The following is a 121,896-nucleotide window of genomic DNA, read 5'->3' as shown; positions in this document are numbered from 1 at the left end:
TGGATTATTTCTGCAATGTACGTCCAAAACACACTGCAGAAATAATGCAGTTTGAGAATGCTTTAACTGCCCTGGTTCAATGCTAAGGAATCCTGGGAGTTGTAGTTTATTGTTGCACCAGAGCTTTCTGACAGAGAAAGCTAAATGTCTCACAAACACTGCCGTTCCCAGAATTCCATAGCAGTGAGCCCGAGCAGTTAAAGCGGCCTCAAAGTGGATCATTTCTGCAATGCAGATACAGCCTTAGAGATGCTGCAAGACTCCTTTTCCCTGTAAAAGATTACAGTATTCCTCTCTTCCAGGGTGGAAAAACATTAAGGTCGGTTTTTAACCGGTAGTCCAGGCTGCACTACGAACCATTTTCCCCTACCTCTATGGCTGAAGGCAGGCAAGCAGGGCGGGAAAAGGAGATAGTGATTCCCAAACTGTGGCCCTCTAATTGTTTTTGGACTTCAGCTCCCAGAATCCTTCATCATTGACCAGGCTTGCTGGGGTTTCTGGGAACTGAAGTCCAAAGACCACCTGGAGGCCCACAGAATGGGCGGGCCTCAGCCTATCTGGGACCAATGAAACGTGTACGGCGAGGAGCATTACGGGCTTTATTATTGGGTGATTTCAACGTCAATATTCTTGATTCAGCCAATCAATGACGAGGGGCGGGACAACGTATTAAAAGACGAGAGGTAAGCGAGGGCGGATCTTTTTCTGTATCTGGAAGTGGGAGAGGAGAGGAACCGAGGCGCATGCGCAGGAGAGGGAAAGCCAGGCACCGGAGCGCATGCGCAGGAGAGGGGATGCATGTTTTCTCTGGGTGAGAATGGCAGCTTGGCTGAGCAGAGAGGGAAAAGGTCTGGGAAGGGGAACAAGGGAGGTCAAAGGGGGCTCCAGGGAATGTGACTTGGGCTGTTATATTGCTAACAATCCCTTTTCTGCCCTGGACTCTGGGTTTGGATTGGAGGCTGAGCCTCCCTCATCTGGAATTATGAAATATACTCCAATAACCAACACTTGTTTCCCCACCAAAAGGGTGGCTGAGAGAGTGTCACCTTTTTGCTCTCTGATGGTTCAGTCTACACAAACTTTGTGTCATGCACAGAAATGATAGAAATATTGTATAACATTACCATTCAAGCTGTGTGTGTGTGTATATAAGGTGTATAGGAAACATCAATGAATTTTGGGTTTAGAGTTGGGTCCCAAGATAATCTCTTTATTAAGCTTATATATGTAAATACAGGCATTTTTTAAAAAGCTATACAAGAATGGATGTGGGGGTTTTTGGGGTTAAATGTTGGGTATGTATGTATAAGTGTGCAGCTTAATAGATTTTTGTTGCTTTGTCAGATTATGTGTTATTATTCCAACATGTCTCTTTTTATGTTGAGATATTATTGTGTTTGAGTACATAAAACTCACGTTTTATTACGTGTGAGTATATAATATGTGAATTTAAAAAAAATGTTGGCAAGTACAGGAATTCCAAAGCAACACAAAAATCCAATAATAATATCAGGAACACAAAATATAATAATAATAATAATAATAATAGAAATACAGAGTCATAGGGCCCAAACAGACAGGCCAAAATAAAGCTGCTTCAGGTCACTTTGGAGGTATGCTGTTTAAATGACACACACATCTTAAGAGGCCAGAAGCTGCGCCAAAAATGTGCTCCAGTCTTTAGGGACTGGACTGTGGCTTTGGCGTGGCTTCCAGGCTTTTAGGATGCATGTGTCATTTATACAGCATACTTCCAAAATGGCCCAAAGCAGCTTTATTTTGGGCTGTCTGTTTGGGCCCTTAGTCCCAAAACTCAAATCACTACCCCAAATAATAATGATGATAATAATAATTATTATTTATATTCTGCTTAATCTCAGGGAATCCAAGCGGATTACAACAGTAAGAAACAGATAGTTAAAAAGAGATGCATTAAAATTCTAAGATCCCCAATCCTCCCCGCAAGCATAAAAACTCTGAAAAAAGGATTAAACCAAAGAAAGTTAAAAGCATTAATATACGTACACTAAAATGAGATCAACAATTCCAAGCGGAGTCCAGGGAAGGGTAAAAATAAGGATGGAGGATAAGGGAGAGAAGGGGAGGCAGGTCAGCGGGGATGTTCCAGTCTGGAAATCGCTGTGGAGCCCTGGTGGCGCAAGGGTGAAATGCCTGTACTGCAGCCACTCACAAACCACAAAGTCGTGAGTTTAATAGCAGCCAGGGGCTCAGGGTCAACTCAGCCTTTCATAGGTCACTAAAATGAGTACCCAGCTTGTTGGGGGCAATTGGCTTACACTTTGTAAACCGCTTAGCACATCAGTAAGTGGTATGGAAATGTACTTGCTATTGTTACCCCACACTGGCTCAAAACACCCCTGGTCTTAAGCATTTCAGTTAAGGAAGACTCTGTACTATATTATATGGTGGACCAAGGCAGGGTGGTGTAGTGGTTTGAGCGTTGGCCTAGCGATGCATCTATACTGTAGAAATAATGCAGTTTGACACCACTTTAGCTCCCACAGCTGCAGGGAAGGCTAGAGTCTTTGTGGAACTACAAATCCCAGGAGTGTATAGGATTGAGCTGCAGCACTTAAAGTAGGGGTCAAAACTGGTTTCGTTTACCAAAAATATTTAAACATCACATGTTTGAATAGTGTTGATTTCTTTTATAATTTAATTGTTTGAAAAAATTAAAAACATTGCCTGAATATACATTCTCATGCTACTTAATTAAAAATGAATCCCAATTTCATGATGGAATAACCTTTGAACCATAATGTATCTTAAAACAGAAAACTTTCATTAGATAGATTTTTCCCTAAAAAGCATTTAATTGGGGGAAAGATCTGATTTAAATTTTTTAAAATCCTGATTTTTATCCACCCTTCTTGCACAATTTATAATTTTTATTTCATTTTATCTTGTAGTTGGCTCACTCAATAAGGTAAGAAATGTATCAACAAAATTGTAAAAGTGAATATTTTATTACTATGTGTCACTTTGTAATTTACCTTTGTATCTTTTAACTATACTTTGTAACCCTTTAAAAAATCTTGCTGGTCATTGACTGAATAAAATTTAGGATTTGCAGAAGCACAACAATTTTTTTTATCCCTGCCCCCTATGCTAAGGAGGTGAGCCCCCCAAAACCATGTAATGACTATCAGTCAGGAGAATTTGGTGTGGGCAGAAGCAGGAGAGGGCCTTCTCTGCTGTGGCACCTCAGTTATGGAATATCCTTCCCATGGAGGCCTGATTGGTGCCAACGTTGCTGTCATTCTGGGGCCAAGTAAAAAACACTGCTGTGCATTAAAGCTTTTGGGGCCCAGTTGTCTTTACACAAGTTTTCACAAGTACATGGTTGTTTTTAATTAAATCTACCTTTTATAATTTGTTATATTTCATATTTTGTTTCTAGCTTTTTAAAATAACTTTTTATTGTTTGTTGTGTACTAAACTAGCCAGGTTGGTTAGATTGTATGCTGCTCTGTGGCCTTTAGATAGCAAATTCAATAACATCCAAAATCCACAAGACAGTGGTACCTTTATTGGGTAGCCGTGTTAGCCATATAGCAAAGTCCAATAAGATCCAAGATCCACAAGGCAGTGGTACCTTTATTGGGTAGCCGTGTTAGCCATATAGCAAAGTCCAATAAGATCCAAGATCCACAAGGCAGTGGTACCTTTATTGGGTAGCCGTGTTAGCCATATAGCAAAGTCCAATAAGATCCAAGATCCACAAGGCAGTGGTACCTTTATTGGGTAGCCGTGTTAGCCATATAGCAAAGTCCGACAACATCCAAGATCCACAAGGCAGTGGTACCTTTATTGGGTAGCCGTGTTAGCCATATAGCAAAGTCCGACAACATCCAAGATCCACAAGGCAGTGGTACCTTTATTGGGTAGCCGTGTTAGCCATATAGCAAAGTCCGACAACATCCAAGATCCACAAGGCAGTGGTACCTTTATTGGGTAGCCGTGTTAGTCATATAGCAAAGTCCGACAAGATCCAAGATCCACAAGGCAGTGGTACCTTTATTGGGTAGCCGTGTTAGCCATATAGCAAAGTCCGACAAGATCCAAGATCCACAAGGCAGTGGTACCTTTATTGGGTAGCCGTGTTAGCCATATAGCAAAGTCCAATAAGATCCAAGATCCACAAGGCAGTGGTACCTTTATTGGGTAGCCGTGTTAGCCATATAGCAAAGTCCAACAAGATCCAAGATCCACAAGGCAGTGGTACCTTTATTGGGTAGCCGTGTTAGCCATATAGCAAAGTCCAACAAGATCCAAGATCCACAAGGCAGTGGTACCTTTATTGGGTAGCCGTGTCAGCCATATAGCAAAGTCCGACAAGATCCAAGATCCACAAGGCAGTGGTACCTTTATTGGGTAGCCGTGTTAGCCATATAGCAAAGTCCGACAACATCCAAGATCCACAAGGCAGTGGTACCTTTATTGGGTAGCTGTGTTAGCCATATAGCAAAGTCCGACAAGATCCAAGATCCACAAGGCAGTGGTACCTTTATTGGGTAGCCGTGTTAGCCATATAGCAAAGTCCGACAACATCCAAGATCCACAAGGCAGTGGTACCTTTATTGGGTAGCCGTGTTAGCCATATAGCAAAGTCCAACAACATCCAAGATCCACAAGGCAGTGGTACCTTTATTGGGTAGCCGTGTTAGCCATATAGCAAAGTCCGACAAGATCCAAGATCCACAAGGCAGTGGTACCTTTATTGGGTAGCCGTGTTAGCCATATAGCAAAGTCCAATAAGATCCAAGATCCACAAGGCAGTGGTACCTTTATTGGGTAGCCGTGTTAGCCATATAGCAAAGTCCAACAAGATCCAAGATCCACAAGGCAGTGGTACCTTTATTGGGTAGCCGTGTTAGCCATATAGCAAAGTCCAACAACATCCAAGATCCACAAGGCAGTGGTACCTTTATTGGGTAGCCGTGTTAGCCATATAGCAAAGTCCAACAACATCCAAGATCCACAAGGCAGTGGTACCTTTATTGGGTAGCCGTGTTAGCCATATAGCAAAGTCCAACAACATCCAAGATCCACAAGGCAGTGGTACCTTTATTGGGTAGCCGTGTTAGCCATATAGCAAAGTCCAACAACATCCAAGATCCACAAGGCAGTGGTACCTTTATTGGGTAGCCGTGTTAGCCATATAGCAAAGTCCAACAACATCCAAGATCCACAAGGCAGTGGTACCTTTATTGGGTAGCCGTGTTAGCCATATAGCAAAGTCCAACAACATCCAAGATCCACAAGGCAGTGGTACCTTTATTGGGTAGCCGTGTTAGCCATATAGCAAAGTCCAACAAGATCCAAGATCCACAAGGCAGTGGTACCTTTATTGGGTAGCCGTGTTAGCCATATAGCAAAGTCCAACAAGATAGAAGATCCACAAGGCAGTGGTACCTTTATTGGGTAGCCGTGTTAGCCATATAGCTAAGTCCAATAAGATCCAAGATCCACAAGGCAGTGGTACCTTTATTGGGTAGCCGTGTTAGCCATATAGCAAAGTCCAATAAGATCCAAGATCCACAAGGCAGTGGTACCTTTATTGGGTAGCCGTGTTAGCCATATAGCAAAGTCCAATAAGATCCAAGATCCACAAGGCAGTGGTACCTTTATTGGGTAGCCGTGTTAGCCATATAGCAAAGTCCAATAAGATCCAAAATCCACAAGACAGTGGTACCTTTATTGGGTAGCCATGTTAGCCATATAGCAAAGTCCAATAAGATCCAAAATCCACAAGACAGTGGTACCTTTATTGGGTAGCCATGTTAGCCATATAGCAAAGTCCAATAACATCCAAAATCCACAAGACAGTGGTACCTTTATTGGGTAGCCATGTTAGCCATATAGCAAAGTCCAATAACATCCAAAATCCACAAGACAGTGGTACCTTTATTGGGCCAACCAAAATGGACAATATACATGCTGCAAGCTTTTGAAACTCCACTGGCTTCTTCATCAGGCAAAGTTGTTAAAAATCATACAGGAGGAAAAAAATTGAAGATGTTAGACATAGGCTTGTATTTTGGTGTTTCTGCTCCCAGTTCAGATGGTATGGAGGGATCTATCTTGCAGGCTGGCACCTCTATGCAAATGGATGTTAAATTTCTTGGACGTCTCCCAGTAACTACATGGCCAGAAGGAGGAGGTGCCAGCCTGCAAGAGATACACCTCCATACCATTTGAACTGAAAACAAAAACAGCAAAATTCAGGCCTATGACTTACATCTTCAATTTTTCCCCCTCCTGTATGGTTTTTAACACCTTGCCTGCTGAAGAAGCCACTGGAGCTTTGAAACATGTATATTGTGCATTTTGGTTGGCCCAATAAAGGTTCCACTGTCTTGTGGATTTTGGATGTCATTGGACTTTGCTATATGGGCAGCACAGCTACCCCTGGATGTTTTCTGGGTCTTTGGATAGAAGAATCTTCATTCGCAAAGCAAAGCCAGAGGGGGATAGAAGACAAGGATATAAATATTTTAATAAATGTGGTGGTTGAAATCACCTGGAAAAGAAAACACCCAGAAAGACCACCCAAACAGGAGCATTTCTGCTAATAAGAAGGGTATCCCAGTAATTAGATATGCAATTCCAGTGGCTGATCACTATCAGAAGGTGGAAAAAGTAGCAATTTAACCCTTTCTTCTCTTATTTGAATCCACAGTGGGAGAGGAAGAGTAAATTTCCAGTCTCCAACCTACGTTTCTGACGTTTGTCAGCCTTCATTCACCCATATGAGCCATTTTGAATGGTAAAACTCACAAGGATACATTACGTTGGGAGCACTCCTGTATAGGCTTGCTTGGAGTAAGTGGGATTAAACTCTATAGGATTGACTTCTGATCAGATCTTAATAGGATTGTGCTGCTGATGTGAAGTGTACTTTGGCTGGTCTGTTGCAAATTGTGCTTGGCCTTTGTCTACTTCCAAAATGTTTACCAGTAGTCACAATGTTTTTCCCCTTTTTGTTTATCTTAAATATTCTTTCTCTAGCCTTCTTCAAAAAGCCATTTAGTATGAGCTAACTAATTGATTTATTAAATTGTTTCCCACTCCATTGGAATTTTAAACTTGTGTCCTTGGACTGTGTGTCCCTCATGTCTCTGCATCCACTACATTGTATGAAATCTTGTATCAAATACAGTAAAGGTTTTTCTGGCTCTATGGTGATTTGAGCTGAGAAGGCCATAAATTCACATTTGCCAAAAAACAATGACAAGATCCCAGGCAGCTACTAGTAGGGAGAAAGGGTCAAAGTTATGATCCTCAGAAGAACCTGGATTAGTTTTTTAAAAAAGAAAAAAAAAGGAGGGGGTATTCTCTGAATTCATTGAACACATCACAGTCCTCTGCTTTATCATCTGATTTCAATATAATCTGTACTGCACCTCCTGCTCTTTGTTCTTCTTTTATATGTGATTTCTATTTCCTTCCCAAATAGTCACATTTTCCAGTGCTGGAATATATATACATATATATCTGTGTTCAAGTCACTTGTTGATATATGTTGCCACCATAAATTTTATAGGATTTTTTTGGGCAAGGAATACTCAGAAGTGTTTTGTCAGTTCCTTCCTCTGAAATATAGCATACAGTACTATAGTACTGTTGGCAGTCTCCCATCCAAGTACTAGCCAGGGCTGACCCTGCTTTGCTTCTAAGATCAGATGGGATCTGGTGCCTTTAGGATATTACATGTGTTTTACACATGTACATACATGTGTGCACATATAACATAGATTGGTGTGTTTGTATGTCTCATAAGAAATATTTGCTTTCCAGGTAGTTTGTGGCTAACTCATGTCATCAGGAGATGTGACTTTGACTGTTCGGCTAGTCCGTTCATTTGAGCACCGCAATTTCAGGCCAGTTGTGTACCATGGTGTTAGTCTGCATCAGACTGTAAAAGAGCTTATTCAGTTTGTGAAGAATGGTAAGAAGATTTGTATAAGTAAAATTCCAACAATCCTAAAGCTTCTAGGAGTTCTCAAGCCAGCGTGTCTGTGTTGACTGGCTATAGGTTCTTGGAGTTAAATTAAAAAAACAAACTACATAAAACTTTTCCTAGCTTTGTTCATTCTTCAGAGGGCATGCTTTTTCTCAGGTATGCTATCTGCAGTTAGAGATTTAATAATATCGATGGAATTGGGTTGTGTTTAGATGCTAATGCATCAGGCCATGTTACATGTCATTTAACCTTAAATCTAACCTTCTCTCATCTGGTACCCTCAAGATATTTTGGACTTTCATTAGCCTCAGCCAAAGTGGCTTCTGTGGTGGGATTGTGAGAGTTGGAGTTTCATGCGTCTGGAGGACACTAGACTAGGGGAAATTGCTATAATTTCTGATACAGGTAGGAATTGTGCAGTCCTTCATGTCGAACTACATGCCCTGCATTCCTGTGACTATGCTGGCTAGAATTGCTGGGAGTTTAAGTCCAACGTTTAGAATGGTTCACAATTCCCACTCCTGCCTTAACATCAGGGCCTGTACATGTTACAGTCATCCATGTACACTTGAGAGCATGCTATTGTAGAAACATTGCATAGCATTGTACTGTTGATTCTAAGAAATGGTCAGTTTGTGTATCTCTCTTATTTTTTTTTAAAAGCAAGAACTATTCATGTTCTTTCAACTTTCCTCCCTCTAGATGTGGCATTAAGGACAGGACTTCCACCTCCTTTTAAAAAGTACAAATATGGTATGTATATGTCTTAACTTTGCTATTAAATCAGATCATCTTGTGTTTTTGTTATATTTATTTATATCCTATCTTTCCCCCAATTGGAGACTTAAGGTGGCTTACAACATTATAATAGCCATATTAAAAACTCACAGTATATAAATGTTAGAAAGTAATTCAACTAACTGAAAATTAAAACCAGTTGAAAATATAAACCATTCAAAAAACAATAAATAAAGGTCCTGCACATTGTACAAGGCCTATTTCCCCTAAAAAAATTAATTTTCAAAGGCCTGTTGGAATAAAAACATGTTTACCTGTCTGCAGAAAGGCAGCAAGGAGGGTGCCAGCTAATTTATTTCGGAAGGCAATTCCAGAGTCTGGAAGCAGCCATGGAAAAGGTCTGCTCCTGTGTTTGCACCAGATACACCTGTGAGTATGGAGGGACAGAAAGAACAACCTCCCCAGAAGATCTCAAAACATAGACAGATTCATATGGGAGTGTGTTCACATAACCTGGTCTGGACCTGAGCTATACAGGGCTTTATCGGTAAGGACCAGCACTTTGAATTGTGCCTGGGAAGGGGCTGGTATCCAGTGGAGCTGTTTCATCAGGAGAGCTGTGTGATCCCTGTAGTCAGCTCCAGTTACCAATCTGGCTGCAGCTCTTTGAACTAGCTGAAGTTTCCAAACACTCTTCAAATGAAGCCTCATGTAGGGCACATTACAGTAATGCAGATGGGATGTAATCAGGTCATATATCACTGTTGCCAGGTCTAATGTCTCCAAGAATGGGTACAGCTGGCATGTAAGCCTTAATAGTGCAAATGCACTCATGTCCACCACCGAAATCTGGACTTCGAGGCTCAGCAGTGAATCCAGGAGCACATCTAAGGTGCAGACCTGTATTTTTTAACCATCCAGCACAGACTGAATCCCCATTTCCTGATTTGTCTTTCGACTGACATGGAACACCTCTGTCTTTTCTGGATTACCTTGATCAAGTCTCTTACTGATAACAAGCACTCATTTAGAACCAAGACATCCTCCTTGGATTGTGGTGAGAAGGAGCAGTGTAGCTGGGTGTCATTCACATACTGATGGCATCTTACCACAAAACTCTGGACAAAACTCCCAACAATTATATGTATATGTTAAATAGTATGAGGAACAGAGCCCTGGGGGGCTGCACAGTTCAATGGCCAAGGGGTTGAACAGGAGTTCCTCAATACCACCTTCTGGATATGCAGCTCCAGGAAGGAGTAAAGCCCCTGGGAAACAGTGCCTCCAAGTTCCATCCCAGAAGGTTACCATGGTCAATGGTATCGAAAGGCTATAAGAGGTTCAGCATAACCTACAGGAACACACTACCCTTGTCTGGTTCCTAATGTAGATCATCTGCCAAGGCGACCAAAGCTGTATCTATTTGATAACCAGACACATACAGATTGAAATGGATCTAGATAATCTGTCTCATCAAGAAATCCCTGTAGCTAGCAAGCCACCACATGCTTCAGTACCTTACACAAATATTGAATGTTTGAAGATTTCAGATTTTGGAAGCTTTGTTGAGGTACAGTTTTCTTTAAGTGTAAGACAAGGCACTAAAATTGTTGCCAGAAATAGAGAAATTATCTTGTGAGTGGATGTTAAATGAGTTTGATCTTTTAGCTGTAGTGTGAATAAGGGGGAAAAGTGAGAAAGAGTTATAGTTGTGTTGCAAATATATTGTGAGGTCATACAGTGTTAGACGAGACTCATTAGGTTTGTGTCATTACAAAGTAGTCATTAATAGAAATACAGCAAAGTTATTTATTATTCATATTAATCAAAAGTTGTCAGTGTATATAATGCATTACACAGTAGGAAGGATGTGGCAGAAGTTCTTACCTCAGGAGCTGTGTCAATCTGAGGAAGATTTCTGACTAGTAAAGGTTTCAAGTTGCATTTATTTATTAGTTAAATTTATATCCTATCTTTCCTCCAGTGAGTTTAAGGGGATGTACATGACTGTCATCTGACTTTCTCCTTACATCACGCCTGTGAAGTAGGCCAGGTTGAGTTTTGTACTCAGTGCTCTCTTGAACCTGCATCTCACAAGTCTTAGTTCAATACGGTAACCTAAGTGCACTCTCAAACCTATTTTTGTGGTCTCTCAATTGCTCCCCAGGATTTTTATTGACACTGTGGTTTGCCACCAACATTCAGACTGCAGGTGATCCATAATCATAATAATTCTGGCAGATGGCCCTAGACATGTCATTCTGTGACTATCTGTAAAGAGGCCAGTTCATGTATTAAAATACATAGATGTAAAAAAAGCATGATTTTAAGTCATGCTTAGCCTGGCATATAAAAGCTGTACTGGCAGACCAGAGGCTTGGCTAGTCCAGGATTTGCTTTCTTCAGGTCTCTAAAAGAGAGCACACAAGGAGGAAATGGGGCTTCCCACTTCTGTATCCCAGCAGCCTGTATAACAAAAACATATAATGATGATTAGCCATTGGTGGCCTTATCCTCTCTGGTTTTGACTTACAAATATAACCTGTTTTTCCATTTTCAGTATTGGCAGTGATCATTCCATTGAGTGATAGCAAGTTTGTTATTTCTTGTATGAAGACGTACATCATTTGAGTTGAAGGATAGTTATATTTGGCCCAGAACAGACGGGCCTTTGCGGTGCCCTCTTCATGTGCGAGGGTTGCCAGTTGGGCGGAGTGCCCACATGCCCGGCAACCCTCGCACATGACAAAGGTGCTGCAGCTGTGGCGCGCCCACCAGACGAGGCACGTAATGGTGACATCACAGCTGTGCCACTTCCAGATGGGGCGGCATGGCTGCGACATCAGTGCGCCAGCCCTGGCGCTTTATGGCGTCACAGTGATGCCGCAAAAAGGAGCCGCTTCTAGGTGCTCCTTTTTTGCTCCGCAGCAGCGCCGCACAATTTGGTTGCTGCGGCACTCCTGTGGAGCAAAGAGAGGCTCCTCTTTCTGGCGGTATGTACCCCACCTTAGTTTATTAAAGCAAAACCCACCAGGAGTCTTCTAATGCCTTCAAAGTTTAAGGATATTGTTATGGCATAAGCATTTGTGGACTAGGGACTGTCATTTGATGCACCTCTGTTTTAGTATAATGAGAAATGGAGTTTCTGTAGCCGTTTTTTCTACTCAGTGTGTAATTTTACATCATTTTTCCCTAAGCTATAAAGCTGTAAGCTGTAAAGCTCCATGTTTTATGTAACCTTTTCTGATGGCAGAACTCTTTCAGCTCCTTCATCATTTTGGTTGGTCTTTGCTCTGATTGATCAGGATAGCATGAAACATTGCTACTTTTGAAAATGCAAATGAACCTCCTTTGGATTTTAATGTGGCTACCTGTGTTATGGTACAGTGAAAGCTTTCATTAGGAAGCTCCAGCAACTCTAGGAGTTAGAACTATTCCTATTATAAGATAGAATCTGGCCTAGATTTTAAAATAGTCTTAAGGGGACTGAGTCTCTCTCATTTGAATAACAGTAGAATTTGGCTTTCTATTTTCTTCAAGCTTTCTTTGAAATGCTTTCTGTTTTCACCCCTGTTACTTTGCCCATTTCTCCTTTTGATTTAAAGAATAGTTTTCTCATAATTTAATGGAAATGTTTTGGACTGATTCTTGCTGGTTCTTAAAAAGAGGCCTTCTCTGCCTTAGGTCCAATCCAAACTGCAGAAATAATCCGGTTTTAATTGCCATGGCTGAATGCTAGAGAATCATGGGAACTATAGTTTTGTGAGACATCTAGTCTTCTCTGTCAGAGTGCTCTGGTGCCACAATAAACTACAGTTTCCAAAATTTCATAGCACTGAATCAGGGCAGTTAAAGCAGTCTCAAACTGAATTATTTCTGCAGCGTGGATTGGACTTTAGTCAAGGGGCTTCTGTTTCTCTACATTGACAACTGGGAGCCATTTAATCTGAGCAAATGCTATGGTATTTGTTTGATGACTTTAGCCTAGCTTAAAAAGGGAGAACATGTTATGAACTAGAAATATATTGAAGGGCTGTAGAGGAATCAAATATGTTTGAGTTTGGGGAGGGTGTTTGAGTTTGGGAGGGGAAGGGATCAGGCATTTCCACTGCAGAAAGAACTTTATCTCATGGAGTTATTAAAGAGTTGTACGTCTTGGAATTTGCTTCAGTATTATCATGCACAATATTCATTCTGGTGTTAATTGGCAGAGTTGTCTTTTGGGTATTAATTTTTTATCATCTTCCTAAAGTGCCTTTTAAACTTACCTTGCATGTTGAAGTGCTGCTCGTGACCCACAGTCCTTTGAAATCACAATTTCCTTCGTGCGGCTGCATTTCAATATCTAGCAACTAATTGTGAGGTCAGATGGGGTTGCCAAGTAGGAGCTAGAAGCATGGAATGAGAGGCTTATGTATTGAAAGAATTTACATAGTAAATAAGAAGTGGGTGAAAATGAGGCTGGAGGTAAACAGGAAAGATCTTGGGTATGAATTCAATAAATAATATAAGACTTAAATCAAAGAGGAAGATTTAGTAAAATAAAAGGCAAATTAATGAATTATGATAGCCCAGTTTTTACGGCAATGGGCAGATGGGATAGTTTGAAGAGAAGAAAACTTATGTCATTGTACAACTTTGCTAATAATCTAGGATAGGATCTCTGGGCAAGATCCAACAGTGGGTGTCTACTAGTAGAATGAAAGGGAATGACATCAATCTTCAATGTAGCCCCTTGTTTGCCCACCCAAACTGGTTCTGGGTGAGAAGAGAATCCTCCAGAGCTCATTTTAACTTTGAGATGTTTTAACTTTTATTAACTTTGAAAACATGTAGCGCTATATTTGTGGAGAAGATAGGGAGGTAAAAGGAAAGCTGCTGATGAACCCAGAACACACAATTGTTTCTTTGGCCAATATATATTTCTCCCTTCCAACCCCTTTCCACATTTCCTAAGCTCTGTATACATTTTTCTCTTGCATTTTTGGGACAGTTTCTTAGAAATACTTGTACGTGAAGTCTCCTTAGTATGAACTTGTCCTGAGGTTCTTTAAAGTAGCATTAAGGTGAATCTTTGGACTCCCTTTAAGCATAATTAAGGATGCACTTCTGTGCACACTTATTTGAGATCCATCGAATTCAGTGGCACTTCCCTTTAAATAGTAAGAGATAAGTAAGATTATCCTGTTAATCCTGATTTCAATGATGTTAGTTGGGGGGAGTGGGACTCCCCAGATCAGTTCAAAACTGTGGTGACTGCTTACTTCTGGCTGTGTGAAGAAAGTAGTGCAGAGAGAAACTACAGGGTACTGTATGTACAAGAAGAACTAAATATACAATAGAGATCAGGTATAACATATCCAGTATTGAATTTATCAAAGTAATTTATCTCTTTTCAGACACAATGAAGATTATACACCAGGCACATGGTTCTAAGGTACATTGTATGATTGCTTACTAACCCTTCACTTTGAATAAATTTAATGGAATGATGTTAGAGGATGCTGGCCTTCCTCTGGGCCATAATAGCAGTCCTTAACTGATGATCCTGTATTCATCTTTATTTTCTTCTCCCAACCCCTGAATTTCTAGACCAATGAACTTGTTGTGAGCTTAGAAGATGATGACAAACTCATTTTGGCAGAAGACAGCACCCTGAAAGCAGCTGGAGTAGGTGGGTAGTGTACTGGGATTGACTGAAGTTTCAGTTCATTTTGCCTGTCATTATCTGGAGAACAGTTGATTGTGTTTGGATAGCCTGCTGAAAAGCAGATGCTGTTCCTCAAAGTCTGAATGCAACCTGGTAATTATTCAGCAGGGCATGCGGCTTAATGTACATTCAAATCATGGGGCTTGAGGGCACTGTGCACTCTCTTCAGAATGCTAATAGAGGATTTTTTAAAAAAAAATAAAGAAAAGGTATGCTTAGAATTCTGCTGAGGATAATTTTAAATGATTGACAGCTTGGTTATTAGTACTGTGTCTGCTTAATCTTTTCAGTAACATTTAAACTGATGTTTTGGTTGGACATTTAAATACTGGAACTAGTGAGGAGTAATGAGATGGGTGTCTGATTAATAATATGCAGTGCAGGGTTGGAGAGTTGCCTAGATCACTTTGGGGAAGGCATGAGTGAGAGCACGTGGTTCATATCCAAGTGACTTGCTCACACTCTGAATGAGAGGCATGACAGGGTGTGCCATGTAGTAACAGAGGTAAGAATTGTGTGGCTAAACAGGTGCCTGATGGGTGTCACTTTGGGTTCAGTGAAAGGAGCTGAATACTTATCTATGTAGCAGACAGTGGGACGCTGGAAGCTTTGATTTGGAATTGTTCTTGGAACTTTACCATCCTACTTAAAATGTAACACATTTGAGTCAGACAGTGTCTTCAAGGCATCCTGGAGGTGGAGACTTAAATTGGGAGAAGTCAGTCAAATTGAGGTCTTCCAGATCTATAAAGTATAAATCTTCTCTGCTTTTAAAAAGGACCAAAAAACAAAACAAAACAACAACACCCCAACAACAACAACGACAACAACAAAAAAGACAACTGCACCTCATAAAAAATAACTAGAAAAAAATATTTAGCTGAGATCACTGATAATGTTGCAGAGGAAAGCAATGGCAAACCTCTTCTGAATTAAATCTTGCCAAGAAACCCCCAGGAGAGGGTCTCCATAACTTGGAGTTGACCTGAAGGCACATACAATTATATATTGTATAAGCTTTATATGTTTTGAGTGGCTTGGACATTTTGTTTTCACATAGGTAGAAACAGTCTATACCTTTCTCTTCCTTCCATATTAGTTGCTCTTATCTTGTCCGTTACACTGTAAATTCTATGACAGTGTTTTTGTAGAAATTTGTAGAAGCTAATTGCTGCATAGTACAAACACTTTGTAGGGTCATGCAAATAATTGCTTTTCACGTTAACCACTTGAATTAAGAGAGGATCATAGAGGAGGTCATCATCACCGCTTCTCTAATTGACCTCTTGTTACAGCAAATGAAAAGCAGCTTTTGAGAAAGGAGGACAAAAATATGGCCTTGAGTAAATGTTTTGGTGAAAGAATTATCTTTTTCATTTGAACATGTTACTTCCTGAAGTGGTAGATTGTGTTTCCTTGAACACTTTAAACTTCCAGATAAGGAGGTTTCCCATCGGTGCAACATTTATAAGTGGTACAAGTCTTCAAACAATTGACAATCTTAGAGAGATTTAATGTTTGGAAAGACATCTTTAAATGAACTGAGCCAGACAAGGATATCTTACTATCACTGTTTGGGCCACATCCTTTTAAACTACTTTAAAAAGCAGTTTTACTTAATTTGCGAGAAGCTGGGAAGGAGGGGCTTGGAAACTTTCTGAACCATCCAGTTTCTGTATTTGGTCAGTGTCTTTGCTCTTCCACACACACACACACACATACCCTATGCAAGCAATCCTTGTTCCATACATTCCTCTTATGCTCTCTTTATTGCAAGGAAAATCATACAAATAAATCAAGAAGATCTCACGTATAAATGCGGGAGAGACAGTGGGGTAAATGTGCAAACCTGAAGCGTACTCCACATTTCCCCTCAGGATTATAAAGCCAGGACTGATGTGTCATTTGAACAAGCCCTATGCTTGGAAATATTTGTGAGAAAAACTTAGTTTAGCAGTCATTATCTGATAAATGAGGCTTAAATGAGTGTCTCATTCCTTTTTGTTTCACAAGTAAGCTGCATGTTAAATATTGGTATTCACTTCTCATTGCCCTCAGTTTCTGCAGGTTTCTTACTCAATATTCAGAGTTGTCATCTCTCTGCTCCTTTTTGCATAAGGCAGGCAGACTTCATTAACTTCTGGTTTAATTTTGAAAAGCAAGTGTGGAACTTAGTGGCTCAACACTTCAAAAGAATTCCACGTCTCATAATTGTGATGGCTTCCGTTAGAGAGACGTTTCTGCTCTGAATTAGTAATGTTGCTGACTTATTGTTTTAGAAGAGGAAGTCCTTGACCTGCTGGGTGGAAAGAATTGTGATTGCTCTGAACCTTTGTGGGTCCTTTAGCTGTGCCATATCCCCTGTGAATAATTAGAGACATTTGAAGGTATTGCTGGAGAAGCCAATTTGTGTCTTTCACTTTGCATATTGTTGAAGCCTCATGAATTAATCATCGGCAGGGCAAAAAATTAGCTTCTTCAGATACACATTTTGATGGGTCATGAGGGAGAATGTAAAGTGATCTGTAAAATATTCTATTGATTCTCTCAGTATTAAATTATTATGGCTACAGGTTAATTTCAGGGGGAAATCCCCCTCCCTTGATTGAACTGAATAAGGAAATTAAAAATGCAGGCTTTGTTGTTCTCTTGTACTATGAAGAGAAGAGCTGGTTCTTTTAAGACTGAGGAAAGCCATCCACATGGTTTTGTAGCCCTTGGCTTAAAAATGTTCTTTTTAATAAGAAAGGTGGTGCTCGTGCCCACCACTGTAATAATGCAGCTGATTATGTGGTGCCAAATGCAGTTTTGCTATTTGGATGTGAGTTAAAAACAAACAAGCTGGCAACTAGCAATAGCTTTCAATGACAGAGCACTGGACATCCTCTTTGATCCTAATTAATGCTAATATAATGTTCTGTTATTTGGAAATTCATTCTCCCCCCCCCCCCCCCCCACTAAACATGTTAAATGCCTTTCCTTTCAGCAAATGAAACAGAGCTAGCATTTTTCTGCATGGATGATTATAGAAAATATAAAGCAAATCCTGTTGCAACCTGGTGAAGATTTTGAAACGTCAAAGAAATGCATTTTCTTTCTGTGCCTTTTTGAAATGTCATACTTAAAATCTTAAAGGTGCGTATTATAAGTATAATGAATTCATTTTACTCATAAGGTGTACATGGAATAAGGGCTAAAAGTCATTACATTGATTTTTCATACATTATTTTCTTCACTTCCTTTTAAACTTAAGATTCATGATGTGCCATTGCTTTGTCTCTGTAAAACGTAACTCCTTATGATAAGATATGAATAGAGATATTGTTATATTTTCTTGGCTACATTAGAATTCAAACATAACAACTGTACATTCATTATAAATAAAGACCTGTACAGTGGTACCCCGGGATACGAATGCGCCGCCTTACGAAATTTCCGGGTTACGAAAAAAATCCATTTAAAAACATTTTTCCGGGTTACGAAGGTTATTTCGGGTTACGAAGAAAAATTTGGTGCTTTTCGGCGCGATTTCACACGGAATCGCGGCTTTCGCTATTAGCGCCTATGGGCTTTTCGGCTAGCGAAAGTTTCCGGGTTACGAAAGCGGCGGCGGAACGAATTAATTTCGTAACCCGGGGTACCACTGTATTTATGAATCTAATTGCAAGAGCTGAGAGAGGACCTTCAATGACTGCTGCTCAGATCCTTCTGTCCTGCCACAGTCAGTTCTTTATAAAGCTCACTGTCCAGTAGCCTTTTCAGTGTGAAGGAGATGAATAAATCCACATAGAGAAAAAAGGTCGCAGACATGTCAGATATTCTAGATTCAAACTCACTTCTGCTGCATGCTGCATGCTAAATTCTGTTTTTGATTTTGATTTTTAGGGGCTTATCAGAATTATAAGAAAAACCTTGTTCCAACAAGTTACAGTGGTGGTATTGGCTGTGTGAATGAGTACAAAAGAAAAATATTGCATTGCAGATACAGTGAAATACAATCAATACATGTTCTCCATAGAAGAGTGACATGCCAGCCAGCCATTGTCTGTAACTTCCCATGTGCAGTTGCTTTATATTGTCATAATGAATTTCACATTCATGATTTTATATATCATGGTTTAGCTGCTACTAATAGTTTACATTAAATATATGATTATTTCAAATCCAAAATATTGTCACAGACAGGAGTGCAATTCTGAAATCCATGGTTGCATGATCTCTGCCTGGAGTCTGTAGAACTTGTTGCGATATCTGTGGTTTCACCCTTGGCCTGGCCCACTCCTTTTGTAGGATTTCCTCCATCTTGAGTGGAAGTGGAACCTCTGTAGCCCCTAATTGGGACCCTTAGACAAACTGTGAGAGCCTAGCTCAGTGTTTCCCTAACTGTGCCCTTTAAGAGATTTTGGACTGTGTACAGATCCTGGATGAAGGCCTTCTCAAACTAGCTGTATCCTGCCCATTTTGATCAGGGAAATTTGGGTGTTAAGAGTAGCAGCTGGAATGCAAGAATACATCTGCACCACTTAAGTGTTTGACACAGAGGAAATAGTATCTGTTCTCAGATTTAAGGCTAATAGTTTCTGTCTTGTTTTGTTTTTTAAAGCAGGAGGGAGGCACTGGTGTGGTTAAGATTATTTTCATGACCTGACAGCACTTTTTTCCTTTTTGACATATATTTTCCAATCTTGAATTGATTCTTTCTGAAGGTTACAACAGTTGTTTTCTGCTGTGTTTGTATTTCCACAGTGTCCAGCTACACATATTAATATTTTTTTAAAAATCAAAATCCAGTCTTTGATGGAATAATTAATGCTGCTATTGTTTGATTCTATAGTGCTGTGGCAGCCTGGCAGGACACTTCATAGGGGTGAAACAGATGGGCAGGAAAAAGTGGCTTGAAGCTGCCTTTTCAGAAGCCACATTGAAACCCCATCAACCACACTGCTGTCTCACAAGGCAGCTGGAGTGCTCATGTCATGGTCACGTGATATGGCTTCAAGCCAGGAAGAAGCGGGGAAAAGCTGCTTCTTTTTGAAACAGCTTTTCTCTGCATAAGGCACCTAAAGAGCACTTTCGTGCTGGCTTCAAGGCATGTGTCATCTAAATTCCACACATTCAAGTCAGCCTGAAAGCATCTCTTTTTGCCTGTCTGTTTAGCCCCATAGACAGACCCAAACAGTGCATCCTCTTTGATTACTAGAGATGATTCTTCTGTATTATTAGTTTCTTAAGTGTTGTTTTACTGTGTGTTTTCAGTTAGGCTGGCTAGGGTTGTTAGCTGTTGCCGTCCAACAAAACGTGGAGGGCTTTTTGCTCATGCTCACCTGCTATGTGGTGGGTTTAGGATACATATCTGACTAGGCTAGGGATGATTCAAGAGTTTTGGGAAATGTGCAGGTGACTTTTTTATCTGGAGTCTCCACTATCAAAAGAACATATGATTTGATATGGTTCTTGCACAATTATGTTAAAGTTTTCAGCCTTTAGATAGACAGCCATATAGAAAAGGGGTGACACTGTGGTCACAGGCAAGCTACTTTTCTTGTAGGTCAAGGTAACAAACAAACAAACAAGCTTCATTTATATACCGCTTCATACTGCCTAAGCAGTGTCTAAGCGGTTTACAACTGTAAGCTAATTTGCCCCCAACAATCTGGGTACTCATTTTAGCGACCTCGGAAGGATGCAAGCCTGAGTCGAGCTTGAGCCCTTTTGCTGGTCTTGAACTGGCAACCTTATGGTTTTGAGTGAGTAGCTGCAGTACAGGCATTTAACCACTGCACCATCAGTGGTAGGGATCATATGGCAGTTAGGTTCTCAGATGTAACTGCAGTTATCATAATTTTTCACTGTTGGTTACATAGGTTTAGGGCTGTTGTGACATATGATCCTCACTCCTGTTGTATCAAGATATGGTTGTTGAGTTGTTGTTGTTGCTCTTTGGCTTCAAGAGTAAATGCTGGTAGTATGAAAATTGACCAGAACACCTGGGAAAAGCATAGTAGTAGCAAGAATGATTTTGTAACTAGTGGGAATGTAGACCTATGGTGTGAGAACATTATCCTGTTGAATCTAAGGAAATTGCCTTTAATCTTCCCTATGCTGAATTTGTCCATGGGCATGGGAGTGTTTGGAATTTTTTAAAATTGAGTACAGAGAAAAAAGGAGGATCTGTCCCTATTTAAAAGATTTACTCTGTTTTTGTCTCCTCTTCCCCACAGGAGTTGGCAGTTCTAGAAATTCAAGAGAAAAATGTAAAAAACAAATTCATGAGATGCTAGTTCTTCTTTGGTTTACTGTTGCAATGAAGAGCTTTGTAGTTCTGAAGATATCACTCATGACCTTGCAGCAACATCTGAAATGTGGAAGCCCTCATTACCCTGTGAGATGTTTTCAAGCTTTCTTCTGGTTTTACTTTTTATTTTCTGTGCTTGTTTCCCTTTGGAATCAATAAATGTTGTTATTCTTTCACACGAGTGCATTCTCCTCCCCCCCCCCCCCAATTGCCCACCTAACTGGTTTGATGGAGATATGAGTGGATCAGGCCTCAAGGTTTAGACAAAATCCACTGCTGCTTTTTCTGTTCTCCCTGGTATTCTTTCCAGGATGAATAGAAGAGAAAGGAGGGAAATATTCTGGGATCTACCTTCTAGCCACATCATCACAGTTTGCAGTTTCTTCCACCCACAACCACATACATTGATATGGAATCAGATAGCAGGCCCCAAGTGTGCACATTATTTGTGCTCAGTTCTCCCTCCACACCACTATTACTGTAAAAATAATGGAGGCCTTCTCAGATTTTTGTTCCCAAAAAGTGTTTGGAAGAAGAGCTGTGCTAAAACAACTGTTTTTCTGCAAAAGTAGAATTGGTAATTTTCAAAACCCCTTTTCTTCTATTGGGATTCCCAGCATGTCAATGCATATGTGTGTGTGCTGTGTGCTTTCAAATTGTTTCCAACTTATGGTGACTCTGAGATGAACCTATCATGAGGTTTTCTTGGAAAGATTTGTTCAGAGGAGGTTTGGCATTGCCTTCCCCTGAGGCTGAGAGCATGTGTCTTGCCCAAGGTCATCTAGTGGGTTTCATGGCCAGGTTGGGAATTGAATCCTTGTATCCAATATCCTAGTCCAACATTCAAATCACTACACCATGCGGGCTCTCAACACACGCATACCTTATCTTACATAGATGCACAGATTTCAGGCTTGTGGCTACTTTGAGTTTACTGATGTTCCTTGGTGTTTATTGTCACTGTGAGCTGTTCTATGAATGACAGCATGTGCTTAGCTAAGAGCAGTTTCAGTATGCACCACTATGAGAGACACACTGCTTATTCAGTGTACTCAAACAGGTGCAGAGTAAACCAAGAGGTAAATTGGTGTCCAGCAAAAGCCACAAGGTGTCAGTACAGCCTATCCTTTCTTTCTGCAGAGGCAAGAGAAAAATCATGTCTTCCTGAATAAAAATCAATGAACTGGTTTAACCTAAATGCTCATGCTCAGGAGCCAGTGAAGTACCAGAGGCTGCAGAGACAGATACTTGCTGTACTGAGGATCCTTTAAAAAAGCCAGTGTAGCTTCCTAGATGCCCCTTGTATAGAGAAATATTTCCTATATATATGCTTGTATAAGGACTTTGTTGCATGCTGTGGACAGGCTGTTATCGTATATACTCGACTATAAGTCGACTTCATGTATAAGTCAAGAGCAGGTTTTGGAGCCAAAATTATGGATTTTGTTATGAACCATGGATAAATCGAGGTTAAAACCTAGGGTGACAAAGGATGTGATGGATGAAGCAACAGAAAACAATGCCAAAGAACTTACAAAATTCCAGGAGGCATAACTTTTTGTGCTCATATTAAAAGCTGGATTGATGAAAGAATAGAGGGAAGTCAATGCTTCCAAGACAGATTACTCTCTTGCTTAATTCTTTTTTATATATAACAGTTAAAGTACACTACTTACATTGGCCCGTGGATAAGTCGACTCAGGTTTTTGGGGTCACTTTTTTGACTAAAATTTCTATACTTATACATGAGTATATACAGTAATTCAATTTGGTGTACTTAAAACCATCAGGTTTCATTTGCTGGCATAATGTACATACATTTTCTTCTTTCTCCTGTATCTTCAAGTTAACTCTGATTTATGGCATCCCTATCATAGAGTTTTCTTGGCAAGATTTATTCAGAGGAGGCTTGTCATTGCCTTTCCCTCATACCGAGGGTGTGAATTTCGATTGCTGAGCAGGAATTCAAACCCTGGTCTCCAGAATACTAGTCCAACACTTAAGCCACTGCATCATGCCAAATTACTTGTTGTTGTGTTCCTCAAAGTCATAAGGTTTTCTTGGCATGTTTCTTCAGAAGGGGTTTGCCGTTGCCGTCCTCTGAGGATGAGAGAGTGTTACTCTCTGGGTTTTTTTATGCAGCTCACTCATACATTATTACTGAGTTTGATTTTTAAAGGCATTAAGCTGTACTCTTCTGTACATTTACTTGGAGATAAAAGTGCAATTGAATTCTTGCTTCTGAATAAACACGCATAGGATCAGGTTCCATGGCTTATCAAAGCATACTTGTGTATAGATGTAAGCTTTATTGAGATTAATGAAGGATTACGTCTGAGTCAATAAGGTCAAAACTAGGCATAATGGATACATTTATAAATGTATAAAAAACTTGGGAAGTAAGACTTGCTCAGAGGAGAGAGAAATATATCTAATATTTTCTGTCCGGTTGAACATTACCGTACTGTTCTTGAAGTGTCATCTTAGTGTTGAATGGGAAAAAACCCCCTCTAAATCCTACTTCAAATGAAGCATTGGCTAGATCCTAGTAGTTTGAAAGAGAAATTCTGCATAATGGAAACTGGTAGAATTGCTAAAATTCCAGTGCAAATACCTAGGGAGCATTAAAAGCTTTACCTGCAGAGGTTAAGCAGCGGTACAAGAATTTAAATGAACTCATTAAAAACCAACTGCCAAATAAGCTCATTAAAATTCTGCATCCCCTAACCAGGAGACCAGGAGACAATGTCTTTGACATGTTGCATTCTTTTGAAGAACTGGCTAAAAAAATGATGAAGAGGGAAAGATGCCCATTGCCTTTTCTCTCCTTACATATTAATGCTATACCTTCCTTCTGTAGACATTCAGGTAACTTTTATTGCCTTGGCAGTTTCAGGTCAGTGTGGGATGATGGGGAGATGGAGGAAACTGTCATCTTCTCAAAAGACTTGCTGAATCTGCACAGGTCCTTTTGACAAGTGTGTTCTACCCATTCGGTTCCTCTCTTCCTCCTTTATTCAAGACTGCCCCTTTTCACAAGAAGCTAAAGTGCCAGGAGATGATAGCCTCCATCTACCATAGGATGTCCTCTCTCTGAACCTTTGCAATGCTATCAGGAATTCACCCCTTCCTGACAAGGGGAGAAGGAGAAATGTGCTTTAGTTTGCAACACAAGGGAAAAATGCAACTGGACTTTAGAAATAGCCTTTTATTGTAAAGAAGTAGTGGTAGGGTACATAGCAAATAACACCTAACATTAATGTTTCCATTTCATGGATATGTCCTGATTATATTTTAAACATGATGGCAAGAACAAAAAAAGGACCCATTTTGAATCAGGATGGTAGCTGGTTAAGTCTTCCAAGGCACAAATTAGGCAGTGCATACGTCACATATTTCTTATATTACAGCAGTATATCCATACAGAATACATATAGAAAAATAACATTGGTGTATTTTCACACAAGCATTACATAACCCTTCTCTCCCAATACTGATGGATTAACTATGTAGAAAGTATTTATACAGGGCATTTTGTTTCCTATTGCAACTCCCCCCCCCCCCCCAAAAGAAACACAAAAAACCCCAAAAACAAAACATTACTTCTGGAACAGAACAGAATCACTTTTCAAATGTTTTCTGGCAATAGAAACATTGGAAGCTGTTCAGTGTACACATGTAAGGACAAGAAATTCTGAAAATTGGCTACTTCAACATTTACATGTAAAGCAGTTGGCATTATTGAAGAAATATGAGTAATGTGTATGAATATAACAACTACATGAGCATCTTTTGATATGGATCAGATGGTCTATTGAATTACACTTATTAAAGCTGCACTTTCTTGTGAGCACTGCACATTAAAATATATAGGGCAAAACTGGAGGCTTAGTTTGATTTAAAGCATGCTTCTGGAACTCATGGTTGTGGAGAAAACTGGAAAATATAAGTGCCATCTAATGAAAGCAGAGAGCCGTGTAGGATGGCTACCAGGAAGCTGACGTCTAGAGCCTTGCACAGTTCTTTTTTCTCCCAGTTTCCAATATTTCTTGCCCCTGCCACCAGATTCCATGCTTAGTCCATTGTGCCAAATGGTTGTATTGTTAAAGCAGAGCAAATTATGGAAAGTGAATCCATGTATACACATTTAGATTTCAGAATTAACATATATAGAATGTGGGGTGTATGCATCTGAACTCTTTGTTACTCCAGAGTAGCAGCCTTTTTGTTTTCTGGCTATAGTTGGATACCAGTGAAGGAAGAAGCACTGTTTTTCAACCTTTGATTTTCCACATGCTGTGGATTTCAGCTTTCAGATGCCGTAGCTGAAGTGGCCAATGATGTGTAGTCCTGAAGCTGAAGCCCCTAGAATCTCAAAATCTAAGAACTACTGGACACAGGTCTTCCATGAGACCATTTGCTTACAAACTCTGCTCCTCTCACCTTCTCTTTGTTGCCTTCATTATTTGGCAGATACCCTATTGCTTCTTAAGGGAAAATTAGTAATTTTATTTGTCCTAATGTTGGCATCTTTTTGGCTTTTTCTTCCAATATATTTGATAGCTTTGGAAGGGATCCTACCTCACGCCTAGCATTAACAGTATCACTGAAGATCACAGCTTTCCAGACACATCAAATCTCTGATTTATACTGCATATAAACTGATCAATTTGTCTCTCTTTAAAAACATCTCTCTCACTTTTGCTACTAACCCTTGATTAAGAAGCTGTTTTTTTAATATAAAAAACTATGGAAAAGACATTCAAAGGGGTGATGTCACCATTCACAACTTTCATACTGTGTAACACAGGTTCTGAACAAGACTGTATAAAATATATGTGAAGATGGTGCTTGTTATAAACCCACTCTTAGCATAGCTAAGAATGCCCTAGTCACAGTGATACCCAACACATTTCTGAGAACTTAAGTAGCCAGCTGCACTCCCACAAAAGAAGGACACACAAGCCCCAAAGTGGAGCAGCAAGTCAAGTAGAGTTTTCTCATTCATACCTCACAGCTGTATTTGAAGCTGCTTTGCACTTAGCAACAAGACAGATCCATGGGGAACTTCTCAAGAGATATTTGACTACCAAGTGTCAATGGGAATGATAACACAATGGCAGTGAATTCCAGGTTATTTGAAAATTTTTGCTACCTGAATTAACTATTTTTGTCTAGAAAGGTCAGCCTGCGTAAACAGTTTTTGCTTGTTCGACTGCCTGATGCTTTTCCTGCATAAGTGCTTTGGATGCCTTTCAGGCTCCCCTATGATCCTGTTTAAAACTGACCAAAATTCTGGGCAAAGTAACTGATGAGTATGGAATAGGGCTTGGCCAAACAGCTTTACCCAGACGTGGTGTGTGCCAATTAGACCTTAACCTGGAATCTGCATGGGCAGGATCTCCATGCATATGGATGATATACAGATGCTTCCTAAAAGCTTGAACCCTGTACTACTGAAGTTCCAGCCTGCACGGAAGGCTTTCTGCAATCAGATGCCTGCTGACATCTGTGCTATAAACGTGTGTGTGGGAAGCTATTTGGTCTAGCCCCTTCCCTGCTCACTTGTTATTTCCACAAATTTTGCAGCTCAGTGGCTCAGTAGACTCAAGAGCATCTGGACAGACCACCCTTGCAGAATTGCCAAACTGCTTTAAAAAAAACTTTCTGGACATTTTTTTCTGTGAATAATATAAAGGAACATTGTCACTGCTGCATACTGCATTTCTTCCCATAATTCTCTGTGAAACTTCTGTGTCAAATTCCACACATTACCTATCTGAATTCAAGTAAAGTGAAAAACCCTGTGTGTAATATATGCATGTATATTTTCTTTGAACTGTGGCATTCTTGATCCCGCAGTATGTCGTAAGACAAGATTCATATTTAACACAGAAGCTTGCAGGTAAGCTAATGTTCTTTTTTATATCTGCAGATTGTCCTATAGTCTTGTGACCTCACAAAGTTGGGCAGTGGGGACCCGTTCTGTCTATAGATCATAGTGTTGTCTGTCCTCAAAAAATGGGAGAAACACCAGAGGCCTGAATCCTGTTCTAGCTATATGCAACAGTTAGTGGGACTGGAAGGGAATGTGACATTAAAAGATGTACTCCTAGTAGTTCAGCAGAGTTGCTTAGCAGTGGTCATATGGATAAATATAAATCTGTTGGATGTGTGTATGTGTGTGTGCACATTGAATCCCTTCCTACATGTGCGCTTACTGTAGTGACACAACAAGCAGACTATTACCCTGATTCTATAGTTCAGTTGTCTTCAATATTTCTACCTCCCAATGTTTTGGACTTCAGTTCTCAGAATCCCTGACCACTTACTATGCTGGCTAGGGCCTCTGGGAGTTGAAACCCAAAACATCTACAAGGTCAGTACTAACATGATAATGTTCATTAACTGTCATCCTCCATTTACTGTATGTCAACTATTTGTGTTACACTTGGTAATGAAGTGTCACCATGATTTTTACTTTATTTTGGACAACACAGATGGGAGCGTCAATCAGCTTCATTCCACTTTTCATTCTAGTTTGTATTAGCTATTCAGCTGCCTTGATACTCAGTGGTTGCTCTTTATGAAGGCCCTCCAAAGTTTGTTTCATTGTTACAGCTGTTGCCAAATCCTCCCTGATTAATCAAACAAATATTCATGATGAATCTGGTTTGCATTTGACTACTACACATCTTGGTGCCAATTTGGCAAACCAAGAAGAGAAAATGGGGTTTCAATGTATAACTTCTCCATTATGTGATGTTTTGATTTGCCTTAAAGACAGAGAAAACTGGGTGGAAATACAATGAGGGTGAACTGTGGCCCTCCAGACATTGCTGGGACTGAAACTCCCATCAATCCTAGCCAGCATAGCCAAGGGAGAGATAATGTATACTGCTGCCTAATGTTACCTAATAGGCCACAGTTGCACAATTAAATTAAGATTTGATATTTAAGATGTCATATTCTGACCACCTGTGAATGTGTGAACAAGTTAATGGCTTGGAGAACTCCAAAGTCAGACAGATGTGGACTAGTGTGTACCTTAAAAACAGATGTCCCTCAACCATCAGTTGCAGGGAGCAATTGTATTTGTCAGTGTGTTGGAGACAGTAGTACAAATCTTGTGCTCTTCAGTGGCTTGCTGACAGCCAAACACTTTCTTCCCTCTTCTATCCTCCCAACATGTAATTTCCCCAGTACTGCTTTAAACAATAATTTCACAATCTTGCTCATGTACTGTGATATGAATCTCCCTCTCCATGTACTCTTTCCAAGTTATTCTTGGAAAAGGGAAGTTCTTCCCTTTGAGTTATCTGAAAATACCGGAGTAGGAGATTAGTAGAATGGAGAATGACACAGAACCAGAGCTATTGGAGGAAATGTTCCTTGTGAATCATCTATGCCTGAAATGTGCTACTTTATGTTATTGTGGATAGCTGCCAGCTTGTGATCACTCAGTCTTTGAAATGGAAGTTGCCATTCAACCTCTGCATTTTTTGTTTGCAAGAAAATGAATTAATTCACGTTTTCCTTGAGCCAACAGACAATGCTAGGATAAGGAGCAAGACTGAAAAGTCAATGTAGCCAAATTGGATAACATGTTAACAGGCAATGGTCTATAGCATTTTTGCAGTTTCATTTATCCCTAGGTATCAAAGGGTTGACTGCAATCATTATATGAATGTGAAATGTAAATTTGCTGCATGTAAGGGGAAAGACTGGAATTTCTATGTGTTGTAACACGTGCCAGGGAATTAAGTTGATTGGGAAAACAAAAAACATTGGAAACATATAAGAACAGAAGGTGGTATTAAAAGGTGTGGTTGCTGGGCCTGTGCAAGAGTGGGAATTATCCACTCCTTTATATGTTGATAGACTGCAAGCTCCTGCAGCTCTAACAAACACAGGCAAAGTTGAGGAAAGCTAGGTGTGTAAGTCACAACATCGTCAGGGGGGCTGTCTTATTCTCACTCTTGTTTTATCGGAAGCAGTGTAATTAATGTAACATGTAGCTCCAATCTGAGATACAGTACTATTACATCAAGTGTTAGCTGCTTGTGAGAACTTGTCCTAGGTGAATTTTTAAGTTGGTTGGGTGGACTATCAAGATTGTGGTACTCCATACGTTTACCTGGAAATTTGCTTGGAAATTAATCCTGTTGAATACAATACAGCTTGTTTGCTAGAAAATCTGCTTAGTGCTCAACCTGCTCATCCAAACTAATTCTGGTGCACCAAAAATCATCATTTGCAGGCAATCCTAAGTGTCATTCATTATAAATAATTATTAAACATATACAGTACATTTGCTCCTGAACAAGTACATAAAGGATTGCTGTCTTTAGAAAAGCAACCAGCTGCTGGGTGTCCAAAGAGCCACAGAGAAAACAATTCCCAAGTTATGTTCCACCCTTATATTGATTGTGATCCTGTATTTCCAGAGTAGTGTTATTTTTTCTTTCTTTAAAGTGGCAAAGCTGAAGTTTTGCACTGATGTTTTAAGGCAATCATTCAAAAATTTTTGCTAGATCTGTCTATTATAAATGTTGTTCTACCCGCTGGTGTGTTGGTAACTCCTTCTGCCCACAAATCATGCCAAATAAAATAGCAGTTATCACCCACCACTCAGAGATACCAAACAAACAAACCTCCTTATAAAACCCAGAATCTTCATAGTGCTCTTTGGGGGAAAAAGGTGCAGTGTCACACAATGCTGCTGCTTTCTCCACTCGAAAACTCCCCAGATGCTCTGGGCAAAGTGAATTTGACGTACCTGCCCCTTTCCCACCCATTCCTGATGCGCCGCAGTCTTTCGTTCATACAAGGAAGATGGAAGAAAAGTTTAGCCAGGATTATGGCACACGGCACCAGTAGTGTGAGGGTAAAGGTGGGAGGCAGGTAGAACTTGTATTGGCTTTCATCAAAGGCCCTTCCCCAGCCGTAAGTCAGGGTATGGAGAGTGCTGATCACCAAAGCAACAAAGCCAAGATTGGACTGGAAAGGAGGGAAAAATGTGTTATTTTCCTCAAAGGTAAGGGTAAAGGTAAAAGTAAAGGTAGTTTTTGACATGAATGTCTAGTCATAAACAATTGTAGGGGGTGATGCTCATCTCCATTACTAAGCCGAAGAGCCAGCATTGTCCGAGGACTGTTTTGGCGGTCATGTGCCCAGCATGACTGCACCGAACACTGTTACCTTTCCACCGAAGTGGTACTTTTTATCTTTATCCATTTGCATGCTTTTGAACTAGGACTAGTGATGGGAGCTCACCCCATCATGCTGCACTTAGGCCTTGAACTGGCAACCTCCGATATTCTGATAATCAGAATTGGCATTTTAACCATTAAGCCACCACATCCCTATTTCACAGCCCTCCATATCAGCAAGCTAGCAATCTGCAGAACATCCATGGACAGCCCTGCCCCATTATTGTCAATGGTGGTGTGTGCACATACCTATTTCAACACAACTGCTCATCCATTGACAATAATGGGACTTGAGGTCCCATGCTTTTGAGTATTTGGGGAGAGGGTTCGGAAAGAGACCTTCACAGATACTGAGGGCCTACTGTATTGCAACTACAGCAGGCCCTTGCTATTCACTGGGGTTTGGTTTCAGGACCTCCTGTGGATACCAACATCCATGGATGTTGAAGTGGCATAGTAAAATTGTGTCCCTTATATAAAATGTAAAAAACGAATTATCAAAAACACTGGTTTGGATCCTAAGTACTTGTGATAACAACTGTCCTCATTGAAAAATCCTATTTACTGCAGGTGATCCTCAGCTATTAGTTCTCCCACAGCTCCTTGTGGCTTCCAAAAAAATGAAAATGGCACTGCACGAGAAGGACATGAAAATCTCACACCCACTTTCTCCTACTGGAAGCTTTGATGGATCAACATAGCTTCTGTGAAGAAAAAGAGCTTTCAACTGTTCTGACATGGAGTCAAAGGCTTTCATGGCCGGCATCCATAGTTTTTTGTGGGTTTTTCGGGCTATGTGGGCATGTTCTAGAAGAGTTTCTTCCTAATGTTTCACTAGCATCTGTGGCTGGCATCTTCAGAGAATGCTTGCCTAGAAAGGAGTTGGGTATATATAGACTGTGTGACCCTGGGAAGGCAGGAGTGATTTGCATGTGTATTGTTCTGTGCTGATGGCAGGCCTCAGGGTGGGAGGGTATGCAAAAGAGGATTAGTGTCTGCTTGACTGGTGCTTGTTGTCTGCTAGGAAACCCCTGACCCTCATTTGCATTTGTTGAGTCTTCATCTTGCTGTTTTCAGGACTGGTAGCCAAACCTTGTTTACTTTAAGTCATTCCTCTTTCCTGTTGAAATTGTCCAGGTGTGTGGATTTCACAATGGTCATTGTTGGCATGGTCCAGAATTTCAGTGTTTTCAAACAGCATTTTATGCCCAGGATGGTTTATAATATGTTCTGTTACTGCTGATTTTTCTGGCTGACCCAGTCTGCAGTGTCTCTCATGTTCTTTGATTTTTGTTTGCACACTGCGTTTGGTGCAAACTCTTGCGGCTGTGAGAGGGTTTCTCTGGTTCTTGGCTGAGTGAAGCATTTGCTGGATTTTTTTCGTCGATTTGTAAACCATTTGAAGGTTGTGTTTCCTCACCAGTTTCCCTATTCTGTCTGTGACTCCTTTGATGTATGGTAAAAATACCTTCCCTTTGGGTGGCTGCTTGTCTTCCCTCCTCTGGGTTTTTCTGGGCCTGGCAACCCTTCTGATGTCAGAGTTGGAGTAACTATTAGCGTGTAGAGTCCGGTCCAGGTGCTTCAGTTCATGTTCCAAGAAGTTGGGTTCACAGATCCTTTTTGCCCAGTCTACCAGTGTTTTTATTGTCCTTTTTTGTCCTGGGTGATGGTTTGAGTTCTTGTGCAGGTATCTGTCCATATGTGTAGGTTTTCTGTATACTGTGTGGCCCAAACGTTGGTTAGGTTTGCGGGATGACTAGGATATCCAAGAATGGCAGTGTTCCTTTGTTTTCTTTGACACTTTCACCATTTGGAGCCATGGAGAAGAAGATCTGGCTGTGTTCCTGAACCGTCTGAACAACATACACCCTAACATCCAATTCAGCATGGAAAAAGAAAAGGAAGGAACACTGCAAATCACTCCTGCCTTCCCAGGGTCAGACAGTATATACATACCCAACTCCTTTCCAGGCAAGCATTCTCTGAAGATGCCAGCCACAGATGCTGGTGAAACGTCAAGAAGAAACTCTTCTAGAACATAGCCACATAGCCTGAAAAACCCACAAAAAACTTTCAACTGTTCTGTTTGTGGGATGGAAACACAAGATCCAAGCCATTATCCCCAGTGAGTTACACAGTTGCTTAAATAAAACCTAGCAAAGCAGAGATATTTTAATTTATTATTAGATAATATAATGTTCAGTGCAATCCCTTTTATCTCTCTCAGATGTAACCCCCACTGTATTCATATACAAAGATTTCCAGCCTGATTGGAAAATATTCCAGAGCCAAGGAAATGCTGGACTTTCCTCCCTTCCCAGTGCACAATTCCCATGTCTCAGTGCAGACTTCAGTTGTCTATTAAAGGCATATCTTCTGCACATGTAGGACCTTTCACCGCTAGAGGGCAGAGAAGCAAAAAAGACCATTATTTAGGGCAGGGAATTTTGTGAAAGTGCAGCTGGAGAAATGTAAAGAAAAATGATAAAAACAAGGCATTGAACTGACTGATATTAGTTGTTGAGTTTTCTATATCACACAGAACATATATTTAATATTAGTGTTCCTATTTTTGTAGAGGGCTAGGTTTATTCAGAGGGAGTTTGTACCTGCAAGTAGCTGTGTTTTCTGAACTGGAGCATCTCAGATGATCTGGCAAGTAGCTTTCAAAACTGAGGAAATGCTTTAAACTTTATAAAAAACACTCCCAAGTTCTGACATGGGGAAAATTTTACTAGACAGAATGAAGGCATTGGTTAAGACTCGTGACCCTTCTGTTTCATCATCTTTTTTACTTAACCTCATGATAAATCATGAGTCTATAGAAACTCTCCACATCAGCTTGCACTGAGTATATGTACAGCAGTGTTCAAAGGCCATAGGAAGCAGATTTCCAACACTGGAACCTTGCATGTGTTATTCCTATAGGGTAGTGGGTGTGGTGACCTTTGTTGGTTTGTAATACATTTCACTGGCCTTTAGATATTGAAATGATTTTAGGAAGATTAATCTCTGGGGGAGAGGGTGTGGGCAACTCTATATAAACCTTCTATATAAGCTCCCTATTCAATAAGTCAAGGATGAGGGACTTTCTGCCCGTGGGGTTGCCTATGCCCACACACTCTTGTGTGATCAGTGAATAGAGATAAGGAGCTTAAGGCTGAAAATCACTGCATGGACCTGAGCTGTGCAACTCCTGTGTAGCCTTGCATTACACATTTCAACTGGGCTTTTTATGCTAAGAGGGAAAATGTCTGAATCAATATGTGTTACATTTGGTCTTACCCATTGTGGCTTGGCCCCACTGTACCTCCTGACTTCACCCATTGCTGGATTTATAGCTCCCAAGAATATCCCTAAGTAGGATTTTGGCCCTCCAGCCTTAACAACTTATATTGTATAATGGTATATTATACAGTAAGCCACCCTGAGTACTGTTTTGGGAGAAATGCAGGATATAAATAAAACAAACACATTTCCCTAACTCTGCACTAAGTTGTGTGTATGACTGCATAGCTTCTATGTTGTGGAGACAATCTCTTAACAGTTTTAACCACTTAGATCTGCTATTTAATAGGAATGCAAAGGGATCCAAATGCTGGTATCTGAACAATCTGTGAGTGACCTTATGAAGCCAATGAAAATAGTGCCAATGAAAGCATATAACGAGAACAGTATGCCTTATATTCTTTTTTCCCACCGTTCCAGAGGAAACTGGAACATATTATACCATGTGATTCAACCCTTTAAGGCAGCACAATATTTTAAACTAAATCTGTATCTAATGTACAGAACCACTTGTTTTGATACTTTTGAAGCCTGGTCTCAAAGCCAAATGAAGCTGGAGATTTAAGTCCATTTGATCACGATGAAGTTAACTATCTTCACTCTGGCAAAATCAAGTAGTGCATTAAGCTGTTCAAACAAGAACACAGTTCAGAATCCAACTAGGCCATTACACTCACACAACTCACAGTTCTTAGCAGTTGGGCCTTCCCAAATATAGCTCCAAGGAGACACCCAACATATCCTTACACAGGTACGGATGCACAATTCTCCATTCTTCATGCTAGTGAGGAATGGTGCCTCCACATGAGCTTGGAAAACTAAGGGGATGAAAGCATTAGTTTGGATACCCTCCAAATAAAAAGGCTGTTCTGGTACAAAAGTCTCTGCACATATTCATCTGTCACAGCTTTTCCACTAAAGAGGAAACTGCTGTAAATTTCTCTGAATTCTGCTATCAAATAAAAAAGTTACCTACAAATCTATTTTCTCAATAATTTTTTTAAATCATTTTTTAAAAGTTTACAGCACAAAAATATCTGCACTTGTCTGACTGAAATTTCAGTACTATCACTACTAATTGCATCTGATTCTGGTAGATAAACAAAAACAGTCATAGATAGCTTTTTGATTTCCAGCAACAGTTAATGAATAGTGACAATTTTTTTGGATTTCTGAGTATCAACTTGAGTTGGAGATCCAGGCCAAAATGGATTGTTTTCTGAATGGCTGAACTGGGGTCTGAATGGAATGTAGTTCTTAGTGCCCTTCCATAATTTACCCAGACTCATGCCACTATCATGTTATGCATGGCTGAACTGAGAGAGAGCTAGCTGTTTGTCTGGAGGGAACATTCCTTGCCTGGCAGCGAGGGAAGATAGAAAAATGGCTTTAAGGGTATTCTGCATTTCTGATTTACAAGATTAGCACGAGAAGCAGAGCAGGCGCTCAGCAAGAAATGTTAGGACAGGAAATGAAGAGAAGGATCTAAGTGGATTTGCAGGAACAATTTCTGAGCAAGCAGAGGCATGGTTTGATTTTGCTAGGAGACCAGGATTCATCTCAGCAAGATCTATTTATGTACTATACACTTTCACCAAGCTTGGGTTCCTTTTCCTATCAAAGACAAACCTATCTCACATGAAAGTAACTCTGATCTCTTGTCTGTGGAGCAGTTCTGCAGAACACAGAAATCTGGTTTTTGTGTTGCTTGTAGCCACTTGGTTCATTCACAGGTATCTTTTTAACTCTAGGGTGAAGTAATACTTTGGACCACAGCACTCATATTTTTTTTATTATTGCACTTGCTGCATAGGGGATAATGGGAGTTCTAAGCCAAAACATGTGGAGGGTCAAGGGTTCCCTTCTGATGCAGCCCACTCTGCGTCTCATACAGTCAGCCCTTCTTATACATGGATTTTTTATACACGGATTCAAGCATCCACGGTTTGAAAATGTTCAAAAAAAGTATAAATTTCAAATATCAAACCTTGATTGTCCATTTTTATAAGGGACATATTCAGGCAGTTTGGGGAGAAAGCAGGGTATAGATAGTTGTATTTGAAAAACATAATTAGTTGTGGTTTTGAGACCTCTCAAAAGTAATTAGCCATTGCAATTTCCAGTTACAGCTTTTAACAAGTTTTTTTTTTGTTTTTTTACTTTATAAACTTTAAAATAGTTACTTTTAATTACTTTAGAACAGGACTGGGCAACGCACAGGAGGCAGGAGGTCACTTTTCAGTTTGGCCTAGGAATCAGGTGTTGAACTTTTATTTTTTAGATTTTTGAATTCTTTTAATTAAATAACTGAACAATAATATTAAAGAAAATTAGATACTCTACTTGTTCCTTTCTAAAAAAAAAAAAAACCTCCACAGTAGCAAGCACACAGTTCTACTTTATATAATTTATAACAAAAACATTTGTCAACAGAATAGTCATCAGATCTTTCCACACAAACCCTGTGGGCAGGACATAAACCTCCAAGCCATGGACACTATATGCGCCAGATACTGATCAACTTTTAAAATCTTCTTTTGGTCCACTTTTTAAATCCTCTTTGTAGAAACCCCAAAAGTTTGGGAAAGCAAAGTGTCAACAGTGCTGCTGATGAGTGACTACTCCTGTCTTCATGAAGTTGCAAGAGTAGCCTGGGTGGAAGAATTTCTGCCTCTTATTTGTGTGTGTGTGTTTGTGTATATCATGTACATTTAATTTAAAGCTATTAAAGTTATTTATTAAAAGCTATTAATTTAAAGCTATTAAATATTACTGTTTTAAAGTTGGAGTTACGCCAGAAAAGAGCAAAGTTGTAATTTAGTTATGCTGTTGTTATCTGGGAAAGGAATTAATTATGAATAATTGTTATGTAATTTATAATTATTATGTAACTTAAGAGACACAGTGGCTCAGTGGTTAAGACACTGACTCTGACAACTGCAAGATCAGCAGGTCGGCAGTTCGAGGCCCAAGCACCGTGTGACGGAGTGAGTTCTTGTCACTAGTCCCAGCTTCTGCCAACCTAATAGTTCAAAAGCATGTTAAAGTGCAAGTAGATAAATAGGTACCATTTCAGTGAGAAGGTAACAGTGTTCTGTGCAGTCATGCTGGCCACAGGATCAAAGAGTTATCTTTGGACAATGCTGGCTCTTTGGCTTAGTAATGAAGATAGATAGTCACTGCCCCCCACAGTCGGACACGACTCGACAACCTTGTCAAAGGGGAAACCTTTAACTTTAATGCAACCTATACATCACAACTTATAAATCGTAACTCGGTTTCCATTATTTGACTCATGGCAGCTATGTCTCCTATCCAGTAAGAATAATAGGCTCTGGTGTAGAGGCCAATGAAACTGTCATAGGGAGCACTTTGGCTGGGAGATTTTAGTTTTTACAGTGGAATTATGCCCTATATTGAAATGCACACAAACAAGACATTAAAGGTGTCCATCAGATTGTTTCCCTACTAGGACCACAATAGAAGCTAGTTTTCAATGTCTGGCTGTGCTACCATCAAACTGTCAGGGACTCACTTGATGCATTTAAAATCTGAGGTTTAGCCTATGGGTGCATTCACACTGTAGAAATAATGCAGTTTGTCACCAGTTTAACTGCCATGGATTCTTCCTACAGAATCCTGGGATTTGTAGTTTGGTGAAACACCAGCAATCTTTGGCAAGGAAGGCTGAAGACCCTGTAAAACTACACATTCCAGGAATCCATAAGATGAAGCTACAGCACTTAAAGTGGTGTCAAACTGCTTTACAGTGTAGATGCAACCTAAATTTTTATAGGAGTTACTTTCATGCACAAAATTATTAAATGCACTTATAAAATTACCTTCAGGTTATATGTAAGATACATTGAAAACATAAATGAATTTTGTATTTAAATTTGGGTCTTATCTCGAAGATACTGCATATGTATATGCAAATACAGGTATTCCAAAATCCAAAAAAACCCCAAATCCCAAACACTTCTGGTCCCAAGCATTTCAGATAAAACAGACCCAATCTGTAGAAATACTGGCCCGGTACATACCGCCCTGAAAAGGTGGGCTGGAGGCGCCCAGTTTTTCCCTGGAGGGACGCCGCAGCAGCCAAACCACACGGCGTCCTTCTGGAGCAAAAATAACTTGGAAAAACTGGGTTCTTCTTGGTACATGTGGACACCGTCATCAGTGCACCATTGGCGCATTGTAATGCATTCATGACGGAAGCGTGGCGCCCGGAGGTGTGGACATGGCACCACGCTTGTGTCATGCACACGCACCCCGTATGGATGGCGCCATGTGAAGATGGTGCCATCCATATGTACTAGGGGTCTGGAGCGTGTGGATGTTGCGTGCTCTGGAATCTTAATATCGGCGGTGGCATGCCACTTTTGGCCCATCTGTCCCAGGCCATAATTTTTAGATTTGTTATAAGGCAGTCTCATCCTTTCTTTGTCTGATCACATGTCCTAAGCCATCAGTGGATGAGGTACTTTTCTCTGGTTAAGCAAAAGACAGTTGATCTTGAGTTAACATTCAATTTTTTTGTGAAATTATACACATCCTGTGACTGTTTGGACAGTTAGAAGAGGGCTAAATTTTAACCAGTTTCTAAATATCTCTAATTTCCATTTGTTTTATTTTCTCCCATATTTTCTTTTCTCCCATCTGCTGAAATATGGACTTTTATGCATCTGAAAAAGTGGCACACAAAAGCGCATGCTGCAATATACTGGCTAGTGTTTTCACTTACATTGTTGTTTTTGTCAGTAGAAAATGAGGCTGCATCTGCACTGCAGAAATAATGCAGTTTGAAAACATTTTAACTGCCATAGTTCCATGCTACAGATTCTTGGTATTTGTAGTCTGTTGTGACATCAGAGTGCTCTGACAGAGAAGGCTAGATATCTCACAAAACTACAAATCCCAGGGTTCTACAGTTGAGCCATAGCAGTTGAAGCAGTGTCAAACTGCATTATTTCTATAGTACAGATGTAGACTAAGTAATAGAAGTTACCCTGGGGTATATCTGGGAGCCCAACTAGACAGAACAGTGTGGGCATATTCCTTTCCACATATAAAGGGGAGGGTGCCATTCTTGTTTTAGGAATAAGCAGTGGGTGGGACAAGGGCTGCTGAAACCTCATTTCCTCTCAGATCTGTTCTGGGACTCTTTTTTCCTCCTGGTTCAGGACTGGAGACAGGAGAGAAAATGGTGACTGCGGCAATTGCAAGGGAGAAGAGCTGAGTATTCCTTTCACTGATAACAGTATTGATAAAACAGAGATGTGAATAGGTACCCTGCTGTGCCTGGTTTGGCCCGGAGAAAATGGCTTGAGGACTGTCCCCCAAATTTACCTGAATAAAACTGAATTCCCTCCAGTTGAGAGAGTTGGAGATGGAAGGAAGAGACGTTATGGCAAGTAAGGAGAGTAAGCCAAGGGCCATGATGCCAAAGGAGATGTAGACCTCCATTCTCCAGACTTCCTCCTCTACCCAGGCATCGGTTTTCCTCTCCACCTGAGGGTGGGAACAATGGCAAAAACATCAACAATAAACCAAGAGAGCTGAAGATGCATATTTTCCTCTCCTTATACCATGTGGACTTGAAACATCCTGAACACAGTTGCCTGGTAATTATTTGCCAGAGACGTTAATGATTAAGCAGTATAATCCAGCATATGGGTGACTTCCACTCCAATTTATGCTATTAGGCTGTGCCATTGACTACACACTATTGTTTATCTACAGCACACTCTTTTACATTTGCTCTCTTTCCTCTGCCTTCCAAAGTAAATTTTCCTCTGTATTCAATTACTATCTTTGACATTAGGCTGCATGGTTGTTGTTTTTTTGGTTTTAGTTTTGTTTTTGGTTTTATGTTTGGCTGAAAGCAATTCTTTCCTTCAGCTACAGTGTGCTTCCTGGAGAGGTTATGTGTTTCAAAAGCAACGTGTACTTCCTGGAGACGTTGTGTTTCAAATGCAATGTGTGCTTGTATTCCTTTAGATCACTGATTCTCAAACTCTGGTCTTCCAGGTTTTGGACTTCAGCTCTCAGAAGCCCTAGCCACCATGGCCAGCAGTCAGGAATTCTGGGAGCTGAAGTCCAAAACATCTGGAGGACCAACGTTTGGGAAACACTGCTTCAGATTATTAGAGTTTGTAAGAGAATAATTACCCATGGAGAGCTACTAAAGGAGCTGAACTCAAGATTCAGCCTTGTCCAGTCTTTATAACTGTCTAAGCCACTGAGTGCTGAGCTAGCACTTCTCTGTGGTTGAATTATTTTCCTTTCTAGGCATACATGGAGTTTAAACAAGGGTCACTTCTCATGTGGAATTGTAGGCTCATGTTCTAACTGCAAGGCTGGCCCTACCTTTCAGCCAGAGTAAGTAGTGTGGCTGCAGGCTGTGTAAGACTTTTTACAGCCCCTACCCATTTGGGGAACCAGCATGGTGTAGTAATTTGAATGTTGGATTAGAACTTGAGCAGACCAAAGGTTGAATCCCAGCTCTGTCATAGAAAGAAAACTATTTGGTGAACTTGGGCAAGTCACAATCTATGGGCCTGAAAGGAAGGCAGTGGCAACTGGAAAACCATCTCCAAATAAATCTTGTCAAGAAAAGTCTAGGATAGGGTTGCCATAAACTGGGATCAGCTTGGAGGCACAAGAACAACAAGGAGACCTGTTTTCAATGATAGTCATTTTCTGCTTCAGGAGTAGCAGCTCTATAATTAAACGGGGCACATCCAAAAACCTGACCCCAGTAAAACCAGATATAGACTCCATTGTTTAGATTTTTAATTATTTGTTGCTTACATTTGGACTGATGTGGCCCATAGTGTGTACTGATGGCCTTAGTTCCTTCAAAGTTTGTTTATGCAGATTGAGAGAGCTCCCTCAGACAGCAGAATTTGGCTATCAGCAGAGGGGAGCAAATGTCAGAATTCACGCTATAGAAATCCCTTCTTTTGTCCTGTAACTCTTATGAATTATTGGCTTGACCCAGTAGGTGAGGAAACCCTAAAGGCTTTGTATTTACAAGCTGAGTTCAGAAAGAGAGAAAGAGCTAGTGCTGAAGAGGAGCAGAGGTTGCCTCAGGCTAAGACGTACATCCTTTTTAAATAAGGTACTGGAATGTTCATTTATATATTTTGGGGGAGGGGGAACAAAAGTGTAAATGTGTAACTTCTCTATAGTATTTCTATCTATTTTGGGTTTTTTATTTAGAGCTTTAAGGTTGTACCTCATGTTGCAATACTACTGAGCAGCACATGTAGAAGAGTCCTGCAATCAAGTCTGACACCTCATCAGATGCAGAGAAACTTTGGGACAGTGCAAGTGTGTCAAATTTAATACATTTTTGTTAGTATTGTGGCTAAAATTGTATTGGGATATAATGTGATTACATATGCTATAATCAGTTACAGATGGCCCCAGAGAACTCAGAAAAAGGTACATTTCCACTGGCAGGCACAGACTTCTTTATTCTGACAGGCTTTTGAAAACTGACTCTTTCTAAAGAAAGACTGTTGTATCCCTTTGTAACTGGATGCTGTTTTTAAACTTTAAAAATATTTTTACATTCATGTTTTAAATGGTTTTCAAAAGTATTCACAGTTGTATTCTTTATTCCTTTTCTGCCTCCCCCCCCCCCATAAAACTAGGGCTCTGAGAGATGATGGCAATGTGCCCTTCTGCAGTTGCCCACTTCTGCTTTACAGACTCTGCACCTTAATGTATGTGGAGGCAAGAAGGGGTGCCATTTGCTGCTCTTAGGAAGCAAAATTGCTCCTCCATGCCATTTGATGCCTATGACTGAATAACTGACTTCATATTTGTCTGTCTGAGAGAAGCTGACAGCTGGAATTGAAAAAGAATGACAACTGGATTTGAGATAAAGATCATTCTGTGCCCCCACCCTATAGTCAAATGCCCGGGAATCACTAAATGTGGCTTAGAGCCTGGCCATGAGAGGACACCCATGTTGTTCTCACTGACCTCTGGGGCACTTTCAAAGAACTTGGGTCCTTGCCAGCTCAGGCCCTGCTTCGTCACCGAAGGCGGCAATTAACATGGAGAGTCATCTCCAGTTACAGACTATGACCACAAGCATAGATCTCTGGATACTTGGCTGCTGGGAGTCTTAATGGGATTTGGTTTAAGTGCATTTAGGAGAGACGTGTTTCAGGCTAATGGAAAAAAAGAAATGGGATTTGTACTATATTACAGAGCCTGACACTTAGGCCCAATCCATTTATTCTATTAAATCGATGTGATTTGTGAAGCAAGGATGCCACTTGGGAAAAAGAAAAAAAGGGCAATGAAAGAAAGAAATAGGCAGAGACTTGGCTGGGACTTATTTACAAGAGTCACAGAAGAGAAACAGATAGAATTAAGATCCTGTTTTGCCTCTTTTACCAAATACAAATACTTTGCCTCTTGTAACAAATATGATCTGACAGCCAGTTAAGAGACAATGCTTTATATCCTACAGTGGGCTCTTGATATCCACTGGGGTTAGGTTCCAGGATCCTCTGTGGATACCAATATCCATGGGTGCTCAAGTCCCATTAAATATAATGGCATAGTAAAACGGTGTCCCTTATATGAAATGGCAAAATGAAGGCTTGCTTTCTGGAATTTTAACTATTTTGAATATTTTCAATTCATGATCCTCTTCTCCCCCCACCATTCCATTCTCCTTTTGTGTCGTGTCTTCTTAGAATGTAAGCCTGAAGGCAGGGAACCGTCTAATTAAAAGATTTTATGTACAGTGCTGTGTAAATTTACAGCTCTATATAAATAAAGCTTAATAATAATAATAATAATAATAATAATGGCAGGTTGAATCCATGGATAAGGAGGTCTGACTGCATTGGTTAGTCTCAACTAAAACAGACCCACTGCATCAACTGTTGAATGTTTGATGAACACTTATGAACAATCCCATTGATTCAATGGGTTTATTTTAGTTTCATCTACCAACAGAGTTTGGACCAATACTGCAGGGGTAACAAAATGATAACTGCAACTCATCACTGTATCCCATTTTCAATACCACTTCTTATCCTGCGATTCTAAAACTGATTATGCAGAAGCTTCACTGACTTCAGCAGCAGAACCTCTGTGTCGTGTGTGTAGAAATAAATCTACCCAATGGCTGAACGTTTCTAAGAAACAAGAAATGGCTATATAGGTGTAGTAGTTAGGATATTGGAGTGGGAGTAGAGTTGCCAGATGTCCCTTATTTCAGGGACAGGAAGCATGGTCCTTATAGTGCTGGTGTGTGGATGTACCTTCAAGTAGCCTGTCAGTTTATGGTGAGCTCATGAATTTCATAGTGTTTCTTAAGGCAAGGAATACTCATAGGTGAGTTTGCCTGTTCCTTACTCTGAAATACAGCTTACAGCACCTGGTATTCCTTGGCATCTGGGAAATTGTGGATATTATCAGGGGCATCACTAGAAGGTGCAGGGCACACCAAGTGACACCCTAAGCGGGGTGACACCATGCTCCCCAAACATCTGCCTTTGGGCAGGAATGGACTATGACGTTCATCTGCACTCCTTTAAAGTGCTATAGAGTGTGGCTGAAAATAAGTGGGGTGAGGCTCAGTGGGAGGAGAAAAGAGAATTTTTAAATTTTTAAAATTCTTTTTAATTTTTTCACTTTAACCACATTGAACTATGTACATGTAAATACATTTAGGCTGTGTGTATGATATTGTAATTTAAAGATGTAGGATTGCCATTACATTAAGTGATACAGTCGGCCCTTCTTATACACAGACTTTTTATACATGGATTCAAGCAGCCACGGTTTGAAAATGTTCAAAAAAGTATAAATTTACCTTGATCAATTTACCTTGATCTTCCATTTTTTATAAGGGACACCATTTTGCTATGTCATTATATTTAATGGGACTTGAGCATACATGGATTTTGTTACGCACGGGGGATCTTGGAACCAAACCCCAGAGTGTAACAAGGGTCCACTGTATATGGGAATTATGATTTATGAATAATGTTAGTACAGAAAATATTACAAAGGATTCTGTATGGTATGGTATGGTATGGTATGGTATGGTATGGTATGGTATGGTATGGTATGGTATGGTATGGGAGAGCGATAATGTAGGGGGTGACACCATGAGTTACCGCACTGTGTGATGCCAAGCCTAGAGATGCCACTGGATACAGTGATATACATAATAGAATAGATACATAACAAGAAAACACGTCAGCATTCCAAAGAACTAGGTGCACAGTACCTGCTTGACGGCCTCACTGAGCAGCAGGTATCGATGGGACCGCCGCATGGGTAAGCATAAGCTGTACACAGCATGCAAAGCTGCACAGAAAAAGCTCAGGAGGCCTATCTGCTTCCTGTGCTGCAGCCACTGGTCGAGCCAGTCTGGGAAACGCTTGTACTTTGTGCAGTGGTACAGCTGAAAGGCAGCTGCCAGCACACCAGGCAAGTAGACAAGTGACAGCATGACGTAGGCGACACAAGGCAGAGTGGTGTTGACGACCTCCACAGGGATCTTGTAGAACTTGTTTTTTTTGTCCTGGATGTAAGGATGTAAAACCTGCCGGATGAAGTTGTAGGTGTAGAAGCAGAGAAAGAGCCCCACAGCCAAAAAGACAGGGATCTTCCAAGCAGGGAGGAGATGGAGGGGGATGTTTTCAATCTCACGGGCTGAAATCAAGGCACCCATGTCCACGGGGGTGAATCCCAGTGTGTGAGCAATTTCCCCAATGGCATGTTTGGCTTCTTGGTTGTCACAGCAAATGAAGACCTGAGGCAAAGAGAGAGACGGTGAAGGACTGGCAAACGGAAACCAGGTGTGCAGGAAAGGGGTACAGCTGAAGGAATCTGGGTAATGCAGAACTATGCTAGCAAGTAGTCACATGCCTGGGGATGTGGTAGCAGAAGATTCCTAAGTGTGTGCATCCTTGTCACTGCCTGCTCCTATGCAGTTAACTGGGCCTTCTTCCTGAATAGAATCGGATAATTACAGCATCTTCAATTTGAAAGGGATCACGAGGGTCACCTAATCCAACCGTCTGCCATGCAGGAATGTACAATTAAAGTACTCAAGAAAGATGCTCATCAAACATCTGTTTAAAGACCTCCAGAGATGGAGAGCCCTCCACCCTCCGAGGCAACATTAGGGTCAACTTTAGGACATGAGCCAGAGAACTGTCATAACCACTTTACAAGGCTTTTTGGCAAAGGCCCTCACTTGATTTAAAAATATCATAAATTGTATGAGTTTTAATTGGTTTCTCTAACTAAATCTATATACAAGCCATGGGCCTACATCTATCAGTCTCAGCTAGAGAAGACCCACTGAAATCAATGGAATTGACATGAATGTTATTTTTGGTGAGAGCCACTGGCATATCAGCACATAAGCACAGATTAAGTGTTGCTATCCAAAGGGCTGGGCAAAGGGGGAGAAAGTGCAGGTACAGAGGCACACCTTCTTGGTCTATCGGTTGAGGTGCTATGTTGTCCTTCTAGCCTGTGCAGTTGAAGGAGGAAGCCTCTGCAGATATCTGGCTTCTTGAAGTGCCCTACTTACTTTTGCAGCCGGAATGGTGGAAGAGGGGCAGGGAGAGCTGCTGTCACCTTATCCCCAAATTTTGCAGACAGCCATGTTTAATTTCCTGTTTAAATTTTGGTAACTGGTAATAGGCAAACCCTGTCTGTTTTATCAGTTAATAATAAACACTGATTTACCATTCGGCAATTGCTTCAATGGGTCTAGTCGAGAATAGCTAGGGTGGGAATCATGTAGCCTCCCAGATGATGCTTGACTTTAACTCTCAGCAACTCCTTACTTTTGACTACATAAGCTAGGGCTGCTGGGAGTTGCAGTGCAGCAAGATTTTTTTTTGGGGGGGGGGTCACATGATTCCCTTCCTTGATTTAGGCTATAGTTATTGCAGTTACGAAGCTCAGAATGTAGCTTTTTGTCAAGAAGGCTGAAAGTCTTAAGGTATCAAAATGTGTGCAAGGCACCAGGTTGTGTTTTGTGTGAAAGACACAACAAACTATTTAAAGACATACACAAGATAGAGCTCATGATCATAGATATTGGGGGGGGGGAGTATTATCACAGTATTTTGGGTATGTTCTTCCCTCCTGCCTTCCCTTCTTTTTGGAGTCTATGGTGATGCCTACATACAATGGATAAAAGTAAAAGAACATTACCTGTTTATTGCCATCCCTGGGGCCTGACTGTAATGTCCATGCTGAGATGACATTAAATCCTTTGACAATAGTGCATGCTGGGAAAAGTGATGCCAAGTATTCAGCATTGGATTCTTTGTGGTGGTTTATTTCAGCATTGTTGCTAACATCAACCAATATTTTGCCAGACAGCTCATCACTGAGGTCGCAGAGTGTGGTGTAATGTTCTCTGAAAACTGCCACAAAAATAATATCTGCCTTCTTTATAGCATCTGCCTGGAACGTTACTTCAGCAGCTGAAGGGAAGAGGTTGGCATTACGCTTGGGGTTCCGGCTTCCAACCACCACTTTGAAACCTGAACACACCAGACGCATAGACAAAGAGCGTGCAAAGTCGCCACTTCCCAGAATCCCAATTGTTTTGTTACTGGCACCTGGGACAAGGCTTGTGTCACTTCCTCCATTCTGATGACCCAGCAGTGGCTTCACCATGTCGCCTACTGGCATCCCGTTAACCTGAAACAAATCAAAACAAGGCTGCAATTGAAAATGGCACTTTACTGTCCCACTGTTCTCCATGAAGGTGTGTTTTATTTATACATTTACTAAAAGTGTTTAGTCACTATAACAGTTTCCTGAGTGGCTCCTCAAGCAAAACAATAGCAACAAAAATACAAAACACTAAAAACTATTAAAGGTGAAAAACACAATTGAAATTCAGACTCTCAAAGTTCTTTTTAAAGGGCTCTAGACTCAACATGCACAGTCAAGCCAGGGTAGCTGACAATCTTTCTTTAAAAAAGAATGCATTTGACAGGAACACAATGCAACATGATGTGATTTACAAAATAATTTTATATGGATGCTTCTGAGAGAAGTTGTTCAGAGCAAAGATAGATGAAGTCGTTCTCCTGCACAATACCTCCTCAACCCAACTTCTGAACTTAGTTTGTACTAGTAAGTTCTTCCATAGCAATAGGGCACTCCCTAGCAATTCAAAGTGCTGGTCATGACCTATAAAGCCCTGTATAAATTAGATTAGACTATGCTAAAGCCTGTATCTCCCCATATGAGCCTGCCTATCATAATCTTCTGAAGTAGGCTTTCTCTTTGTACCACTACCCTCCAGGCTTGTCTGGTGAGGAAGTAACAGATAGCCTTCTTGATGGCTGTTCCTAGGTTATAGAACTGCTTTCTGAAGGAGGCACAATTGTCCCCCTAGCAAGGGCTGATGGGTTGTCATACTTTAGTCATGTCATGAGAAGGCATGGCTCATTAAAAAAAAAAGACAATGCTAGGGAAGGTGGAAGGCAGCAGAAAGAGAAGTAGATCGCATACCAGATGCCTGTACTCAATTGGGGAGAACACTGATATGAATCTGCAAAACTTGAGCAGAGCGGTGGAGGGTACCGAGTTTTGGAGATGTCTCATTCACAGGGTCACCATGAGTTGAATTCAACTCGATTGCAGTTAACAACAACGTCAAGGCAGGGTTTATCTGGAGACACCTCATTTCATAATAGGCCCACAAGATTTGAAAAGTGTCATTGGCTTTCCCAGAGGGGTAGCAAAGCGGTCTGGACTCTTAGAATTTGGCATTTCTGTGCTATAATTGTTATTCAAACTGAACAAGGGCATACTTGCATGATTCCAAGAGAAAAGGTGTGCCCACCCCAAATGGTGTTCTTCACAGGGCAAGATAATAGATGACGTGGTGTGTATAAAACTGGCCAATTAAACTGTATGACAATGCAAGCAAAACCAGGAGAAGAATACATGCAATCTCTGTAATTAATGGTTGGTTTAGACAGCACAACTGTTTTAATCCCATTGTTCTCTTGAGCTCAAGATGATTAACCTAACATGTATGGACATTTTTTAATTGGCAGTGTGTTAGCAGAATGGATTGTAAAGGCTGGGTCATGCATTGCTGGTGGTCTAATCCTTGAATTTTTTGCAGATTCACATGAGGTATGCACCTGGATGGAACTGATCTCTCTCTCTCTCTCTCTCTCTCTCTCTCTCACACACACACACACACACACACACACACACACAGTCTCTTCTTTGCATAACTAGCAGCCATTTTTAAGACCAAAGGAAACAAATTCTAGTTTTGGTATCTTACTAACTGGGGAAAGAAGAAATCATGCTGTTGGGTGAAGAGGCAAGAGTTTGCAGTGTTCCAGGACAAATAATGTGGCCATCCAGTCTGGTTTTCTGGTCCTTGAATCTTTTGAATTGCTCTTTTCCTGGCCAGAAAAATAGGATGAATAGCCCTTCCCAGAAATCTTACACAGACAGGTGTAGCAATGTTTTTAGTTCTCATCATATTTTGAGAATTTCTCTTTATCAAAGGTAATTCTTACTTGACTGAATTAGAAGCAAGGCCATTTTAATTTTTTCTTGAGTGAGTTATAAGCAACATTCTATCTAACAATTTGGAAGTTTGAAATGAAATCAATAGTTACACTTGAAAATTCTTGAAATGCATCATGAACTTTAAAAATATGTATTCTGGGAAGGTTGGCACTAATCTCATGGCTGCAAAATGAAATACAATCATGATTCTGAAAGAGATATTTTGAAAATGGATGTAAACCGTAATTTATTCAAAGCAGAAAGTTCTGAGTATCTACTTGGATAGTCAAGTGTCCTTCCATTCATCCACAACACAGAAATGTAATCCTTGCTTTAACTCCAGCACAATGTATAGGCTTACAGTGGCAAATTGCTAAAGTAACAATAAGAAACTATCACATTTATTATCAGCTGTTTTGTATTTGCTTTTAAAGGTTTGATTCTTTTGTGTAAACTGCCATGGAAATATGGTTAAAAGGCACTATAAAAACTCCTGTAATAAATCTAAATTAAAATCTAAACTTACAGTCCCCACTTGTTAGATAGCCAAAGTGAGTTCACAGCAATATAAGGTAAAAAGATTTAGTAATGTATTAAATATATTAAATAATAATCATTAAAGGTATGATAGAGAAATTGGGGAGGAAACCACCATCTGAATTAATCTTCTGGTGTAGATTTTACTGTTATTTTTAAGCGGGCCTAGAATGGTATTTTATATGCAGTTGCTTCATTAGAAGGGAAATAAAGCCAGTTAATTCCTCATTTGAATCTAGAGAAACTTCTCTTGGAGAAAATGAACAGATGACACATTTCTGCTGGGATTAGAGCAGGTTTTGGTTAGAAATACACTTTTTAATCAAAGATTCCTCCTCCCTAATTTCTAGCTGAACATGACTTCCCAAGACTCTTTCTAGTCAGAAAGGTAATTACCTGAAATTATTTGCAAACAACTTGCAAAATTAGCATCAAAGATGCTAAGAAAACACAAGCATATGTGTGCATGCACACACAAACACACAGGTGTGGGGGAAATAAAATCCATTAATATATGTTATCCTCTATGCCACACTTTCCCACTAATCACAATCAGAGGTATGTAACCCCTCCCCCCAATATTAATGGCCAGACAAAATTGACTGCCACTCCTTTTACAATATTAGAAAATCAATGGCCCAATCATATGCAATTGTACTCAGATGTAAACAGGACCAGCCCAAGACATTTTGCTGCCCAAGATAGATCTCCTAATGTTTCATTCTACTCATAAAAGCCTACTGGACCATTAAGGCTCTGGCATAGTGCATAATTAATGCCATCTGACCCCTCTTTAACTGTCTTGGCTCCATCCTATGGAATCCTGGGATTTATAGTTTGTTGTGGTACCAGAGCTGTTTGATAGAGCAGACTAAATATCTCAAAAAACTACAGATCCCAGAATTCCATAGCATTGAGCCATGGCAGTTAAAGCAGTGTCAAACTGTTATTAATTCTGCAGTGTAGATGCCCCCAAAGTGTATCTCCTTCAATGGTCCTTATGGGAGAGCTCCTCCCTCTCACTAGAGGATAACAGGATATTTTGGAGGCCCAGGTCAGATGGACTGGAACATGTCTACAGTGACCTCCAACATAGGGATGGGGGATAAGTAGTCTACAGCAAGTAGTCTACACACTACCAAGCATCTGCCACCCAAGGCAACCAACTCACTCTGCCTAATGACAGGGTTGGCTTCAGACATAAACTTCTCTCTTCTCATTAGGCCTTGCTGCCAAATAAGTGCCCATAAGATTGCAGCCTGTGAAGGAGAGCCCTCCTCTCAGCTTGACTCAGGGGGATATAAAGTATTTGTGAATGTGGCTTTTCACTTTGTATTTTGTACAAACCTCGAATAAGAAGAGGCTTTATTCTTACCTCTTCTGGTAGGCAGCAAGGACCTCCCAAATTAGAGGAGGTAGGCAGCAAGGACTTCTCAAACTAAAGAAGCATATAAAATCCAGGATGAATCCTGGTACAAATTACTGTTTAGGTGGATGCCGGTCATGTCCCTTTAACTACAAGTGAGATATCATTAATATAGGATTGTGAAGTGTAAATCAAACATGTCCGTCAGCTCAAGATGAACACGAAAAGATGATCTGCATGGAAGCTAACAAGTCTTTGCTCTCATAAAACAAAGTCCGTGAGATTTTCTGAATTTATTTACTTCCAGTGCAATGACAGAACAAACTATGTGAATCTACCTGATAATAAAAATATTATTACATCAAAATCTGACAGCCTAGAGTTTGTATTAACTGAGGCTTCATATTTTTATTGGCATGACTCTTTATTTGGTTTGAGTTTGCTCCTTCCTTTTGTTAGTGCTGGTATTCAATATGAGTTACAAAGTACTGTATAATTACTTTTTACAATGAAAGAAGTAATATTAACACCTCAAATTATGTGTAGTTTGTTCACTTCCAGATGTTGTTGTAATGTACATTGGTTTCCCAGTACATCAAGTGAAGAATAAAGCATAATGTGTAAAAAAGAAAAGAATGGAATGGAGAAAACATAACCTGAGAATCAGGGGCCTGGTTTGCTGTCAGTTAGTATGGATAATTCAATATGACTGGGCCAGCAGAGCTACTAATTTTACTGTCAGAAAATTACTTCTGTGAGGAAACAATTTTCCAAATAATGCAGCCCTCCGGAAGCAATTCCAGTCATAACACATTTCAGCTTACTACTAAGGCAGATTGCAAGATAAGAAAGAATGGCTTTAAAACAATACAGTTGAAGACTGGGAGGTCAGTGCTTAAATGTTGCTTCATGCCTAGAGTGCCCCTGAAAATCTACTCTACTTCTCTTCCACGTGCAACAAACATTTGTTCATTGAGTCCAGATGCCACTATGCACTGTCTCTCAGATGGGTCATGAACAGTACATTTCTGACAAATGGAAAATAATGAATGTGTTTTATAACTTAACCAAAAATAAAACACATCTCACCTGAGCAGAGAAGACTATACCCAGGTGACCAGTGTACCTGCTGTCCAGGCACTCATTGTGGTTGGGCAGATCCAACATCCCTGACCTCCCTCCTCATTGTTTATTTTAAAACCAGAGTAGGAAAGGAGAGTGCTTCAATTGGAACAGTGGTTCTCAGCCTTTGTCCTCCACATGTTTTGGACATGCTTCAACTTGCAAGGCCAATGGTTACACATCCTGAGAACTGAGGCTTAAAACATCTGGAGAATCAAAGCAAGAGAACAACTGAAATAGAAGACACATTCGGGGGGAAATGTAAAGGAGGCCTGCCATGATGACAGTCACCCATCCAACTACTTTCTTAGCCCAATTGATCTTTTTGATCCCACTGCTGCCACCAATTATGTGAAGGTGACAATGTGGCACTGTCAAAACCTCTTAAAACCTTTAACTCCTTTTTAAGGTGTGCCACCAATTATGTGAAGGTGATGATCACTATCCCACCAATTCTTTACTGTGAGACTCGAATCTGGGACTCTCTTAAGTGTCTCTTGCACTATAACTCTCTTTAGATGCCAGCACTCTGGGTTTCAAATTTCCCCCCAGCATGGTAACAACTATTCTTTGACAGCCACACACCCACAATCTAATGTGTCCCAAAAGACTTTTCTCAATGTTGGTAGTGTTTTTAATGTGTTTCTGAAATCACTCCAGATAGCTGCTTGTTGAAACAAAGTAATAAATTTATTTACAAGTCAGGCTGAATACAGTATCTATGTTAGTAAATGGTATTCACAACGGATACGGTATATAAATACTTTAATAGCTGCACAGTTGAACAGTTACTTTAGCTTGTTTTGTAATTGTTTCTCTATAGCTTTATGTATGTTTCCTTACAAACTAGATTACAACCTTTATTAAACTTTTGTACCTTATAACATGTCTGGTTACCTGTGATTATCATACTACACTCTTAAAGCATTGCTATTCCACTTTAACTGCTCTGACTGCATCCTGTTGCATTTTGGGGCTTGTAGTTCAGTGAGGCCTAAGAGCTCTCTGGCTGAATATTCTAAATGCCTCTTCCTAAACTGCAAATCCTAGAATGCAACAGGAGGCAACCAGAGCACTTAATGTGGAATAGCAATGCTTTAAGAGTGTAGTGTCATAATCTCCCTGCAGGACACTACAACAATATAATTAAGGACCTTCTTTGTCCCTTTCTTGGGTACCTAAAACCCTTTCTAACTGTCCCTCACAGCAGCCTAACCTATCCTCAATGGTCTTCACCCCTCAGGGCACACTAAACATCAACAACTATTACCAACCTGCTCCTCCCTCTTATTTACTCGCTCCTGGGAGCAGCCCCCATCTTTTCCTGGCTTTGCTCCCACTGGCTAGTGCCAAGGTTCTGATCTGCTTGTTGTCTCCACAAAGCCAAATCTAATTTCAATTTGAGTGTTTTTTTTTATGTGCTCTTAACCAAAAATGCCAGTCCATACATGTGCTGCATTATAACACCAAAGTCTCTAGCCATGAAGGGTGAGTTGCTGGTGACATGGGAATCCCTGCGGAATACTTCCACATACCAACATATTGGAAATGGTCACTCTAACATTTGAATGAAGTCTTAGATGTGTCTCAATCTGAGTAAAGACAGAAATATTGGATCCAGTGGAACGCCACAGTGAAATGAAATTTGCTGATTTTCTCATTCCCTCTGTTTGGCTTGTAGAAGATATGGAACAGAAGTGGAAATGAAAGGAATTGAGACTAGAAGCCTGATAAGATTAAAACTAGAAGTTCCGACGTGTTTGTTTGTTTATTTATTTATTTATATCCCGCTCTTTTCCCAGGACTGGGACTCAGAGTGGCTTCACAGCAATTAAAAAACAAACAAACAAAAAGTACAATTAAAACATTTTAAAAATAAATAGATAAATGACAAGCATTAAACAGAATGATTAAACTAGTTCAACATTCCTGCCTGTTCTTATAATGATTCCTTAAATGCCTGTTTGAACAGGTAGGTCTTTACCTGCCGTCGGAAAGCCATCAAGGAGGGAGCCATTCTTATCTCCCTGGGCAGGGAGTTCCAGAGTCTAGGGGCAGCCACTGAGAAGGCCCTCTCTCATGTCCCCACCAACCGTGTTTGTGAAGGTGTTGGGATGGAGAGAAGGACTTCTCCAGAGGATCTCAGAGTCAGGGCAGGTTCATACCAGGAGAAACGGTCTGCCAAATAGTGTGGACCTGAGCCATGTAGGGCTTTGTAGGTTATAACCAGTACCTTGAATTGTGCCCGGGAACGAACTGGCAGCCAATGAAGCTGTTTCAATAGGGGAGTTGTATGGGCTCTGTAATCGGCGCCTGTTAACAGCCTGGCAGCAGCTCTTTGAACCAGTTGAATTTTCCGAACACTTTTCAAAGGCAGTCCTATGTAGAGCCCATTACAGTAGTCCAAACGGGATGTAACCAAGGCATGTACCACCGTGGCCAGATCTGGCTTCTCAAGGAACGGGCGCAGTTGGCGCACAAGTTTTAAATGTGCGAAAGCACTCCTGGTCACAGCAGAGATCTGGGCCTCCAAGTTTAAAGCTGAATCCTAGTTCTGATGTGTTTGTTGCTGCTTCTGTAATTCTATCAAGTGCCAAGGAACTCCATTAGCTGTTGGTCTGTTACTGACATCTAGAACAGAATACTGTAATGTTCTTGGTGTAGGGATCTCTTTAACTATATTCTGAAATATTAACTAGTATAAAATTCACTTGAGCACTGTTGGGTCCTGGGCAATCCAAATGTGCTATGCATTCTGTACCAATTTCACTGGTGTTTTCCCCTGACCTCGACTTTCTAAAGCTTCAACTAAATTGTCTATGATCAAGACAACTGGAGGGCCACCTTCATCCATATCATCCTGCCCATATTCTCACACCAGTATCTGAGGCCTGACTGACATGCTCATCTGTAAGAACACAATGAAAAAGGGCTTGTTCAATTAAAGGAGTATGTCAGCCTCCATCAAGAATGGATTTTAAATGGGTCAAAAAAATGCATGTGTTTATCACTGCCTCCTCTGCTGTATATAGGATACTGTTGTATATAGGATATGGCTTAGGTACAATTATTAATTTGAGTTTATCATTTTTAACTGGACAGTGTCTCACCTGTTTTCAGATTATTGCCGATTATTAATCTTACTGCTATGGTGTTTTGTGGTTTAACACTGCTACTGATACAGCATAACACAGATGTTGACAGACACCTTTTGAGGGGTTTAATACTAAAAATATTTGTAAGCCATCTTTTAAGACCTGAAAAGATAGTCTAGAAATATTTTTAATAAACAAATAAATATAAGGCAAGAGCCAGCTAAAATACTATTTATAAATGCAAAACACTTTTAGAGATCGTTTCTTAGCTCTATGAGAGCAGAAACTGTACTTCAACATAATTTAATTTGTAACTCCATGCTGTTGAGAAAATAAAAGAGGAGGAAGTAAAAAATAAAATAAAAATTATGAGGTAGTGAAGCAAAACGATCTGATAAAAAAAAGGGTAGGAGAGGCAACAAGTACATGTTTTCTGCACAAAAGAGATAAAAGATACTGTACCATAAGCTGGCAATGTTTTCTGTCTAAGAGATAAAAGACAAAATGGGGCAAGGCATTCTTGTATGACAAGAAGTGATAGGGCCCCCCTTATACCTGAACTACAAGCAACAGTCTTCCTTCTCAAGCATTCCTGTGCTGTTTGTTATGAGGTCAATGAACTGCTGCAACACGGCAGAAGGAATGACAGAACCTGAGAATGTAGTACTCTTATAAATTTGCAATACGTGTTGAGTATTCCTTATCCAAAATGCTTAGGACCAGAAGTGTTTGGGATTTTTTTGGATTTTGGAATATTTACATATACATAATGAAATATCTTGGAGTTGGGACCTTAAGGCTTAACATGAAATTAATTTATATGAAGTCGAAGGCTTTCATGGCTGGCATCCATAGTTTTTGTGAACATTAATTTATGTTTTGTATACACCTTATACACATAACCTGAAGGCAATTTTATACACTTTATATCTTATTCACATGTTCACTTTACATTTTATATAATTTTGGGCATGAAACAAAGTTCGTGCACATTGAACCATCAGAAAGCAAACGGGTCACTATTTCAGCCACCCTTGTGGACAATTTTGGATTTTGGAATTCCAGTTAAAGGATAGTCAACCTGTATTTATTCACCATAGGTATTCTCCAGCTTTCTCTCAAGGAACTCAAATCATATTATTTAATTATTTAATTATTTATTTATTACATGACCTTTCATGACTAGTCCTATTTAGTTTCATTTGTTGTACCTTCTACAACCCATCTGTCTTTTTCCACCATCACTTTTTGATTGTCATCCCACTCTATTCCTTGACACAAGATGATTTGCTAATCAAACTGCCCGATACACCTCACTAACACCACTCCTTTTATAAATGAAGAAAAAGCACCCTATAGCAAGAGTCTGGTTTGAATCTACTGTTCTATCTCTTGGGTGATCTCCATTAGACAGGCAAGGATTTCATATATTATTCCATGCACTTCATGGTACCTGACACTTTTTGAACAGCAGTACCTCATACCAGATGGCAAACTGTTTTGTAAAAAGAAAGGGGTAATAATTTGCAATGTGGTACAGTATAGTATGTGCATATATATCTATGGTATATCCATATGTGACAAAAATCTCAACATGAGACTGCAAGGACAAAGATCTCATAGGTTGCATACATGTATGACTCTACCAATATATTATATTTCAAGAACCTCATGGATAGGGTTGCCATAGTGCCGGACCTCGAAACCGGGAAAAATGTAGGACAAAATTTTCAAATGTAGGACACACAAAAAGTGTGTCCTACATTTGAAAATTCTGTCCTACATTTTACTGCGATCGCAGCGGAGGCCAAGCGGCAAGGGAAAGCCTCCACTTAAGGAGGCTTTCCCTCCCCGCCTGGGCCCCGCCACGATCGGAGGCCAGGATCGGGGCCTCGCCTCGTTCCTGGGACCCTCAGGGACCAGGAAGGAGGCGAGGAGGCCGGCGGCGATCGCCCCGATCCTCGCCTCCTTCTTGGCCCCCGCAGGGACCAGGAAGGAGGCGAGGAGGCCGGCGGCGATCGCCCCGGCCTCGCCTCCTTCTTGGCCCCCGCAGGGACCAGGAAGGAGGCGAGGAGGCCGGCGGCGATCGCCCCGGCCTCGCCTCCTTCTTGGCCCCCGCAGGGACCAGGAAGGAGGCGAGGAGGCCGGCGGCGATCGCCCCGGCCTCGCCTCCTTCTTGGCCCCCGCAGGGACCAGGAAGGAGGCGAGGAGGCCGGCGGCGATCGCCCCGGCCTCGCCTCCTTCTTGGCCCCCGCGGAGGCCAGGAAGGAGGCGAGGAGGCCGGCGGCGATCGCCCCGATCCTCGCCTCCTTCTTGGCCCCCGCAGGGACCAGGAAGGAGGCGAGGAGGCCGGCGGCGATCGCCCCGGCCTCGCCTCCTTCTTGGCCCCCGCAGGGACCAAGAAGGAGGCGAGGATCGGGGCGATCGCCGCCGGCCTCCTCGCCTCCTTCCTGGCCTCCGCGGGGGCCAAGAAGGAGGCGAGGCCGGGGCGATCGCCGCCGGCCTCCTCGCCTCCTTCCTGGCCCCCGCAGGGACCAGGAAGGAGGCGAGGAGGCCGGCGGCGATCGCCCCGGCCTCGCCTCCTTCTTGGCCCCCGCAGGGACCAGGAAGGAGGCGAGGAGGCCGGCGGCGATCGCCCCGGCCTCGCCTCCTTCTTGGCCCCCGCGGAGGCCAGGAAGGAGGCGAGGAGGCCGGCGGCGATCGCCCCGATCCTCGCCTCCTTCTTGGCCCCCGCAGGGACCAGGAAGGAGGCGAGGAGGCCGGCGGCGATCGCCCCGGCCTCGCCTCCTTCTTGGCCCCCGCAGGGACCAGGAAGGAGGCGAGGAGGCCGGCGGCGATCGCCCCGGCCTCGCCTCCTTCTTGGCCCCCGCAGGGACCAGGAAGGAGGCGAGGAGGCCGGCGGCGATCGCCCCGGCCTCGCCTCCTTCTTGGCCCCCGCGGAGGCCAGGAAGGAGGGAGGAGGCTGCAGGGAGGCGGGGAGGTTGGCGCGGCTGCGCCCAAGAGGCGCCGCCTCCCTGCAGCCTCCTCCGCCTCAGGCCTCGCTGCCCTCCTTTTCCGTCCCGACTCCCAGGCCTCAGAAAGGCCTTGGAGCCGCGGCGGCGGCGGAGGTGGCCGCGGTGGGCGGGGCCGTCCCGGTTTGGGCGCCAAACCGGACCGGGACCGGGATGGCACCGCCCAAACCGGGATTGTCCCGCCGGGGGGCGGGATATGGCAACCCTACTCATGGATACCTGACACCATGGATAATAGTGAACCCTATTATTTTCAATTAAACAAATGATGTCTGGCTGAAGCATACCATAGAACCACACTGGGGGACTTAGAAATGCCTAGGGGAACACTTCTCTAGGCATTTCTAGGTCCTCCAGCACGATTCTGGGCCTGGAAGCTGGCCATAAAAATCCCATTCTGGTATGCTGGGCCTGGAAGCTGACTGTAAAAACCACACTGAAGGACCTAGAAATACCTGGAGAGAATCTCTCCCCCCGCCCCCCCCAAACACAGGCAAGTGAAACTGCAGATATTCAGTTCCAGGATATGGGGGTCATACTGTAATTTACATCACAACAACAAATGGTGTAAATAATAACCTGTTTCCAGCAGTCCAAGGGGTGGGGTTTCTGTTCTTACATGCATGCGCTCCCACACACACATATATCTCATGATCACCAAATATAATCTTGGGGACTGTACAGCCAATGGGCTATTAAGAAAACCTTCCATATTGAGGAAAAACATTGCTTGAAAGAAGTAAGCACTGATTATTTCTAGAAGTTGTGACTTTAGTACTTTTGACACACAGGGAAACATTATGAGGCAACACAGAAGGAGCTAGATCTCCTGAATTTTTAAACACAAAGCCTCAAGTGATACATAAATAAAACTATTTAATGCCACATCTCCTTGATGAAAACATGGGGTACCAAGTACCCTAACAATATTCTGATGTCTGCAAGAGAGATCATGAAGTGCATTACCTACATAGTACAATATGCATATTAACAACAAAACCAGAAGTGAGCAAGATAAACACTTTTATATATAAAGCTAAGAGTGTGGTGGTACTAGGAACACACTCCTGCATATTTTAGATGTGGTTAGATGACTCCTGCAAAATCTTGCATACTATATGTGCTTACCTCCTATGCAGGTTCAGCTTGGCCTCTTTCTCTTTTCTCTGGGTACTAAAACTACAAGAGCAGAATTGAACAAGATGCCTCTTCAAAGACCACAGAAGTAGCACCTTCTTCTTGCAGCCCAGTCATGCTTTATAACAGTGCTACTCAAAAGTGGTGGTCCCTGACTGGTGCTGATCCTTATGCCACTGGCTGCTGTTTTCGGGCTAATTTCCAGGAAAGAAAGAAACAACTGTACTGAATTGGCACAAATACTGGCACAATGGAAAAATATAATTTCCATTCCCCCCCATCAGATAGTCTGAGTTTTTTGTTTGTTCTACCAGCATTCAAATAAAGCATTCAAATTATTGCCATTGCACCTATTGTAGGAGACAAAGCCGAGTCTTGATATCTATGTAGAAGTACAAGTTGTCCCTTGCTACTAGCACTGAAACCCTAGTATTAGCTCGTATATTCTACTGCTGCTAACATACTGAAGCACAAGTAGCCAGCCTTAAGGCATATTACATAATCAGCTATATATAAATATAGTTGCTTCTGTAGAGGAGAATCAAGGCATTTGACTCAGCATTCTGCGTAAGCACACACTTAACACAGAGCATAGCTAAATCCCTTTGGGATTGAATCACTTTTCTAAGAGCTTACCTGCATTTGGACTTTAAGACTTTGTTTTTAGTGGGTTTAATCTGTATTTTGTAATGTTTTATTAGTTTTAAGTATGTATTGTATATTGTTTATTGTATTTTTATAATGTATTTTATACTGACTTTCTTGTACACCGCTATGATCTATTTGGAATAGCGGTCTATAAATAAAACGTATTATTATTAAAAACACCACATGGCTAAGCAGGACAACATCATAGCCACCTGCAGGTTCCTTGCTCTACTAGCAGACATAACAAATGAGCAACAGGACATATAACATAGGAGTCTTTTCTTCAGGCATGCCAACATTGGTTCATCACCCACAATTATGAAGAGATAATGGCTTATGGTTTCAGAGTTCTTTAAATGCATCTGTTTTTAATCTGTATTACACAGTCTGCCTTATATTCCTCAAGATAATATGACCACTTCTAGGACATTACAATTTCCAAGAAAGAAAAAGAACCACATATTTTCTAGATGAGAAAATGTGATGCTCTTTCAAGTTAGTACAACAATTGCCATTTCTGTATTAATGTGGAATGAGGTTGTGCAAGGGCCACATGTACATACTGCAGGGTTGGAGAAACTGTGCACCTTCTCCCCCACTGGGCTGGCCTGTACCTCCCTAGACAGCAGGGCCAACCATACGGCATGATGGCAGCTGCAGTCCCACATCCATCAGGTCATACACACATCCCATATCCCTGACTTCCCAGCTAGTTTTTATGATGCAGTATAATTCCTGCTGTAATTCAAATTCCATTGTCTATTTTTCTTGGCTTTTGTTCTAATACTGCTCTGTTGTACACCTTTTTTTCAGAACAATTTTTTTAAAGAGTATGAGCATGGGGAAAGATTCTGATAATGATTTGAAGTTGGTTAGCTTGTCTCTGCATAGTCTGAACTCATAGTTGTGACGTAACATATTTTCCTTTAAGCAGTGAAGAGCTGGAGAGCTATACTATTACTGCCATTGCCACTAATGCTCCCAAAAGGATAGCTGTCATGGCGGACAGCATTATTATTGCTGAAACACCGTATGTAGGAGGATTACCCAAGAGTTACTATCGTTAGAGCATTCATTCACTGATCATCAAGAAAGCTTATTAAGCCACTAAAGAGGCATCTGTCTTCAGCCTATGATTATGGCCCTACTGAGTTCTGCCAACAGTCATGCTCAGCTTTCAGGAGTTGTTGTTGTTGTTATAACTGTGACTCCACACTACACAGTTAGAGCAGCTTGATATCACTTTAGTGGTCCTGACCCCACCTTACTGAATTCTGTGATTTGTAGTTTGGTAAAATAAGCTACAACTTCAGTGTCTTACTGCATATTCTACCCTTCACAGAGATTATGTTAGCTTTCATGACATGCCCCCCCCCATCACAACCCTAATCCTTCATAACTAACTTTCTGAAGGCAAATGACAAGTTAAGACATGCCCATAAGTCTTTGATTTAAAAAGTTGCTGATTTTCTGTTGTTTAATATACTGGCCACTTTGGTTGGCATCTGCTTTTATTGTTATAATGATTTTGTTTTCTCACTTAAAAACATCAATATCCCTGCTTTCAAGTGAAAATTTCTCAGTAACTTACATTAAAAGACACATAATAGAAATCTGTTAAAACTGTTAAACATAAACAAAACAATAAGCATCAGCAAAATTAGTAGAATAAGATGACCTTTAAAAAGCTCAAGTGTTCTAAACCAGAAAGAGAAGAAAAGAAAAGAAAAAAAGAAATATTTTTATTTAGTTTTGAATGGTCCAGGTCTATAAACATGCTTAAAAATTATGATACATATTTTCTTTTCTTTTTTAAAAAGCCCTCAAAACTCTTGAAGACTAAATGTTGTAAGCTAACATAAAACAGCTACTTGTCAACATCAGCAATTGTTATTATGAAGTGTTATAGAAAGGCACAGCTCATGAAGTGGCATCTCCTCTTATTTTTAAGGAGACAGCTGTGTCAGTCTGTTTCAGTATAAGAAGGCCAAGGGCAGCGGGGAGGAGGGATCCAGAAGCATCTTTGATTACTGATGTCTACCATCACCTTTGATTTCCATCAACACATTAACATGGATGGAAATACAGGGCAAGACCTGTTACAAAGCCAGATACCAACTCTATCCCCACATCTACTCTGGCAGCAACATTATAGGTTCTAAGAATGTCACGCACCACATAGGAAGTAATTTCACTTGCTCATTCTCTAATGTGAATATACCAGTGCTATGCAAAGCAATTGCCTTGGAGAGATGTTAGTCCCCATGTCTTTGCTGGGTGTCCAGCAAAGAAAGAAACATTTTAAAAAACTATTTAGAACATTTGTACCTACCCTTCATCCAAAAAAGCTCTCACAATGGTTTACAAATTGTTAATTTGATGGTTCTGTCTCCTCAAGCTTACAAACTATGGGGACAAATATGGTGGCAGTCTCTGGCACACGGAAAAATTGCTGGTCCCTTACATTAGAAAGCTTCAGAAGCACTGATACATACCATCCCCTGTCAGAAATGCCCCTCTGCACTATGCAATATACCATTAGGACAGTCTCTATGTAAGAGGATAAATGGACATTAGAAACAGAAATAACCCATGCCAGTTGCAGAATGCTTCAAGTTTCCTGACATTCAGTTTTGGACCTCCAAGTGACAATTCATTAACAAAACCATGTTTCCTACCATACTACTAGCATACATACTAGTGTACTATTGTATTTTCCAAAGAGTCATGTCTTCTCATGATGTAGCCAAAGTATGACAGCCTCAACTTTATAGTCTTGGCTTCCAGGGAGATTTCAAGCTTGATCTGTTCTAGGACCCATTTGTTTGTATTTTTGCTGTGCATGTAATCGTCAGCATTCTTTTCCAGCATCAAATCTCAAATGAGTTGGTTTTCTTCTTATCCCCTTTCTCCATTGCCCAGCTCTTGTATCCATACATGATAATAAGGAATGTGATGGATTGTACGATTCTAACTTTAGTGCTCCATTGTATATTTTCACACTTTAGGATCTTGTCTATTTCTTTCATAGCTACCCTTTCTAATCCTAGCCTTCTTATTTCTTGGCTGCACTCTCCATTCTGATCAGTGTTTGATCCAAGGTATGGAAAATCTTTATTTTGGTTTCCTTATATAGCTCCTCTCTGGTTATTATTTTTGTTTTCTTTATGTTCAGTGACAAGTCTGCCTTTTCAGTTTCTTCTTTGACCTTCTTTAGTAATTGTTCCCAGTCTATGATCTTTTCCGCAAGTAGTATGGTGTCATTTGCTTATCTTAAGACTGTTGATGTTTCTTCCTCCTATCTTTAATCCAACTTCCTCTAAGTCAGGGGTTCCCAACCTGGGGGTCGCGACCCCTTTGGGGGTCGTCAGGTTGGGAATCCCCCCTGCCTCCCCCTCCTCCCCTTCTCCCTGTGGTGGGTGCCGGCACTGGCGCAGGCACAGGCACCGTGCGGGGAAAAGGGGATGGGGACGTGTCTGCCTCCTTTCTCCCTTCTCCCTGTGGGTGCTGGCGCTGACGCACGCAACTGCAAGAAGGGGATGGGTGCGGGGCCACCTCCTCCTCCCTTTCTTCTTGTGGCTGCCAGGCAACCGTGGGGAGAAGGGGATGTGACTGCATGCCCCAGCGGGCTTTGCAGCTGGAAGTCCTACCCCTTCTCCCCAGTGGCCTCCCTAATTGGTTGGGAGGCCAGGAAGGGGCGGGACATCCGGCCACAAAGGCTGCTGGAACTTGTAGGCAGCCGAAGGTCCCATCCCTTCCTGGCCTCCCAACCAATCAGGGAGGCCGCGGGCGGGACTTTCGTCCCAACCTGCTCTTCCTATGATATTTTCTGCATACAAGTTGAACAAATAGAGTGCTAAAATGCAGCCATGACTGACCTCCTTGCCAACTGTGAATCATTCTGTTTCTCCATATTATTTTCTAGCTGTAGCCTCTTGTCCTAAGTACAGATTTCTCATCAGGACTATCAAATGTAGTGGCACACCTATGTCTTTGAGAGCAATCCCTAGCTTTTCAATGGCCTATCAATATAGATTACCAGAAAAATTTCTTTGTCTATTTAGCAACCACAGGATACTTATTGTAAATAAACTGTACTGTATCATTGTTTTAACTTTTTCCTCTTTTCTGGTTACCAGAAGAATATAGTAAAATATGAATAAAACATTAATGAAATGAAACACTTGATCAAAAATCTCATAGATACACATTTCAGTCAAAATCCATTATGTGAAATCAAAAGAGTCTCCCAGCTGATTCACCATGATTATTCTGACATGATCCCTAAGCACAGAAGCCTTTAGTTTAGTAGTCAAAATACTCTATCAGATTTCCTCTTCTTAGAAGAAGAATACTAAATCTTTGTTCAATGAGCCTTCTCAGAACTCTGTTAGAATTTGTTAACTGAAAACACTAGTAGTAATACCAGTAGTAGAAGTGGTGATAATTTCTTAGTGTTTCAGTAAATATTGTCTTTCACTCTGTTCTCCCACTTCAGAACTTCACTGTCTAGTTCTGTGGCAAAAACAGACCAGGTCAGAAGACAGAGAATAAGGAGGAAGCCCCAACAAGTGTAGGTCACTTTCAGACTTTCAATAATCATCACTAGGCTGCTGATAACTTTCTGTGGGACTGATGCAGTGGTGGTGCAGTAGTTAAAGGCCAGTAGTGTAGCCACAACGTTGTGATTTCTATCCTGAGGGGCTCCAAGATTGGCTCAGCCTTCCATCTATTATTATTATTGAGTACCCAGGTTGTTGGGCTTACACATTGTAAACCACTTAGAGATTGCTTGGCTCAGTATGAAGCAGTATAGAAATGTAAATGCTATTGCTATTGCTGGGACCCATGGGTAGAAAATGAATAACCTTTGAGAATCAACATGATCCATTGGAGAGCTATTGTGTCCTACTTGATTTATGACTTGGGCTCAAGTCCCATCTCTGATTATTTGCAGCTTCAGAAAAGTCTCTTTTCTTCATTATCACCTTCTATCTGTCAAAGAAGAATAATGGGGACCTTTATGTCATAGGACTGTTGTAAAGATTTAAAACAAGAACAACAACAGGGAAATAGGGGTTTTTGCCATAAAACCTTCGTGTCAAAAGTAAGGCATTCCTATAAATCTGGGATGGGGAAAACCCCTAGCCTTCCAGGCTTCCCCTGGCCCTAGACATGTCTAATACTCACAGCTGATGAGTACTTTCATGTAATACTATTCCCATCTCTGCCATACACTCACACACACACACACACTATAGGCCTACCCAATTGTCAAGGCTTGCCTGATTTTATGGCATTTAAAGCTTCTGCTGGATGGAATCCAAGTAATATTAATGAACTGCTAGGATCCCAGATACCTCTTTGGTCAGGAAATACAGTATTGCTTGGGTAGCATGAGACATTTGTGGAAGCAGAGTACCATTGTGAGTATTATTCTATGGCCACCTTTCCCTATAAAATGCCCTACTCCTTTGCTTACTGTATATAAAGTGGTTGATGTTATCTTGCATGCCAGATACCCCTGCTCGTGATGGGTGATCAAGTAACTGATGCTTAATCAATCTTACTTTCTACCTGTCTGACATTCTTTTAAGTTGTACTGCTCTTGGAAACTTTCCCAGGGTCTACGCCAAAAAAATGACAGTAAACAAAAATAATTCATTCCCATTAATAAAGGTTGACATTTATTACTGGTGGCTCCTGCTGTCTTTTTGCTACAATCATGTGATCCCCCTGCATTCTGATGACAGGGAGATCCATAATTATTTTAGCTTACTAAATACGTACACATATTAGCAACTTCTGTGACAAGAGCAAAGCACTGGTGTACATATTTATAGAACTGGGACCACAAGACGAAATGTTTTGAAAAATTAGCATCACAGTGTTCTTTTCTGAAACTGTGTTTTGGAAGAGGCAATGTTTAGGACTCCATATGACAATCTATATGAAGCAAAATATCCAAATTGTACTAAACTATTTCTCATGAAGCCATGGAAGGATATTTTCATCTCTGTGTATAATGGATAAATTAGTCTACTTTGCAAATGAACGTTTATTCATCTATGAAGATGACTGGGTGTCTTTGGGCTAGTCTCTTGTTCTCAGGCTAACAGATCTCACAGCATTATTGAGAGAACAAAATGGGAAGAAAACCACAATACTGTATAAATATAGTCAACAAAAGTTAAAGATTTATTTTCATAAATACATGTGCAGCAGGCAAATAGGGAAGTTAGCAAAACTAGAGAAGGATATGGAGGCTGGGATTATGTGACTGATAAGGTTGTGTGGCAGGCAACTGTGCTTATTGGGAAAGGATACAAAGTTCTGTAGTATGTTAAGTCAAATGTGATATAGTGGAAATGTTACTTTTTTGGATTACAGCTCCCAGAATGCCCTACCCATCATGACTAGTGGCTAGCCTGTTGGGCTCAAATGCACACTCACCCATACAACTCACTGGGTACCCTGTCAGTGTTTCATCATAACCTACCTCATGGGGTCACTGTGGGGAGAAAAACACATGCCACCTAACTCCAATGAGATCTGCAAACTGGGTTCCTAGTGCTGCTCCAGAAAGTGATATAAGTTATCGTCTTATTTTTACACCTAGGGCTTACTGGTTACAATGGGAATATACTTGCTGAAAAGTTTGGTGATTATTTTTAGTTAAATTTGATGTAACATAAATAAAAATATCCCCTAAAACATACTTGAATAAAATAATGACCAAACTGCAACATAACAAATATAAAAATATGAACCTAATAGAACTATTAATTGATTGGTTGAGAGGCACAATTAATTAATGCAGAAATCACATGCTCCTTTTATTATGGAAAGGATGTATTTTATTGAAGATTATTTACAGATATAACCTGTAATTCTGCTGAGAGGCTCAGGATGCAGACCTTCCACATCTCACAACAACCATGTGAATTATGTTAGGCTAAGAGTTAATGAATGGCTCAAGGTCATCTATCAAGTTCCATGTTTGAGTGACTTAAAGACAGGCTGTATTTCAGAGGAAGGAACTGGCAAAACCACCTCTGAGTATTTCTTGCTTAAGAAAATCCTTTGAAATTCATGGTGTCACCATTAGTTGACAGGCAACTTGAAGGTACACACACGCACATTCCCGAAACTTTGTCTAGCACTTTAATCATTACACTACACTGGCTATTTATTTATTTTTATCTTTCCTTTTCACTAAAATAGCACTAAGACAGCTAGCAATAATAAAATATAGATAAGATAAAAAATTTAATGAAAACATTTTAAAAAATTCAAAACACAAGCAGTCAAGGAGAAAGTCCTCTACTGCCTTGCTGCCAAACACACTGAGCATTTCCAAACATTTTTCAAAGTCAGTCCCATAGAGAGTGCACTGCAGTAGTCTAATGATATGTGACAAAGGTGTGTATGTCACCACAGCCAGATCTTGACATATCCAGGAATGAGCCTTAGCTGTGCAAATGTACACCTGGTCATCCATGTCCAGGGCCGAATTTAGGAGCTTACCCAATCAGAGTCTTCAAAGGCTTGTGTAACCCCATCCAAATCCCTGCTTGGTCATGGAAATCCACTGGGTGACCTTGGGCAAGTCACACTCTGTCTCAGGCCAAGGCAACTCTCCTCTGAACAAACCTTGCCAAGAAAACCCTGTGATAGGTTCACTTTAGGACTGCCACAAATTGGAAACAATTTGTAAGCACATAACAACAACCTGTACAAGTCAACTCAACTGGACCTCTCAGCTAACATGCGTAAGATTGCACTACATGTCCCTCAATACACATCATTGTATTGTTTTGATTTTATAATGCTTTTTATCATTCCTAAATTTTATCACATACACATATCCACACATACAGTAAACGCATGCTCTTTTCTATTACTGAATTGTTGGTGCGATATTACTGTATCAGGTTGCTGTGATGGGCCTTCAAGTCTTTTCCAATGTATGGCAATCGTAAGGCAAACTTATCACAAGATCTTTTGTGGCTGAGAGTGTGTGACTCATATTACCCATTTATTTTTGTCGGTCTGCATGTTTGTTTCATCTGTTTTGGAAAGTGTATCTCTGTACACAGGATGATTCTCCCTTATCCAAAATGCTTTAGACCAGAAGTGTTTTGGATTTTGGAATGTTTTGGATTTTGGAATACCTGTATTTGCATATACCTACATAATGAGATATTTTGCAGAAAGGACCCAAATGTATAAGGTGTATGTTTCATATACAGTGAACCCTTGTTATACGCTGGGGTTTGGTTTCAAGATCCCCCATGGATAACAAAATCTGTGGATGCTCAAGTTCCATTAAATATAGCAAAATAGTGTCCCTTATAAAAATTTGAAAATCAAGGTTTGATATTTGAAATTTATACTTTTTTGGAACATTTTCAAACTGTGGATATTTGACTCCATGAATAAAAATCCATGTATAAGAAGGGCCAACTGTATATTCAACTACAAGTGCTTCCAAGGGCTGATTATACACTTTATACATATAGTCTGAAGATAATATTATACAATGTTTAATAATTTTGTGCATGAAACAAGATTTGCATCCACTGAACCATCAGAAAGTTATGTCATTATCTTAGCCATGTATGAGAAACATGTTTGGGTTTTTTTTTTAGTATTTTGTATTGCGGGATAAGGGAGACTCAACCTATAGTATTTTTGGAGTTGATTACAACGCTATTTGGCCATTTTCCTCTGTGGCTTAATTTATCTTTTCTATACTGCCTAATGCAAAATTTGCAAAGATAGCGCACACTGCCTCATTGAGATTGTTTAATTTAGGAAGTCTGGTTTGATTAAAAACTTGTTTAGAGGCATGCTGTGAAATGCTTTGGGGACTTTTGATCTAGATTATTTTCATTTGCTCCTATATGTTCATTTTGTTTGAGAAATATTCAAGGGCATTCTTGGATGAAGTATTAAACAATCGGACATTTACACTGTCCATTTTCCTGCTAGAAGGGTTTCCAATTTAATCATTGTATTGTAATGTTCCTCCACCATATTTTTGGTGTAAATATTTACTGCTCAGAAAATGGCATATTCTAAATGTTGTCAGCTAGAATTAACAACATAACCAGGCTTAGCATAAGTAAGTCCTAGAAAGAGAAGCTTGAGGAATGTTGATACTATATATGTTATATCTCCTCCCTGAGCATCTTGGCTTTCAGTTCTTTTCAGCATGTGGGATATTTCAATGCACTTACTGTATTTAGAAAGCAATTTAAAGGATCACATTCCTACCATAATTGTGCGTTCCTTGCCCAGAACAAAAAGTGAGGAAGTGAGGACACTGTAACACAAATAGAAACCTTAGCAGATGCATTCATTAACTTTCTATAACCTAACAGCTTGCTGTACTGTGATTCTGATGTTATTTGCCCTTGCATATTGGGAGTCCAGCAATGAATATTGGAAGTTGTTTCTTCTTCAAGGGCCAGTCTTGCCTTTTCCTGTCATTTCTGGGATATGTTGAAATCTTGAACATTACGTGACTGACAAGGACTTGAACCACACTGTAGCAGCTTGGCATCTCCCCAAACTGGTACCTTCCAGGTATTTGGGCTTCAACTCTCATGATCCCTTTTACCACTAGCTTTGTCAGCTGGGGCTGATAGGAACTTCAATTCCCATTTGAGAGAAAATTGCTAAAGCAACACAATTCACTGGCTATTTCCTATGCAAAAACACCAGTGAATAGGTACCATATATTTTGCTTAGTGTGTGGGTTTTCTTTACCCATTCATGTATTTTCATAGTTTACATTCTATAAGGAAATAGCTCTCTTCTTCTTTATCCCACAGGCAGAACCTCCAAGTTCTCTTGTCTTTGTCTTCCCCTCCAGGACAGGAAAAGTTTGGGAAGAAGAGGAGGGGTGGATCAGGGCCTCCATGTCTCACACCCTCTTTGAGCAACTCTCATGCTCCTCCCGGGGATCCTACCCCACAGTTTGAAAACCAGTGCTTTAACTTATCCTTCCTTTAGCATTTTGTGTAATAACCAAAGCAACTCAACACACTGTGGTTGTGCTCCAGTCAATCATTGGCTGGGATGAAGGGCAATCTTCTTTGTAAAAAATGGCACAGGTATATGGCTAACTCAGATAAACAAGAGAATGTAATTGGATTCTGGAAGACTAGGGTCTCAACCAACTATGGAAACCCACATGCTCTGCACCTAACAAGAATGCAATGGCAAACACCTACTGAATAAAACTTGCCAAGCAAATCCTATGATAGGGTCACCATTAGTCAGAGCCCCCTTAAGACACTGAACAGCAACAACAATACATTACGGTAATGTTTAATAAGTAGAGACCTACTGTATTTCCAGGTCACTTCTGGAAAATTAAGAAGTGTAATGAACAGATGACAGAGGTGAGCACAATAAGTTAATAGTCAAAACAACAAAGAAGTTTGTAGTACCACTAATTTAGCATGATTTAAATCTTTTAAAAGTGTCCTTCATTATGCAATTTAAACACTAGTTCACAAAAGCTTGTGCCACAATAAATGCACTAGGCTTGGATCCTGAGTTGTGTCTGTAGATGGGTCTTTGATCCATTGGAGGCTCCTGTAGACAGAAGGCAGCTGAAAGACCATTTTCACCTTTACTCCCTCCAAGTCCTTTTGTCACCTCTAAAGCTGCCCTAGAGTTTCCCCAGAACAGGGTTGTTGTTTTTTTTTTGAGGGGGATTGTTGAAGCTAGAGAGGAAACTGGCAAACCTGACTTCTTCTCACATCTGCTAGAAGGATAATCTTGTGAATTTCAGGATCCAATCCTTAATTTCTGTAATACCACAAGACTCTGGATATGCTTTATTGTAATTTAATTTTTCGCTAGGTTCATTCTGAGAAACTGACCATATACAGAACTTCAGACCTTTTTGCACTGGCTCGAATAATATGGAACACCCTCCAACCCATTCTTCTATTACACCAGTCATCTCCACCCCAGTGTCTTCTTCTTGTATGATGGAAAATAACTCCCACTACATGCAGTCGGCATAAATTTAATGGGACTTCTTAGCACACACATTTAAAACGGGTTTGGGAATCAGAAATGTGTCTTATTTTCAGCCAGAGGTAAATTTTACAGTTCAGACAGTCATTGTGACAGTTTCTATAGCTGGGCCCACAGAAGGAGTCAAAAAATACACGCACCTGTTTCCACCCATATCAACAAACCAGCTCTAGTGGTGCCACCTTCGCTGGGATCAAGTCTTTTGTAAAATGAATAAACAGGCTGTAATTGGGCATTTCTCAAAGTTACCCCAAAGATTTTGCACCACACAACACAGCTCCTAACAACACGCCTCCTTTGGATCAAACACCATTCTGCAAGCACAACTCAGGATCCAAGCCAAATGCACTTATTATGCCATAGAATCCAAGCCTCAGCTACACGATTTGAAGTCCTGCAGCTAAGCAGCTACACTCAAAGGGAACAGGGAAGGCAGGAGGTGACGCCACTGTCCTACTTATCAAAAAGTCCCATTTAGGGCCAGTACCAAGCTGATTCCATTACCATACATCCCTACATAGGCCTTTCACAATCCTAACTGGCCCCGAGTCAACAGCAGTTTAGTTCCCTTTACTTTAGTGGTGCACTGATTCTCCAACTTTGGTCTTCCCGATGTTTTGGATTTGAGCTCCCAGAACTCCTGAATGTTGGTCAAGCTGGCTAGGGCTTCTGGGACTTGATGTCCAAAACACCTGGAGGAGTGAAGTTTGGGGACCATTGTGTTAAGTGAACAAGGAGAGATTTATGCCTTGCTACACTGACAGTGATGGCCACAGTAGAAGAGTGGGCCTGTGCAGGTAGCTCTTCTGGAGTGAATTCCTAGGGGTTGAGGGGTGGCAGTGGGCTCAAGAGGATGGAAGAAAAATCCAACTCACAACAAGGCAACCACCCTACAGGCACACCTAAGGGAAGAATGCAACTTTAAACCAAGTTTTTGCAAGGGGGCACACAAGTGAGTGCCACATGTGACAAGTGTGCTGACACAAAAGTCGTATGGAGTTCCACGAGTTTACCACATAGGAGTCCCAAGGGTTTCACAGTGGGAATGACCAAAGCCAGGCAGCTCCTGCTTTCCTTATGGGACCAAAGCACATTTACCTCCATGCGCTCTGGAAAGAGGCATATTCCCCACCGGCTTTGGCCCCATGCTCCCTCGGTCTGTGAATGTCTCATGGGGCAGGACTAGGGTGACCGGGCATCCTCCTTTCCCAGGGCATGCCCTCCATTTCAAACATCTGTCCAGGAGGACTTCCAAAAGTGTCCTCCCTTCTGAGCTCCACTAAGGAGCATATACTGGCCTTTCTAGGAGCGTTTTGAGCTTGCATTGGGCCACTAACATCCACATTGGAGACATAACCCGGTTTGGCACCGCTTTAACACTTTTCTGGTTCAATGGTATGGAATTCTGGGAGTTGGAATTTGTTGTGGGCCCAGAGCGGACCCCTGGACCCACAACAGTTTCCAACTCCCAGAATTCCATAGCCTTGAGCCAGAAAAGAGTTAAAGCGGTGCCAAACCGGGTTATGTCTCCAGTGTGGATGCAGCCAGTTGAGGCCTCTTTTAAGGAAAATGGAGGCAAACCCTCCTTTCCCTTTGGTTTTTGCAACAAGAAGGAAGAAGGAAGGAAGGAAGGACTGGCTGCCTCTTCCTTTCCCGCAATGGAAGGCGACCAGGTAGGTCCTCCTCAGCCCAAAGGAGGACAAGGCGCTGCCCAATGGAGGACGGCCCAGGAGAAAGCAAAAAAGGGAGGATGCCACCAAGGAAGAAGAAGACAAGCTCAGAGCCCTCATAACAGACATTTCAACCCGGGCTGAAAACGGGGGGCCTTCGGGGACTAAAGGGGGCCATGGAGGACGGGTCCTGGAAAAGGAGGACTGGCCCTGGCCTGCCCCCTCCCCTCCCCCATTTCCCTCAGCACGGGGGGCGGGGGCAGCAGCAGCAGCAGCCAGGGCAGCCAGGCCTCCTCCTCCTCCTCCTCCTCCTCTTCCCCTTCCTTGGCCATCATCGCTCGGGTCTCTCTACTACTCACCGCTTACTCGGCAGGGCCAGAGGAGGAAGGCGAAGGGGGCTTGGGCTGCTGGGATGGAGCAGAGAGAGAGCCTCGCCGCCTGGGAGACCAGCACCACCAGCAGCAGCAGCAGCAGCAGCTCCACCTCTTCTTTTCTCCTCCTCTTTCTCTTCTTCTTCCTCTTCCCGCCCTGCTTTCTCTTTCCCTCGCTTTATGCAGACCAGCCCTCCTTCCTTCCTTCTTTCTCAGGGCCAGGCGGTTGGGGCTTCGGGAGCCCCGGCCAGAGGTGCCCTCAGGGAGGTGCCAGCAGCACTGGGTGGCCCCCTAAGCCAGTGGGCACCAGGCCTCCTCCTCCTCCTCCTCCTTTTCTATGGCCAACAGTTCAGCCTTCTCTTCAGGAGGGATCCCCAATGCCCTCCACTTTGAGCATGCCATGCAAGCATGACTTTATATTGATAGGAGTGTCGCTTTTATTGGATCTATTTATCTATTTATAGATTTATTGCGTCGAAGGGGTGCGGTGGCTTAGTGGCTGAGATGCCCATTCAGATGATGGGTTGGAGGCCCAAGTGTGCCATGAGGAGGCAAGCTCCCCTCACTAGACCCAGCTTCTGCCAACCTAGCAGTTCAAAAGCATGCAAATGCAAGGAGACAAATACCGTGTTTCCCCCAAAATAAGACACTTAGGTTTATTTAGGTTTATTTTTCCTCAAGAAGACACACTATGGCTTATTTTGGGATGGCTTATTTTTATCAAGTATGGTACAACAATCTACATTTATTCAAATATAGTTAAGTTGCCTTCTTCTGGAACATCGTCATAACTCTCCAAACCCAGAATTCCATCCTGAATTTCTTGCAACTCCATTTCCTTTAGAACCATTTCCCCCAATCTTTCCGCTCCCTTCCGTTCCACACTGGGCTTATCACTAGGTCTTATTTTCGGGGTATGGCGTATATTGCGCAAATGCTTAGAAATCCTGCTATGGCTTATTTTATGGATATGTCTTATTTTCAGGGAAACATGGTCGGTGCCACTTTGGTGGGAAGCCAACAGTGTTCAGTGCAGTCATGCTGGCCACATGACCACCAGAGCAGTCCTCAGACAACGCTGGCTCTTCAGCTTAGTAATGGAGATGACCCCTGCCCCCTACAGTTAGTTATGACTAGACAGTCATGTCAAGGGACTACCTTTATCTTTTTAAATTGGATCACGTCCTCCATTTTTCTCAAGCACCTTGTGGTGCCTTGCCCTCCTTTGCACTTAGGACATCTGTTCACCCTGGGGGTTGACAACCTTTCATTTGTTGTTGTTTGTGTGCCTTCAAACCCTCTCCAACTTATAGCGATCAGTGGCATCACTAGGGTTGGTGCCACCCAGTGCGGTAACTCATGGTGGCACCTCCCCCCCATAGACCTCCTCCCATTTCACACCAGACAGACTCCTTAGTAGTGCTTTTTTGCACTAATGAAATTCATTTGTCATATTTCTCATATATTACTGAATGTAATGGTAGTCATTGTGATGTAAAACAACTGGCAAAATTAAAAGTATACCTTCAAATTATGATATCATACCCACAGCCTAAATGCAATTACATATACACGGTGAAGATTTGGTTAATATGTGTTGATTTTAAAGCAAATTTTAGAAGAACTTAACAATTTAAAAATTTCAATTTAAAAAAAAATAAAATTTTGAAATTTGATGGTTGAATCTGTGGGTAGTGAGGGCCAACTGTACCTTTCTTGGGCCAACCAAAATGCACATTATACATGTGGCAAGCTTTTGAAGCTCCACTGACTGGCTTCTTAATAATAATAATAATAAAAATATTATTTATATCCTGCCTTTCCAATATTTTGATCAAGGCGGCTTACAATACAGATAAAAGCATATCGATAAAAAGTTAAAAACAGCATTAAAAAAGAACAACAATCAAGTAGAAGTACAAGGGCAGGTCAGGTACACAATCCAGGGTCGTTGATAGAGGGGCAAAGAATAAAGTGATTATGGTGGAAAGGCTTGCAGAAATAAATATGTTTTCAAGTTCTTTTTGAAAAGAACTAAGGACGCGGTGGAACGGAGCTCAACAGGGAGATTGTTCCAAAGTTTGAGGGCAGCGATAGAAAAAGCCCTCTGTGAGGTCCTCACATGGTGTGTCTTAGGGACCTCCAACAGTTTCATCCCTGTTGTTCTGAGTGTGTGGGGCGGATTGTATGGGGAGAGGCGGTCCTCCAAGTACCCTGGGCCCAAGCCATTTAGGGCTTTATAGGTCAAAACCAACACCTTGTATTGAGCCCGGAAGCGAATAGGCAGCCAATGAAGATCTTTCAAAATAGGTGTTATATGGTCAGGCCTGGAGCTACCAGCGACCAATCTTGCTGCCATATTCTGCACCAACTGTAGCTTCTGGGTTTGGTACAAGGGTTGCCCCATGTAGAGCGTGTTGCAGAAATCCAGTCGAGAGGTTACCAGAGCATGTACAACAGTTTCAAGGTCCCTATGGTCCAGGTAGGGACGCAGCTGGCATATCAGTCAGAGCTGATAACAAGCACTCCTGACCGTCGCATCCACCTGAGATGACAACTGGAGTGACAAGTCAAGGAGCACTCCGAAGCTACGCACCGAGTCCTTCAAAGGGAGCGTGACCCCATTCAGGACTGGGTGACAGATCTCACCACCCGGAACCCAGGAACCTATTGCCAGTACTTCTGTTTTCCCTGGATTCACACTGAGTTTGTTTTCCCTCATCCAGCCCATTACCGACTCCAAGCAGGCATTTAGAGAAGAGATGCCATCCCTAGTTACTGCATCAGTCGGAGACACAGAGAAGCATATTTGGGTGTCATCGGCGTACTGATAACACTGTGCCCCGTGTCTCTGGATGATCTCTCCCAGCGGTTTCATGTAAATGTTAAATAGCATGGGGGACAGAATGGCTCCTTGAGGGACCCCAGATGTAAGGGCCCTCTTATCGGAGCACACGTCCCCCAGCTGCACCATCTGGAATCTACCCGAGAAGTAGGAACGTAACCACTGGAGCGCAGTGCCCCCGATTCCCAACTCTCTCAGGCGTTCCAGAAGGATACCATGGTCAATGGTATCGAAAGCCGCTGAGATGTCCAAAAGCACAAACAGGGACACGCTTCCCCTGTCCATGCCCAGACGGAGATCATCAACTAAGGCGACCATGGCAGTCTCAACTCCATAGCCCGCCCGGAAGCCGGTTTGAAATGGGTCCAGAAAATCCGTGTCATCCAAGATCGATTGAAGCTGGAAGGCGACCGCTCTCTCGATCACCTTCCCCAAAAAAGGCAGCAGCGATATAGGACGGTAGTTGTTGTGAATCAGGGGGTCTAAGGAGGGTTTTTTAGCAGGGGTTTAACCACTGCTAATTTTAATTTGGATGGAAACTGTCCCTCTCTTAGATCAGGCAAAGGTTTTAAAAATTGTACAGGAGAAAGGTATTGCATTTTGGCTGGCCCAATAAAGGTATCATTTTTCAGTGGATTTGGGGTGATACTGTACTTTGCTATATGGCCAACACAGCTACCCTGGATATGTTCAGAGGAGGTTTACAATTGCCTTCCCCTGAGGTTGAGAGAGTGTGACTTGCCCAAGGTCACCCAGTGGGTTTTATAGCCAAGCTGAGAATCAAACCCTAATCTCCAGAGTCATAGTCCAGTACTCAAACTGCTACACCACACTGGCTCTCACCACTGCCACCCAAACAGAAATGGGATGTGATGTTTGCCTGTGTGCCTTTAAGATGCGAAAGAGTGGCAGGAGAAAGGAGAGGCCTCGAGTTTTTTAAAAAAATTAATTTAAAACATGAAATTATTGTTTATTTAATTATTTTTTAAAAAATTCTGAGAACATTACATCTTACCAAATTTTCATTTTAACCACATGAAACGATGTGCATGTAAATATATTTAAACTGTGCACATGGTATTGTAATTTAAAGATATAACGTTAATTTTTGTTAGTTGTTTATGTCACAACTATTACCATTACATTCAGTGATATATGCGAATTACAATTTATGAGTACCATTAGTACAAAAGACATTACTAAGGATTGTGTATGGTATGGTATGGGAGGAAGTCAATCGGGGGCTGGCACCATCAGTTACCACACTGGCTAGCACCAGCCCTAGTGATGCCACTGGGGGAGAGCCTTTTGTAATCAATTTATCATAGCAGCCCAGTATTTCCAGGTTTTCCAAATAGCAACAAGGGGGAGCAGTCGAAATTCATGACAATGCCAGATTGACAATTAAGGTAGGTTTGTGTTCCCTTGAGGCTGAAAGCATGTGCTGGCCTACACCTAACAATATAGTGTGGTTATAGGACCACATGTGACCTCAAAATTATTTTTGCAAGCCTCAACCCCTCCAGACCATTTACACTGATGTTTCTAAATTTAAAAAAGGTAATTTGCATTTCCTGGTAATCTCCAGGATCAGCAATTCACCTTTTAAATATGCTGCAATACAGCTCTGCACTATTTGACATCAAAATCTATAAGTTTTTCAAAGCCAGCTACTTCACAGCAAGGGAGCAATGGGGAAAACCACCTCCAAGTATTCCTTGCCTAAGAAAATCCTATGAAATCCATGGGGCCACTGTAAATTGACAGCCAACGCAAGGCACACTCACATATACAGTGGATCTTCACGATCTGCAGGGGATCCATTTTGCTCCCCCCCCCCACAGATACCAAAATCCATGGATCCATGGATGTCTTTAATAGTGGTGCGGCCATGTCGCCAATAGGGAGAATGGGACTGGAGTCCCTTCTCCCTCCCCTCCCTCCCTCCCTCCCTCCCTCCCTCCCTCCCTCTCCCCCCTCCCTCTCCCCCCTCCAAGGCTTTTGCCCCAACTTGGCTTTAGGGGTGGAATCTGGTGCCCAGTCAGCTGGGGCTGGGGCTTGCGTCTCGGAGCCCTGTCCCCAGGCCCAGCACCTGGGATGGAGCTCTGGCCTCTGAGACCGAAGCCCCAGCCCTGCTGCTGGCTCCCTCTGGCCAACAGGGCTTCGAAGCAAAGCACTGGCCCTGAAGCCCTGTGGCCCTGTAGGGATGGTGAACCTATGGCACTCATGCCAGAGATGGTACGCAGTGCCATTTTCCCTGGCACACAGCAGGGGGAGGAGGAGGAAGAGGCACGTGCCTGTTCCTCCTCCTTTCCGTATAAGTAAATCTGGGACCATGCAAGGAGATCCAGGAGGCTCACCATGGGGCAGCGTGAGTACACATAGGTGGGAAGCAATTAATCAAGAGTGGAATCTACATAACCCTTCAAGTGGCAGGTGTAATTGGGAGCACAATATTTTATATTTGCAAGACAAACCAAATACAAGCACACCTCCCTCTGTGAGTGATACTCTGTTGTCCAGAGACATGTGAATTAATTGTCCACTATTGCCATTTCCCCTTCCCATTCTTCCATCCTGGAAAGTCCTCTCAAACCCTGAATTCTGCCCTGGAATATGTTTTTCATTATAAATATGCTTGCAACTCTCACTTTGGTCTTTTTTGAGATCAGACAGACTCTCTGTCCATATCTTGTTTGACTCCTCAGCATTGCTGGTCATGTCACGATCCTCAGGCAGCTTGCTGAGCCACTCCCACTTCATGTTGTCCTCCCCCCAATTGGAGCTCCGCATCTGGAATTGGGACAGTACCACCCTCTGCAACTCCTTAAATCACTGTCTGCTACCACCAATCATTTTGTTTGTACTTGAATGTATGTATGAGTGAGTGTTTTTGCGTGAATGATTATTCTCTTTGATTTGTAAATAAAATTATTTTGGTCCTTGGACTCTGGAATTCTGTTTCTCAGAACCGGTATACACAAGCTTGGTCCTCGCTTTGAGTTGCCTGAGTCCTCTTAGCTGCTTTTGCGTGAGCTAATAAAATTCCTCTGTTGAATATTAATTGTGGGTGCCCAGGACCCTTGCATTTTGGGTAACAGATTGCAACCATGGCAACTGAACTGGATGCTATAATTTTGTAGTGTGAGAGGTACCCAGATTTGTATACAAATATTGCAGCCAAGATAGGAGTACTGGCATCCCAAGGTAATAGACAAACAAGCTTGAAGAAATTGATAAATTGCCACAAAGAATGAATTTTATTCCACTCTTCAAGTACAGTCCTAGGTTCAGGTGAGGTCAGCATATGCATCAAAATGAGCTTTTGGAATGGATTGCCTTTTCAAACTGGAGGTGAGAGATCACATTTTGAATGCTTTTCTGTAGCTAAAAAAATCTCCCTGCAGGTAGAAAGCTACCACTGCAGGGATCAAATTAGGACAAAACTTTTCTCTTTGATTAACTAGCTTTCCAACGACCTGCAGGGTTTTTTTTTAAATGCACTTTTTCCAAATGCATTCTCTATTTGGTGCAGTGACGATGCCCAAAACTGATAGCATTTTGGAGGCAGAAGAAGAGGAGAAAGGGGCATTCACTACCACAGAGCTGATTATATGTGAAATCCAGTTTGAAGAAACCCACGGAGATGAAATAATAACAGACAGGATATTCTACCATCAGCATGCTGGGACAAGATAGCACCAGTTTCTTCTCTGAGACAGGAGTCCGACTCAGACTTTAATTTCCTATTAGCAAGCACATTTTACAGCTACAAGAAATGGGGCCTTTTCTCATGGAGGGTGTGGATTTTTTTGGCGTAGCTTCTCTGCATGCTATCAATAGGCAGCCACTTACAGCCCTGGAAGTGCCAAAGGGTGTAAAAAAAGATAATAGAATTTACCCTGGCTCAACAGGGAGAAAGCTGATGTACTGAAAACAGTGTCACTCACTTGGCCCCTTGCAGCTCTGTTCCATTAGTCCCCAAATATATGCTGGGGTTGCCAGCAGAAGGCAGTGAAACCCAATGTTCTACTTCAGCAAAGAAGATTGTATTTAACTCCTACTGTGAACAAAGGAAAATCTTATGAATATAATCAGGCAGCTGGTGAAGACAAGTTCTGATTACAAACAATCGGCAGGGCTGGTTTGAAACAAGAAAATTAGAGAGTTTATACCATAATCCAACAAGTTTTTAACTCAAGGTGCAGTCACCACTTATAATTGAGGGATTCTGGGATAGAATCGCAGCATGTGTGGTTGTTGAAATTGTTGTACCTCAGAGAAGTTGCTACTGGAATGAACTGAATAGTTAAGGTCTCAAGCACTAATGGGTGCTGATTGTGTGAGGCTGTGTGTGAAGTTGATTGAGGTCTTTCTCCAGGAATTTTGGTGGAGGAAGGAGGACAGTTTAAATCACTCTGAAACATCTGCAAAACTTAAAGGTGTTTAAATATGTTGCTTGTGTCACTTTATCGTTTTAGCAAGCCTGAATGAAATATTCAGAAATAAGGGATGCAATGGTTTAGTGGTTAAGATGCCAGCTCTGATGATCAAAAGATCAGAAGGTTGGCAGTTCGAGGCCCAGGTGCTGCATGATGGGGTGAATTCCTATCACTAGTCCCAGCTTCTGCCAACCTAGCAGTTTGAAAGCATGCAAATGCAAGTAAGTAGCTAGGTATGTTCGACGCAGTCATGCTGGCCACGGCATTCATGTCAAGGGACTACTTTTACATTTTTATGTAACTGTTTTTTGGTCATTATGGTGTCTGATTTAGTAGCTGTAATATCAGAAGCCAGGGACAATTTATATTTCTTATTGAGAAAAATTGATTAGAATATTATCTTGCATGTGCTTCTTAGATCTCTTACTGAATGGAAGAGCTTTTAAAAGCAAAACTTGCAAATTAGGGAAATATTCCATAGCAGAATGGAGAAGTGATTAAGGGGGTAGAATCAAAGACATAGCCATGTGTGTGGATGCAATGCCAGAGGAACGCTGCCCTGGGGTGGAGCTGGGGAATGTGTCATGTAGACACTACAGCCTGACTCTACCCCCCAGCCAGCCTTTCAGGCCAGTCTATACAGGGCCTAAGGTCCGAAACATGTTGCATAAGTAATCAATTGCTCTAACTACCCTGGCTCAATACTAGGGAATTCTGAGAACTGTAGTCTTGTGACACATTTAGCCTTCTCTGTCAGAGAGTTCTGGTGACACAATAAACTACAGTTCCCAGGATTCCTTAACACTGAGCCAGGGCAGTTAAAGCAGTCACAGTCTGGATTATTTCTGCAGTGTGTTTTGGACCTATCTGTGAGAAAGAAGTTATAGCATAAGCTTTCGTAGACTTGTATGACATTGGAGGTAGACCAAGGCCCCATACAGACAGGCCAAAATAAAGCTGCTTCGGGTCACTTTGGAGGTATGCTGTTTAAATGACTGTTTTCAGTACAGCAAGTAGTATAGCATTGTTGGGATGTTTGCTTCAGTGTGGCACTACATCCAACGTTGCTAGCAATAGGCCTTTGCATTTGTTCCACAAGTATTTTCAGACTGGTCTCCTTCTCTACCAAACTCTTCTTTGTTTCCACTGGTCTCCACCTGAATCACCTGAAGGCTGGCCCAGTACCATCAGGGGCTAGCCTGAAGAATGAGGCTCCTTCCTCCCCAACTGTCATCTTTTGGCCTCTGAGGGAGAGAGAAGGCTGGCCCAGTACCATCAGGGGCTAGCCTGAAGAATGAGGCTCCTCCCTCCCTAACTGTCATCTTTCGGCCTCTGAGGGAGAGAGAAGGCTGGCCCAGTACCATCAGGGGCTAGCCTGAAGAAAGAGGCTCCTCCTTCCCTAACTGTCATCTTTCGGCCTCTGAGGGAGAGAGTAGGCTGGCCCAGTTCCATCAGGGGCTAGCCTGAAGAAGAAGAGCCCTCCCTCCGGTCCATCTGCCTTGGTCCAGACCTCAGAGGGAGAGAAGAATGCTGGACCTGATTCCCTCCCTCCCTCACCATTCCCTTCTCCTTTTGTGTCGTGTCTTTTAGATTGTAAGCCTGGGGCAGGGAACTGTCTGTTATCCCCTCTATTGTAAACCGCTCGGATTCCCAGTGATTGGGCGGTATATAAATAAAACCTATTATTATTATTATCTTTTCTTACATGACAGGACTGTGGAACTACTAGTGTATGTGCCTGTGGCTAGTAGCATGTAATTCAGTCCTTATCCTAAATTAACTGAGGCCCATTCCGCACGGGCCAAAAGTACATGCACGGCACGTACTAGGGTTAGAAAGGGGTGTCCTTTCCGGATGCCCCCATCTCTAGTACGTGCCGAGCACGTACAAAATGGTAGCGCCCATTCTACATGGGTGCCGCCATCTTGACATAGCGGACGCTTAGCGTCCGCATGTCACGGCGCTGTAATGATGCCGGAAGTGAGGCATTGGCACCTTGTGGCGTCATTACCATGCTGCAAAAAGAAGCCACTTCTTGCGGCTACTTTTTGCTGCGCAGAGGAGTCACGCGGTTTGGCCACTGAGGTTCCTCCGTGCAGCAAATGAGGGCGCTTTTCAGACCGCCCTTTTGGGTAGTCTGGAAAGCGCCAGACATCGTATTTTCTCTGCATCTGAATACTAAATATAACAGAGCATGGCAGAGCATAAAACTCTGCTAGTGCACATACATGGTGGTCTGAGAGGATGATGACTGGATGGCAGAAAGGCAAAGTTCTCTTGGCACATTTCCCTTCCCCCAATCAGTGGCCTTTTGAGTTTGTATCTTGGACATTCGTTGCAAAGCTGGGGAAAAATCACTTGTCAAGGAGGTACTGGATATCTCCTTGTACAATTTCTTGGGGGGTGGGACACTGAAGCCCTAGTTATGAAAATTTTGGAATAACAATGACGACGATGATGACCAAAGTTGAACTCAAAGGGGCTTACAATTTAAATTAATAGAAGTACAAACATACAAAAGTTAACATTAAAATAGAATTAAACTGTTACGTATTAAAACAGATTACTCATTAAAAGAATAAAATACAGTTTAAAAAGATAAAAGTGTTTAAAAATAGTACAGTTAAAACAGTACAGTATCCCCTGCCTTTTTAAAGACTTTCTGTTTTAAAACCCTGTCTGTATTAAAATATCGTAACCTGCCGATGGAAGGACAACAAGGAGGGGGCCATTCTGGTTTCCATGGGAAGGGAGTTCCAGAGTCTAGGGGCAACCACCATGAAGGCCCTCTCTTGTGTACTCACCAACTGGATCCCTATTCTCCAATCTGCCTTCTGAGTCTGAACAGGGGCACCTCTATCTTGTCAATTTGTTTTCCCTCATCCAATTCCATTACTGATTGGATGAGGACTAGAACAGCCTCTTTGGTTGAGGTGGAAAGCAGTAGTAGAGTTAGGTATCATCGGCATATTGATGGCACCACACCCCAAAACTCTCAGTGACCTCTTCTAGCAGTTTCATGTGTATGTTGAATGATATACAGAACTCTGAGGGACCACACAGCCCAATGGCCAGAGGATTGAACAGGAGTTCCCAAGTGCCACCTTCTGGGTTGAATAATAATAATAATAATAATAATAGGATTTATTTATATGCCGCCCAATCACTGGGAATCAGGTGGCTTACAACAGAGGCGATAATACAAGGCAATAACAATAGGCATGAATTAAAAAACAAATGTAACATGGGAATGCGTTAAACAATAACAATAAAATAAAATAGTAATTAACAATAGCAGTAAATAACAAAAATACATAGCAATTATAGCAAGAAATAACACATAGTAATTATAGCAACAATAAAATTAACAAAGCAAAACAAATAACAATTAATAGAGCAAAACAAGTAAAAAGAAAATAATCCCCATTCTCAACCCCCCCATCCCAAATCCTTAAAAAACAATATAAACTATACGGAGGTAAAAATGAAAAGAAAAAAAAAAAAGGGGGGGGGAGACAAGACTCCTCCTTAGGTCCAGGAGCTGAGGCATGGATGGAGCCCAGGTGGGAGGAAGGCAAGCAAACAGCCTCTCAGCCCAGCAATTCACTGGCAGATGGTGGAGAGGAGGAAAGGAGGGCCGCTCCTCCTCCTTAATACTGTATTATCAATGACAGTATTAAAGTTGGAGTGGATCTGAGTGACTTTACCTGTAAAGGGCCATGAAGAATTTGCATGGCCCTTTATAGGTAAAGTCACTCAGATTCCTGGGGGCTGTGAACAGGGGGCTGCTGAGCACCCTTCCAGAGTTACTATATCATTAGAGACCACTCTATGATTCTGCCAGAGAGGCATGCTTTTTAAACAAGTCTGAACAGCAAGACTACCTTTCTTTAAAAAAAAAAATGAAACAAACCAATACAGTCAGTTTATTTCAGTAACTGCAGCATCATTATTTCCTGTGGTTAGAACTGCAGGTAAGTTCAGTTTGGATGCACACTACAGTATATACAAATTTAAATGGTGAGAGCAATATATCTTTAGTTGTCATGTTCTGTTTGTATGTCTGGAGATTTGGTACAGGGCCTGTTCGACGGCAGCCAATGATCAGAGGATGATGCCCCTTGGGAGGTTTTGTTTTTTGTTTTGGCTTGCCATCCTAGAATAGCTTTCCCATCTTGGGAGGAATCCAGGCATTGAGCCAGACAGGCTGGGGACAAGGGATGAAGGGCAATATGCTTGCTGGCTGGCAAGCTCATAGTGTGGCATGGTGCCCTGAGGACAAAGCCTGGACAATGGCTGCTTCTAGCTCAGTTTGCTGAAACAGCATCAAGTTTATGCAGCAGAGTGATTATTTTATCACTTATACTATTGTCCTAGGTATATTTCCTCCTCTTAAAGTATTCACTTTTTAGGAGGGGTGTTTCTGCCCCCTCTTTCTTACTTTTATTCCCTTTTGGGGTCTTGCACTCTTTTTTGTAATACCAGTGCAACCCCCCCCCCCCCAATGCACAGGAACAAGAGAGCGAGCACACAATAGCCTGAGCTGGTGCATAGCTGCAGATGCACCACTGTGCTCCTACACAGAACCATTCTTACTCCCTCGCTTCAGCCTGACACAGATTAGCCTGCAGCCATGCCACAAGGGGCAATTATCTTGTCAGATCTCTCAAGCTTTGAGGGAGTCAGGCATAGCAGCTATGAGAATGAAGGGGAACCACATGTGATTTGGGAATCAAAAATGGCAGTTCAACAGAATATCACCCTTCCTTCTTTTAAGATCCTTTTCAGGCTCTTTTAAGGGGTTAGGGGCTGTGCAGCCTGATAGATCCTCATTTATTGGGATGAAAAAACTGTTTCAGAGTCTCTGGATCCTTTCATAAAAGGTGAGACATGGACTGCCTATCTTTCCAAATGGTATTACCTTGATCTGAAATAAACAGATCTGGTTTTTTTTTTAAATTTCCTTTTGCTGAATATAGTACACCTGTCTTTGCACAACCTGGATGCTTTTCTGCTAATCATGGTAATTAAAGCTCATTTATCCCATTTCAATACAAGGATGTGATATTCCCAGATGGGAAATCAGATGACTCCATAATGGTAACATTGATAATTAGTTCCTAATTCCTATTTCCTCAACACTTCAAACCAGATTTCAGTCACTAAACTGAATACAGACCAAAAGTTAGTCTCCCCCAGCATCTCAACTTACGCTTAGCAGTGCCTCCCCTTCAACATGTACGGGGTATGATTTGGGATGGCCCACAGCTCATTGTGGATGTGGGGCCTCTAAATTTTTATTTACGATTGTGATTTGGAGTCATCACTCATTAGTATCTGCTGCATGAAAATGATTGTTGATTGTAGATATTATTTATTTTGAAAGTCTCTGGATTGTGGAAATAAATGACATCAGGTAGGTCTAAGCTTAGGTTTGGGTGCAATTGTGTATACATTTTAGGTCCATATTCATTTCTGTGAGCTCTGTTTTGAAGTTTCATGTAAATAAAGAACTGACAACTAATAACCAACTCAAGCATGCTGCTGCTGCTACTGATATCATGAACTGAACACTGAGGTCATAATGATGCTTAAGTTGGTTATTAGTTTCTAGTTCCTTATTTGCATGAATCTTCAAACCTTATCTGAAAATTTGTCTTGTGTGAAATATCTGGGAGATACAAACATAGGTGAGATTATATGAGTAGAGGAAGAGGAGGATCAAGCAAGTTAAAAGATGAATGGCCCAATGATATTGGGAGGTTTGAGCTTAAATACATATTACATGCCAATACATGTAACTGAACTGAATCTTGTTGTTTTCCCCCATCTCATTTATGCATTTATTCATCCCATTTATATCCCACTTTTCTTTTAGTGAGTACAGTACAAGGCAGTGTACGTGGCTGTCCTTCACCTTATCCTCTTAAAAAAAACCTATTAGATTGGTCAAGCTGAGAGCGTTTGACAGGCCCAAGGTCACCTAATGACTTTCATGACTCAATGGGGACTAAAACCTGGTTCCCTCAAGTCCCAGCACACTAGTCTAACCACTGCACCATGCTCTCCAAGCAACAACACTTCAGGAACGGATGAATTGTAGCATAGGAGTTTTGCGTATTGAGAGGTGGTGGTAGTTAACCCTAACATGCTCTAAATTGTTCCTGCAGCCAGTCCTGCCCTGTGCAGTTTTGAACACAGCATCAAATTAAATAAAAATGGACATGCTCTTTATGAACTCTACCGTAGAACTCCGAAGTGGAGCAAAAATACAGAGCACTGAACAAGGCTGTGACATTGATGGAGTTTTAATCGTGCTTTGAATTCTTCCTTCAGTTCAAATTCACCTTAATCAGCTTTTGTTCAAGACAACGTTTCCATAGCTGACACTGCAATTATAACAATTTATGTGACAGACACATATCTTGTGCTTTCCCTGTAACAAAAATCGATAGTAAGGAAACTACTTCTGAAGACTATGGCAGCACTGAACAGTCATCATGACTGCCCTCTAGTGGTTAACACGGGATATTTTTAATATATTTTTTTAAAGGAACATTCCATACCATCTTGGCTTTCTAACAATCTTGTATTCTAAAATGCAAAGGTATACAACTGAGCACAAAAGTTAGAATCATAGCAGCCACTGCATTCCCTGTAACCATGTATGGATGTGAGAGCTGGACAGTTAAGAAGCAAGATAGGAAGAAAATCAATTCCTTTGAGATATGGTGCTGGAGAAGAGTGTTGAGGATTCTGTGGACAGCCAAAAAAGAAATAAATGGATCCTAGAGCACATCAACACAGAAATGTCCCTGGAAGCTAAAATGACAAAACTTAGGCTGTCATATTTTGAACATATCATGAGAAGAGAGGACTCATTAGAAAAAACCAATAATGTTAGGAAAGGTGGAGGACTCTATTAAGAAGGTCACGGGTATAACTTTGCAGGAATTACAATAGATGATTGGCTGCTAAAATTATAAAAAATGATGGAAATGGATATTCTGACGGTGCATCTGAATCAGAAGGACATGAACGTAACTGAGAAAGAATGGCTTCCAGTAAATGAGTTTTGCGGGAACAGATAGAAGGAAACTAAAGATAGAGTAATAAGATGACAGGCAATTAGGTGAACTTGGAGGGGGAAGAAAAATCCCTTACATCACATGAGTATAATACTTTGTGACTACTGAGATATATGGGAATATATCATAAAAGAACAAAAGCACAATACATTCTAATAGACATGGTCAGGAAGAAAGGATGACCTTGCAAGAGACACCGAGGAAGTAGTGTTTTAGGGGTAGTGTTTTATGTTACTATGTAAATTCTAGTGTATATTATTGGATAGATATGCTTATGTTTGAAGAAAAATAAAGTATTAAAAAAAACTTTGCAGGAATTAAGCAGAACAGTAGAGGATAGGGAGCCTTGCAGATGTCTCATCCACAGGGATCTACTTGATGGCAGTTAACAACAACAACACAAATTGTTAATTTCTGAAAAGTTTCACAAGTGAGTGAATTAGTAGGTATTTTTTCTGATTTATACTGCTGTAATTCTAAGCTCTGTTTGAAGAATTTATGACCAGACGTTGCAATTTAGAAAACATTACAGGAGGTTTCGACAAATCCAAGGAGGATAAGGCTAGCAAAGGTTGCTGTAATGTCTATCTATCACCTCCAGTACTAGAGGCAGCATCCCTGCCTCACATTTTGGAGATTACCGCACTAGGGTAAAAGTGTTCCCCAATGCGTTCTCATGGGCGCGAGCCTGGAATGTGATGAGGGCCAGAACGCTAGTTTACCGCACAGTGGAACGCCGCCGTCGCCGCCGGGCGTTCCAAATGTGTTCCCAATGTGTTCCAGGGACGCCATTTCTGGGAACGAATGGCCTCCCTGGAACACATTTGGAACACATTTGGAACGCCCGGCGGCAATGGCGGCGTTCCGCTGTGTGGTAAACTAGCGTTCTGGCCCTTATCACGTTCCAGGCTCGCGCCCGTGAGAACGCATTGGGGAACGCTTTTACCCTAGTGCGGTAATCTCCTTACTGTGTTAGAGAATGTCAGATGGAATATGTTATTGTTCTCATGTCTTGCTTGTGGGCTGCCACACAACGCGGGACTAGGCAGGCCTTTGTTGTGATCCAGCAGCATTCTTCTCACATTGTTACAAATAGAAGTGAAGAAAAGAAAAGAATGGGATAGATACACACACAGCCAAGGCAGCCACAGAGGTGCAGGGGATAGAACCCCCAACTCAAACCCCAATCACAAACATGTAGGGGAAAATTATTGTAACAGTGGTTATGAAATCAAACCAAATCTGAAAAGTAACATACAGCTGAATGAAGCAGGTGTGTAGCCAAGGGTCCGTAGGGGAATTTTATTATGTTGTTATTAGCTCAAATATTGCAAGAGGGGCTGGCTACAAGAGCCCACTGAAATCGCCCTCCCGATATGTATACGGAGTAGACCAGGGGATCCCAATAAATAAAGCTGAGACGGATATTAATAACTAGATGTCTAATTTATTGAAATAGGGGAAAAACACATGCGTTGCACATTCACACACACACACACTCAGGACTCAGGAAAATTAGGGTTGGAAAATGGGAACAGATTTCAGGCGTTACTAATGGAGATGCTTACCAGAATGTAGATTCCCTCCGGGAAGCGAATGGGGTGGTGGACAGTGAGACAAGCCTGCTCTGCAACCTGGGTTTGAGCAGAAATGCCGGCTACCAAAACAGAGGTCCGACTGACGTGGAGTAAGTAGACCTTGTAAATGGCGTGCTGAGCAGCCAAAGTGGGGACTTTTTATAGGCCAAATCTGGCCTGAGGCAAAGAGGCTGGCTTGGCCGAAACAAAGGTGTTCCAAAGATTTTCTTTTCACCTGGATGTCTGCTTTAGATAGTATAAAGGGCTTATGCCTCTCGGACAATAGGTTCGAGGAGGAGGTTGATAGCTTCAGGGAAGGCAATCCTTTTACTCTTCCCAGCCTTGAGACAATCCCTTCATGCGACTTCCCTGGACCCTCTGAGATGTTAATATGGGAACTCCCTTAGGGGAGGTGTACATGTCCTCTCGCTTTGCCAGTAATGGCAGACAGGCTTGGAGTCTGGCCAGGGGTCATCCAAGGGTTATCATTGATTCCAAAATTTATATTGCAGCATGGGTAACAGGTGTACCTATCTCTCTTCATCAAGGTACATTTTAAGCACTATGATAATCACTCAGCTATTGAGTAAATTAGACAGTTGTCTCTGAAACTTTTTTTTAAAAAACTAAACAGCCAATAGACCATTACATTAGCCACAGATTTCCTCTTAGGTTGCTGCCACACTGCAGAACTAATGCAGTTTGATATCACTAATTGTCATGGCTCTATCCTATGGAATCCTGGGATTTGTAGTTTGTTGCGGTACCAGAGCTCAGCCTAAGAAAACTCTATGAAATCCATGGGGTCATCATAAATTGCAGCTTGAAGGCACATACACATATATATGTACACTACTACTTCTAGTGTAAAGTAAGCTTCAATCTGATGTAAAGCAAGAGGCTATATAATGGCTTAACTATATCCTTGAAGGCGTATAGTGTTGGATCTTTCCTATAGGTATAGCCATGGGGTTCAGTCCTTAGCCTAAAGAGAAGAATGTAAATCTCACTTGAAGGCAGCAGATGACAAAAATGTGTTCATGGAGAATCCCAGGCCAGCAACGAATTTTCACATCTGCTAGCAACTGTTCACACTTCCTTAGAGAGAACTGTTATGTTCTTTGAGATTGCAGGGCTTTTAAAAATAAAACTCTGTGAGCAGCCTTTTAATTAGCCTATTATGTCAAGTGATAATTTGACACTATTTAATTAAGTATTTTAAGGAAAGGGAAGAGACAAAATACTGTGATGTTTGAAAATCACCTTAAAGACATGTGCATCAAATGAGCAAGGTTCACAGCATGTGAGAAGACTGACGTAGATTTATTATTAGAAATGGCTCTATACTGCTTCTTGTTTGTGTGAATCCCAAAATGGTTTACAACAATAGCACAAAACAATCCAATAACAACATACTAATAGTTTAATGCAGTATAAGAAAGAGTTCCAAAGAATTCATGGCTACAAGAAAGCCAAGATAAAACAACAACAACAACACAGGCTTTCAATGAATGCCACCACTGAGGCCTGATATATTACAGAGGGGAAATCATTCTGCAGTGTGGGTGCCATCACAGGCAAGGCTCATTACCCAGTCAAAGCCAAGTGAAAAGCCCTAGGCCACATCACAGACAGCGATCCTTCCCAAAATACTGTAGTAATCAGGGAGGCTGATGCTTGATAAGACATGCATTGATACAAACTTCTATACTACCAGTCCCAGGTTCTGCAAAGCAGGTACATCCTCTCAAGCACCACACTGAAAAAGGGAGAATTTGCTACTGGATGGTGATTACTAGAAATATCCAAGAATGATTTTTTAAATGAATAGTTGAATCATTGCCTCCTCAAGACATTAAATACCCCAATCCTTGCACTTCACTCAGTGATACACTGTTCCTTGGACTGACTTGAATGGCTGTGATGCACACAGGTCAAGAAGATAGGTGTTACTTTGGAGTGCCACAACCATTTTGGCAATGTCCTCATGCTGCAGAAGATGAAATGGATTCCAGAACTGTGGGCAAGATGATGCTTGGGACCACTCATTGGGACCTTATTTGGAACTTTTGCAGAGGCCTGTCCACACTGGCAAAAAGAGGTGGTTTCACCTCATTTTGACCCTTATCTGTTTAAATGACTCACATGGCACAAATGGGAGGAACTGTAGCCAGGGGTCCATTTAGGGGAATTTTATTATTATTGTTATTAGCTCAAATATTGCAAGAGGAGGGCCTGCTACGACAGCCCTTGCAGAATTGTCTCCCGATATGTATACGGAGTAGACCAGGGGATCCCAATAAATAAAGCTGAGACGGGTATTATTAACTAGATGTCTAATTTATTAAAACAGGGGGAAAACACATGCGTTGCGCATACACTCACACACACACTCAGGACTCAGGAAAGTTTGGGTTGGAAAATGGGAACAGATTTCAGGCGTCACTAATGGAGATGCTTACCAGAATGTAGATTCCCTCTGGGGAGCGAATGGGGTGCTGGACAGTGAGACAAGTCTGCTCCGCAACCTGGGAGTGAGCAGAAGTGCCGGCTACCAAAACAGAGGTCTGACTGACGTGGAGTGAGTAGACCTTGAAAGTGGCGCGCTGAGCGGAAAAAGTGGGGACTTTTTATAGGCCAAATCTGGCCTGAGGCAAAGAGGCTGGCTTAGCCGAAACAAATGTGTTCTAAGGATTTTCTTTTCACCTGGATGTCTGCTTTAGATAGTAAAAGCGCTTATGCCACTCGGACAATAGGTTCGAGGAGGAGGCTGATAGCTTCAGGGAAGGCAATCCTTTTACTCTTCCCAGCTTTGAGATAATCCCTTCATGCGACTTCCCCGGACCCTCTGAGATGTTAATATGGGTGCCCCTCAGGGGAGGTGTACATGTCCTCTCGCTTTGCCAGTAATGGAGGACAGGCTGCTAGAGTTCATCCAGGGGTCATTAAGGGTTATCATTGATTCCAAAATTTATATCAAGCAGCATGGGTAACAGAACCAAGGTCAAAACCACACTCCAGGACTAAACCCCAGAAGCAAAATAACTTCTGCCTTGCTCTGGTTCAAGCTGGAAAGTGTGTATTATTGCACTGATGTATAGACTGCATGATGGCAGTGTGGACAGAAGGAAAGGCCCAGGTGGTTGGTGGAAGTGGTTCAGAACATGCATTCGGAGCCTGGCAAGATGGCTCTGGTGGCACCATTGCTTGCCTTAGGTTTTTGTTTTTGTTTTGGATGTCTGCTTGCGTATCAAGCACATTCAGCTGTACCACTGACCCATAGTACCACCACACACCACACACCACACGAAGTGAAAAGACGACAAACAATGCAGTGGATTTATTAAAACATTAAGAAACTAACTAGTCTAACAGGGAGTCATTGAAGAAGGGGGGCAGGGGGCATATGGGTGGAGGCTCCATGATTGTGGTGTGTCAATGTGTCACTGAGTACAACTATGCACTGTATGAGTGGTCAAGCACTTGTGCAACCATGTGGCTGGTCACATAGCTGGTCGCACAGGGCATCCAATGGCTTGGCAGCTGGGCAGAATGAGGGAGGAGATTGGTGGCTGCTGGTGTTCCACCAGGTGCAAGCCTTTGGGTGGAACAGGAAAAAAAAATAATGGTATGGTACAATGCCCCGTTTTGGAAATCTGTCCTTTTAGAAAAAGGGGTGGTGGTGGTGCAGACTGCCGATAGGTGTTTGGCCTATTTTGGGAATGGGCAGTGCGGACAGTGGGTTCTCCCCCAAATCTCTCTGTCTGCACCCATGAGTGGTGTTAAGATCATTATGAAGGTGAGTGATTTTGTCCTGATAATACTTGGCAGAATCAACTCTCCACAAGAAAGTTTCTCCTGTGCATCTTCCGGTGAGAGGCTATATTCAGCTGCCCAGGCTGCAGTTTTTCTGCTGAGCTGGGAGCACTGTATCTATCCCCAGCCAGATAGCTAGAGCCATCAGCACTAGTAAGTCTGATCTCTGGTTCAGAGCATGACCATTGTCACTATCAGATAGTGGCTGAAGAATGGATCTGGTTCTGGCACTACAGACACCAGTGAATGGCATCATTATGCCTGGTATCACCAACTTCTGACCGGCAGGTAAATACAGAGAGGAAGCAGTAAGCAAGCGTCTTTCTGGACTGAGGTTGTAATGTAGGATGCGGATGACATTACTCTTTAAACACTGAATAGATTTAGGTGAAGGTGTAGCTAAGGAGGAGTGGCAAAATGGGTCATTGACCATCCCACCCCAAATATGAATTCTGCCCCCTAATTAATTTCCCCTTCAGTCCCAATATTTTTAGCACTGCAGAGAGGGAGACCATGAAAATAATTCACATCTTGAAAACTTGTATTAGCTCTGTTGGCATTCCCTTGGTAACTTTGCATGCTCCTTTCTTCTGTTTCTAAATGCTCAACTGGAATATTAAGTTACTGCAATGCTAGAAATTTAGGGACTGAAGGGACATTTAATTGGGGGGCAGAATTCTTGAGGGACAATGACTTCACTTTGCCACCTCTCCATAGTTACACCCCTGATGAAGGCCTCTGACTAACAGCTCTTTATATACAAGGGAACATGTGTATTAAAATAAAAGATAAACCTTGCAAAAGATAAAAACCAGGAACATTTCTTTTGGAATAATCCTCATTATCTAGGTCTTCTCCCCATCCCATTTACTGTAAATGCACTCTAATCACAAAGGTGAGATTAAAAAAAAACTTTATTGTTTCTGTTGTAATCATTGTCATCATTATTAGTAATAATGGATGATGGATTCACAATTGTGATCACAGAAAATAGTTTTGTGGGTTTCACTGCATATGTATTGGCATAACTTACATGTGCTAATTAAACTTGCCAGTAAGGAGCAAATGGATTTCACTAAAACAAGACTTTTGTTGAAATTAGGTACAGGTAGTGTGTGATGAGAAATAAAAATGTGCAAAAGTCATTCAAACCAAGAATCAACCACTGACCTCATAAGTTCAGACTCTTTAGCAGAAGTATCCTCTTGAAAGTAGGATTTGTGAGAGAAAATATCTGTGCACTGCAGCTAAATAGCATTTAAATAAAGGGTTGAGCCAAAATTAGTCTTCACTTTACAATTCAGAGGAGCAAGGGAAGTTAAGAAGATCACAGACAATTCAATTTAATTGAAAGGGGAAGATTAAATAAAATGAGACTAGCATATGAAAAGCTAATTTAAAGGGAGGGGGAGTAGAAATCATTGTTTGGCTGAAAAAAAGAAATCGGGACTGAATTCACGGAATGAGTATTTTGCAAGGATGTATTTAGACTGTGCAGTTTTGTTTATTCGTTATAACAGTTGAAAACCATCATTCATTTCAGATCCAATAATATGTTCTACCAAAACAGAAGATATTCGAATTCCTAGTCCAGTCTAGGGTAGACCCATTTAATTAATGGGATTTACATAAGTGTTGTCTTACCAGTCAGAAATTGATTCAGTGGGTGTACACTAGTTGTCCTCATAATGCTTGGCAGCAGTGCTTGGGGCTAGCAATTAAATTTAAGCCAGAGTTTATTAAAACTACTAATCATTATTATTATCTGTTTCATTGAGAATGGATCCACCTGTCCATGGAGACCACCATTTTGTTTCTCATACTGGACAAATTAGAGCATGACAAAGTCTTTTCAGATTACAAGTTGCCAAATCCCTCAGCCATCATGTAGAGTGGCCATCTGGACCGGGGGATGTGAGAAAATGTATTTTTTAAAAAGTTACTTTTAGTAATGGCAAGCCTGGGTATTTTCCTGCCAGTCAGAAGTTGGTGAGACCAGCCATAAGGATTCCATTCCTTGTAGAAGGAATTTAAAACCCATTTGCCTAGCAGCAGACCCAACTCATTACATCAGCTATAATTGGAGATGCTGAGGATTCAACATAAAATCTTCTGCACAAAGCATACACTTCACCAATTTCCTATAGGCCACCATTTGAGTTGTGGCTTGGCCCATGTCAGCTCAACAAGATTGACTGTGGCCAAACAGGGAAATATGGTAACTCACCAGTGGATAGCAGACTTCCTGGGTTTTAGAGGCATGCCTGAAACAGAGGCGATTATCACACGGGGATGGGATTGCTCCCCTGCCCTTATTTCATCTTTGGCTGAGATCCTGTGAAAGGCTTTCAGATCACAGCACTATTGTTCCATTATTAAAGTAGCATTGCATTAATGTGAACTCCCATTAATGCAAAATGCTGGGAAATGCCGCTTCAATGATGGGACAATGATGGGATCTGCATGGCATCATTTGAAAGTCTTTCATGTGATCACGGTCAATCACACTTTCTGGATGGCATCATGTCCGGATAAGTGCAACGCTGTATAAAAATCTTCTAGTGATTGCACTATGAGAACAAGAAAAGGATGAGACAAGGGTATTTCATCCCCTGTCTAATAATCTTGAAAAATCCAAGGGATCAGCCAAGCCTTAAAACCTATTGGGCTGCATTCTGTGAGATGGGTAAACTTGGCACTGGCTTGTCCTGACCTCAAGGTCACTTAGCATTTCTGCTTCATTGCACTCAAAACCACCAAGAGTGGCTGGTGAAAATGTGAAAGCACACACACGTGTGTGTGTTTGCTCTATACTACTGTAAACTACTTTGAAGGGCCTGTAAAGTCCAAAAAAAAAAAAAAATAGTACAAAAATGCTGGTATAAAATGCACATAAAATGGTATACAGGAGCCTGGAGAATACTATACAAAATTCCCATAACCCACTTTTGTTTCTTGTTGTATGCCTTCAAGTTGTTTCTGACTTGTCGGGACCCTATCATGGGTTTTTCTTGGCAAGATTTGTTCATAGGAGTTTGACATTGCCTTCCTCTGAGGCTGAGAGAATGTGGTTTGCCCAAGGTCAACCAGTGGGCTGACATGGCTGAGCAGGGATTTGAACCATGGTCCCCAGAGTCATAGTCCATCGCTCAAACCATTACACCACATTGGCTCAATAACCTGCTAACTCTGTTTTTAACTTGGGCAGGATACAGACTGCCCAAAAAGGGCAGTCTCCCATTGCCCTGGTTTGCTCCACGGGCGAGCCACAACCTCCAGACCACGGGGCTTCCCTGCAGAGCAAAAAGAACCCACAAAAAGCGGGTTCTTCTTGCGGTGTGTTTGTGATGCCACAATGTGCCAATGGCACATTTGCGGCATCACAAACACATTGGGATGTGCGGACGCTAAGCGTCCATCACGTCAAAATGGCGGCGCCAGTGTGGACAGGGCACCGCCATTTTGCGCTGCCATTATGTACTAGGCTAACCCTAGTACGTACTAGAGTTAGGGAGCATTTGAATGGTGAGCTCTCTCTAACCCTACTGCCATCGCCGCTGCCACGCTACATTTTGCCGGTATGTATTGCGCCTTGATCTACTTTTTAGAAGCTGTGCCACAGAACAAGAGACATCTCTGTTAGCATTTGTCTCATAATGAAGCAATCAGATAATGCTGTAAGTTTCACAACCTGTGGAATTGTGCTCATTAGCAATCTGTGCTCATGGCTGTTCTCAAAAGTGATGTTCAGACTGGGTTTTATATTTTTGGTATCTATAATTCGAATATTAAATCAACAGTAGCTGGAAGGTAGACATATTTTTAAAGATCTGTTTTCTGCCTTCTGTCTCACAAAGAGTGTTTTCATATCAAAATTTTCGTACTTGGTTATGGCTTGGTGTAGATGCTTTCAGCCTTTCCCAACTTCGGGCCCTTGAAATGAATTGAATTACTGCTCCCATACCCATAGTCAGCAGCTAATCTAGAAGGATTTTTTTTTTTAAAAACCCTCTCTAACTGTCCTGATCTGTCAGGCACAGGCCCAGTTGATCATCTGTGGTTCTGACTTTCCAGCTGATGTTAAAATGTTCTAGTTTCTCTTTCCTCCTTCCACTTTCCCTCTTCGTCCTCAATTGCTGCAAATTGAGTTGAAAGTGCAAAAGTAGTCTGCACTCTAAATACTCAGCGGGGAAGAGAGATGAGGAGGGGCAGAATCTTGCCATTCCTGGGTGGCCAGTGTAAACACAAACTACTTCAGCCTCTCCTACACCATATTTACCTCCTCATTAATAACTTTGCCATCTTGACCATTATCTAGGCAGCCCAGCTGAGAGAATAGTCTTCTTTCCAGGTAAAAAAGGGTTAATGGGGTCCTCCACACAGAGGATCATCAGAGATCATGAGAATTCAACTGACCAATATCTCACTGCCATTGCCTTCTTCTGAGGCTGAGAGAGTGTGAATTGCCCAAGGTCACTCAGTGAACTTATATGGGCAGCCTGGGAGAAGTTTCCAGATGTTTCCAAGAGAAGTTATAAAACGCCTGAGATGACCATGAGAAGAGAACCTAAAGAGGACAAACAGAGATTTAGGGCAAAGTGCCTGCTGCACCCAGGGGAGACCATGGGCCCTAAACTCTTAGCCACCCTCCACAGGAACATCCAAGTCCAGAACCTCCATTGGGTTGTGATTAGATAGGGAATATTTAGTTTAGTGCATTAGGGCTTATGTTTATTTTGTCATCTTGGCTGAATATGATATCCTTCTGCTAATGTAGATTTCTTGCTTAGAACAGAGCCTTTCCTTTAAAAGACTTCTTCCCACATTCTTTTCACGTGGCTTTTGCTTAGTTTCATTTCCCCAGTTGGGAGTGGGGAAGGTGATTATCACACTTACTTTTTGCCTGATCTGGGCATGGGACGGGATTTGGCTGAAGCGGGGGGGGGGGGGGGGGGACGCACACAAAATTGCTGCTGTGCAGCCAGCCAACCATCACCAGTCCCCAAGCCAGCTGATTTTGAAAGACAGAAAGCTTCCGTACTACCAAAATCGATGGGATAAGCGTGGCTCATGGATAGGTGGTGGCTGGCTGGCAGTGCAGTAGCAATTTCATATGCAATAACACCAATTCCCCCCCTGTTGCAGCCTGATCCCATCCTATGCCTGGATTGGGCAAAAAAAATGCGTGTGCGACAATGTTCTAAGTCTCTGCAGAGTCAGAGACAGAAAGTGCAAGTAGAACCCCAAGGTAATTTCCCACTGAAATACTAGAAAAGTGGGGTTGGAATCAGTGGGTGGTGACAGTGTAGAGGATCTCAAAGGGTACCACTCCTGATCAGTGACACCTTGATGCTGCTTAGACACACATGTCTCAGTTTTCATCTGTAAAATGTTGCAGGATATGCAAAATGTGCTTCCTCTTTGCTCTCTGGCAATTGTCTTCCAAAAGAAAAACAACAAAAAACAACACAAAAAACCCCAACACAAATAAGCAAGGGCTATTTGTTTTTGTCTGGAATGAAATCAAGCTTACATGTTTAAAAATTAGCTTGTACAGAAAGTGGTACATGGAAGAGAAGTGAGTCTCTCTTTCACATATGCTGGGCCAAATGGGTTTGCACTGACATGTTTGTACCAGATGAGGGGAGTGCAGAGCATACACTTTACCCGTATATGTTATACATCTTTTACTAAACAGGAAACTGGATCCAGTTGATTAGGGTGTTGATTAGCCACAGTGCATCCCAGATGAAAGGAAATTACAGATGTGGGGAAGTGCTTCATGTACTTCTTTGCAAAACCTAATTGAGCAAACAGTTGACATCTGGAGTGGCACAGAAACACTAATTAAAGTTTACCTCTCATCAACCATATGTGACTTCCAGAAGAGAAACTTGATTTTATATATTAATTAAACCCCAAAAACACAACAAAAAGGAGTTGTACCTATTTGTACTGCAAGAGGCAACTGCAATGGGCTATTGGTATTATATTTGGAACAGGTTGTGGAAAATTATTTTTAAGAGGCATGTGGATATAATGCCATGATGAAGCCATCCAGAATTAAACAAAGGCAGGATAGTGCTCTGTGATCCAGAGTAAAACCATACTGCTGCTTAATCATAGAAGGCTTCAGCATGTTATTATATTCATTCTTCTTAGAAGAAGAAAAAAATCCTAACCTCTGATTTGTAACTACTGAAGGGTGTAAATATCCATGTGGGACTGTGTTGTTGCTCACAGTGCTTCTCAATTTTTGGTCTTCTAGATATTTTAGACTTGGGCTACCAGAAGTTCCAGCCAACATGGACAGTGGTCAGGAATATTGGGAGCTCTTGACCACTGGAGATCCAAAGATAAAGAATTACTGGCCTAAGGCACACTTCAAACTCTGGAAGTGTGCTTTTAGTATCATTTGATAACTATGCTTGTAGGGAAGCCATGTGTCAGAGTTTGGAAAAGTCACTGATCTAGATTACAACTTCAAACAACTGATGTGCCCTGCTTGGGATTTTGGAAAATGAATGCAATCTGTCAGTCATGTGTTATATTTTATCAGATGCTACATAGCACTCCTATTCCCGTAGTTCCCAGGCAGGCAGAATAATGGTAGGTGGGTTTAGTGAGCTTCAATACACAGTTGGTAGGGGAGGGGAGGGGATCACAAATTGTGCAAAGTTTCTAGAGCTTATTATATAAATATATTAGAGATAAATGTATTTATTTGGTTCTAGGCAATACAGTTTTTACTGCTTTAAGGGTCATGTGTGAAATAACTTAGTCCCCACGTTGTTGTTAACTGCTGTTCAGTTGATTTCAACATATGGAGACTCTTGGAGAGACCTCCAAATCATCCTGTCATCAATACCCTGGTGTTGCAGATTCAGGGCCACAGCTTCCTTGATTGAGTCTATCCATCTGTTATATGCTCTCTTCTTTTCCTACGGCCTTCTACCTTGCAAAGCATTATTGTCTTTTCTAGTGATTCATGGTATGGGAAATTATCACACACCAAAAAAAAAAAAAAAGCATCCTATCTCTGATGGGATACTGTCACATTTCGGATTGCAAGTGGGTTGTGTTACACTCAAAAATATTGCTGCTGTCACCAGGCGACTGCAACTCACATGCGGCCCATCTGATTTTCAAAGATGGGAAGCTCCCGTCTTTGAAAATCGGCTGGCTACAGGTGGCTGCAAGCTGGACTGCATGTGTTTTGCAATCTCCTGGTGGCAGTGGCACCATTTTTGAGTGTGATGAAACCTGCTTGCAATCTGAAATGCAACCATATCCTGTCAGGGATAAGATGCTTTTTTGGTGTGTGATAATCTCCATGACTAAAGTATTACAGTCTCAGTTTATTCATCTTGGCTTCTAGATTTCAGGCTTGATTTGCTCTAGGATCCATTCATATATATTTTTTTTCCAGTATAGGGTATCCATGGAACTGTTTTCCAGCACCACATTTCAAATGAATTGATTTTCTTCCTATCAGCTTTCTTCACTGTCATACTTTCACAACCATACATAGAAACTGGAAATACAATGGCATGAGTAAGTGGGACTGTGGTATTTAATGATATATCTTTACACTTGAGGATCTTGGCTAGTTCCTAGTTCTAGTAGTTTATTGAGTCTCTATATTGGCTGTCTTTGGTTGCCTGAAGAATATATTGGTTTCACAAACTTCAGTCAGTTGTTCTCCTGCTTCATTTCTTGATCCTAGGCCAAATTGTCTTGCAATGTTTGTTTCATCACTGTTTCTTACGTTTGCATTCCAATCGCCTATGATTACCAATGTGTCCTGTTTTAGTGTGTGATAAATTTCTTCCTGGACTCATGCACCGAATATTTCAATTACTCCTACTCTGCATCTGTAGTTGAAGCATAAACTTGGTTATAGTTATACTGGTTATAGTTATACTGAAGGGCTTTACCTGAAGTCTTAATGATATTACTCAGTCAGACCTTGCATTATATCCTTTGACTGTTTTTGCTACATCTCTCCTCACTATTACTGCCATCCCATTTCTTCTTAGATTTTCATTGTTAAACTGGATATTTTGAGTTTGTAAATACCAATGAAGTGGACAAGCTTCTTGGAAGGGTAAGGAGGACAACCTGCCCCCTTGATCCTTGCCCATCATGGCTGACCATCCGGGGGGGGGGGGGATGCAGTAATTTTTTTTATTAAGATTGCTAATTAATGCATCCCTTAGGGAGGGTAAATTTCCATCAGAATTAAAACAAGCAGTGGTTAAACTGCTTTTGAAAAAAAAAACTCCCTTGACCCCCTGGTGAGAAATAACTATAGACCAGTCTCCCTTTTACCATTCTTGGGCAAAGTGATTAAGAAGGCAGTTGCCCTCCAACTCCAAGTTGTCTTGGATGAAGCCAATTATCTGGACCCATTTCAAACTGGCTTCAGGGTGGGTTACGGAGTTGAGACTGCCATGGTCACCTTAGGCATCGACTGAGGAAGTGTGACCCTGCTGGTGCTTATGGACATCTCAGTGGCATTTGATACCATTGACCACGGTATCCTTCTGGAACACCTGAGAGAGTTAGGTACTGGAGGCACTGCACTCCAGTGGCTCCATTCCTACCTCTTGGGCAGATTCCAGATGGTGATGCTGGGGGACAGTTGCTCTTCTAAAAGAGAGCTGACATCTGGCATTCCTCAGGGTGCCATCCTGTCCCCCATGCTGTTTAACATTTAGAGGAAGCCGCTGGGAGAGAGCATCTGGAGACATGAGTTGCGGTGTTATCAGTATCCTGATGACACCCAAATATGTTTCTCTATGCCTCTGACTGTTGCAGTGACAAAGGATGGCATCTCTCTTCTGGATGCCTGCCTTGGATTGGTAATGGGCTGGATGAGGAAAAACAAACTCAAGTTGAATCCAGAGAAAATGGAGGTACTCGTGATAGGCACCCCTGGTCTAGGGAAGGAACCTTGTCATCCTGTCCTAGACAGGGTCACACTTCCCCTAAAGGATGAAGTCTGCAGTTTGGGAGTACTCTTGGATCCATCTCTACAGTTGTCATCTCAAGTAGATGCCAGGAGTGCTTGGTATCAACTCCGGTTGATACACCAGCTGCGTCCCTACCTGGACTGGAAGGATCTTGAAGCAGTGGTACATGCACTGGTAATCTCTCGTTTTGATTTCTGTAACACGCTGTACATGAGGCTACCCTTGTACCAAGTTTGGAAGCTTCAGTTACCTCAAAATATGGCAGCCAGATTGGTCACCGGTTCATCAAAGTTTGACCATATAACACCAACTTTAAAAGATCTTCACTGGCTGCCGATTAGCTTCTGGGCACAATACAAGGTGTTGGTTATTACCTTTAAAGCCCTACATGGCTGGGACTGAGTTACTTGCAGGAACGCCTCTCCCTACACAATCTGCCCTGCATTCGTTGAATATCAGGGAAGAATTTCTTGGAATTATATACAACTAGACTGACTTCCACTTCCCATAAAGCTTTTACTGAAGCTGCTCCTAAACTGCAGAATAGTATCCTGGAGGAGATCTGTCTTGCCACATCCTTGGAAGCTTTTAAGAAGGCAGTTGACGGATCTCTTCCGGAGAGCTTACCCACCTGATCTCCTATAAGAAATACTGCTCTATTCCTTGACCTAGATTGAAATATCTCTCTTCTCTCTCATTCCTGATAATATTAATTGCTGATTGTTTTGTATTTTAGTGTATTTTACTGCTATTTTATCATTGTGACCTATGCTTGTATATTGTATATTGATACTGGGTTGTAATCACACCTCAATCCATCTGAGAGAGGCAAGAAAATATAAATAATTTTTAAAATTATTATTATTAAAATATTAAGTATCTGACTCAAAATGTCCCATTCTTGTCCACTTTAGCTTACTCATCTCAAGTATTGCAATGTTTATACATTCTACAGTGGGCCCTTGTTATCCGCTGGGTTTGGTTCCAGGACCCCTCGTGGATAACAAAATCCGTGGATGCTCAGGTCCCATTCAATCCAATGGCATAACAAAGTGGTGTCTCTTATATAAAAAAGAAAATCAAGGTTTGCTATTTGGAATTTAGGATTTTTCTGAATATTTTCAAGTTGTGGATGCTTGAATATGTGGATAAAACATTCGTGGATAAGGAGGGCTGACTGTATTTCTTATTTTATTATGTCTAACTTCTCTGATTCATGCTTCTCACATTTCATGTTCCTATAATATGTGTTGTGCAGCTTAAGACTTCCCCCCCACCTCTTAGCACCTCAACAGGTTAACATCCTTTCGGCTTGAATCCAGGTGTCATTAGCCACAGTGTAACTTGTAGCTGTCCTCTGCTCTTCCCCAGTAGTTTGTTGAGTGCTATATAACCTGGGAGTTTCAGCTTCTGGCACTATCTCTTGTTTCATTTCATCTGTGGTGGGATTCACATTTTCCCATAAACATAATCTGTTTAACATGACCTTGATGCCACAGATGTTTCTGTGGTAATCCAGTGAGAATGCCATGCTTCCCTCTTGATGTAGACTTAGCTGTGCCTTAATATAGTTTAACCTGCATTTTCACCACTGGCTTCCTGTGATATTAAACAAACAAAGTTCCCTGTGCTTCCAAAATAGACTGAAGTGCAGTTATTGAATAAGAGAACTAAACATCTAAACCTCTTTGTGCAAGTTATTATTATTATTATTATTATTATTATTATTATTATTAAGCTTTATTTATATAGCGCTGTAAATTTACACAAGTTCAGGTGTTATTAAGCTTCCCAGAGTTTATGTCAACCTGTCCTTTGACACATGTGCCCCCAGCCCCTTTCTTCATTTTTGTGGTTACATTGGCATGATTGGGATGTTGGACCAAAATATTAAAAGCAAACATTATAGTGTAAGATCAGTTACTCATAATCATTCACTAGTTTGAAAATCATTACAGGTCAGTATATTTAACTGCTGTCTCTGGGGTGACATTCATTATGTGTTTCTATATTTTGTAAACATTACCTGTCTTATACATTAGCAATCATGTCTTTCCAAAATCTCATTTGATTATACAAAGGTCCAAAGCTAGGATGGTTAGAATTAATAAAGGTGAAAAATGAATACCATATTGTTTCAGAAGAGTCTTAATCTTTTTCGCTTTTCATATATTTAACTCTCCATGTTACCTTTTCTAGTAATGCAGCTATTCAAACTCTGTTGAACTAGTATTTGTGTTATCCATAACTAGTAGCATTTAGTTCATTGTTGGGCAGATATGCAAAAACTGTCAACAGTTAACAGCTGGTCTTGTCGATGGACAGTTGGGTTTTATTGAGGTCAGAAAGAATGTACTTCTCTCCAAAGGTTCTGAACTTCTAGGCAGTCCCCCCACATTTTGTTTTAATTTGCCTAATAATGTGAAGTTATTCTCACAATCACTCCAACAAATATATTGTACATCTTTAGAAAAGTTTGCCAATTGCCAGGATAAAGGTGCCATCCATTAGAAACTTTAAATAGATTCACTTTTGTTAGATAGTGATTTGGAAAACCAGATTTCCTCCTAAATATAATAGTTCACTGTGCAAATATTATGATCAGCTAAAATAAAATCCCATCAGTGCCCCATGCATGATTTCAGGTAAGCCAATATTTTTGTTATTCATTCACCCCCTTCACTGTTCATCAAGGAGTCCAGTCCACAATGCAACTGAGAACAAATTGCATTTCTTTGCATTACATTATAATTCATTGGCATTTTAGTTATAATGCTGTAGTACAATGTGTCATCAGTGTGTGCATTCTCTGTGTACAAATCAATGCACTGATCTAATACATCGCAAACTGTGCTGGACCTTGCTTTAGCCTTGAGAATGCAAATACATTACATTCCAAAATGTATGCAATGCAATACATTTTAATTTAATGTAATAATAGGGCCTACTGCATATTGTTATAATGAAGCATGAGAACAGGAAGAAGAATGTGTTGTGCTCTCCAGGAACTTACCTGTCAGATCACCTTGAAATGAGTCTGATTTAGTGTCACTGGAGTGGCAAAAATAGTTGAACAACTTAAAAGCAAAGGGGGAGTCCTGTTTACAGCTAATAACATGTTTAGAGCCAGAATGGACATAAGAAAATTAAATACATTCCATGCAAATAAGCAATCAATGGAACTGTGTTACCTTACTGGCTGACCTTATTTGCATATTAAGCATAAAAGTAGATTTCTGTCCACTCAGAAGTAAGGCTCACAGAGCTCAGTGTGGATTTATCTCAGATAATTGCACACTTCACAGGAAGAGAATATTTGGCCCTCCAGATGTTTTGTACTATATCTCAAACAGTCCCTTACTATTGGCCATACTTGCTACGATCTCTTTAAGCTCCACTCCAAAGCATTCAAAAGGCCAGTGGTTCCCCCTCACCATTGTGTATGGAAATGCGGCATAATGCCTGTGCACAACATAACAGAAAGAGTCTTCTGAGCATTTTTATCTTTTACTCTGGTATTATGCTGTCAAGTATTGCAAGAACAATGATGGTCAATCTACACAAGTTTTATGTGAACTGCTAACACAGCAAGTTATCTCCAGCCATTAAGAGTCTGGTTTTTGTTTACAGCCAGTCCTACTTTATATGAAGGCATGGAGGAATCTAGTAACACTTTCAGATCCTCTGGGAAGAAGAAATATCTAGTACAGTTTTTCATAAACTACAATCCACTTCCTCAGATACATACAGTGGAGCCTCTATGGACAGACACATAAATGCTTCACTCCATAACTCTGATGATGTGCACTGAGTTCATGATTGTTGATGCTAGAGGTATTTTTTTCACAGTTAAGCTCAAATGCGCTATTGGATTCCTTTATGTCTTTGTATTCTAAAACAGATTAACACAGCTATCTTTGTTAATACTACTGCTTTGTAAGAAGACTCTGACATCATTATCTTCTTTTACAATAATCTTATATAGGATTCACACTACTTTAGTCTCCATGTTTTTCTCTGTGTCGCATATACTATGGACAATCCTACAGATTAGTGACTTCTTGGGATCGTTTCTGCCTGTGTTTTTATAGTTGATTTGCCAGACATCACTTCTCTCATGATGCTGTTGTTGTTTTTAGCAGTGTTGAGTTTGCCCCTTCAGCTTCCTGCTCAAATATTTGCACTTGTAGCTCAGATGTCTAACTGGAAAAGGGCAAAAATGAGGACTTTGCTCCTCCTAAATAAAATTTCTGCCTCCCCACTACAGCATGCCAGTTCTCATTTTTATTTGGAGAGGGGTAAATGCTCTCATGTTCTCACCTTCTTAGCTACATCTTGATGTGCCTGTATTCAAAAACACACAGATACAAATGATGTACATATATGTGTGCGCACACATATAAATGTGTATGTTAACTATACGTGTAGTGTAACACAGTGGTTTGAGTGTTGGACTATGACTGTGGAGACCAGGGTTCGATTCTACACTTGGCCATGGAATCCACTGGGTGACCACAAGAGAAGGCAATGGCAGACTTCCTCTGAACAAATCTTGCCAAGAAAACCCCATGATAGATTCACCTTAGGGTCACCATAAGGTAGAAATGAATTGAAGGCACACAACAATAACAACATTTCTATACACTGTTGAATTGTGTAGATGACTGTGGATATGTGTATACTTATCTGTCAAATTACGCCAAGAACAGAAACACACATTTTCTAAGCACTGCGGGGGCTATCAGCACACACACACAATGGCTGCAATCTAATCCCCTCATCATAGCATATATATCCACATGCAAAGGTGTGGTACAGACCTCCCAAGAAGGGAGGCCAGTGCCTGTTTTTCCTCTGCAGGGAAGCTGCAGTTGCCAAACTGCACAGCTTCCTGGCGGAGGAAAAAAGAACCCGTGAAAAGCAAGTTCTTTTTACCCTGCAGCAGTGGCATAACGAGTGTGCCACTGGCACACTCGGTACATAAGTGCTGCGTGGTACCGTGTGGATGCCGTGCAGTACTTACATAACAATGGCAGCACTCATCACATGCGAGGGTTGCGGGGCATGTAGGTGCTCCGCCCCCTGGCAACCCTAGCACATGATGAGGGCATCACAAAAGGCCCATCTGTACCAGACCAAAGATACACTACACCTGCACTACACCACCCCCATGCAAAACAGCAACACTGCTCAGCACTTGTCAATGACAACTGCAATGTGCAACTGTAATGCACAACACACAGCTGCAATGTGCAATTGCAATGTACAATCAAAATGCACCATGTGCAATGCAAAACTACAATGTGAAATTCCCACCACAACGTGCAATACGCAGCCACAATGCCCAATATTACTGTATGCACAATTCCACTTCTGTCACTGTCAGAAGAACATGTCTGTTGCACTATGGTGAACAATCCACCCCACATGCATAGTGCAACTTATGTATGTGTCTGTCATAGAGAATGTAAGCTGATATCTCCTTGTATTTTCCTACATTTGACTTTCAGCCTAAATCATATGTATAAGTTACATATTGCAATTGATACGTTAGATAGCCACAGCGGTGCTTAGGAAATTTGTTATCCTATCCTTGGCATATTTGACAGATAACATTCGAAATACAAATGTCAAAATGCATTTAGATTTCCTCCGTTTTCCCTAACGAGCCCTGAAGAATATACAAACTCTTCTTGACAGAATCAGTTCAGCACACTGCTCCAAGCCATGCCTTAAGTGTTCAGGAGAATCTAACTCTTAAAGCCATGGAGATCCCTCACTGCTACATGGACAAAAAACACAGCACCCCAAACAAAAACAAGCTCTAGGCCCAGAGGCAGAATTATTTAAGAAAATCCTGACATAGTTTCCATGTCATACCAAAAGGGTAAATATAGAAAACATTTAACACATCGAGCAACAATTAACTTAATGTCTATGAAATCCCTGAATTGTCATGAAAAGCTGTATAAATCAGACTTAACATGAAAATCCTAAGTGAACAGCCAAATGAAAAAGTCCCCATTGGTTTATTGCCCAGGAGTTTGAAACCCCCCCCCCCCCCCCATACTTTTGAAAGCAGAACAGGCTGCAAAAGAGCCATTTTGACACATTCAGAGAAATCAGAAAGTACAGGCCTCCTGGAATTGGACCACTTTAGAAGATCAGGTAGGGGATTTCATATGTCACTGTTTTCCTATGTATCAAAAGAACTTCATACATTCAACATAATTGGTTGAAAGCCTAGCTACAACCTTTTTCCTGAAGCACTAGTTCTTCATAAGCAGGGAGTTTTTGACACAAGGAATGTAGCAAAGTGGGACAACATAAGGTACCTAGTGCAGAATGAAATAAATGAAACTTTAAACTTTTAGGCTACACTTGGTTGCTAGTCTGTGGGCCCTTACATACTATGTTATGTAGTGTTATGGTTCCACTCTGCCCTGGGGTGTTTCCTATAAAATCCCGGGTTGGTAGTTTTGTGAAGCAACAGTGTAACTCTCTGGCAGAGAATTCTAAACAGTTAATCCGAGGTTACCATGGCAAGCAAAGTGGAATCATAAGGCTATAACTTTGTAGTATGAAAGGGTCTGGTTTCTAGTGATAATACAGGTTGATTCTCCCTTATCTGAAATGCTTGGGGCCATAGGTGCTTTAGATTTTGGATATTTTGGGATTTTGGAATATCTGTATTTGCATATACATACATAATGAGCTATCTTGGAGCACAAGTCTAAGCACAAAATTCATTTATGTTTCATATACACTTTCTACACATAGCCTGAAAGTGATTTGATACAATATTTTAAAACAGTTTTGTGCACAAAACAATTTTGTGTACACTGAACCATCAAAAAGCAAAGGTGCCACTATCTCAGCCACACATGACAAAGATTTGGGTTCTGGAAATTTTGGATTTTGGAATTCTGGATAAGGGAGACTCAATCTGTACTGTTACTTCTGGCTCCATACTGAGGTGCCTTTATTCACAGTCTTGGTCCTTGCCTAGCATGTATCCAAGAAGAAGAAGAAGAGGAAGAAGAGCCAAAACTTTGTTTTAAACCTGCAACTAACAGTCGTCCTGTCACCAGCCACCACCACTATACCACACTACCTTTCCATAATTGCAGGGCTAATCCTAACTGGAGCCTTGCAAATCTTTGAAATCATCCTAGTCTGTAGCTGACTCTTTGTTCCAGCATGTCTGATTTGCACTCTTTAGAGTCACTTGACCTTTGATAATAGTAAAAATCACTGTTGCATGCTTTTGGATGCTTGGTTTTCCTCCTGTCTGTTCACTGAGCAACTCTTGTGTGGCTTTACCAGATCAGAAGCAAAATGGGTGGTGCTGCTATGGAAGGCAGACTGAAGGCAGATCAAGTGCACTGTTAGTCTAAGGGAAACCTGTCTGTACCTGTGATTAGCTAGCCTTGCCACAACATGTCACTGGCGCTCCACACAAGCAGGATTTGTTCAAAAGAAGAGAAGAAGACCTTGTAGCATCTTTGTGTTTGCAAGCAGGGAAAAGATCAGACAGACTAAAAGGAGACTTTCCATGTCATGACAGGGAAAAATGGAAGGGAAAGGTGCTTCCCTAAGTAAAATCAAACCCAACTGTCATGTGAAGTCATCATTCATACTGTCCACTGTGGAATGAGAGTCAACGCTATCAAAAAGGCTATCTAGTATGAATTAATTTTCCTTATACTTTTATACTGTATTTCATATATTTTTCTTGGGTCATTTTTAAAGTCTATAATGTTCTCTGTAAGTTCCTTGTTTTGAAACATGGCTCTTTTGCACATATATAATTTTATAATGCTGCATAAATCCTTACCAGGGTTAGCTGGTTGTTTTTTTTACTCTGACCTAATCCAGCACCAACTTACTTGAGAGTAAGCCTGATTGAACTCATTCAAGCTTACCTCTGAGTAGACATCTATAAGACTGCATTTAAAAAACTTTACTTCAGCTGTACTCCTGACCCTGTGGTCTCCAAATGTTGGACCGTGGTCCCTGCAATTCCTATTGACTATACTGGTTGAGAATTATGAGATTTGCAGTCCCACAGTAGCCAGAGGGTCAGAAGTTCTCTATAATCCTGGCATAGACAAAAATCTACCAAGAAGTTTCAGCTGTAGTCAACAGAAAAGTTTGTTTGTGGGAGGAACAGTCTTGTGGGTTTGCAGCAGTGATTTTCTGGGTCCCTTATACTGGGTTAGTTGGTCTATTGCTTATCATTAGGAGTCTGCTTCCAGTACATTCTAGTTAGATTTTTGTAAATCTCACAAAGACAATATAGGTCTAAAGCCAACATTTTATTGCAACTAGAGTACAAAAACACTTGTTAAATCAACATTTATGTGATTCCCATTGATTCAGTGTGTCTGCTTTAGTTGGGATTAATATTTGGATTTAGCTCTATGGCCTGAATCCTCTCATTACTCTTAACTAGACTAGATCTACTGAATTCATTGTTGAAGAGTGAATCAACACACAGGTAAATCTCATACATTCCACTGAGCCTGGAGGTTGCAATCAAATGTGCTAAATGGTGTGAGTCTGCCCTTAAGTTGCCTGGAAATGCAAGTAGAGGAGACGTGCATCCAAATACCATTTATTAATTGATTTAGAAGATGGGCAGCCCTGAATCTACAAGCTATATAGGGCCCTTGGGCACTGCATGTGTGGGCCATGCAGTACTGACTTACAGTTCTGGACCAGCTGATTTGCTATCAAAGTGAGGTCGAAGGAGAAAATACTTCCTACACTGCTAATAGGTAAAACATCAGGTAAAACACCAACTAGTATCAGAATTACCTGAGGGCATGTGGAGAAGTTTAAGCTACCCCACTCAAGTAAAAATAAATAGCTATTTTCTCAATGCTAATAGCACCAGGGAAACAGCAGTCTGAACAGTCTCACTCTCTTCTCCAGTTACAGATTAAACTTACAATATATGTGTGCTAAGGTGTGTGTGTGTGTCAGAGATACAGCTAAAAGGGGGCAAAAGGAGAGCATTGTCACCAAATAATAATTCTTCTTCCCAGCCATGAAATTTTCCTTCATTCTTCACATTTCTAGCTTTTCAGTAATATATATGGGATCAGAGTCTTTGCAAAAAGCAGAGAGTAGTTTTGCCTAGCAGTCAAGGAAGTGGCCCAGATGTTGGGCTCAGCACACCCAGATTTGCCCATTCTGTCCAGCTGGATTATCAGACTGCTCATGCTCATGTCAAGATTGTTATATGGAATGTTGTTCAGTGATTCAGAAGTCCCACCATTCCCAATAAGGTATAATGTTAGCAATACATTAGGAAGAATCCCCCATCTCTAATCCTTCCACTGTTGTTGGACTCTTGTTTCCAGCCAGCATGGCCCATGTTCAAAAAAGGTGGGGCCCAACAACATCTGGAGCTCCACATATTCCTCCACCTCTCTGTTTTAGGCCTTCTTTGCCTTAGTTTTCATATAGCATCTTCCAAGCTTAAAGCATAGTGTTGTGTGAGTAGTTTTGAAACTGCCTTCTCCTTGTCCCATGGCTCCTATTAAGCCATTGGTGGGTAGTGGTGGCAGAATTCTGTAAACATTTATAGCAAGGAGGATGGCCTTTTGGAATCTAAGGACTTTATCACATGGGGAAAATCAGGGGTTTAAAGAGTCAATATCATGGGGAAATCACCCGATCGTGGTGAAGATTTTCACATGACATCATGATTAAAGAGGACTTCCCGTGAATGATTTGTTGTGAGTTATTCCCTAGTTATTCCTGGGATAAGTCCTCTTTAATCACGATGTGTGTGAAAATCATCACCATGATCACATGATTTCCCAAAGATATTGACTCTTTAAACCCGCGATTTCCCCCCTTGTGATAAAGTCCTAAGAGGCATGGGATGAACATGCATGATATATATATAAAAAGAGACAACTAAATAAAACAAATTAAGTGTGTTTGTTTTGTCTGCATTTATGAAAATCCAAGGATCCATTCAAAAAATGAAATTGGCTTTTGAAATGACATTAACTGGAAAAGGTTTTGCCGTGTTTTGCATTTCATAATATGTAATGTCAAGGATGTTTGGGTGAAGAATGCTGTACTTAAACCATTTCCTTTGCATACATTTCTCCAACTTGCAGAGCCATGTCCTCCCTACTCCTGTGTATCCAAGGGCATTTTACTTCATCCAAAACAGTGCAATTTCCCAGCTGCCTAACAAACTAGAATCCTGACTCTATATTCATTTGACATAACAACATACTATTAGGGCAAGAGCAAATCCACCTGCTGCTCTAGTCTATAAAGTAAAACCCATGCTTTACAAGAGTGCTCACACACACGTGTGTGTGTGTGTGTGATTGTGTGCACAAACACATACATATAAAAAGAGAGAGAGAGAGAGAAGGAAAGAAAGAAAGAGCTTCCAGCCAATTAACTCAGAAAAGGTATTATGCCGAGCATTTGGAAGATGCACACACACATACATGCATGGTATTTTTACCATGGTAAAAAAGGCATAAAAGACTCCATTCCAGAAGTTAAATGTGCTGTTACTGAGATGTCACTACTTCTCAGTGGGTCAGTAAAATTTCAGGAGAATTGGTGGTAGTGTTGCTGATTTTTGTTAAACATACCCAGAGTTAATAAATCTTTCTCTCCACTAAAAAGTCAAGGCAGGAGTTTTCTTTCTGTACTATAAGCTCCTCAACACTGACAGTGCTCTTTGAACCACTCTGTTTGTCCCACCTGCTGCATCATAATTAGTTTCCCTGTATTAAAAAAAATATAGCCATAATGAAAGTATTACAGCATGATGTCACACTTTTATTACACCACTACCTCATTTTTTAAAATAAAAAAATATTATTGTTAAAAGGTAGCACTGTGGCATGTGGTGCAACAGGAAAGCAGAGGAGAGATCTTTGGAAAACACCCCTGTGCAGTAAACATTTCTGAACAGTGACTTCCAAAAGTTAACAGGTCAGAATCACACCTTTGTTGCACTATAACAGCAAAAACATTTATGTTATTGTTGTTGTTGTTTCAACTAATTTCCAACATATGGCCATCCAATGGGGAACTTATCATGGGATTTTCTGGAGCTGAGAGAGTGTGACTCACCCAAGGTCATCCAGTGGGTTTCCATAGCTGAGCAAGGAACTGAACCTTGTCTGGAGTTGTAGTCTAACACTCAAACCACTACACCATGCTGTCTGCCTGTCTCTCTCTCTCTCTGAGAGACAGAGAGAGAGAGAGAGAGAGAACACAATGTAGAACAGAGAAAACAGACAAGGAAACACAGCTATTCTGTTGGGAAGTCTTGTCTACCTCACCCAAGCATCCAAAGTACAGTGGCCTGAGGCTTCCCTAGCAGAGATTTCCTTGGGAATCCCCAAGCAGGGGAAAACAATTGAGACTACAGGCCCACCAAACCCACTATTAAGTCATTCTCTCAATAAAGCAGAATGAGACATTTGCATTCAAAGTGGTTACTGAGCTACTGTATAGTAGCCAATAGGTTCATTAAAGCATTATTTCCAGCATGGAAAATATCAAATGACTCTACAGCACAATGACAGCATCATGTGATAAAGCTGAGGAGAAGGTGGGATTAATCCATTGCTATAATGGTATAACAGCATAGAGTGATAAGCACCAGACACCATGATCAGTAACATGTAATGAACTTAAGTGGGCCATATTGTCATGGTTTGGAGGGTTTTAAACAGAGGATGGATGGCCACCTGCCAGGGGTGTTCTGATTGTATCTTCCTGCATGGCAGGGGGTTGGACCTAGTGGGCCTTGAGGTCTCTTCTAGCTCTATGATTCTATAGACCCAGAAAACCAAAAGTTTAAAACTTTTTGGCTTAAGGCAAAATATTTTAACAGCCTGACTCCACTGGGGTGTATTGGATAGGCATTAAACCCATGAAACAATGGGCTGTGATAATGGAGTGGAATGAATAGAATGGATTTAGCATATATATTTATCTGATTTTATGTTGTTTTAACTTCAGTAATTTGGAACATATACAGTCAAAAGAGAAAGAGAGAATTTTAGTTGGCAATCTCGGAAAAGAATGCAGTAGCAACCTGCTTGGAGCTGTCCACAGGAAGCCAGTGCTGATTAACTGCAACAGATGCATTTAATCTATGCTATGAAGTGGCTAAAGGTACTTGTCAGTTTTTCAGCAGAAATCACGGAGCAACACAATGTTTGGGTTTCTGTCAGATGGCAATACTTTTGCCATATGCGAGAGGATGAACTAGGAATCATACAGCTGGCAGATATTGGGATATGCTTGGTATAGCACCAAAAGCTTTTTCATCAATCCTGAAATCATTTGGTGTCAACTGGGCAAAAACAAACAAGAAATTATACCCCAACAGAAGGTGGGACATAAAAATAAATGCAAACATTTAATAAAGTGGAAATCTGTACACTAAAGAAATATATTTTCTCTAAAGGTAAGAACAATAAACATACCCTGTGTACATACACCAGAAAGGACTTTTTATTTCTTTATTCCAAACACTTTCAAGCTTGGTGATAAACAGGCATGTATAATTTACAATCCATTTTTTCCCCAATGATTCATGGTAGCAATCTTCCTCCTTCTCCTCCATCATCATCTAAAGTAGATTAGACTGACAGACAATGATTTGCCCAAAGCTTTATTAAGCCATGATTTGAACCCAGATCTCTGTAGTTTAAGTTCACTGCACTACACTAGATTGCATTATTTTCCTCCAGTGTAATGTCCCCTATTAATTAATACAAAAGAAAACACTAATCCCTCCTAGAGCAAAATCCACTTCCGCTCTATCATCCAAGTCCCTCTTCAGCCACATCTGAGAATTTAGCCTGCCAATACTTCTTTTTACAATGGGTGTGTAGTTGTGTGAGACCCATAATGAAAAATCCTCTTAAGCTTTAAATCCATAAATGGCATGTACAGTGGAGCATAACTTTCAGCTTCAGAGTAATCCGACAGTGTCACATCTTCCATAGGAGTGTGTTCATGTGTGTGTGTGTGTGAGTTGCATGGTTTCCTGGATACATATGTCCTTCCATTGTGGTTATTTGCAGGTGTTAATGGTTTTGGTAAAAAAACAGAAAAAAAAAACACATCCGGAGCCTAAACAAGAGATCAGCCTCATTTTGGAAAGAAATATGTGCCTGCAAACAAATGGAAAACAGTGAACGCCTGCAGGATGTAATCAGCTGGTTCATAAGAAATATCAAGCAGGAATCTGACAGCAGGCCAAGTAGGATGCTTGTACCAAAACAGCAAAGATGGGACCTTGGCCAGCTATACAACATTAACAATTTGCAAAGACATCTTGCCGGGGGAAAGATGCAAATAGAGAGAGGTTTGTTTCAGCTGGGAGTTGAAAGGCCAAAAACATTCTTCAAAAAATAGGGCTAAGACTGCAGTCTTATGCACTTTTCCTTGGGAGTAAACCCTTTTGATTTCAGTAGGACTTACTCTTGGATCAGCTAGCATAGATTCTAGTTGTGAGGCTGTAATTCTATGCAATAGTTACTTGGAAATCATATGGAAACTGAAACCACCAAGAACAATTCCAGACAATGCTTTTGTCATGCCATTAACTTGCTCTGTCTCTTCTCTGCATTTAACAAGGGTGTCAGACATTATCATCCTGCACTTGTAACCTTCTCTACTTTCTCCTATTTTCCCCATTTTCTTCTTCTTCTTACTGTGGAATAATCTGTTGCTTTTAAAGCTAGAATTGAGCAGGGATGTAGGGATTTTAGGAAGGGGGGGGGGTCCAGACTAAGTGCCACCATTATAATGGGGCTTGGGCGCGGTGGTGCAGCAGCATGCACCATTCATTTTTCTAATGCAAGGGGGGGGGGGTCCGGACCCCTCCTGAGCTGGGAAAAGGCTATTTATTGGAGCTATAGTTTTTACCATTCACCAAACAGAGGTCACACTGCCTGGAGGAAGAAGAGGTGCTTTCTGGGAGTAAAAGTCCTCAAAACTAATATTTCCAAGATCTGCTGTGCCTCCTAATTACTAGCATGATGAACTCTCCATCTGGAAGTGCCCAGTGATGAGCTCCAGCCTTCTCTGAATTTGTATCTCATGTCATTGTTCCAATATGCAAAAGGGAATCAACCCCTGTTTCTTCCTGTCAAAATCTCATCTTGCTTTCTGTTTGCTTTATGAATGTTCCAGTTTAGGACTACGGTGGCAGCCTGGATCAAGGCATGGTCCCACAGCAATCGGGGCAGGAGCAGCCCCTGGCCGCTCCTTTTGGCTTATCTGCTTGAGGCCCAGTTTGACCTGCATGAATTCATTATGAAATGAACTGCATCCTATTTAAGGAACTTGTTGACATACTCAAAGAACCACTTGCCATCATTTTTGAGAAATCTTGGAGAATGGGTGAGGTGTCAGAGGACTGGAAATGAGCAAATTTTGTCCCTTTCTTTAAAAAAAGGCAAACAAGACAATCTAGGAAACTATAGGCCAATCAGCTTGACTTCAGCACCAGGAAAAATAATAGGACAGATTATACAGTAGTCTGTCTGCAAGTATCTTGGTGACAATGTGGTAATTCAACATTGGTTTGCCAGAACAAATCCTGCGAAACTAATCTCTCATATATATCAGGTCAGTAGTTTAGTTGATGGTGGAATGCTGTGGATGTCTTTTATTTACATTTCAGCAAAGCATTTGAAGCAGACCACCACAATATTTTGATCAGCAAACTGTCAGATGGATCCATATTTGGTTGGAAAACAATGCTCAAAGAGTAATCAACAGCTTTGCTTCAAACTGGGAAGAGGTGTTGAGTGGAGTGTCTCAGGGTTCTGTTCTAGGGCTCTCACTCTTAACATTTTTATTTATGACTTACATGATGGGGTGGAGGGAAACCTTATCAAGTCTGCAGATGATGCAAAACTGGGAGGAGTGGCTAATACATTGGAAGATAAAACAGATTTCAAAAGGACCTTGATAAAGTGTAAAATTGGGCAGAAATTAATCAAATAAAATCCAATATAGATAAATACAAAATTGAACATTTAGGCTTCAAAAAACAAATGCACAGGTTTAGGATGGGGGATACATGGCTTGACAGTACTACCTGCAAAAAGGACCTTGGGATGATTCGTGAACATAAGTTGGATATGAGCCACCAGTGTGATGCTGTAGCAAAGAAGACAAATGCTATTTTAGCCTGCATTAGTAGAAGTATAGTTTCCAAGGTGAGGGAAGTAATAGTCCCCGTATCTTCCTCACTGGTCAGGCCTCATCTGGAATACTGCATAGAGTTCTGAGTGCCCCATTTAAGAAGGGTATTAAGAGACAGTGTAGTGTAGTAGTTTGAGAGTTGGGTTATGACTCTGGAAACTAGAGTTTGAATCCTGGCTTGTTCATAGAAACCTATTAGGTGACTTTGGGCAAGTTACATTCTCTCAGCAGGGACGTAGCCAAGGGGGGGATTCTTGGGGTCCGGACCCACCCCTTCTATTAGAAAAATGAATGGTGCGTGCTGCTGCGCTGCCGCACTCAAGCCCCATTATAATGGTGGCACTTAGTCTGGAACCCCCCCCCCCCCCCGCCCTTCCTAAAATCCTAGCTACATCCCTGCTCTCAACCTCAGAGGATGGCAAGGGCAAATCCCCTCTGAAGAAACTTGCCAAGAAAACCCGGTGATAAATTTGTCTTAGGATCACATACATTGGAAACTACTTGAACGAATTCAACAGCAACAAACAATAGAAAATTTGGAGCAATTTCAGAGAAAGGCAACAAGGATGATAAGAAGTAGAGAGAACAAAACATATGAGGAGATGTTGACAGATCTGGGCAGCTTGGTCAAGAGAAGAGTGATGGGTAACATGATGACACTCTTTAAGTTCCAAAGGGCTGCCACAGAGAGAAAGAGGGCAGGTTTGTTCTCTGCTGACCCATAGAGTGGGATCAGGTCTCATAGTATTAAGTTACAGGAAAGTAGGTTTTGTTTGAACATTAGAAAGAACTTCTTGACAGTAAGGGTACTTTGGCAATGGAACCAATTGAATGGTGGTGGATGTCTTCAAAAAGAGGCTGGATAGCTCCCTGCTGGGGATGCTTTATCTGGAGATCCTGCACTGGGCAAGGGGTTGGACCTGATCACCCATGAGGCCACTTCTAACTCTATGATTATATGGTATTGTCAGAGAATGTGACTTGCTCAAGGTCATCTAGCTGGTTTCTATGGCCTAGCAGGGATTTGAACTCTGGTCTTCCAGATACATTCTTAAGGCAGCAGAAAGCAATAGTGCATTTTTTTTAAAAAAATTAGGGCCTGGCACAGCCTGTGGCAGATTTGGGGGTGGAAAATTGGTTCCTCCACAGTTGCCCATGCCTTGATGAGGACATGTAGGACATGCAACATGAACCACATGGTTCCATCCTGGAAGAATCAGGGAACTGTATCTCACAGATATAACTTTTTCAAACTCTGATGTCTCTCTCCCTGACTATTGTGCCTACTCTCCCATATACCTGCTGCCTGAAGGGGCCACTTCATTTTACTTCATTGCCCAGATAACTTTTCTTATTGGGTGGTATATAAAGGAGCCAGTCACACTTAATGTTTTTTTACACAGAGAGATTCACATCTGTGAATCAATTAAAAATCAATTCATCATTCCCACTACATTTTAAGGCAGTGAATCTTTCTGTGGTATTTAAATCTGGTCTGAAGTTCCCATTCACCACCATTCTGGATCATAATGGAGGGGTCTCCATTTCCAGAGTGGTGGCTGTGCAATCCAAATTGATCCAAAGCTTACTCATACTAACAGAGATGTGGATCATTGTGGTTCTTAAAAATAGAACTGTTAAGGGAGCCGCTGCAAAGGATTCAGTGGCTCAAGTGGTTAAGACACTGACTCTGCAAGATTGTCAGGTTGGCAGTTCGAGGACTGGGTGCCACGTGATGAGTAAAACTTCCATCACTAGTCCCTAGCAGTTCAAAAGCATGCAAATGCAAGCAGATAAATAGGTACCACCAATAGGAAGGTAAACAGCATTCTGTGCAATCATGCTGGTCACATAATCACAGAGCAGTCTCTGATAATGCTGGCTCTTCAGCTTAGTAATGGAGATGAGCACTCCCTATAGTTGGATACGACTTGACAACCTTGTCAATGGGGAATACCTTTACCTTTTTAAGGGATCCGGTGCCAAATGCACCAGTTCAAATGGGCTTTTCAGTCCCCCCCTCCACAAACTAAGTAAACAGATGAGCCCTCCCTTTGCCATCTCCATCATCAGAGGGAGAGTGAGGCCTGCCAGCGCTATCAGGCCTGTCCTTAAGAAGAAGAGCCCTCCCTCCAGTCCATCTGCCTTGGTCCAGGGCTCAAAGGGAGAGAAGAACTGCTGGGCCTGATCCCCTTCCCCATCACCATTCCCTTCTCTTTTTGTGTTGTGTCTTTTTAGATTGTAAGCCTGAGGGCAGGGAACCGTCTAATTAAAAATAATAATTGTAAGCTGCTCTGCTAGCCTTTAGGGCTGAAGGGTGGGGCATAAGTACTCTAATAAATAAATAAATAAAAACTGCACCAAGTACAACTGGTGCAAGTCTGAACAGCAGGGAAATTACCGGGTTTCCAAACTGTGTTATTTTGTAGTGTGAATGGGGCCAAAATAAAAATAAAAGAAATAGTGTAGTTAGCCCTGTACAAGTGGTCCTTCAGGTTCTTTTAGGATTGTCCTCGAAACCTATAGTCCCCTGATCCTCAAATACAATTTGTTAGATTTTTTTTGTATAAAGAAAAGGAGTAGGGAAGGGGGAAGAGTGGGAAGCACTGTGCAATCTAATCTTCATTTAGTGATTCTTTGCTGAGCCTGTGTATCCCAAATCAAACCCCAATGTTGCTTGTCATGTGCAGTTAGTAACCACCCTGAAGGAGACAAACACATGCACGTACGTACATAAACTGTAACACAATCACCTTGCTCTCTTATTTGTTTTGCTAAGCACTCCTGTTAGGTTTCAAAGCTCTTTATGAATAAGTAATGCACTGATGCACTCTATTTGTTTCTTTTTTAAAATCTTGGACCCACAATCTGAAGTGCTGGTGTGCACCCAGGAAATATAAGAAACCTTGCAGAACAAGGTTTCAAAAACTGATGAAACTGGTGGTGGTGGGGGGTGGGGATAAGAACAGAGCATGAAAGTAACCTGAGCTTGCCTAGTGTCTAGCCAGCCTTCAAATTGTTTCAAAAGGAAAGCCGTGTATATCTTTTGTGCATTTTGTTATGCATGTTTCTCTTTTAATGGGAAGTAGGATTCGAAATGGATTTGGTCAAAGATTTGTGAAGCTGTGCCTGGGCTTTGTGACAAGAGATTGTTTGAAATTTGCTGGAGGTGAACTGCAAAATGATTAAAACAGCCTAGCAAACAAGAGGAACAGTTGGATGTATCCACTATAAATAAGAAATTTGGTCTCACTTCCTGGAACCCACCTGAAGGGTGGGTGCCTATTTTATTCAAAGGATATAACTCAAGGAAAACGGCAAGGATCACAAATCTGGACACCAACACATATGCCTTGGTTACATTCACATTATGTGCATCCATATCTGAGACACAAATTAGGGAGGTAACTTAATCAGAATAATTATTTATTAATGTCAGACATTTAGATTGCAAGCTGGTCTACACATTTTTAGTCCCTTTCTGTAGGATTTACTAAGTGTATTGCCACCCACAGGCCATCCTTGGTAAGGTGCAGCCCTACTTTACATTTCCATTGTTGGTAATGCACATGGACAGGTTTGCCTTAGAATTGCCATAAGTCCAAAAGAATTTGAGGGCACACAGGAGGAGGAGGAGGAAGTGGCGGCGGTGGCGGCGGTGGCGGTGGCGGTGGTGGCGGCGGCGGCAGCAGCAGCAGCAGCAGCTTGCACCCACTCCTTTGTGTTAAGATTGTGAGTTTAGCTTCTTACTTTCAGCCAGTAGGCCTGTCTGGGAATTTCTTGGTGTTCTTTCCTTCAGGCAGTTTGCAAAACTTCATGATTATTTCAGGCTGTTTGCTGCATTATTCTGAAGACTCCTGGGGACTACCTGGGCCCATACCTGTAGCACAGCAAGACTTGCACAACCATGCTTGAGAGAGAAATGCATTAGTTATGTAGTGAGGGGGGTTCCTGGGCACAGGAATTCCTGTTGGTAGTGCTGATGCCACACAACTAAAGTAGGCATAGAATGGTACCACATAACCCAAATAACAGAGGCTCAAGCCTCCTAAATAAGGTCATATAGTCTCTCTAGAATAATCCTGGCTATTCTTATTCAAGGATGAAGCTGTAGACCATCCATCCTCACTTGCTAGAGAACTAATGACTCTTGCCACACATTAGTGAATAGTGACCCCCCCTCTCATCCTGTGGCTTGGGAAGTATCTAAAGTATAGACAGGGATGGGACATAGTGAGATTTTTAGGTGCATGCTAGCGATCTGTTAAGAGACCCACTGCTCTGTGAGAAAAATATTTAGTTGTCTTCAGTGGATTCTGAAATATTTCTTTCATGGAGCCATGAATCGTAACTGCTGGATGCTGCTTTTTTCAGCAGACAAGACTATCACAGTACTGTCTATATGGGGTTGCCTTTGAAGACTGTTAGAAATGGCTAGAGAAGAATACAACACCAGGGTTTTGATGGCAGCTCATTTTGTATGTCATATTACAGAGAATGTGGACCTTGTACATTAGCTCCTGGTTTGTTTCTGATTCTGGTTCTGCTTTTTAAAATCCAAAGTGCCTGGAATTATATAAGGAAAGAAGAGGATATATTGGTCTGAATTCAATTGTTTCTCCCAAAGAAAGCAAACCCATTGAATAAATAAGCCAACAGTTATGTAAATTTCATTGATTCACTGTGCCTGCCTGTTAGGACTAACCATTGGATTTGGGCCATGGATTTATTTGGCATCAGTCCACACAAATGTATGCCAAACAAAACTTGATCATCTTTTTTTAGTTCAATTATTATTATTATTATTATTATTATTATTATTATTATTATTATTTCCTTTATTTTTATTTAAAATATATATCATGAAACATACACAACATAAATATATATATGTAAGGTACCACAGTACTCTTTGTTTCTTAGGAAAGTTGCTAGTTGCTTCCTCCACCTCTTTTTCTTTTTCTTTTTTTCTCCCTTTGTTCCTTGATTTCTTTTTTGTAGCTGTTTAAGTAGGCAAAGGCACTTTGGCAGAAGACCTTTGGTACGTCTGTAGTGCTAGCGCATGTGAGTCTTAAAAAGCCATCCTGCCTCTGTATCTGTCCAAATGTATTTGGAGTGAGTTTGCCGCTAGTGTTAGCATCTTGTTTGGTTCAGGATCCTTCCAGGCAAATTCCGCTAAATGACACTTTCAAAGGCAGATATACATACGCATCACATCAAACCCTGTTTAGAAAACATACATATTTTCCTTTTCTAAAAGAATGAAATATACCACACCTCCCTCACACCCTGCCCCATCCCATTCCAAACCACATTTAAAAACATATTCAGGGTTTCATGAACAGAAATAATGCATTGAAGAATTAAATGGCCCAATAGTGCAATATTTGAAAAGAAAACTTACCATACTTCCTTTTGAAAGGAAGGCAGATTTTGAAATGTTACTACAGACACAAAGGATTTTCCCCCTGGAGTTTTAAAATCCCTGAGCAAAATTAAATGGATGGTCCAGCAAAGAGTGGTTATTCTAGATTTATTAGTTCAAAGTATGAGAATATGGTCTTTGAAACATACATATAGGGCAACCTCTCCTAACCTAATGCCTTCCAGACATTTTTATTTTGGACCTTAGTGCCCATGATAAAGTACCATTGGATATTGTAGCTTGGGCTGATGGGAGTTGCAGTCTAAAACATCCAGAAGGTATCAGGCTGCAGAAAATCTGTCATATGGTTTTGTGCATTATATTTTTAAACTCTGTTATAGCTCTCCCCAGTGTGCATAGTGGTTTGATTGTTGGACTATCACTCTGGAGACCAGGGTTTGAGTCCCAGCTCAGCCATGATGAAAACCACTTGGAGACGTTGGGCAAGTCACATGCTCTCAGCCTCAGGGTAAGGCAATAGCAAATCTCCTCTGAACAAATCTTGATGACAAAACCCTGTGACAGGGTTGCCGTAAGTTGGAAATGACTTGAAGGCACAGAACAAACAACAAAATGATTTTCTCACTTATAGATGGGATACATAACACTCACTGCTTTATCACACTAGGGGGCAAACAGGATTTAAATGAGAGTTTAGAAGTTTACTGCATTAAAGTTGGAACGGCCCTTAAGCGTTCT

At 41.4% G+C, this 121,896-nt stretch overlaps 2 protein-coding genes across 10 annotated transcripts; one reads left to right on the top strand and one right to left on the bottom strand.

Annotated features, from left to right (window-relative positions):
* The first annotated feature begins 638 nt into the window (after nucleotides 1-638).
* CUNH2orf76 (chromosome unknown C2orf76 homolog) lies at nucleotides 639-48,433 on the top strand. Of its 8 annotated transcripts, XM_089520179.1 has the most exons (13): nucleotides 726-811; nucleotides 2,931-2,947; nucleotides 6,704-6,846; nucleotides 7,822-7,972; nucleotides 8,690-8,740; nucleotides 9,050-9,154; nucleotides 14,125-14,162; nucleotides 14,318-14,399; nucleotides 17,422-17,570; nucleotides 20,657-20,817; nucleotides 40,237-40,356; nucleotides 40,458-40,568; nucleotides 45,698-48,433. In XM_089520179.1, exons 4-9 carry the CDS (start codon nucleotides 7,840-7,842, stop codon nucleotides 17,496-17,498), a joined length of 486 nt encoding a protein of 161 aa, XP_089376305.1. In that variant the 5' UTR covers nucleotides 726-811; nucleotides 2,931-2,947; nucleotides 6,704-6,846; nucleotides 7,822-7,839; the 3' UTR covers nucleotides 17,499-17,570; nucleotides 20,657-20,817; nucleotides 40,237-40,356; nucleotides 40,458-40,568; nucleotides 45,698-48,433. The 8 variants fall into 8 exon arrangements, with proteins under 8 accessions (XP_089376303.1, XP_089376305.1, XP_089376304.1 ...); XM_089520178.1 differs by lacking the exon at nucleotides 40,458-40,568 and having other exon boundaries at nucleotides 40,240-40,356; XM_089520177.1 differs by lacking the exons at nucleotides 726-811; nucleotides 40,237-40,356; nucleotides 40,458-40,568; nucleotides 45,698-48,433 and adding an exon at nucleotides 639-683 and having other exon boundaries at nucleotides 20,657-22,900.
* STEAP3 (STEAP3 metalloreductase) lies at nucleotides 23,919-72,010 on the bottom strand. 2 transcript variants are annotated; one of them, XM_089520173.1, is made up of 6 exons: nucleotides 58,408-58,438; nucleotides 58,049-58,251; nucleotides 45,450-45,944; nucleotides 43,501-44,028; nucleotides 38,583-38,744; nucleotides 23,919-29,730 (listed from the first exon to the last, which is right to left on the bottom strand). In XM_089520173.1, the coding sequence occupies exons 3-6, from the start codon at nucleotides 45,933-45,935 to the stop codon at nucleotides 29,440-29,442; spliced, it is 1,467 nt and encodes a 488-aa protein (XP_089376299.1). In that variant the 5' UTR covers nucleotides 45,936-45,944; nucleotides 58,049-58,251; nucleotides 58,408-58,438; the 3' UTR covers nucleotides 23,919-29,439. The 2 variants fall into 2 exon arrangements, with proteins under 2 accessions (XP_089376299.1, XP_089376300.1); XM_089520174.1 differs by lacking the exons at nucleotides 58,049-58,251; nucleotides 58,408-58,438 and adding an exon at nucleotides 71,793-72,010.
* Between the last annotated feature and the right edge of the window lie 49,886 nt (nucleotides 72,011-121,896).

The sequence above is a fragment of the Sceloporus occidentalis genome, unplaced genomic scaffold (genome assembly GCF_023333645.1).
Source record: "Sceloporus occidentalis isolate IW3139 unplaced genomic scaffold, rSceOcc1.0.p SCAF_4, whole genome shotgun sequence".
NCBI classification, from domain to species: Eukaryota; Metazoa; Chordata; class Lepidosauria; order Squamata; family Phrynosomatidae; genus Sceloporus; species Sceloporus occidentalis.
This window is presented reverse-complemented; position numbering and strand designations above follow the sequence as displayed.

Bases quoted from the DNA above. Each gene is read 5' to 3' on its own strand.
- CUNH2orf76 (XM_089520178.1), top strand. From the start codon at position 7,840: ATGTCATCAGGAGATGTGACTTTGACTGTTCGGCTAGTCCGTTCATTT. The intron at 7,973-8,689 runs GTAAGAAGATTT...TCCTCCCTCTAG, and splicing joins TATTCAGTTTGTGAAGAATG to ATGTGGCATTAAGGACAGGA. The intron at 8,741-9,049 runs GTATGTATATGT...ACCTGTCTGCAG, and splicing joins TTTTAAAAAGTACAAATATG to AAAGGCAGCAAGGAGGGTGC.
- STEAP3 (XM_089520174.1), bottom strand. From the start codon at position 45,935: ATGCCAGTAGGCGACATGGTGAAGCCACTGCTGGGTCATCAGAATGGA. The intron at 44,029-45,449 runs GTAATGTTCTTT...TCTTTGCCTCAG, and splicing joins CCAGGGATGGCAATAAACAG to GTCTTCATTTGCTGTGACAA. The intron at 38,745-43,500 runs GTACTGTGCACC...TCCCACCCTCAG, and splicing joins TCAGTGAGGCCGTCAAGCAG to GTGGAGAGGAAAACCGATGC.